A 121,896-nucleotide genomic window follows, 5' to 3' on the forward strand; every position below is an offset into this window, starting at 1 on the left:
GTTAGAATAGTTTGACTATTTTTGGTTTGTGATGGTCCTTACCATTCTAGACGTATGCCTGTACCCAGATTCCAAGGATTTTTATGGGTTAACTCTAAGCAGGACTCAGAATGTGATGAGACAGAGAAACAGCTCACCTTTTGGACCGCTCAGGGCACAGAGCAGTGGGAGCTATATTCCAGCAATTAGACAACATTCAGCAGATTGCAAACCATCCCAGCCCTGCTCTGAAGCTATTCCTGTATTCCCAGAATGGTTGCTTTAAGAGAGATGGCTCTCAACAGAGCGACTCTTCTCAGTATGATCGGATGCAAATCTTTATCATCGTCGGATTGCAAACATCCTCTTGGTGCAGCACACTATCGCAAGTGGACGGTCTCTACCCACCTGGAAGGGCGGCTGTAGTAGCAGTCCATTGTAAAATGGGGAATGACTTTTCCAAAGCTTAGAAATGTAACGTGCCAGCTTCAAGGTGATGATTCTAACATATAGAGCCCTAAATGGTTCGGAACCTCGTTACCTGGTTGCACCTTGACTCCAGAACAAGGTATCTCCAGATACCTAGCTGGGCCCTTCCCCTCGCTGGCAATGTTTAAAAAGCTTTTTAAAACCTAGCTGTTCAGAGAGGCATTTTATTCTCCTCCATCAACAGAATTCTGATGAAATGATCAGCCACCAGGACTATCATCCCACCACTTTAAATGCTGAATGTGTAAACGTTAAATTCTTGTGATAGTTTATTGGCTTTTATGATGTTGAATTTATTTTTATGTGTGTCGTGATGTTTTATGGTCTTTGTTATGTTCTAAACCACCCAGAGTGACCTTGGCTAGATGTGTGGTTTGTTTGCTTGTTTGTTTGTTTCTTTGTTAGTTTTTGGAAGGCAACTCCCCCAAATCCATAATTCTGAAGGTTGCCGTCCAAAAAAGCGTTATTTTCAAGATCCAGACTTACCCAACAGGACTTCCTTGTGGCCAAACTCCAAAAAGGCTCTGATGAAAATCTCTAGCCTAAGCAAATGATATCCACACTATCGTTTTTTTAAAAGACCTCACTTCTCGTTTATTTCTGACAATGCAATGCATCACAAAGCATAGAAGAGCGCCAGCCGCCCCCAAATGCAAGCTTTTCCACTGGTCTGTTCCCTGCCTCCGTCCTTCAAACATTTTCCTTTCTTGCAGCGGGTTCCATCAAGTGCTACACGTGCAACACACAGCTCGACAACGGCAACTGCAACAAACAGGTCGACTGCAACCAAGGTGCCAGAGCCTGCAAAACAGACGTGGTTGGTAAGACTGGTCAGCAGATACATCTCCCTCCCTTCTTCCTCCCCTTCATCTAGCAGAGTTTGCTGTAGCTCCGTGTACAAGATATTAAACTAAAATCACTTTTAAAGTGTTTTATGGTCCCTTCCCGCTTTTCTTTTCTGGATGATTTTATTTTCTTTGTTGCAAAAAATGGCAGGAAAGAACATCCTTTCCAGGTGCCTGTGTACGCGGGCATATGTCCCACTGTTTTTTCTACTCTGGGGACGGGCTGGTTCTCTCGTTTTGACAGAGACCGCATGATGTAAGTGACATGTGAACCAGCCCATCCTCAAAACCTTGCCACACTCACCTCTCTTTTCTAGGTGCTCTGTTTTGGTTCAGTTCTAGCAGGTGTAATCTCTCTGGAAACTAACCAAAGCGGCTGGCTGGGTGGCCGGCTGGCTCTCCCTTTTGAGAAGCCACTGAACAAACTTAACCATCTTGCTTCTTAACAATCTTGAAAAACAGAAAACTTCCACTCTCCTTTGGAGGGCAAGGGAATAGAGGTTTTGCATTTCTTTTTAATCGCTCCTGACCTATTAGCCATGCTTTGAAAGGATTTTTTAAAAGTCCTATCAAAGCATCACTGATGTACTCTATCAGTTAGCAAACCTTTAAAAAATTTTAAGTTCAAAAAAGGAACAGTTTTGTCATCCATCCGCTCTAAAGCTGAGCTGAGAAGGCATTTCTCATCTAGCCATGCCTTTAGTTTCATTCAATTTATTCCAATATTAGTAATTAAGGTTTCTGCGATTTTAAGAAGCACTGCCAAAGTACACATAAGCTGTCCTCAAGAAACAGCAAACCGAACGCGAGGTCTCTCGGTAACAGTGCTAATCAAGACATAAGCTGAACCAGAACCAAAAATGTAACACAAGTCCCAACATAAAAGCTACCCGGAATTTTCAGAATTTGCATGCATAATTACGAATATTGTTGAAATACTCAGATTGGCAGTGTATAATTTGATTTCAAGAGCTTCGTTGTGGAAACAGATGTCCTTTGGCCAATCCATTTAAGACAGTGAAATGAAGAAGTAATCTGCAGATTTTCGTCTTGGGTGTATTGTTTCTTTCGGAAATTCTGCATCCAGTTGGTGGCTACACTCCCATGGGGGCTTAAGGCAAAAGATAAAAGGGAGGGGGAAAGGCTGAGGAATATTATCTGGAACATAACTGGCTTCTGCATCCTATAGCAGGGAAAGAAGCCTCAAAAGGTGTGGCTACACTGGGATTTGTCCAGGTGTTGGGTCTACTCTGAGATAGCTTAGTTTGTATCTTTTTCCCAGCGAATACATTATGTAATCGCTGGAGCAAATCAGCCTGTCCCCAGAGCATCTCCACCCACACCTTTTTATCTCCCTGTCAGGATTAACTTTTTTTTTTTTAGATGCGGACAGAATGGCACCATTTGGTTCACTTCCATCAAATGCAATTGCTGGGATTGAACCAAAGTTGTTGATTTGCTCCTTTCAGTTTCCCAGTTTCACTAAGTGCCCCTTAAGCAGAATTAAAAATGTCCTTTGCTCCTCCATGGAGGGTTTGAGGGATAAAGCAAAGGTGTCTGGGATTTTTAAAAGCCTATTTAGGGCAGCACTGAAGCACCGTAGCTTTCAGAAAAAAATAAAATAATTTAAAAAAACTTCTTCCCAGGAGAAACAGAAGTGGGCGAGAAGAAGAATTTTGTTGTTGTATTCGAGAAAGCTTTCATGGCCGGGATCTAATGGTTGCTGTAGGTTTTTCAGGCTCTTTGGTCCTGTTCTGAAGGTTGTTCTTCCTAACGTTTTGATAGTCTCTGTGGCTGGCATCGTCAGAGGACTGGAGTAGGAACTCTGTCTATACTCTGCCAGTCACAGAGACTGGCAAAACGTTAGGAAGAACAACCTTCAGAACACGTCCAAAGAGCCCGAAAAACCCACAACCACCAATTTTGTTGTTCTTTCTTTTCTTTCATTTCTTCCCATTTAAAGGGAACCAAGCCAAATTTGGTCGCATGTGGTGTGGACGATGGGTAGATGCAAGGAAGCTTCAGCGGGTCTAGAACACAGTGACCTGCTTAGTTTGCGGGGCAGCTAAATTCAGCCATATTTCTCTAATCCTGGCTTTCCTGCCTTGGCCTTCTTATGGACTTCCTAGTCAAATTCAAGGTGTTGGTGTTGACCCATGAAGCCCTACATGGTTTGGGACCTTGATACCTGTCAGAGCCTCTCTGTCAATAAACTGCTACCCTTATCATCTGTTCTTCACAGGCCTTGTTGCTATGGACGTCTAAACTGAAGGAGACCAGGAAGGTCTTGACTAGGAACTGGGTCTTCTTGGTGGTGGCTCCATCTTTGTAGAAATCACTCCCCATCATAGGTTCGCCAGGGCCTCTCCTTCCAGGCCTTTTTCAAGCTATTTAAGGCAGAGCTCTTTAAAGAAGCCTTTAGTAATATTCTTCCCCATGATAATTTTTCTGTTGAACCTCCCTTGAATTTATCTCCTTCAGTTGTCACCACATGGCTTTATTGTCGCTGTCTTTTATTGTTTTGTTGCTATATCAAAGTCTAATTTTAGTGTTTGTTCGTTGGGAGGGTGGCTGGGTTTTTAACTTTGTTCACTGAATGAACAGGGAAAAAATGAGAAAACAAGACTGAAGGGAGATAGGATAGTCCTTTTCAAATACTTGAAAGGAAGACGTACAGAGGAGGGGCAAAATCGGTTCTCGATCATCCTAGAGTGGAGGACACGGAACAATGGGCTCATGTTACAGGAAGCCAGATTTCATTTGAATATCAGGAAAAACTTTTTACCTGTTAGAGCAGTACAGTGGTGCCTCGCTTAGCGATGTTAATCCGTGCAGCAAAAATCGCTGCTAAGCGATTTCATTGCTATGCGATATTTAAAAGGCCATAGAAACGCATTAAAACATGTTTAATGCGTTCCTATGGGCTTAAAAACTAACCTTATGCGAAAATCCTCCATCGCGGCGGCCATTTTCGGTGCCTCTAAAGCAAGGCAACACAGCGGGCAGCCATTTTGTTTACCCGGTGGCCATTTTGGAACCACCGATCAGCTGGCCAAAAATGGGGGCTTTGCGATGATCACTTCCCCGCGGTCATCACAAAGCCCCCGCCAATCAGCTGGCCAAAAATGGGGGCTTTGCGATGATCGCTTCCCCGCGATCATCGCAAAGCAAATTTTCCCCATAGGGAACATCACAAAGCAATTACTTTTGCGATCGCAAAAACAGCGTCGCAAAGCGATTTCTTCGTTAAACAGAGCGATCGCTATGCGAGGCACCACTGTACAACACATGGAACCCATGACCTCGGGAGGTGGTGAGTGCTCCAGCACTGGAGGCATTCAAGAGAAACCTGGACAACCCTCGGTCAGATCTGCCTTGATTTGGATTCCTGCCTTGAGCAGTTGGTTGGATTCAACAACCATATAGTCCCCTTCCAACTCAATGATTCTATCATTTGATTTTTTTTAATACACAGAGAGAGAGTATACTCACACACACACTATATCACAGCAAATGCCCTACTATGCCAGTATACGATTTTAAATGACCCTACCTATTTAAGTCCAGCCTGTTTAGCCATCCAGTCAAATGCTTCATGGATGGTGCCTACATCAGTGGGAACCACAGACACCCACCGACCCGCTCGATTTTTCCATCTTCCCTCCAGGTGTCGTCGGCCTTTTCAACGTCATCACCAAAGAGTGCGCTTCGGATTGCAACCCGTACTTCAAGGACTTCACGGTGGGCAAGAGGAACATCTCCTGCTGTTACACCGATCTTTGCAACGTCAGCGGGACCCACGCCTTCAGAATGAACGGCGTCTACGTGGCCTTGGCCGTCCTCGCCAGCTTTGCTTGTGTCTTTCTCGGAAACAGGTTGTGAGGCGCGGGACGAGCGGGATCCAGCCGAGCAGAAGAGGAATAAAAATCTAGATTCTTTCCAGTTAAAGCTACATTCAAAACCACATGTGGGATTTCCCTGTGTAGGTCTCTTGCAGAGCAGTGATGAGGGGTTACTGTGCTTGGAGAAAGGTGACAGATTTTTGTGAACTGCTTATTAGGTAGGAATGACTTCTGTGCCATTCACATATGTAAAGGACAGTGTCCCATTTTGTAGTACCACTTATAGTCTGTCATGGATTAGATTCTGCATTTTCTCTACAAATTTTCCTTTTAATCAAGTTGGGGCCAGTGAGGTATTGATTGACTATTTAGGGTAAAAGCCCGGGGGGCTCAATATCATCCAGGCAGGGCTACTTTCTGCAAAACCGTACCTTATCAAGCTTCAAATCCTCATGACTGTGGCCCTAATTTCTATCTAGGTCAAATCAAACACCATGCCTTATAGGTAGGAGCATTCGAAATGCTTTGCGTGGAACGAAATGACCCCAATCAAAAGTAATCAGAATGCCACATCACTGCCTTTCCGGTCTTAACATTGAGAAAGGCCGAGCAGATTAATCTCACTGGGGCCTCACCACGTGAACATGGGGTCCAGCGGGGATAATAGAGACACATTCTTTTCCAAAAAATTATAATTGTCTAGAAAGCCGTTTCCCCCTTTTAGATGCCATTTTTCATGCAGACTCTGAAAGGCCACGGTTTCAGTAGCCTTTGGTGAAGTTTCCTACTCAACATCTCCTCAAAACCAAGAAATGGATTCATAAATCCACGCACAGGCTGTCACAGCTGAGGATTCATGTGCTACAATGCTCCTTTGTGGAGCCAAAATTTTTTAATCCCTAATGCATTTAAGCACATGGGAAACTATGAAGGGAAGGTCTTGTTCATTTACAGCCATGGTTCCCAACCTTGGGTCACCAGATGTTCTTGGACTACAACTCCCAGAAATCCTGGCCAATACAACTAGTGAGTGAAGGCTTCTGGGAGTTTCTAGAGAAGGTATAGATGATTATAGAGCATTTGATTATTTGTTGAGGGACACTCTGCCAGCCCTCCCTCCATGGGAGACCACATGCATTGTGTTCAGGAGGTCGCAGATTCTATGTTCCGTAGGACCTCTAGTGAAAAGGACCTCCGACAGAAAGGAGAGATCCTTTCTGGACCCATGCTCCACTGAAAAAGAGGCTACAAAGGATCTGGTAGTATTGACACACTCTTCTGAAGTGACCCTAATTCTTGCAGAAGTGGTGGAAAACCCTGTTTGTTATAGCACATGATTTTCCTTATCTGCGTTCCTTGTATTTAGCGTGCTTTGTTTCATGAAGATTGGTGAAAATAAACATAGGTTTAATTTGCAAGGCTGTCTGCTGAGGAAATTCTGATGTAAGAGAGGAAACAGAATGATCGTAGCAAACAGATGCGCCCCGTTTAAAATCCACTCTGATCCTAAAATGGAAAGGATGACACAATGATGCATCTCAAATTTCTAGGGTTTTACCTTTTTTCAAGGCAGTAATGGAAAGGATAATAGGAGAAATAAACTGGAAGGTAAAAACTATGTTAAAATGTATTTGGGAGGACTGGTGAGTAACTGGCCATTTTAAGCAAATGCAGAAGAGTGTGGAAAAAGAAATCAACACGCTTCTTCTTACATGCCATCAGTTCACTTCCAACCCATATCAATTGTACGAAAGACCTAGAATGTACTGTCATGAACAGCCCTGATCAGATTGTGCAAACTCAAGCCTGTGGCTTCCTTTACGGAGTCAATCCATCTCCTGCTCAGTCTTCCTCTTTTCCTACTTCTTTTCACTTCTCCCGGCATTATTGCTTTATTGCAGATTCTCCCAAGACAAACAAGCCATGCAGGATAAATAAGAGGGTTATGCAGGTATCATACTAAGAGGTTTTTACATGCTGATCAGACTTAATGGTCGATCTTGTGTTCTCCTTTGATCATGCACTTTTATTCTTACTTGTAAGTCACGTTGGAACTACAGTCTATTGAAGGATGCCACAGAAATCCTAACAACAAACAAACAAAAAAGATTTTTAAGAACTCATGTGCGAAACGATAAAGCAACCATTCTTCTTTAGAACTGCTCAGCAATGACCATTGATTAGTGGCAAAGAAAAAAGACCAAAACCTAACAACAATGTCACATCGGAAATTCAACCAATAGCAGAACAAATTTGATCTATCATTATTCAGGAGAAATTAATGATTTTAAAACAACATCAGAGGATCAGGGGAAGTGAAATTATTGTTTTTGCCTGTCCTTGACCAGTGGTTCTCTAACTTGGGTACACAGATGTTTTTGGACTGCAATTCCCAGAAATCATGGCCAGGACAGCAAGTGGTGAAGGCTTCTGGGAACTGCAGTCCAAGAACATCTGGGGACCCCAGTTGGAGAACCATTGTGCTAGACTATCACTGATGCACTGAATCACTTAAATTTTAAAAATATATATTTTCTTTGCTTTGTGTGTAATGCTGATTGACAAACTGCCTGCATCAGTGATGTCAATAACAATTCACACAAAGGCAAAGATTTTGTTAAAAAAATTAATCTAAGTGATACAGCGCAAAAGTGATGATCTAGCAGAGACAATCACTTGTGCTGGAAACAAACTAAACCAGGTCACCCCTACTTGCAGCAAAGACATAGAAGCTCAAAAAGGTGCTCGCAGGCATGCTCTGGTGAGGAACTGGCTCAATCTAACAATCAGGTTTCTGATTGCCGGAAAAGAATAAACCAATCCAGCCCCGCAGTAGAACAAACAGCGGGACAAACGTCCGTCTGATTGAGTCCTAAGTCTTGCACAAGTGCTGAACTCTGCAGGCAGTTATGAGTCATGCAATGGAAAAAAAGAGGCAACGTTCAGCCTGCAAGTCTTAGAAAAATACAAACCCATCAGCAATGCCTTGCCCCGGAGGCCAATTACATACCCTCTGTTTTGTGACCTGAGCAAGCTAAGGAAGGTTCTATAGTTTCATTTAATTCTCCCTGCAGAAACCTAGGTTTCTTTTATGCCTTCCAGAGGAACAGGACATCCTTGCCTTCTTACAAAACCAAGGCTGTAATGCAATGCAAGCATCAACGCCTCCCCCCCAGGCACCATCCAGTAAAGTGCACTAAGCCTGCAGAATGGTATTGCAGAAATATTGTCATTCCTCTACTCCTCCTTCCCTCCCTCCCTCCCTCAATCCTCTGCCCCATTCAAAATTTCTGACACCTTGTGAAAACCCAAAGAGGAATATACTACTTTGCTCTTGAAGCTACTTCCTACTGAGACTAACTAGCATTTGTGCATCATCATCAATACAGTGGTGCCTCGCATAGCGATCGCTCCGTCTAATGAAGAAATATCTTTGTGACGATGTTTTTGTGATCGCAAAAGCAATTGCTTTGCGATGTTCCCTATGGGGAAAATTCGCTTTGCGATGATCGCAGGGAAGCGATCATCGCAAAGCCCCCATTTTCGGCCAGCTGATCGGCGGTTCCAAAATGGCCACCGGGTAAACAAAATGGCCGGCCGCTGTGTTGCCTCACTTTACAGGCACCGAAAATGGCCACCCCATGGAGGATTTTTGCTTAAAGTTAGTTTTTAAGCCCATAAGAACGCATTAATGGCGTTTTAATGCATTTCTACGGGCTTTTTAATATCGCTTAGCGATGAAATCGCTTAGCAGCGATTTTTGCTGCACGGATTAACATCGCTGAGCGAGGCACCACTCTCTATATATTCATCATAACAGTCTCAAGATTTCCAGATGAGGAGCATTTGATGTTCCCCTGAGGTTTCTGGTCTAAAATCCAAGATCAGGAGTGTGGGCCTTGTTGTGTCATGGGATGGGCCTTTGTGACATGCCAGATGTGAAGCACAGATCACAATATAGCTAATATAGTGTATTAAGAGACCTTTAAGGGATGCAACCGGGCAATGTTCCCTCTCATTTTCAGACCCACTGGGTACCCTCTGCACACTGGTTCTGTTGCAACCAGAACCAAAGGGGCTGAAAATGATTGCTATGTGTTCACAGGCAAGGAAAAACACTGTGTGGAGGGAGGGGGGGAGTCCTGGCCACACAAGCAGCCACAGACCTCAGAGGAAACCTAGCAACCAGGGATTCCCCTGCCAGAAGGTTCTTTATATTGCCTTATATAAGCCTTAGACGAGGCTTCTGGAGGACACGGCTGTCCATTTTCGTGATCAAAAATTGTTGGAGTTTTTACAACCTCGCATGTTGCCTGGAGAAAGTGTAGACGAGAGGGACCTTTCTGGGCTGGGGTAACTGTCATTCTATTCAGCACACTAACCAATCGTTCCTCCCCTGCCTCTGAAGTCAAAGAGAGCCGCCACACCTCTCTACTTCAGTGTCTTTTCCCCCTCTCTTTAGTCTGCTGAAGCTTCTTGTTGAAAGCAGTCACGTTTGACAGTTTGCTCTTTGATCTGTTCAATTGGAAGTAATGAGTAAGTTCCAGTTGAGAAGGAAAAGGGGTGGATTACTCTGGGGAATTTGGCTATGCGGATCCCTGCACTTCTGTTGCGCAGGTGGAGAAATGTATCCAAAATTTCAAAACTTTGCAATGAAAATTGGTCTTGCAAGTGAGAGGCAAGAATGGGAGGTTACAGCCATGCCCAATCCACACTGCCTGTTCCTGCTTTCAGCTAGTTCACCCACAAATCAAACTTTCTCCCCCATCATTGCTGTTCCATGAGTCATTAGGCAGGACCTGAGACCAGGTAAACATCTGTTATTCAAGCAGCCCATAATGCCAGCCATCTGAGTAGGCTTGGAGGGAAGCCCAAGGTTTACAAAAAACACAAAATCTTTAGAGAAAATTCCCTTGAGGAAACTCCCGTGGGACATGGTTAACAACTCAGAGGACAGTGGAATACAAATGACAGGGCTAGATAAATAAATCCACCCCACCTCGCCCCTTGGGATTTGAGCAGGCCCAGTGGAACTATGGGAACAGAAAATCTAGGGAGATCAGAAAGGATGGGACCCTGGGGAAGGCTTTTTCCACGCTGCAAACCTTTGTTGCAGGTCCTCCTTCTGTGTGCTCATAGCTGAAGCCTGGGGAAGCTACTGTTTCAACTACAACTTCCATGATTCGTCAGACAACTAGTAGTTGCTCCACTAGCGGGTGGATTATGGGAACTGTAATCTTAACAAGTCACTTTTTTCCACATTCCAGCCATCTCATTTTCCCTGAAGCAGGCCACAGAAACGAATGTATAGCGAAACAGACAAGAGACATCAATGAGGGAGACCTGAAGGTTTGCAGGAGCAAGAAAAAATATATATAACTTGGGGTGGGTGGGGGGAAGTCATCAACATCACCATCATCATCATTCCACAGCAACAACTTCCTGTGTAAGAATTAAGGGAAAGGAATGCCCCACCCATCATCTTTTTCCTTCCTTTCTCATTCCCTGGATGTGATTTTATCTCCACTCCTCCTAGAATCTGAGTTTAGCTAGGAGAATTCCTGAATCGTAGTCCGGGTTAAATATTCACGTCCCTTGAAGTCATTCTGGGTTCCTCACTTCTATTCAACCGACACAGCATTGTTCCTTTAATCATCATCCTCTTAGAACTGCAGAGCTGGTAGGGACCCTATGGATCATCAAGGAGGTCAAGGAGGCCCAGAGGAGAAATCGAACTCCCAACCTCTGGTTCCATAGCTGGAGACCAAAGCCAGTGAGCCGTTCACAGAGGCTACAGAAATGAGGTGGATCTCACCAAAAAGTAAAACGTACGCAGCAAAAGGGCCCATGTGTCGGTTCGGTCACAATGTTCAGCTAGAATTTGGGAGGCCTGGGTTCAGATTTTTCTGCCCACGAAGCTCCCTGGCTGATCTAGTCAGGCTGGTCCCAGTCTGTTCCACTGCCCAAGGGTGTCGTAAGGACGAAGTACGGGGAGGAGCGAAAGAGATCCACATACACTCTCTTGATGTGTCGGAGGAAAAACAGGACATGAACATTACAATTTTTTAAAAAAAGAAAAAGGCAAATTCAAGAACAGCATATGGTCCGCTGCCTGAGTGCAACCCGATTTTTTTAGTGCGGTCTTTGCCACCCACATACATGCAGTCAAGCCAAATTGCATTTGGCCACTCGGTCAGTCTATTCAAGGCCAGGTGTTAAGATCGTGCATAGTGCCTATCTGGACACAAGTCAAAGTGCTGGTTTTATGCTATGCATCTCTAAATGGCTATCTCAAGGACTGTGTCTCCCCTTGTGAGCTTGCCCAGAATACAGAACTGTTGTTGTTGTTTAATCATTCAGTCGTGTCCGACTCTTCGTGACCCCATATGGACCAGAGCACGCCAGGCCCTCCTGTCTTCCACTGCTTCCCGGAGTTGGGTCAGATTCATGTTGGTCGCTTTGGTGACCCTGTCCAGCCATCTTGTCCTCTGTCGTCCCCTTCTCCTCCTCTTGCCTTCACATTTTCACACTTCACACAGTACAGAACTGCAACAAGCTCAAAAAGCACCTGGGGAGAGGTTGAAACCTTTTCCTCTGGAAAAACACTTGTTTGACCGGTTCAACCCATGAACTTTAGCTGTTACTGAACTGGACTGAAACTCTTTCACAAGGTGAGCCCCAGGCTACCGCTGAGATAAAAATGGGAGTTTCAGCACCTTCAGCCTTTGGAAATGATAGCCCTCTGATACTACTAAAGGCGATCTTCCGAAGACGTGGTCTCCCCCACCAAATCTTTATACTACACTTTGGAAAGAGAAACCATCAAGGTCCTAAACCTGTCTTTGGCAGGAGAGCTACGAGCTTAGTGCTAAATCAGTGGTTCACAACCTTGTGTCCCCAGAGGTTCTTGGACTGAAATTCCCAGAAATCCTGACCAGCAATTCTGGGAATTGCAGTCCAAGAACCTTTGGGGACCCAAGGCTGGGAACCACTGCACGAAATGATCTGATGTGCAATGGAGGGATGATGACATCTGATAGCTATTGGAAACACAGAAGCCTACCGTATGTTCTTCTGAGTCAGAGCCTTCTTGTAGCCCTGACACTCCCCAGGGCTTCCCCTCCTACTCAGCATTTCCTGGTGGTCCTGCATGTAGACCCCAAACAGATCTGGGTTGGAAAGAAAGCCTGCCAGTTTCAATTTCCAGCTAGGGCTAAGAAATTGTTGTTTAGTCATTAAGTCAAGTCCGACTCTTAGTGAACCCCCATGGACCAGAGTTCACGGCCTCCCAGAGTTGGGTCAAGTTCATGCTGGTCGCTTCGGTGACCCTGTCCAACTATGTCGTCCTCTGTCGTCCCCTTCTCCTCTTGCCTTCACACGTTCCCAACATCAGGGTCCTTTCCAGGGAGTCTTTCTTCTCTTCTCATGAGATGGCCAAAGGATTGGAGCCTCCGCTTCAGGATCTGTCCTTCCAGTGAGCACTCAGGGTTGGTTTACTGAATTTGACTCAACTCCGGGAGGCAGTGGAAGACAGGAGAGCCTTTACAACTAAACAACAACTGAGATGTAACTAGGGCATGTGCCACCGTGGCCAGATCAGACCTCTCTAGAAACGGGTACAAGCTGGCACGCTAGTTTTAACTGTCCAAAGGCACTCCTGGCCACCGCTGAAAGCTGGCCATCCCGGCTCAGAGAGGAATCCAGGTGCACCCTTCGGACTGACCAGCAGCACCTCTTGTCTGGATCAAGTTTCCATTTATTTGCCCTCAATCAGATCTTTGCTGATATCAAGACACTGATCTAGAACTGAAATCAAAATGGACTCAAGAGGACTGCCACAAAACATACGCACGCCATCTCTCTGACCGAGCAGGTCCCAAGAAGGACCAGGCTGGGAAGGGAGGAGGAGGAGTGGCCTCAGACCCACAAGGAGGACCTTCCTCTTAACCGGTCAAGGAACCGGTTTTCTTCCTATCCGTCTGCCCCTAAGGTCCAGGTCGGAGTTGGGAAGGCGCACTACGAATCCAGGGCAGGAACGGCTCCCCAGGCAGTTGGGAGGGACCCCCTGAAAACAGACTCGGATCAAGACCAGTCTCCAGAGTTTAGTGGGCCGTGATGGAGTCACTCCTCGCTGCTTGGATTACTTTCCTGGCATCCTTAGAGCTCGGTAAGACAAACCAACTCCCCATGCACGTCTGTTTCTAAGCTTTCGACGATCGAGGATGACATTGGGAGCTGTGCTGGGTTAAAACGAGGGCCGGTTGTGCTCTCTCAAGGAGACAGACACACCGTCAGCCCTGAAACCTCAAGGAGAGACCCTTCCTTACAGTTACCTGATGGACCTGAGTCCCTAGTGGGTGGGTTGGGTTGGTTAGTTGGTTGGTTGGTTGGTTCAGTTTATATCCTGCTCCCGTTAGTGCCGAGGGACTACTCTGAGTATATTAGGATGCTAATAGATTGGACTTTCCTTCACGGTTGGAGCCAGAGAGCGGGTGATTTACGATTAGAGAGTTTGACTGGGACATGGGAGACCTGCAGTGTTGTCTCCAACAAGGCATGGCATTTATTGCATTTATTGCATTGGCTGCTACTTGCTCATCATCGTTCCATCCCTCTTGCTCGCTCGCTCGCTCTCCCTCTCCCTGTCCTTCTCTCTCTCAGCCTGACCAACCTCACAGGCTTGTTGTGATGATGAAGAGGAAAACAACAAATAAATGAATAAATAACATTTAGGCTGCTTATTGCTGTTGTTGTGTGCCATTACGTCACCCGCGACTTACAGCGACCCTAGGAATGAGCCATCTTCAAAATGCCTGGACCTTGACAGCTCTGCTCAGCTTTTGCAAACTCCAGCCTGTGGTTTCCATGAGGGAGTCCGTCCATCTTGTACTGGGTCTTCCTCTTCTCCTGCTGCCTTCCTCTTTTCCTAAAGCATTATTGTCCTTTCCTGAGAAAATTGTCTTCTCATAACGTGCCCAAAATAGGGCAGCTTCAGTTTTTTTAACATTTTCATCTCTAGAGATGGTCCAGGCTTGATTTGATCTAGGAACCCACTTGTTTTGTCTTGCTGGCAGTCCAGGGCGTCCCCAGAGCCGTCCTCCAGCACCGCATTTCAGGTGAATCCATTTGTTGGCAATGGATTCTGGATTTTTTTTTAAAAGGATATTATTGTTTTAGTTGTTATTGCTGTATCATTAATGTACACAACATTTCAATAAGTTTTGTTAACAAGGGGGGGTCTCAGCCTTTTAAATGAACTTCCTACCATAGGAATAACATCCTACATGCCTTCTTAGAGGGTTTTCCCCCATCCTCTATCTGCTACATTTGTTCACTTTACAATTCTTGTTTAAAAAAATGTTCAGGGTTTCTAACTAACAGTTTCCTTTAAAACCTAAGGGTGTTTAATTCAATCTTTCATCTCACAATGGGTCTGATTGCCATGATTACAGACCAAGCTGAAACTCAGATATCTTCAGGGGGCATTTGGCTTCTCGGGAAAGCAGTCAAGGGGGAACGGAGCAAAGCATAGGTGCAGGTATGGGAAACGACACGAAAGAAATGCAGAATGTAGGAGCCCTGCTTTTTTTAAAACCACCGTTCCAAAAACCTCACAGGCAACACGACCACGGGCTAGGGGAGTCTCGTAATTACAATTGAGGAACGTAATTATTGCTCTTGCAGTAGAACCGATGTTAACCAGCCCTGGAGGGGAACTGGTTAAGTCCACGCCAGCTGCAAAATGTGGATTTTCCTCCACACCACAGCAGGGAATGGAATGGTTATATTCTCTCTCCATGCCTCCTCTAGACCTATTAATTGTTGCAGAGTTTTGAATTTCTGGTAAAATTCCTTTTGCTATGTAGTAGAAATACGGAGGTCCGTGGAGAAGAACAGCCACAAGTTCCCCAGATAGTCCACCCCTTTCTCATTAACTGTCCCCAATAACTCACACCAAGACGTTTGTAGAAAAAGGAAAAATCGAGTTTCTGTATTAGGCTGCTTGAAATGACAGATTTGTGCATGCTGCTTTCGTTACTATACGGAAACTTAAGAACCAACTGAAAAGATCAACAGCAAACAAACAACGGACACCCACCCCATTCAGCTGAGAAAGGGGTCTCTGAAATCAAGGGCTGGAAGGAACAATTGGTTAGTGCTAGATAAACAGTCATCCCAGCTACCTACTAAACTTTAGAAAAAACTCCCACCTAGTTAGCCTTGCATTTACCTAGTTCCCTTTTATTCATATTCCACGCATGAATAGTTGGCCCACGAGCAGTTTTGAGTTGCACCCAACCCAAGCAAGACCCTAAAGTAACTTACAAGTTCTTAAAAGTATTTTTTAAAATAATTAAATTTAAAGAAAAAGGAATTTTAAAACTATAGCCAAAATCCAATGGACACAAACCCACAGCCATGCACAAAATAATAAAAACAAACCAGTGGCAACATTCTTTAGTGTCATTCTGAGTGACAGCTGTTAAAAGAAAAACAGGTTTTGACATGAGACCAAAAACATGTGTTGTGTGTGTTTCCTTTAGAAGTGTTTCTCCACCTTTAGCCATATGCTGGGCCCAAGGAACCCATCTAGCCCACAGTCCTCTTGTGAGGAACAAAGGAGGTACAATTCAGTTCCCTGAGCATTTGCCCTCTGTGAGCTATGTCCTCAGTTAATTCCCTGTTGCAGCATTTTGAATTTTTGATTAAATCCCTCTAGTTCAGGGGTTCACAGAGCAGAATTAGCTTCAAGTTCCACAAAGTAGTCCACCCCCTTTTTTCTCTCTGGAGAAAATTTGCTTCGGGATGATCGTGGGGAAGCGATCATCGCAAAACCCCCATTTTCGGCCAGCTGATTGGCGGGGGCTTTGTGATGACCACGGGGAACCACCGATCAGCTGGCCAAAAATGGGGGCTTTGCGATGATCACTTCCCTGTGGTCATCACAAAGCCCCCACCCCCTTTTTTCTCTCTCATCGACTGGTACTTACAGTCTCAATAACTCTCTCTTGAGACATCAGTAGGAGAAAGAATAAAAGGATTTGTTACTTACAGTCGAACAGATCCAACTGACAAACGCGACTGCTTTCACCAAAAGACTTCAACAGACCCAAGAGAAGGCGGAAATTGCTAAGCAAAGAGCTTGGACGTCTCTTGCCGGTACCAAAAGATAACGGCAGGCTGGGATGAGGAGAGCTGACCCCTCAAGGTATCCTAAAAACATCCTGCCCCCCCCCCATCTGATTTCAGCAACTGCGCAAGACGGGACAGGAAAAGTACTTAGGTCAACAGAAAACACCAAACATCTTAGGTAGGGTTAAGAAGGAATGTTAACAGAAACTCAGGACAGCTACTGCCATTAAGGCCAGGTGCAGCAAGCTAGACCAACCTATGATTTTCTCAGATGTAGGACATGATCCTTTTTTCCAGTGAGAGCTCCAAAACGTGGCCACCAGGCACGCTGGCTATGGATTCTGGAGCTGTAGATTTTAACTCAGTAGTTACTGGCTTCATATGAAGTTTATCCTACGTAGGAGTCTCATGGTGCAGTGGTTAAACTGCAGTACTGCAGTCAAGCCTCTGCTTGCAAGCCCAGTTCAATCTCAGGTAGTCGGCTCGAGGTTGGCTCCGCTTTCCAAGGTTGGTAAATGGAGTGCTCAGCTCACTGGTGTCGGGGGGGGGAATGTGCAGTCTGCATCATTGTAAAATGCTCAGAGAGAGCTTTAAGTGCTATGGGGTGGTATATAAGCAGCTCACTGTTTGTGCTGAATCTCTCTCCGCCTGGGATAAAAACGTACCAAGGACCTGGGAGCCATTCTGATGCTCTTCCTTCCTGTTACAGCTCTCTCTCTGCAGTGCTACACCTGCGACAAGCCCACGGCCCTCGTCAACTGCGTCTCCATCAAAAACTGCTCTGTGGAGACTACGGCGTGCAAGACAACGGTGATCTCCGTAGATTCAGGTAAGATTTTTAGTACCAATCGTGGATGATTCCTGCAGCTCTGCGTTCGGCGGCGGGGTCCTTTGCCACAAGATGTCGTGACGAAGGGTGCCCACTTGTATCTTTCCTATCCCAGGATGCAGGGCACATAATCATGGGCTCAAGCGAAGGGAAGCCAGATTTAGAGCGAATATCAGGAAAAACGTCCTAACTGTTAGAGCAGTACAACAAGGGAACCCATGAGCCCAGGAGGTGATGAGTGCTCCAACACTGGGGACACTCAAGAGAAGATTGGACCACCCTCTGTCAGATCTGCTCTGATTTGGATTCCTGCCTTCAGCAGAAGATTGGACTCAATGGCCTTACAGGCCCCTTCCAACTTGCTTATTTTATGATTCCACGATTCTACCTCATTTTTGCTCACTTAAGCTCCTAGATTAGCTCTATACTAGAATTCATTCCAAAACAGGGGTGGGTGGGGCGAAGACATGGCATAAGAGATTTGGAGTGAAGATCTTGGATTTCTCAAAGAGAAATCTGGGTACAAATACCAATAAACTCTGTGACTTTGGGGTAGGAAGTGATAGAAAGGGACAAAAGAACAAAATAATAACAGAATAATGGAATAATGGAATTGGAAGGATCCTATAAGGCCATGGAGTCGGACAGGTGGTGGTCCAGCTTTCTCTTGAATGCCTCCAGAGTTGGAGTGATCATCACCTCCCGAGGTCACTGGTTCTAGTGTCGTACCGCTATAACAGGAAGTTTTCCAGATATTCAGCTGGCTTCCTGTAGCTTGAGCACATTACTACATGGCCTGCACTCTGGGATGATCAAGAACAATGTAACTGGAATTGGCCTTTGAAAAGCAATGCCATCAATTCACAGAGGGCTATCCAGAGGATTGGAAAAGATCAGTCTACATCCCAATCCCCAAAAAGGGCAGTGCCAAAGAATGCTCCAACTACCGTACAATTGCACTCATTTCACACGCTAGCAAGGTTATGCTCAAAATCCTGCAAGGTAGGCTTCAGCAGTATGTGGACCGAGAACTCCCAGAAGTACAAGCTGGATTACGAAGAGGCACAGGAACTAGAGACCAAATTGCTAACATGTGCTGGATTATGGAGAAAGCCAGAGAGTTCCAGAAAAACATCTACTTCTGCTTCATTGACTATGCAAAAGCCTTTGATTGTGTGGACCACAGCAAACTATGGCAAGTTCTTAAAGAAATGGGAGTGCCTGACCACCTTATCTGTCTCCTGAGAAATCTATATGTGGGACAGGAAGCAACAGTTAGAACTGGTCATGGAACAACTGAGTGGTTCAAAATTGGGAAAGGAGTACAACAAGGCTGTATATTGTCCCCCAGCTTATTTAACTTATATGCAGAATACATCATGCGAAAGGCCGGACTGGAGGAATCCCAAGCCGGAATCAAGATTGCCAGAAGAAATATCAACAACCTCCGATATGCAGATGATACCACTCTGATGGCAGAAAGTGAGGAGGAATTAAAGAACCTTGTAATGAGAGTGAAAGGGGAGAGTGCAAAAAACGGTCTGAAACTCAACATAAAAAAAACTGAGATCATGGCCACTGGTCCCATCACCTCCTGACAAATAGAAGGGGAAGATATGGAGGCAGTGAGAGATTTTACTTTCTTGGGCTCCATGATCACTGCAGATGGAGACAGCAGCCACGAAATTAAAAGATGCCTGCTACCTTGCTAGCGTGTGAAATGAGTGCAATTGTGCGGTAGTTGGAGCATTCTTTGGCACTGCCTTTCTTTGGGATTGGGATGTAGACTGATAAAGAAGGCTGACTACCAAAGAATTGATGCTTTTGAATTGCGGTGCTGGAGGAGACTCCTGAGAGTCCCCTGGACTGCAATGAGAACAAACCTCTCCATTCTGAAGGAAATCAACCCTGAATGCTCATTGGAAGGACAGATCCTGAAGCTGAGGCTCCAATCCTTTGGCCATCTCATGAGAAGAGAAGACTCCCTGGAAAAGACCTTGATGTTGGGAAAGTGTGAAGGCAAGAGGAGAAGGAGACGACAGAGGACGAGATGGTTGGACAGTGTCATCGAAGCGACCAACATGACTTTGACCCAACTCCGGGAGGCAGGCGGAAGACAAGAGGGCCTGGCATGCTCCAGTCCATGGGGTCAAGAAGAGTCGGACACAACTTAACGACTAAACAACAACAAAGGGGCTATCCGGAGCTTTTAATCAAGATGGCCATATGCCGCCCCCTTTATCAGAGGCCTCCAGATATCAACTGCTAAAGGATGTGAGCCTCAGAAGATCCAGGTATACTCCCGTCCTGTTGGTAGGTTTCTGTGGCATTCGGTCATCCAGTGAGTCAACAGAATGCCAAACTGGATCAGAGCTTGGGAGGGTACCTTTGGGTAGAACAACTCCCAAAAATCCCCCAGCTTGGGAATTCTGGGAGTTGTAGTCCAGAACACCAGCCTCTCCGAACTCTGGGCTAGGCAGGTGAAGAATGTAATTCAACACGGCTCTTAGGTTAAGAACTGCGTCTTAGTATCCCTAATAAGAGGGTCAGCTTCATGAAACAGCATTATTGGAGGGGAAAACATCTCTTACGCTCTCTTCTAATAACAGGATACCCCTTTTTGGGAAACATCACCGTCCAAAAATCGTGCTCCAAAGAATGCATTCCCTCTGAGCTGGATACAGCCGGTGAGAATCCCCTGGATTACTGCTGTTTCGAAGACTTTTGCAACCTCAATGCAGGACAGCCGCCCACCTCCACTTTCTCTGCTGGGGCCTTTGCATCCACAATCCTGTTTGCTGTCTTTTGGAGCAGATTATAAGGTATAAGCAGATTGGTAGGAAGGAAAAGCAATTCGGTGGAGGGCTGGGGGGGGGGATACTGACCCAGATGATCCCAGGCCAAGAGTTCTGGAGATTTCTGGCAGGTGCTACCAAATATTTATGGATGCATTTACAGCAAGATGAGCACAGAAGTTGGACAATAACCGTGGCCCCAAAAAAGAAGAAACAATACAATTATATAAATCGTTTCTGGAACACTTTTTTGTCTGTGTTTCCTTGATTTTCAAAGAATGGCATCTGCACAGCACTTATTCGAAATTCACCCTTTGGCTTGTTGGGGGAATCTCAAGACACTCGGTTTTGGCCCTGGGATAAGGAGCTGTCCCTGGATCTGGTCCAGAACTGGAGCCTGGAATATGTTGCATACCGGAATTCAGCTTCCAAAACTCTCCTGCCCACCTGGCAGGAGACTTTTGGTGCTTGCAATTAAAGGGTGCTTGCAATTAAAACTCCAGTGCTTGGGTTTTGCAATCTAAAAAAACGAGCTCTCATAAGCTGTGCCACGAACCTGTGAAACGATAAGACTGCTGTGCAAGGCAAACGGGCACATCCATCCTCCAGAAATATAAAACGTGTTTCTCCTGGGCGAGGTGTGACAGGCAATAACCTCAAGATGGCTCCCTGGGATTGAACCTGGGTGGTGAGCAGAGTTTTGGCTGCAGTCCTGCAGTTTATCGACTGCACGTTGGGATGAATGACATCAGTTCCCGCACAGGAACTAAGGAAGGGCACACCAGATTTCACAGGAAGAAACGGCGCATGTTGTGCTGGCTAAGAAATCCTGGGAAAGAGAATGAAAAAAGGCAGAAAGCCCCATAGAAAGTCGTGGGGCCAAAACATCTAGGCCACAGATTCTCAACCTGGGGGTGGTGGTCACAATAGTTATGTTTAGTTGCAATTATTTTTATATTTATTATATTAAACATGGTATATAGATAACATTGTTTTATTTTAAGCCTCTTGGCCCACAGATAGATAAATTTAATCTGAATGAGAACTGCAGGAAACCCAGAATTCTTAATCATTTCTGGTACCCCTTTGGGCTGTGCTGACTTTTTCCCTCTTCTCCAATTTTATCTGATAGAGGCAGATGTGCCATCGGATTATCATCCAGCCCAACTGCTGCTCCCTGACCTCCTACGCCAGAAGTGGCTCTGAATGCCGATGTTGCTGATCAGGACAGAAAGACCCTCCTTGAATGAGTGAGAAGACGACCCTCCTAACAACAAACTGCATCCACCTATGGATATTTGGGGTTGCTCTGTCACCACCACATGCAAATGAAATTGATGGGGTGTGTCTATCTTGTTAATAACACCACCACCTCATTCTCCAGCAGGGATGAAAATGGGTAGTAAATTCTCGAAGACTCTTGGCAGGGCAGGAAGCCTATATTCACCACTGAGTGGCAATGAAGAACACTTTTTTTTAATATGCCCACCTAGATGGATAAGGCGGTTTCAGCAACACTGATGCGCCTCTCCGGGCAGTTCTTTTCTCACTGTCCAAAGGTTTTGCAGGCGATGGTTTTCCAGCCATTTATAAATCAACAGGCAGCTCGGCTTCGGAGAGGCAAGCTCCAGAGACCCCTTAAACTCAGCAAGCCCTTCTCTCTTCTCTCTCTTTGCTGCTCCTACAGATTTAAGAGTGAAACGGCTCGTGCCTTCTTTATAAAAATGTGAAGCGTCTCACCCTGGCATCCAAGCTCTGTCCCCGGGTGAGCGCAGGCGGGGGGCATGCTCGGCAGGACGCCCGCAGGGAAGCCCCGCTTTCGGAATGAACGGGATCAGCCGCAGGAGATCCCTCCTGAAGTTGCCTGAATTTGGCCAAAAGAAGGGGGGCACAATCAGCTGATGGCCGCCAGCCTCGACTGCCCCCACACTATTCACACCCAGCAGCCCCCAGCAGCCGGCTAATGATAGGGCAAGAATAATTATATTGCTGGAAAGAAACAGGGCAGGTATAAAATGTAAAGAAAAACAAATAAGTAAATTAGTCCCGAGGGTGGTGGGGAGCACAGTGCGGAATATGGACGACCTATGTTCCCTCTTAATATAAATGTGTCATTTTTTAAGAGTTGTTTCATGAATTGAATTTTTTATGTTGCCTTTTTAATTGCCATGTTCTTGTGTATTATCAATTGAAAGTTGTAAAATAAAATTTTTCCCCAAATTAGTAAAAAAAAAAACAAGTTTCTTCTTCTTTGCTATTGGAAGGAACTGGTGTCCGTGGGCCTTGGAGACAAGCGGAGCGGTGAAAGGATCGTGCCGGGCCATGGGAAGCACGCGACGGTGGCAACGCTCCCAAGCAGCCGAAACCAAGTTGCTGCCCCCTATTATTTTGCCCGCCACCCCACAAACTCCCCCTCCCAAACCCAGCCTTCCAGCTGCATCAGGCAGGAGGTGAAATGAGTCCTGTAGGTTTCCTTTATTCTCTCAACCATTAAAACACACGTGGGTATTTTGAAGGAGGTGCCCTGGTGCCAGGGGTGACTGTACCATGCAAAGGGTGAAATATATACTGTATATATATATTTGAGTAGAGGAGCCAAACTTTTAACTTGGAGCTATCCTGTTAGAACCCTGAAGCTTTTTAAAAAGTTTTTATTTATTTTATATTTTGCCTACAGTCATAATAGCAAGGCAGTCCTGACTGATCTTCTGATTTATTGGTGTCTGGGAAGGTGAGACCTGGTCCTTTTTCTTCTTCTTCTTTTTTCCCAAAATGCCCAAGAAGTGTACAGATGTCTGGCAAAGATGCTGTGTGCAGACCTCCAGGTGTGGCTATCCTTTCAGCTGCCACACCTTTAACCCGAGTCAGATAGAGGGATTCACTCTCCATGTTCAACTAGAAGGAATTTTGTATAGGAAAATATAGGAAAAATTACAGAATTCCTTCTAGGGTGAACATTGAGAGTCAACATATATAAAGCAGCTCCTGATTTCTTCTGAGATGGACAGAGTTTAGCGCTGCAACCCTTCCTATTGTGAAGTTAATTTCTGCAATCAGCCTGCTTTTCAAAAACATTCAATTAACTTTTAATTAGCACACAAACACTGCAATTGTGAGTAGAAAATTGCTGAGAGTTTGACTTCTTCACTAAAGGAAAAAGGGAGTAAAGGGCTATTGGTGCATAGCTTGTAAATTAATTTCCAGAAGCTGAGTGATGAGAATTTAACTCCTTCGCTAAGGAGTGTGTGTGTTATAATTAAATTCCTGAGTAACCTGGGCCGATAAGATATAGCTGACAGGGTAAAAACAAAGTGCAAACTCCGTAAAAGCGAGGCTGCGCAGTAGAAATAGAATGTTTTTGTAACTTAATGAAATTGTAGTAAGTTTGTGAGCCGTAACGGACCGCCCGGACGGACAGCCTATATAATGTGTACTCTTCTTTCGTTCCTCAGAGAAACCAACACCTTGCATGGCTTGGGTTGCTTTCTCTCCGCTTTCTGCAGCAGCGAATAATAAATAGCCTCCATTTTGTAGCCTTCGTGTCTCTGTCCATTTCTGTTGGGGGAATTCATAAGGGTCTTGAATTCCGATTAACAGATTGGTGTCAGAAGTGGGATAATAGAAGCCCCTTTTGGGGCCGGGCTCAAGTCCGTTGAGGCTGTGGAGAACGGCGGCAGCCTTGCGGAGAACCGGAGGGCCCCCGTCTTGTTTTCGACGGCCGTTTCCCGCCTGGCGTCCCGGCTACACAGTCTCAAGAACTCACAGTGAGACACGAACGTGAGGAGGACGGGTGAGACAGCGCCTGGGTAATCGTGGTGAGTATTGAAATATTGAACTGTGGTTATTGGGGCGGGCGTTGTCAGAGTGATTGTGAATGAGTGATTGAGCCTGCAGTTCTTCGTGGTGACCGTTGGAAGTTCCGGCGCCCGGAGTCAGGCTGCGTGTTTGAAGTCTGAAACCTTTCTTTGTGTCTGTGTTGAAAGGACCCCTTACCTTTCACACACCTCCCTGATCCCTTTGTGTTTTGTCTTCCCGCGGGATGGGCAATCAGACATCTAAGAAACGGTCCAGTGGGGGCCAAAAGGAAAAGGGGGATTCTGTTGGGGACGCCCAGACTTGTCGATGGAAAGATGAGTTAGGAATCCCGGGGAACAGTCCGTTGGCTAGACTGCTTCTCCATTGGGAACAGGCAAAAGTGCAGGATTTTCAAACCCCGGGTGAAATGGTAAGGATGTGCACCCAGGGCAGTGTGGGTTGAAGCCAGTGGGGCTATGGCTCACAATGGTAATTTTGGGCACAGCCAGTGGGGTTTGTGCACCGAAAGGGGAACTAGAGGAGTTTCCCTCTGCCCTGCCCGCCCAGAAGAGAAGGGGATGGGGATGATCAGGCAGCTGGAGGATGCGTGGATGGAAGGGAACGGCCACCCCCTTACAATCCACACAGGGAGGAAGATAAGGAAGAACAGGAAGAACAAACTAGGCGGTTGTTTAAGGAACTCAGAGGGTTGGAAATAGAACAGTTGGGGTGGGATACAACACCAGTAAGGAAAAGGCTGGGGTGCAAGAAAAATGGGCCAGTCGCCCCGAACAAGGACGAGGATGATACAGGATCAGGGGGATCCTTCCTCTATCCTTTGCAGCAGGTACCCTATGGGGAATAGTTTGGTGTGTGTGGCAGTGATCTTAGGATCATAAAGGGACAAATACACTCTTTAACAGAGGATCCCTTAGGGTTTGTGCAAGGGCTCAGGGATGCCCTTGGCCCATCCATCTATAGTCCCACAGAGTTCCTTTACATCTGCCGGCAACTGGCCGGAATAACTTACACCAACCAAGCTTTGACAAAGGCTAGTGAAAATTGGAGAAATGAAGCTCAAGGTAGAACAGAAGATCAGGCGAGAGAAATGTTCCCAGAAGTAACACCAGGAGACTGGGACTTTCAAACTGCATCAAGGCGTGAACACCGTGAGGTATATTGCAGATATATGTTACAGGCGTTCCAGCAAACTATACCCACCAACATTAGTATGACCAAAGCTTTTGGTCAACTGCAGGGAGTCCTGTGGAGTATTTGGAAAGGATTAAGAAGAGCATGAGGCAATATACAGGATTAGATCCTGAGACTCCTGCCAATCAGGCAATACTTAAACTTCACTTTGTGGCAGAGAGTTATCTAGATATCAGAAATAAGTTACAGAAATTTGATGGTTTGATGGTGAAACCAGTTGAAGAGTTGTTGAATGAAGCGCAGAAAGTAGCACTTAGAAGGGGATGAAGAAGGGGGGGGCAAGGGGCCCTGACTGTGTTCACTTTTAAGGTGGCTCAGGAAATACTTGGGTGAAGCTAGGCAAAGAGAGAGAGTAAGGAAAGGAGGGAGTAGAGGAGTAATTGGAAATATTGTAAAGAAGGCAAGGAAAGTTATTGCAGGAAGCAAAGGGGTGCAGACAAGGAAAAGTATGGCATAAGTGACAAAGGAAGTACAAAGATAGAGATGAGGTAGAGAAGAGCGAAGCAAAGAAAGATCAGGTAAGGAGTTTTGAGGGGAAATGGGAAAGGAAAGGCTAGAGAGAGAGGAGATTACATTTTTGATACACACTGGAGCAACCCACTCCACATTGTGCTGAAAAAAAAAAATCTAATTGGCAATGTACAAAGGGGAGTGTGAAAAGTTAAAATATTAGGAGCCACTGGACAAACCGAGGAGGTTCTGATTTTGCAACTCCTCGTGGTCAAAATGGAAAGAGAAAGGGGGGGGCTCAGGGACAATAGCTCCTCTGCTTGGGATGTTTGTGATGTATGTAAAAAGAAAAAGGGAGGTAAAAGACTGAATCGGGGTCATTACCTTCAAGCATGTCAGCTCGGACAGCAGAGCTGTTTGCTCTAAGCTGAGCGCTACAGTTAGCTGAAGGAAAAAGGATCAAAAGAGAAGGGGGGAAATGTAACTTTCTCAGTAGACACCGAGAATGTTGTCCAAAAGTGTACATGAAATGGAATCCTCAGGAGGAGTCCTAAGAGAAATGGGAATGAATGGAGTCTCTTTTGGGGGTTCCCATTTTGAAACCATTAAGCGTTAAGCAGGAGGGGAAGCTAGTAAGGAAAAAGTTCAATTGGCTTGTTAAACTTACTGGGATATAAAGGGTTAAGAGTAGGCACAAAGAAAAATCGCCTGGTGTTGAGGGAGGGAGATCCCGGCCAGCGTTAGGACACTCTGTATAGAACAGCCCCCATCCTATAATAAAACAGAGGGAAGGGAACTACAGGAGGCAAGGAAATTAAGAAACAAATTATGGTGGATTTTGAAAAATGCAGGGGAAAATATGGTACAATTTCATGGCAAAGATACAGAGTTTTTGATGCAAGCAGTGATAGACAAAGGACTGTCCTTTGAAAGAGGAAATAATAAGAGACAAGAAAAGAAGGAGGTTAAGCGAATGGACACTCAGAATCAGTACCAAAAATTGAAGGAGGAACTGGCTGATATGATCCTTCAGGAGAAAAAAAAAGAGAGAGAAGAAAAGAAAGAAATTAGAAAACAAAAATATGGGATCTATAATCTGGCAGCATAGGGGAAATTTAAGATCCCAGGGGATTATAGATTGTTTGTGACATGTTTAGATCTGATAGTTAAATCACTTCTGCATTCAGGGGCCACTACCAGTCTTAACACGGAAGGGGTTACCTGGGTCAAAAATAATAAAGAGTATACTTTTGGAAAGTGTATCAGGCCAATAATCTGCTGCTGGCTGTTGTGAACATATGTGGCATTTTCATTGAGAGTGAACTTGTATGGGATCCAGAAGCCACAGAGGATCTAATCATTGGCATGGATGCCTTGCAAACTATGGGCTATGGTTTGATCCCTATAGCAAACAACTACATCAAGCCCAAGCCCAGAAATCATTAGGAAAAAAAAAAAAAAATTCAGTTTTAAGGTGAAGGATGTGAGAACAAAGGAGGAATGGGAACAGATTGTTCCAGGAGTAAATGCAACATCTAAATATGATTGTGGGAAACACGCTGAAAGAGGGTAAGAAGTGCCTGGGAGAATAGAGAGTTAAAACACTGTTGGAAACCCCTAAGCCAAAAACAAAACTATAGCAGTCCAGCTGTCATGTAGGTCGAATAATGCAGACGTTTTAAGAGGCAATGCAGGTAAAGAAAAACAGCTCAGTGGACTCTTCTCTTCTCCAGAGTCTGCTGCAGTCTGCTAGCCCTTCCAGTGCCTCACTTTCAGTTCTCAAGCAATTAACTATGCTTGTTAACATACCATCTGTGAGGCGCATGCATGATAAAAGCTAGCATGTGTGTGTGTGTGTGTTACATAACTGTTAGTTTAGCAGCAAATATAGCAAACACACAAAACGGCAGTTGCAGGGATTTTTGGGTATGCATGGATCCCAGAGGCCCCTGCATTGGGCTTGCCAGACATCACATATTTGTGTGAAATCAAGGAATGGATGGGAGTGATGCAGCCGGTAGCCTATTTTGTCTAGAGCCATGGATCCAGTGGTGGAATCCTTGCCGACCTGTGTACAAGCCTGTGAAGCAGCGGCTACCATGGTCAAAGTGGCTCGGAAGCTATTCCCGTTGCATGCTTTGGTGGTGCACTCACAGGAGGGGATGAACCATGATTGCAGACAAATAGTGGACTTTCGAATGAAATGGAGAAGGAATTTGCGGGAGGAACCACTAGAGGGCCCGGCAGTGATTAAATGGTACATTGACGGATCCTCCAAAATGGTGGATGATGTGTGAAAAAGAGCGGGTATAGAATTGTATCAGGAAACAGAGAAGTTGTGGAACAGGGACAACTCCCACTCTCAACCTCAGCACAGACAGCGGAGGTGTGGGCATTGAAAAGAGCTTTGAAGTTGGGAAGAGGGCTGAATCTTATCATTATACAGATTTATGGTATGAGTGGGGAATTGCTCATGCTTTTGAAAAAAACAAACAAACACAAATTTGGAAGGAGTGAGGATTGTTAAATTTTATGGGAAAGACCATTGCACATGCATGGGTTATAGAGAGAGTGCCTTAAGCCCTGTCCGAGCTTCATGACGTAGCTATAGTATACATTCTAGTTCACCAAAAGGGATACACAAAGGAAGGAGTGGGGAATCGGGCTGCTGACAAAGCTGCCAAGGAAGAAACAGCTAACAGACTTTTGGTCAGAATGGTAGCAGCCCGTATCCCTCAAAATGGGACATGTCCCAAAGAACAGTGGGTATTCACTCAAAAGGAGCTGGAGTGAATGAGTGCAAATGGTGTCAAAAAAAAAAAACATAAATAAATCGTATTATGCAGATGTTACATGGAGGAGGACACCAGAGACACAAAAATAACAGAGGCGCTAGGAATAGAGTGGATTGGCTTGCCATGAGAATGTAACCTCGGGCGGCTATTGGATTGTTACCCTTTGAGATGTTGTATAGACATAATGTACTGGGAAAGGAGGGCATGATGCTTTGAAGGGATATGTTCTGGCCCTGTCTTCTGTTTTATTGTCTAATAGGATCCAGGGAATACAGCATCAGACTTTGCCGTTGAAAGCAGCAGTGCATCCCTTTATCCCCAACCCCAGGACAGTATATGTGTATGTGAAAAAGTGGAACACTAGTCCTCTGGAGGCCAAGTGGCAAGGACCCCACCTGGTACTGCTGACCACAGAGACCGCTGTGAGGACTAAAGAGACCGCTTGGACCCATCAACCCTGAGCCAAAAGAGCTGCTAACCCAGAGGATAGTTGGATTGCTCATCCTCAAGAAGGACTTACAACAGTGTTGAAATGTATTCCTAATGACTAGATGCTTTGTGTTGTCTGGTGATCTGTGTCCATTCTATCCATTCAAGGTGATGCGTAGTAGAGACGGGTCTACTAACGGGAGGATTTGGAATTGGGAGGTTTAGGTACAAGGGGAAACGTATTGGGAATTAAAGTTCAAAAGGGCAATCATACCACCGGACATTGGCATACACGAAGACCCAATCAGAGAGGGAGATTGTGATTAGTTGGGATAAGGGAGAGGACTAGCATAACCAATACTGTGATAGAACTAGATCATGCCTAAACAGTTGGTGTTTTGTGGATCTCCCTGTCCCTTCTATCATCTCAAGATTTATAGGAAGGAGTCTCCTTTCCTATATTATGCCGATGATCGAGATTGGGAAGTCCAATTACTGAAACCTAGCTCATCTACACCGTGGTGGATTACATATTTTAGGGGTTTCACTACTTTGGGGCTTTTAGTATTTGACAAAGTGGTGGGGGACATAGAATCAGGGCACACTCCGGCGCACAACGCAAACTCACCCGAGTTTTGGCACAGGCAATATTGTCGCAGGTGTCCCCTAGTCACCAAAATTGAAATTGACGGAGACTCCAGTGACGAAAGTGACACTGGGGAAGACGTACTGACTGAAAGTGAGGGGACCGACAGTGAATGAATTGGGAACCCCTCTCCAGCCTAGAAGTCAAGGAAAATCTTAGACCTTTTGACAGGAATAAACCCTTTCCAGCCCTACCAATACTTAACTTCAGAAGAGTGTCCCTACCAGTGGTGCGCCCGTATAACCAAATTTGATTGTCAAGGAAACAGGTGGTTGAGGTTTAAAGTTGGCTATTACCCTTCGAGGATATGGACGGAGGGGTTGTGGGCACAGCAGAGGAACGGGAAAACCAGATGGTGGAAACCGACTTCGGACATAGCCACTCCGGCGGAAGAGGTTCCAATGTAATGGCTACTAGAAGTAACAATTCTCCACGCCCAAACCTGCTGGAGGTGCCAGAAACAACACCCTTGCTGCCAGTTCAGAGAAGACTCAGACGAGGACGAATGGAAAGATCTATACGTCCACTGAGTCCACTGATGACCTCGCTGCCTCTTCCTCCTTTAATATCTTTTGCATTTATCCTATTCTTTTTGTTTGGGTGAGCCACTGGTAATGACAACACTTGCCCATGCACCACTGTCACTAGACAAGGAAGTCATGAGGTTCATACTTCAATATATTTAGGAAAAAAAAAGGTGTGTTGAGGTACGAGTCTTATGAATGCAATCCTGTTGGCTAAACAAAACGCCAAAATTAAGAATGCTATCTATCAGAATCAGCTGGTACTTGATTATGCCTAAAGCTGTGCCAATGATGGTGATTAGAGCCCCGGAAGTACAGTACAAGATACTCCCCATCCAGGAGGGAGAGTCAGGTGAATAAGTCAAAATTAGTAAGAAAAGAAAAAGGGGGAATTGTGAGTAGAAAATTGCTGAGAGTTTGACTTCTTCACTAAAGGAAAAAGGGAGTAAAGGGCTATTGGTGCATAGCTTGTAAATTAATTTCCAGAAGCTGAGTGATGAGAATTTAACTCCTTCGCTAAGGAGTGTGTGTGTTATAATTAAATTCCTGAGTAACCTGGGCCGATAAGATATAGCTGACAGGGTAAAAACAAAGTGCAAACTCCGTAAAAGCGAGGCTGCGCAGTAGAAATAGAATGTTTTTGTAACTTAATGAAATTGTAGTAAGTTTGTGAGCCGTAACGGACCGCCCGGACGGACAGCCTATATAATGTGTACTCTTCTTTCGTTCCTCAGAGAAACCAACACCTTGCATGGCTTGGGTTGCTTTCTCTCCGCTTTCTGCAGCAGCGAATAATAAATAGCCTCCATTTTGTAGCCTTCGTGTCTCTGTCCATTTCTGTTGGGGGAATTCATAAGGGTCTTGAATTCCGATTAACACAAGGGGGGGGGAGTAGGTTTCGGAAGAGAAGCTACAGCAGCCAAGTGGGTTTCTAACATATTTTCTGAGGGACTTCAAATCTCCTTCACGCCAATAAGGGCATTTTAGTTGCCTTGACTGCTTCTCCAAGAACTCAGAAACGATCGGCCAATTAGAAAAATATTTGGTTCTCCCTTTTTATTAGGGCAGGGCGGGAAGATGCCAGGGGAACAGCCCAGGCCGTTGTTCCCCTGGTGAGCCCAGCCTTCAGCCAGGCCAGGATTGTTGGGCGCCTCCAAGGGCGTTTGTGATACAAAGGATGATGGCAGCAGAGGTGCCCTAAAAACATCTGGCAGCCTGGAGGAAGGCATTCAGAGCAAGCGCGTTTGGTCGCCAGCACCAGTTGGTTCACCAAGATGCTGCTCGACCTTTTCCTGCATCCCTTCTAGCCAGCATGTCCTCAAAACAAAAGCAAAAAAAAATCCTCCGGGAGGACAACTGTGAGGAGTTGGATCTCTCCCGGAGGCATAGGCAGGGAAAAGAGAAGGAATCTCTACTAAGAAGAGAAGCTGTGTTTGTCCACGATGTGGGGAGGAATCCCTCCAACATGATTTGTATTTATTTTATTTTATTTTATTTTATTTTATTTATTTTATTTTATTTTATTTTATTTATTTATTTATTTATTTATTTATTTATTTATTTATTTATTTCCCCTTCTATAAGGACTTTCCCTCTGTGTTCCTGGAGAGATGCCTTAAGAAGTTGGGCGGGGGGGGGGGCGGCGAGAAACGTGAGCGGTGGCGATGGCGGCGGCGGCGGGGAAGGGATCAGTTTGGCTTCGCAAGAGGCCAAGGGCAGGAGGGCCCAGGGCTGCTACAGCCAGCCCCCCCTCTCTCTCTCCCTCCCTCCTTCCCTCCCAGCTTCCCACTGGCTGGACGAGCTGTCAATCTGTGTGGTTTGAGGCTGTGTAGCGAGGCAATTGGGTGGCTTTCCCACCCCCCACCCCCACGTCCAATTTTTGGTGGCGGTCCTTTTTCTCTCTCTCTCTCTCTCTCCCCCTCCCCTCCCGCCCTTCTGTTCCTCCCGCCCTTTTTTTTCCCCTCACGGAAAAGTCCGCGCCTTCCTCCCGCCTGCCCAAGCTTTTCTTTGGCGGCGGCGGCGGCGGCGGGCTCGCGTGAGGGGACGAGCCGCCTCCTGAGCCGGAGGGGGGGGGGAGGGACGGGATTCGGAGCCCAGCCAGGCGAGGGCGAAAGGGGCAAGGCAAGGCGCAGGGAAGCCAAGCCGGATGAGAGGAGAAGCGGGCGGGCGGGCGCAAGGAGGCGCGGAGGGGCGACCAACCCCACAGCCCCCTTTCCCCCTTTGCTCCCTCGAGGCAGCAAGAGGAAGAGAGCCAGGTGGCCATTTTGGAACCGCCAACCAGCTGTTTAAAACAGTTCCCTTTGACAGGATCCCTGATCCTCCCACAAGTCCATCAGTAAGCGATTTCATACCACTGTATCTATAAAAAAATATTCTTCATTATCCAATCATTCTTCCCATTCATATTACATGTAAACCTATTATTAATGACATTCCAGACATCTTTCAATCATTCATCATGCTTTATTTTCAGAGCAAGCGGGTTTGGTCGCTGGTCACCAATTTACCACCAAGATGCTGCTCGACCTTTTTATGGAACTTGACCCTCTGATCGCTTCTCCTTCTTTTGATTTTAGTGGAAAGAATTTTCGCTTGGGTCAGTATTGGTTGTAGGGGAGAATCTTGGGTTTATTTTCTTTATTATTTCCGTTTAATTGACTTTCCTTATGTCCTGTTTAGTTTATATTAGTTGTTGTATTATCCTGCTTCTATTCTATTTCTATTTTTGTTTTTGAAACACGTATTTTTATTTAAAATTTTATTTAAGTTCATTTAAATAGCTAGTTTGATCAACTGTTTAATTTAATAATTGGATTAATTTGGTAGTTGTTGTGGCTTTTTCGGGCTCTTTGGCCGTGTTCTGAAGGTTGTCCTTCCTGACGTTTCGCCAGTCTCTGTGGCCATGGGCACCTTCAGAGGATTGGAGTAGGAACTCTGTCCATGCTCTGTTGCTGTTTGTTGGATAGTTGAGTAGCTATAGCTGTGGGAACTGGGAGGAACTGGGCTCAATTTGAGATCATTTTCTCCCCTCTTGTTTCTCCTCTAGCTGAATCCTTGCCTTTTTGTCTCCATTTTTAACAGGCGAAGGCTTCCTTTCCTGGCCTTCAAAGAACAGGAGCTCCTCGATTTGCATGCCTACCATAAATACGTGGCCCCTTCGCTGGACCCTGACCTCAACCAGGGGAGGTTCTGGGACACCCGCGTCCCTTTTGCCAGCCACCGGGCCCTCCATTCCCAATCCTTGGCTGCAATACCGGGGCCTGTCATGAGTTCTGACAAAGAAGAAGATCTGGATATCTGAGGGATATCTAGACAGGAATTGTATGTAAACTCACTTCTGTTTTCATTATTTTTCTTTTTATAGCTTAAAAATAAAATATAAAAATGATTTTTAAAAAAGAGACCTGCTTTTTACAAGTATTATTATTTTTACATTCCAAAGTCCCGTAAAAAACGAATAGCCGGATCCTCCATTTCCCAACGGGTAAGCGGATTCCCTGCAACCGCTAGACAGGCAAAGACACCATTCTGAGGAGAGCAGAGGATTATGGGTAGATTGGCAAGAGGATGAGACGGGAGGGGATGGCGATAACAACCACCCTAGGAACAAAAAAAAAAGCAAGAGGAAACAAGAGTGAGTGAGCGCTAAAGAGGCAAAGCCACCATCTCAAATTGCAAGAGAATTAAATATGGTTAAACTCGAATCTGTTCTGGTAAACGGCCATTAAGCGCGTTGCCCGTTTACAGAAAACTTAAGAGATAAAATTCTTTTTTAAAGGATCGTTTCCATGGCAACGTTTCCCAGCGAGACGCATTTTATAGGGTACCGAGCAGGGCAAACATTGTCAAAGGCTGCAGCAGTGTCTACCCGTCGGACTTCATGGTGTGTTTGGTCTTTGTGTACACATATGTCCCTCTTCCCCCTCCAACAGCTGTCAACAGCCTTCCAAGCAGGAGTGTACGCATGTGTCAGCGATGTTATTGAACCCCACATGAAAATACAAGTTTAACAGGCAGGTGTGTTTTCTTATTAAGATGGAGAGTGCATCCCGGATTGACCCCTGGGGGGCTTCCTCCAGCCAGGCTCAGCTTTTTGGCGCTGGGCCACCTCGACTTGCGACCATTTTGAGTGCTGGCTGTACCAACTTTTTTCCTCTTCTCCAGAGCTGGACAGTGAACCAACCCTAGCAGAAATAAATGCGGCCTTGGATTCCCTCACCTCCGGCAAGGCACCTGGAAGGGACAACATCCCTGTTGAAGTGCTGAAGTGCGGTAAGGAGATCATCATCACCGAACTGTATGAAATCTTTTGTCTCTGCTGGAGGGAAGGTGGAGTACCACAGGACATGAAGGATGCAAATATTGTCACATTGTACAAGAACAAAGGTGACAGGGGTGACTGCAATAACTACCGTGGTATCTCTCTTCTTAGCGTTGTAGGGAAGCTGCTTGCCCGTGTTGTGCTAAAGAGGCTTCAGGTGCTTGCAGACAGAGTCTATCCGGAATCACAGTGTGGATTTCGAGCAAACAGATCCACCACTGACATGGTATTCTCCCTCAGACAGTTGCAGGAGAAATGCAGGGAACAACAACAGCCACTCTTAGTGGCCTTCATAGACCTTACAAAAGCATTTGACTTGGTTAGCAGGGATGGCCTTTTCAAAATACTTCCCAAGATTGGATGTCCACCTCGTCTCCTTAACATCATCAGGTCCTTCCACGATGGAATGAAAGGCACTGTAGTTTTTGACGGCTCAACATCAGATCCCTTTGACATCCGAAGCGGAGTGAAACAGGGCTGTGTCCTCGCACCAACACTTTTTGGGATCTTTTTTGCTGTCATGCTGAAGCATGCCTTTGGAACTGCAACAGAAGGTGTCTATCTCCAGACTAGATCAGATGGAAAGCTCTTTAATCTCTCTAGATTGAGAGCGAAGACCAAAGTCCAACTGAAATGCATGCGGGACTTCCTCTTTGCAGATGATGCAGCCATTGTTGCCCACTCTGCTGAAGACCTCCAACAACTCATGAATCGTTTCAGCAAGGCCTGCCAAGACTTTGGACTAACAATCAGCCTGAAGAAAACACAAGTCATGGGCCAGGGTGTGGACTCACCTCCCTCTATTACCATCTCCACACAAGAATTGGAGGTTGTTCATGACTTTGTGTACCTTGGCTCAACCATCTCTGACACCCTCTCTCTAGATGTCGAGCTGGATAAACGCATTGGGAAAGCAGCCACCATGTTCTCTAGACTCACAAAGAGAGTATGGCTCAATAAGAAGCTGACAACACATACCAAGATCCAGGTCTATAGAGCCTGTGTCCTGAGCAAACTCCTGTACTGCAGCGAGTCCTGGACCCTTTGTGCCCGGCAGGAGAGGAAGCTGAACACCTTCCATATGCGTTGCCTACGACGGATTTTTGGTATCACCTGGCAGGACAGAGTTCCAAATAGAGTAGTCCTAGAACGAGCTGGAATTTTCAGCATGCATACATTACTGAAACAGCGACGTCTACGCTGGCTTGGGCACGTTGTGAGAATGGCTGATGGTCGGATTCCAAAGGATCTCCTATATGGAGAATTAGTGCAGGGAAATCGCCCCAGAGGGAGACCACAGCTGCGATACAAGGATATCTGCAAGCGGGATCTGAAGGCCTTAGGAATAGACCTCAACAGATGGGAAACTCTGACATCTAATCGTTCAGCCTGGAGGCAGGCAGTACATCACGGCCTCTCCCAATTTGAAGAGACCCTTGTCCAGCAGGCTGAGGCAAAGAGGAAGTCACAAAGGAAGCAAAACCAGGGAGCTGGACAGGGGACAGATTGTATTTGTCTTCAGTGTGGAAGGGATTGTCACTCTCGAATTGGCCTCCTCAGCCACACTAGACGCTGTTCCAAGTCCTCCATACAGAGCACGCTACCATAGTCTTTCGAGACTGAAGGATGCCTACTACAAGGTGTCCCGGCATTTCCAAATACTGTAAAAATAAAGAGGAAACTTAGGAAAGGACTCCTTTTCTTTTGTAATGAAGACATCCATTCTTCGTCGGTCAGCCTTCTTTAAGGTCCAGCTCTCACTTCCATTCAATGCTACTGGAAAAAAAACATAGCTTTGGTGTGGTTTATTTATGAATTCATTTAAAAGTATTTTTACCCCGCTTTAAAATGCTCCAGTGCGGCTTACTTCCTTCAAGGACACTATTTAATACGTAAATATTTAAAAGCTAAACACAGCAATTATTTAGAAGCATCAACACACGCAACATGGTAAACAAAACCGACAACACCCAAAACAGATCCAAAGCACAATCCTCCGTGGCTAAAACGCACATTATCTTTGCCAGGGGCTGCTGTTGAAGTTCCATCTTTTATATTTTTTGCTGGGAGCCCATTTGGGTCCTCTTTTTCCCCCGTTTGCTTCCTCCTTTGCCCAGCTTCATGAAGATTTAACAGGTTTATTTTTAGCCCCGGCAGGGTGGACGGCGGCCCGCTTCTCCAGCTGGCACCTGAGCGGAACGGCACGCCAGCGCATCAACGCACCGCCAGGCTCCCCTTCGCAGGACCCCGGGAGAGGCGCCAGGGGGCGCTGCCGGCCGCGCGCATCTGGCCGCCCGGACTGCGCGGGGCGCTGCGCAAGGAAGCAAGCGAGCCGGCGATTCAAGGCGGGAGGGAGGGAAGGAAGGAAGGAAGGAAGGAAGGAAGGAAGGAAGGAAGGAGGCGGCGCGTCTTGTGCCCTTTGCTCCCCGGCGCTTTGCAAAGGGAAAGGAGCCGGTGGCATCGCGCGCAGGGCCGGCGCGTTTGCAGGCACGGGTGCTTGCAATTAAGAGGGGAAAAGGGGGGGAGGAAGAGAGAAAAGGGGGTGCTTGCAATTAAGAAAAGGGGGGAAGGGGGGTTCGTGCGCGCGCGCCTGCCTGGCTCCGCCGGACGGGGGGGGGGAGAGCGATGCTGGTGTGGGTGCTGGCCGGGGCGCTGGCCTTCTTCGCCCTGCTGGACGGCTGGTACCTCCTGCGGGTGCCGCTGGCCTTCTTGCGCGGGCGCTGGGGGGCCCGCCGCCAGGCATTCTCGGGGCCGGGCTCGGAGGGGCCGGATCCGGCCCTGGCCCTCCTGCTGGCCGAGCAGAGCTTCTCGAGCCGGGTGCTGCCCTCGGACCTGGACTTCCTGGGGCACATGAACAACGCGCGCTACCCGCGGGAGGCCGACCTGGCCCGGGTGGCGCACTTGGCCCGCTGCGGGCTGCTCGGGGCGGTGCGGGCGCTCGGGGCGCACACGGTGCTGGCCGCCTCCTGCTGCCGCTACCGCCGCCCGCTGCGCCCGGCCGAGCGCTTCGCCATCCGCACCCGCCTGCTGGGCTGGGACGCGCGCGCCTTTCTCCTGGAGCAGCGCTTCGTGCGCGCCCGCGACGGCTTCCTCTGCGCCCTCCTGCTGGCCCGGCTCCACGTGGTGGGCGCCCGCCCCGAGCAGGCCGTCCGGAGGCTCTGCGGGCGGAAGGTGAGCCACCCCCCGGACACAAGCCCTGGCACGGCATTTTTGGGGGGGACATGCATTGGACCCACCCCCTAGCATGGCATTTGGATGGAGAACCACATCTGGCCCAGCATGGCTTTGCAATTGGGTGGCAACATCTGGTCCGCTTCTGCTGTTTCATTGGGGGACACACCTGGCCCACCACTGGCATGGCATGGCATTTTGGGGACCATATCTGGCCCCATCCCAGGCACGGACTTTGGGGGGAACCTCATCTGGCCAAACCCCATGTGTCATTTCAATCGGGGGTGGCTACATCTGGCCCACGTCTGGTGTTTCATTGGGGGACACATCTGGACCACCACTGGCATGGCATTTTGGGGACCATATCTGGCCCCATGCCAGGCATGGACTTTGGGGGGAATCACATTTGACCAAACCCCAGCAGGGCAATGTGGGGGAGATGCATTCGACCCACCCCTGGCATGGCATTTGGGGCGGGGAACCACATCCGACCCACCCCAGCATGGCATTGTAATTGGGAGGTGGCTACATCTGGCCCACTTCTGGTATTTCATTGGGAGACACATCTGGCCCACCACTGACATAGCATTTTGGGGACCATATCTGGCCCCACACCTGGTATTGTGTTGCATTGCATGGGGGCATATCTGACCCCCCCTTGCATTGCATTGTATTGCATACTGCCAATTTGGGGGGGGGGGGGCTTGGCTGGTCATTCCTCTTCATATTTGACATTGATTCATTTCACACACACACCCATGGTCTTCATAGGGCGCCCGATGTGAAGCTCACACTACAGTGGTGCCTCACTTAACGACGATAATCCATTCCAGGAAAATTGCCGTTAAGCGAAAACATCATAAAGCAAAAATTTAAAAACCTATTGAAACCTGTTCAATGCGTTCCAGTGGGGTAAAAACTCACTGTCCAGCGAAGATCCTCCATACGGCAGCCATTTTTGCTGCCTGTATAGCGAGTAATCTGTCCCTAAACACAGCAGGGAGCCATTTTAATTACCCGGTGGCCATTTTGAAACTGCCAATCAGCTGTTGGAAAAATGCCGTTTTGTGAAGAATCGGTTCCTGAAGCAGGGAACCGATCATCGCAAAGCAAAATTCCCCCATTCAGACCATCGTTTTGCTATCGCAATTGCAATTGCAAAAAGATCATTGTTAAGCAGATTCATCGTAATTTGGGGCAATCGTAAAGCGAGGCACCACTGTATTAAATATGCTTCTGAGGAAGGGGGCTTAGATGCAGGGAAGCTGATCAGATCTTACAGGGTAGGCCTGATTGCAATCAGATTGATTTAAACCACAACTTAAAGGAATGGCCAGTATCTATTTTATTTTTAAAAGTCTGATTTATGTAATTTGGTTTATTTATTAATACTCATTTCATCATTACATATTTGCCCATTTAGTGCTATGCACTATTCTCTGGGCAGTTTACAACATTAAATAAAATGTATAGGACCTATAGGGATGAATTACAATAAAATTAACACATTTAACCGAATAATATAGATAGCACCCCAAGCCATTCTATATATAGACAGCAAAATTTACCAACCAAATTTACCAACCTCAGAAGGCTGAGTCCATCTTGAGCCAGCTACCTGGGATTGAACCCCAGGTCAGGGGCAGAGTTTTGGCTGCAGGACAGCAGCTTTAACCACTGCTCCATGAGGCTCTTCTGGGATCCGTGTGGGCTCCTGCAAGACTTGTCGCGCCCTTCCCAACCACCTGCTAGGTGGAGAGGGTGCTCCCAAGGTGTAGGCCGAATGTTTGCCTACCATGGGTTCCAGCCTCATGGACCACCAGCATGTGCCCCCGACAGATCACCCCACAAGGAGAGGGAAGACTTCGATCTTAAACTAAATTGTCCATCTCTTGTCAGCGCCAGCCTCCGGCAAGAGGGTATTCCAGAGGGTCAGTTGTTGTTTCATCGGCGGTCAGCTTTCTTTAGGGTCCAGCTCTCACTTCCATACATCACTGCTGGATGACCAGAGGGCCAGAGCCACCACCAAATAGACCATGCCTGAAGTCCCAGTAGATCCCAGCCTAATGATGGCAGAAGCCCAGGAACCTTTTATGTGTTTGAGGATCTTTTTTTGTAACAGAGCCTCAGAGTCTTTCGAGCAAGTTTCCCCTCAAAGACCCGTTTGGGTCACTTTGCAAATGCCCTCAATGGCTCTCTTCTGAAGCATGCAGTTTATCAGCTGCAGAGAGCAGCCTGGAGGGGATGTGACAAGGAGACCCACATCATGGTGGTACATGTTAAAAGCAGGAGCATGGATTTTTTTTTTTAAATGGACTGATTCTCTGTAATGATTGGGGGGCCCAGCAGATTCCAGATCTTGATTTTTTTTTTTTTTTTAGATTGTAAAATTACAGCAACCCCCCAACCCTATCCATGTGTTACGGATGATAGCAAAAATTGGAAAGATGATCCAAAACTGATTCCACACTCTTTGGGAACATAATTCTGAGCTACATAAATACTGTGGGGTCCACCAAGGGTCTTCTTACATTTATATAAAAGTAACTATTGAATCTTAAGCTTGAGATGCTGAAACTCCTGTGGTGGGCTTGTTGGCCATGGCTTCAGTCAGTTAAGCAGAAACTCTGTTGGAGCAAAGGGGATTAGAACACGGTTTAAAAAGAAAACCAAGTGGTTTGCTTACTGGGGAAGTAAACCACTTCTATATTCTGTGTGATCACACAGGGAAGTGGGTTGCAATTTGGATTGCTTGTGGAGTGGTCCAATGTGATCTAATCCCCGCTGATCACATAATGTGCAGGGAATTGAGCTCCTGTCTAACGCTGACCCTATGCCTAAGCTGAACCCTTTTTTAATAGTAGCTGTAGGGCTACGATTGTGAGGTGTGGGGGGGGGGGCTGGAGTGATTCCCCAGCAGATAGGAGAACTGCTTGAAGGGGGAAGCCTTGTTACCATCAAGGCTTTTTAGTGAATTAAGATGTGTGCCTTTCCCAACATCGGATTGCGCCCACAGGCTCTTCTGACTGATAAGATGCAAATTTTCCAAATTTTTCCCCTTGCTTCTCTCCGAATCTGCAGGTGGAGTCTCCAGAACTGCCTCCGGAGGTGCTACACTGGATGAAATACAACGAAGCCAGCAGCCAAAGTTTGAGGGCAGAAAATGATCTCCAAGAAAACAGCAAAGAGAGATAAGAGGCACGATTCCTCCAGCCCCATCGCCTCTTTCGCCCTGTTGTGTTTTTTTTGGACCAAACTTGAATGTCCGTAGAATTGCCGAGGAGAGAGGCGCTTCTCCTTCCTCCTTCCCGGTAGCTGAAATTTAGTCTGTACCGCAGTGGCGCCAAAGTCAAGGAAATTCACGGACAGTGTCAGCCCCCAAAGGATCCGGACTGCACTGGCCGAACAATTTCTGTTGTCCCATCTTGTTGACAGCCATCAAAGTCAACATAATGCTTCTACTGGGACAGTTGTTGTGATCCATTTTCTGTACAGGTGAATTTAGTGGCAACCTTGCTCTGCAGAGAGCATCAACTGAAGATAAGAATACAGTAGGACAGTGGTTCTCCAACTGGGGTCCTCTTAGATGTTCCAGGACTTCAAGTCCCAGAATCCTTCACCCCTTGCTGTGCTGGCTAGGATTCCTGGGAATTGCAGTCCAAGAACATCTGGGGACCCAAGATAGAGAACCACTGCAGTAGAAGACCTCAAAGTCTCACATCGCTTTCGGCAAAGTTGAGATAAGAGTCCTATAAACACAACGATGGCTGGTGATTCTGTATTCAAGATCTTATCTCAGACAACCTAAGGAGAGGTAGATTAAGATCTGTGAAGGAGAACCTCCCTTATCCTCTCGAGTTGGGACCTTTCTGGTCCTCTTCAGTCATCAGACCATGCAGAGTTGCCTTGATGGTAGATTCCCAACTGCCTGCCTTTAGCAAATCCAAGGTGTCAACTTCTTGATAGCTTGGGAAATAGATTCCCTTGTCTCCTGGCCATCAGCTGTGTTGGCTGGAGATGAAGGAAGGTGGCTAATCCGAATCCCCCAAAAGCCACCAAGGTGGGGAATGATGCTATGAATGACAAGGCCACCTGAGAGATGGGATAGGCACCTGTCCATCTGCTAAAATATCATGCTCACCTGCATCCTTCCTATGTAGAATTTAGGAAGATGAATTTTTTTTGTTCTACAACTCCCAGAGCTGACCAGCCTAGGCTTGCCTAGGATTTTTCTGGGAGTCGTAATCTGGAAAAACCCCAGCCCTTCTGATTCTGTGTCGAAGGGGACCTTCCAGCCTAAGGGCCTTCCACCTGCATGAGAAATTCAGTTAGCACATTCTCTTCTCATATGAGCAAGCCAAGACTTTGTTATCAGAACAAAGGAGGGCTTGGATGCTCACGCAACTGAACATACATAAAGTTGAGAAAATCTTGTTCATTCTTTACTCAATAACCCAAAGTTCATTGTTCGGTCATGTTCAGTGGCTCAAATCCAGTAGTAGGCCACAACTAGAGCAAGACCCATTGAATCAGTGGGGAATCTAGGGAGTCAGCCCCTATATCTGTTCCATTGCTTCCATGGGCTACTCTAGTTCCTACTGGATTTCAGCTGGTAAGTTTTTTAAAAGGTTAATGTGATGAAACAGAACTAGAGTCTATGCTGTTTTGTAAGCGAGCAGTAGTAGAACCAGAATCGGTGATGCACTTATTTATTTATTTATTAATTTATGTGGGCGTAATTAGGGGTAAGTTCTTGTTCTGTTTTTGTTTTTTACTGTGATGCAGCAGGAACAAACTGGAGTATGTGTCATTGTTTATTTATTGTCTCTGGGTGCGTGCCACATTCAAGGCGGTGTCCAGCGGAAATCACAGTTTACACTCCCAAAGATGTGAGACCAAGGAAGATTGTAGAAGAGAGAAATAAGCTGACTCATAGACTAATTGTTATTTATTGTTATACCACTGATCTCAGATGGGATGATCACGGGGCGGAGATTGATTGGCAAGGAGAGCAAACCAATGCTAGACCGGCTAAACCGGTGGTTTCAGACTCTACCCATCTTGTGCCTCTCGAACCAGTGTGCCCGGTTCACGAGGCACCACCAGCTACGTCATGCCCCTCCAAAAAGCCAATTCTCCCAAGCTCACCTCAGAGGAACTCAGAAATGGCCCACGATTCTCTGGAAACAAACACAGAGAAAGAGGCAAGCGTAGGCCATTTTCTAAGCCAATACAAATCTCCCTCTACCACCAAAGATATAAGGGTGGTCAACGGGTGGCCCTCCATGACTACTGAGACTACAACTCCCATGATCCCTCACAGTTCGCTGTGCCCACTAAGGATGGTGGGAAATGTAGTCCACCCCCCCGGAAGCCCAGAAGTCAACCCTCTCAGTAGTAGAGTAGGAAATAGGTGTATCAAGACAAACACGTCAGCATAAATGGTTTGAGTTGATGCGAACTCTATGAAATGTTTACTGCTTCTGCTGTTGGATTCTGTTTGCTCAATTTGTTTCTTGTTTCGGAGCAACCTTGCTCTCCGACCCCCGTTATTTATTCTCAGTCAAGGGTAGGCTTCCCAACATGGCCTTAGGTTGGACCAGATCCTACCAAAGACTTCCTGTGCTTAGGATCACATTATGGAAAAGGATCTGGAATAAAAATAAATGACGATGCTGGCTTTGAAAGTTCGTCTTGGCTATTCTTGATGGGAAGGCATAAGGAAGGAAGGTCTTTTTACCATTTTTTAACAAGGGGGGAGAGACATCCCTATAGAAGAGGGGTTCCCAGCCTTGGGTCACCTAGATGTTCTTGGACTGCAACTCCCAGAAATCCTGGCCAGCACAGCTTGAGGTGAAGGCTTCTGGGAGTTTTAGTTCCAAATTGAGAACCACTGCTATGGAGTAACAGCTCCATAGAACATCTGGGGAGCCCAGATTAGGAATCACTGTTTGAAGGTTTTTGGCCATTCTGGTTTCTGTGGGCTGGAGAAACAATCCCAGTGTTGTTTTAGAAGAGTGAGCCATGTTACGTCTTCCAGAGAAGTCTTGAGGATGTGGGCTTATCTCTGGAAGCTCACATTCAACGATAGCAGGTGGCCTTTAAGGTCCCAGTGTCGTACTTCCACTCTAATTATTAGGCCTTATTTGCATAGATTAGCCTAAATAATAATAGTCATGTACTGTCAAGACAATTGTGGTGCTGGAGGAGACTCTTGAGAGTCCCCTGGACTGCAAGGAGAACAAACCTATCCATTCTAAAGGAAACCAATCCTGAGTGCTCCCTGGAAGGACAGATCCTGAAGCTGAGGCTCCAATACCTTGGCCATCACATGAGATGAAAAGACTCCCTGGAAAAGACCCTGATGTTGGGAAAGGATGAAGGCAAGAGGAGAAGGGGGCAACGGAGGACGACATGGTTGGACAGGGTCATCGAAGCGACCAACAAGAATCTGACCCAACTCCGGGAGGCAGTGGAAGATGGGAGGGCCTGGCATGCTCTGGTCCATGGGGTCACGAAGAGCCGGACACAACAACTAAACAACTGTCAAGTCAATTCTGATTTTCAGTGACTCTTTCCAGGCTTTCCTAGGTAGGGAATTTACAGAAGTGGTCAACCCTTCCCTTCTTCTGGAGGGAACTCCCTGGGACTCCTGTGCTCAAGGCCCCCCAGGCTGGCTCTTCTCCCTGGAGGCACCACTGGGGAATCAACCTTCCGTTCTCTGGCTCTGCAGTGAGATTAACTCGCTGAGCTACCCAGCCAGCTATTATCTTAAATAGGCTTAGCAAGTTTAACTCAATCCGTTTGTCCTTCCCATGTCCTATTTGTGTGTGGGGGTGTGTGTGTGTGTGCAGATGAGAAATGTTCTTTTGAACCCTCCATGTCCACCTTCTGGGCGATGCACCAGCGATCATCCTGGTGTCAGTGAGACTACAAGAACAGGGACCATCACAAACATGCACCCCCTTCCCACCTTGCTCAACACATATTTTTCTCTTGAGTCACTGGGCAGGCGAAGGCTTAAGGAGGAAGCGTCTGCCCCTCAGCCTCATCATCTTAGCTTGCCGCTGAGAAACCGGTGGGAGGGTCTGTTTGCTCAAGGGAGCCCCGCCAACCACAGGTTCCCCTACGAAACAAAAGAAAAAGAGTTATGACCGCTTAAACGTTGACGCTTTAATCCACTTAGTCAGTTCACTCAAAGGCAGATGCTTTTTGGCCTTAAGACACCAAAGGAGGGTTCAACTCCTAAGAACCTGATTAGAAAAGACATGTTGGCAGGGAAACAATTGAAGTGAACCCAGGAAAAGGGCAGCAATAACATAACCACGGCAAATATTGACAAATCTGCAAAGAAAGGCGGCTGTCGCTGCACGCACTGAAAGGCAGTTCAAGAGAAGGCAATCTGACATAACATGAGAACCTAAGCAGAGCCCTGTGCTGGATCAGGCCAAGGGCCCATCTCGTCCAGCTTCCTGTCTCTCACCGTGGCCCCACCAGATGCCTCAGGGAGCCCACGAGTCCACAAGATACCTGTCTCCTGATACCCCTCCCCTGCATCTGGCATTTGGAGGTGCCTTCCTTTTAAAATCGTGACTTGTCGCATGCGATTGACTTTTATTTATTTATTTATTTATTTATTTATTTATTTATTTATTTATTTATTTATTTATTTATTTATTTATTTATTTATTTATTTATTGTAAGTATATACACAGTACTGTATACCCATACAATGAAATTCACAGACATCCAGAGACCAGACACATGCACACACATAAAATCCCCCAACACTCCCCACCCACTAAAAAAAAAAATCCCCCAACACTCCCCACCCACTAAAAGTCCCCCACTAAAAATACAAACATCTACACCGCAGGCCAAGTAACACAGTCCAACTAACTATTTTCCTCCAGGAATCTCTCGAATCCCCTTTTTAAAGGCATCTAGGCCAGATGCCATCTACCACATCCTGTGGCAAGGAGTTCCACAGACTACCCACACGCTGGGTCAAGGAATCTTTTCTTTGATCTGTTCTCACTCTCCCAACACTCCATTGGAGTGGATGTCCCCTGGTTCTGGTCTTGCGTGAGAGGGAAAAGAGCTTCCCTCTCTCCACTTTATATTCACCCCCTGCATCATTTGAGACGTCTCCATCATGACCCCCTCGGGTGCCTTTTCTGTAGACTCAGGAGCCCCGAACGCTGTAGCCTTTCCTCATCAGGGAGGGGCCCCAGCCCAGTCCTCATTTGAGTCTCCTGCACCTTTTCCAGTTCCACAATGTCTTTTTTAAGGTGCAGCGACCAGAACTGTATGCTCTGTACAGTAATATGTAATCTCTTAAATCCGCCTTTTCAACTATTCTTAGTTGTAAGTATTTGTGAATTACATTGCCCCATTTCTATCCCTCTTTTTCCCTCCAATGAGCTCAAGGTGATGAGGATGGCTCTCTTTCTCACTTTATGGTGGACGACACCCCCCCCCAGCAGATCTGCTTGGATTTGTATTTCTGCATCAAGCAGGGGGTTGGACTGGATGGCCTTAGAGCCCCCCTTTCCAACTTCATGATTCTCTGGTTCTTATCCTCACACCAACCCTGTGAGGTAGATCAGGCTGAGCACTCTGAGTGTCCCGGGGTCAAAAAAGGAAGTTTTATGCCTGATTTTGAACTCAGGTCCTTGGAATATTAGTCAAACATTCTAACTGCCACACCACACTGGCTGTTTGACCCCCACTTCACCATTCACTGAGGAGATGTGGAATCTCAGAGGGGTTCCTCAGGGGGGCTAAACCCTATTTAAACATCTGCAACTGGACCTAGATGCAGGTAAAGCGTGGGGCTTTCTCCCCTGTGAAAGAGTTTCCAAAATTAGAACATTGTCTCTCCCAACTGCACTTTCTCAGCTCAAGCAGTCCTGCCTTTAAAATGCCTTTAAAACGTGGATGGTGTTATTTCCGTGTCCTTCATTCTGATTCAGCTTGCTTGAGTGAAGGGTCATGTGGAACCCTGAAGACTGCTAGGTTGTATGAGAGCAAGAGCGAGAAATAATATAACCTATTTTTCCATGTATAAGATACCCCCAAATATAAGATGCCCCCCACCTTTCTAACCCAAAATTAAGAAATCTAAGTGGGGCTTAGCAAATGTAGGGGGAAAGGGATCAAAGCACTGCAGGATCGCTTTGATCCCTGCTTTCTCCCTTCATGCTAAGCCCTGCGGAACTTAGCAAAAGAGGGGGAGGGATCAAAGCAATCCCGCAACTGCATGATCGTTTTGATCCCTTTCCCCCTTATGCAGCTATGGGATTGCTTTGATCCTTTCCCCCTCCTTTTGCTAAGCCCCAAGGGACTTAGTAAGCAGAGGGGAAAGCAAGGATCAAAGCCATCCTGCAGCACTTTGATCCTTGCTTTCCTTTTGCTAAGGCTTAGCAAGTGGAGGGGAAAACAGGGATCAAAGCCCTGCAGGATCACTTTGATCCCTGCTTTCCCCTCCACTTGTTTTTTTCTCTCCTCAGCTTCTGTGTATAAGACGACCCTCAATTTTTAGTCTAAAGATTTTAGACAAAAGTATAGTCTTATACGTGGAAAAAAATGTTAATCCTAGAATTGCAGAGCTGGAAAGGACCCTCTGGATCACTGAGTCCAGCCCTAATCAAGGAGACCGAGTGGGGAATTGAACTGCCAACCTTCGGTTCTGCAACCAGGAACCTCAACCATGGAGATACCCTGCAGTTCTATAGGCTATACTAAGGCTCAAATGAGCTGAAGTCAAGCCCCTGCACAGCAATATAAGAAGCAGCATTAGCCATCTTTTCAAGTACTGTAGTTATTTTATTTTATTTTAACTTAACAGGAGTGACACATTCACACACTTCAGAGTTTCTTCTTTCCCCAAAAAGTGTAAAACGGGTTGCCTTGTGCATGGAATAAAATCGACACAGCTTTGCACAAGGTAGACCGGTCCTGTTACTGTTTTCCTCTCCACTGTCCTTGTATTTTAAAGACAGTCCCACTGAAAGTTTTGAGTAGAGATATATGGAAGGGTTGATTCAATGGGCCTACTCTAGTGCAATTTCCTATACTAAGCAACAGAATTTTAGCCGGATACATGTGACTTCAGATTTAAGAAGGTTGAAAAGGTTCAGACCCAGCCTTGGTTTCAATAAAAGTATGCAGGTGTGGTGCTCGTACCTAATATTCTCCTTGGAACAGATTCGGGAAGAAATTGAACACAGTTTCTCATCTATTGTTGTAACTGTGCGGCCAAAATACAGTGGACCCTCTACTTACGGAATTAATCCGTATTGGAATGGTGGCTGCAAGTCGAAAAGTCTGTAGGTCGAATCTCCATTGACCTACAATGCATTGAAAACCAATTAATCCCATAACTGGCAGTTTTTATTCTGTTTTTGTTCCATTTTGGGTTTTTTTCTGGTCTGTAAGTCGATTCTCCGGCTGCAAGTCGAATCTAAATTTTACGGCCAGAGAAGTCTGTAACTCGAAAAGTCTGTAAGTCGAGCCGTCTGTAAGTCGAGGGTCCACTGTATGGTATAACAATAGCCTGGAAGTCTGATTACAGGAACAGAAATAGTGGAGATGACAATATATAGTCATACAGAGGAGGGATGTGATCTGTTCTTGATCATCCCAGAGTGCAGGATACATAATAATAGGCTGAAGTTACAAGAAGCCAAATTTGGGCTATACATCAGGAAAAACTTCTCAACTGTTAGAGCAGTATGACCAATGGAACCCATGACCTTGGAGGTGGTGAGCTCTCCAACGCTAGAAACCTTCAAGAGAGATGTAGACAACCATACGTGGAGGTCTGTTTTTGAAGATGGAACACCTGAATGAAGTGTGCTCAGGAGAAACCACTTCTTCCCTGCATTTCCTGGAAGGATGAGGCTTTGCCTTTCGCCGAAATAGCCCAACAGATTGCGGTTGGGTAAAGCTGAGTTTTTCAGCATCTGAAGCCGTGACTTTCTGTCTCACAGCCGAAGCTTAAGGCATACAAAGAAGGTCACGAAGCAAGCTCCCACCGCGAGAGAACTAATGTGCAGGCTGGCGGCACCATCGGCGTTGCAGAGGTCGGTGTTGCAGCAGGTCACCGAGTGGGTCGTGCCAATCCCATCCACATCCGAGGGGACGCACTGGAGAGCACACGACCGTGTGACCGTTGAATCGCCCACAAAAGGATAGACTGTGAAAGAATCAGGAAAAATAAAAAAAAGATCAGCCTTCGTTTCACTCTGCTTGCCCTGAGTCTTCTCTCCCACCGCACAGGAAGTATTAGGGCGTAACTCGATAGCCAGTTTCCCCCAGTCTGGCTTGATCTAGATCGTGCTAAACAGGGTTGCTTTGATGCACGGTATGTCATGTGGGTTGATCTTTGCATTCACATGCAAAGATTAACATTCTGCTTGTCCCCTAAATATTCTGCCTGCAAAGATTGACCACACTACAGTGACCCCGTTTAGCACGATCAAGATCTTCTTTCCCTCTAATTGGAAAGATTTCTCAAGACTGTTAAGCAGTGGCCTGGCTGCTTAATCAACTTTAGAAATGGAAATCTTCCTTTCCGCTTGGTGTGGGAGGGGAAGGGAAAGGAAGTTTTCCATTTCTTTTTTTAGTTGTTGCTAACTGACTGCGTATCACTGATGCATTGGCAGGGCTTTTTTAAAGAAACTTGCAAAGCATTGCTGATGCCTTAGGCATGGATTTTGTTACTATGTAAACCCTCTCACTCCCTGAGCCTGGCTTAAAAGAGGCAGGGTGGGCCTTACAACTTTCCAAAATAGCCCCTCGGATCCCCAGAGGCCTTTTAAAGGAATATGCAGCATTGGGGGGGGGTGTCAGAACAGCGCTGGGCTAAAGCTGCTCTTTACCCATTTCTGAGCTAAGTCAATACCCCGGCACGCGTGGGCTACACGATTCTGACAGTTCATCTTAAAAGACCAAGAAACCAGCCCATCTCTGCCTGATGCCTGCATGAGTGAGATGAACAAACAGCTCACACTGGTAGAAGACCACTTTCCTTTTTTTGTTCCTCTGGCCCGAAACGACTCTTTTCAATCTATCCAACCATGGGGGAGCCTGCCCACAGATTCCACACATCATATTTAGTTTTGTTCTTTAAACAAACAAAGGAAAGAAAAGCCAAGAAGCAGAGTTTGTTGCAACTTTAGCGCAGAATGGCACCTTTCCTGCGCAGGATTTGGGGAGAGGGCTGCACACTACGCAGGACTGGTAATTTCCAAACAGTGTGCAACTCTTAAGGAATTGTTAGAATCCTGTGCAGTTTGGGTTTTAGCTCCCAGAATGCCAAAGCCAGGATGGCACACCAGCCATGATAGTTGCAAGATTCAGGAAGATGTGAGCTGAAAAACACACTATTCCAAGTTCTACACAAAAAGCAGATGCTGCAGAAATTAGCAGCAAACCCTCTGTCATTAGCCAGTTGTACATGCATGTGTCTGTGCATGCAATAGGGATATGGCTAGTATTTGAAAAAAAATCTAATTCATGATGGTTCTCTGAGTCCCTCCATGCCAACACTCCTCAATAAGACTTTTTTCTGGAACTGTCAGATTTCCCAGATTTCTGGTTGTTGTTATTTCCATTTTTCATGTCTTGCTCTGTGCCACAAATTACCAAATCCTGTACACCCTCACATCCCTCTCCCCTGAATCCTGTGCAGGAAAGATGTCATTCTGCGCAGGAGTTATAACAATCCTGCACAGCTTTGTATTTTTTTTTCCTTGCACATTTCTTGGTGCATCATGCATAGGAAAGATAATATTGTCCTAAGGAATTGCAATAACCCTGTGCACTTTGGCATTCAAGAGAAACACACAGACACATACACATAACATATCAATTTTTTATAATGGCAGAGGTTTGATCCTGAATAGGAAACTGCACACACACTAAATTCCACTTCGAGCAAGCACATAACAATTATCCTTGAAACCAAATCTCTTACCATCTTCACGGGAGTACAATGTCGTCTTGCACATGGTTTCATTCTGTGTGCAGTTGGTCACCCTCAAGCAGTTAGAAGCCGTTGTGGGATCATGACAAGAGTAACACCGCAATGCTTGAGCTGCCAGGAGGGGTAGGGAGTGAGAGAAGGAGTTCATTAACGCAGGTGTTCTTCATGCCTTCACTGGACTTCACGACACATTAAATCTCAACCTTTGGGACTCGATCTCAAATTATAAGTTTCTGACTTGTAAGGGTGAAACATTCATTACATATAGGCCACTAATTAGAAGAGCGATGTATTAACTGCAGAGAGGGTATGATTGTGACAGATCCCCTGTATCTTTTAGATTCATCAAATCATAGAATAGTGAAGTTGGAAGGGGGCTACAAGGCCATCAAGTCCAACCTCCTTCTCAAGGCAGGAACACAAATCAAAGGGGGTTGTCTAAATTTTTCCTGAGTACCTCCAGTGTTGGAGCACTTACCACCTCTCGAGGTAACTGGGTTCCACTGTCGGACTGCTCTAACAGTTAGGAGGTTTTTCCTGATATTCAGCTGAAATCTGGCTTCCTTTAACTTGAGCCCATTGTTGCATCTCCTGCACTCTGGGATGATCAAGAACAGATCTTGCCCCTCCTCTGTAGGACAGCCTTTCAAGTATTCAAAAAGTGCTCTCCTATCTCCCTTCAGTCTTCTTTTCTCAAGGCTAAACATGCCCAGTTCTTTCAGCCTTTCCTCCTAAGGCTTGGTTTCCAGCCCTCTGATCATCCTTGTCTCCCTCCTCTGAGCTTGTTCCAATTTGTCAGCATCCTTCTTGAAGTGTGGTGTCCAGAAATGGACACAGGACTCAAGGTGAGGCCTAACCAGTGCCGAATAGAGTGGGACTAGCACTAGCCAGATTAGCTGGCTCTCATATGTAATTCATGTAGGGCAGTGGTTCCTAAACTTGGGTCCCCAGATGTTCTTGGACTACAACTCCCAGAAATCCTGGCCAGCACAGCTAGCAGTGAAGGCTTCTGGGAGTTTTAGCTCAAAAACATCTGAGGACTCAAGTTTGGAAACCACTGGCCTAAGGCAGCTCAGCACAGCTGTGTCCACCCATCTGCAGAACCAGGCAATATAGACAGACCACGGTTATTGCTGAAAGCACTTAAATGTTGGAAATAGGTGATTGAGGTAGCCTTTCATATTTGAGAAGCTAAACTTTGAAGGAATCCCATGATGAAGCCCTGAAGGTCAAACAAAACATGCTGATTTTCAAATTGTGTGAGGGGGCAAAAGTTCTTGTTTTGCACTCAATCGCTTCCAGAGATTAAGGAATTATCTTTCTCAATGAGGGATGATCTCTAATGTTTTTATTCTGCCCTTAAGACACACACAAAAATCTGCCTGAATCACATTTTTGGAATCTTAATGCACTTGTGAGCACCAGGGTGGATTATCTTTAACATATAGTTTTACCTTGAAAAGCTAAGAGAGTTTCTGGCAGGATTGTTAAACCAGTTTTCCCCCCTCTACACCTGATCCTTCTTGGCACAGAAGCATAAGTAAAGCCATACTTTTTGTCATGCAAATACGTCCCCCTGAGAAAGGTACATTTTACATTTGCTTTATAGGTCACTTTCAGCAAACTTCCTGGGGGAATGCCTTCAACAACCCAGACCCTGCCTAGCAAGATGTGAACCACGCCAGCTGGTCAGAGAAAGACCGGCTAGTTATTCCTTTTATGTCTGGTTATTCTAGAAGGCTAGATAGCATCTTAAAAGGTAGAGACATCACCTTGCTGACAAAAGTCCGCATAGCCAAAGCTATGGTTTTTCCACTCTCAATGTATGGAAGTGAGAGCTGGACCATAAAGAAGGCTGACCGCCGAAGAATTGATGCTTCTGAGTTGTGGTGTTGGAGGAGGCTCTTGAGAGTCCCCTGGACTGCAAAGAGAACAAACTTATCCGTTCTGAAGGAAATCAACCCTGAGTGCTCACTGGAAGAACAGATCCTGAAGCTGAGGCTCCAATCCTTTGGCCATCTCATGAGAAGAGAAGACTCCCTGGAAAAGACCTTAATGTTGGGAAAGTGTGAAGGCAAGAGGAAAAGGGGACAGCAGAGGACGAGATGGATGGACAGTGTCATTGAAGCGACCAACATGACTTTGACCCAACTCCAGGAGGCAGTGGAAGACAGGAGGGCCTGGCATGCTCTGGTCCGTGGGGTCACGAAGAGTCAGACATGACTTAACAACTAAACAACAATTCTAGAAGGAGCACTTGATAAAAATGAAGATACGGCCAACTCATTTCCAAGTGGCGATGTTCACTCAACCCCTCGAAGATTGATCGAGATAAAGGGGTTTTAAGTTGAAGATGCATGAGAGAGATACTTTATACTGTATTTGATTTACCTTTGTTTGCATTACATTTTAAAGCTGTCTCAGGAAGGCTCTTTTATTATAAACTAACGTTGCATAACGCAAAGAAATGCAGCTAGCTTAGTGGTGAGCAAAATCCCTAAGATAAACAACATTGTTCTCCTTTGTCTTCTTGACACTTCTCTCTGTTCCCCCTGCTTCTAATCACCATTTTTAAATGCTAGATTTAACACAAAGAATTCATGGGTGTTCCACTGAGCCCTAGGCGTCTGGGCTGTTTGCTCTGCCTTGAGGGTCTGCCAAAAACATACAAATATTCCAAATTCAACTCAAGAACGGCGTGTCTCCCTTTAAGAGCTTGCTTAGATGTTCAGAACATCAGGGCAGGCCTTTCTCTGGGCCTTCTCTGTGGCTGCTCCCAGAGACTCTGGAACTCCCTGCCACTGGAAAACCAGGCTAGCCCCATCTTGGCTGTCCTTCTGCAAGCAGGCCAAGACCTTTCTCTTCAGCCAAGACTACCCTCAGTGACTGGCTGCTTGGGAGGGCTGTTTTTTTTTTTGTTTAAATTATTATTATTTTAATGGATTGTTATCTTAATGCTTTGAACATGTTTTATGTTTTTATTGTGGCATTTGTTTGATCCTTTTTAGTATTTGCATACTCGAGGTTGTTAGCTTTAAATGCTGTCTTTGAATGAAGTAAGCTGCCTTGAGCCATTTTTAAGGAGAGAGGCAGGATAAAAATATTTCAAATAAATAAAATAAATCAGTAATATTTGCATTATTATCCAAAGCCCATTCCCAGCTGGTGCCTGTCTATGGCAACATGAAACAATACAATTTAAACACAAAACCAGAGTAAAATTGCATCAATTAATAATAATAATAACAACAACAGTCCCCAGTTAATTAAGTCCTCTTTCACAACTGCCCAATTAAAATTCAGACTCCAGAATTGAGCAATATAAACCCTCCTCTCCTTCATCTTCCTTGGATGACTTAACCATTAATGGGGAGGACCATGTCCAGATTTTGCAATCTGTTTAGCTTGTTAATTGTTGTGCCTTTTTATTCATTGTTCTTGTGTGATTTTTAGATCTTGTGCATTGCTGCTTTGACTGGACTGTTTAGCAAGACTTGTGAAATTTTCTAAATTTTTGTATACTTAATGACCTTTGCCTTAATCTCACCTGTTAATTGATGTAAGATGCCGCCTTACTCATCGTTCGTAGTTTTAAATACCGTCTTTTAATGAAGTTATGCACCGTTATAGACTCCTTGCTTTCAACTTTAAATACCGACTTTCCTTGTTTGTAAGCCACCTTAGGCACATTTCAAGGAAAAAAAGCCGGGAGGGGAGGAATATTTTAAATAAATGAATGAATAATTTTTGGAGACCAGTTAGAATGCCTCCTGATTTGGTTGGAAGCCTTGCAGAGAAAGCAAGTCCTGTATCAAAGACCTATCCTTCCTAATTACTTTTTCTGGACTACACGTCTGCCGATCCCTCCACCAGTGTGGCCAGGGGGGATTCTGGGAGTTGTAGTCCAAAACATAGCCTGAGGTGGACAACATAGTCCTGATAAAAGGCAGCTTCCCACGTCAAGTGTGTGTAAGTGGTTGATGGTACCTGCCCTTTGCAGGTATCCATGGTTCTTTCTGAGGAATCTGTGCCCCGCCTGCTCTGGAGGGCATTCTTCGGCATTCAAGAGGGTTGAACGCCCTGCCTTGCGTAATAATTGTGTCCATTTTTAGAACAGGATACTGGGATTGCTCAACTTAACTCGACTGACTATGGCTTGAAAGTCTCTTTCTTTGCTAGCTGAAGAAACATGGTGGTGGAGACCTCCTTCGGGTCTCTAAAGCCAGCTTTCCGGCCAAAAGGTCCCTGGAGCACAGCCGAACAGCCAGGAGCAAGATTGCACAGTCTCTCTGGCGTGGAAGAGTTGGTTTCCAGTAAGGTTTATCTCTATCCCGTCACTTGGCAAAGGACCTCAAAATATTTTTATGCCACCTTTTTTTTCTTAAAAAGCCCCCAAAGGAGTCTTACATCATCAGAGACCCAATATTTAAAGTGAAAAACTGTGCCTACTTCGAATATTAAAGAAGAATGAATAACACTCTCTTTTTTAAAAAAAAACAGATTTAGAAGCTACTGTACCAAATACAAACCAGCCTGTTTATTGTCTCCAAGACAGTTTTGGGGGTTGCAGTCCAAAATGACTTTTGGGAAAAGATGTGCCAACGGGTAGCATGGTCTCAAACCACGAAGGTCCCAAACCGCGCACCATGATAGGCGCTGGGGCTTTGCTGCAGCTCCAGGTGTCACACCGAAATGCCCAGATTGACTGGTGGAACCATCAACCCATCTTCCTCCAACCCAACGGCCAAGCCCAAGTCAAATTGGGGAGGTGAGCACAGAGATGTGAAGAACACCTTGCCACACACCGCCATGGCCCCTCAGCCAAGATGTCCTGGATGTCTCCTTAACCCTAACCCTTTCCTTGCCCACTTTTAAGGCTCATTGGGCAGACATGAAAACTAGGGACTGGCGCCTTAGAAGACTGCAAAAGCAGAGGCTCTCAAGCTGACGAATGTCTTGGCCATTGCCATCAACAGCCTCGCAGTCCCGTCTTCAGCACCTTGCATCCTTCAGAGTGCAATAATATTTAAAACGCAAACTGCTAGAAATTGGAAGAGCCTTACCGCGTTCAGCATACAAAAGGGCGGTGAGCAACACTGCGGTGAGCATCCGGCCTCTTGCAAAACCTTCCACCATCTTCCAGTTTTGCTTCTTAGCCCACTTCTTCAAAGCGGAGTCTGCCTCTTCTGCCTTTTCTCTCGCCAGAGAGAGCAACTGTGTTAACTACCCACCCGCCCCTTCTCTGGAAAAAAAATAATAATACAGAAAAAACAGGTTTGCTTTTAACCTTCCGGGGGTTAGATTAAAGCAGAGAGGCACGCCTCTTCGGGTTTTTTTATTATCCGTCATCATCTTGGCTTTCACTGCTTGCTCACAAAAGGAAAATCAATCCGCTTTCTGCACCTTTGTTAAAAAAAATAACTGGACAATATCAGTGCTCATTTTACCTTACACAGTTTAGCTTGTCTCCTGTACGGCAGGGAAAATGTTATCCAGACCCCAAATTCTGCACTCCTGCCTTAGTTGCCACTTAAAAGAATTAATAAAAGAATTTTTAAAAAACACTACAAGTGAGACTAGGAAGAAAAATAGCTGAGATGAGGTATATATACAGATGCTAGAATAATCATCATCATGTGTGGTCAAGTCAGTTCTGATTTATGGCAATTCTTTTCAAGGTTTTCGAGACAGAGAGTACTCAGAAGTGGTTCTCTATTCTCTTCTTCTGGAGGGAAATCTCCGGGATTGTGCAGCTGGCCCCCAAGGCCACCCAGGCTGGCTCTTCTCCCGGGAGGCACCGCTGGGGTATCGAACTCCCAACTTCCGGCTCAGTCTGATCCTCTTAAAAAGACTGAATATCAAGTGAAGAGTTCATAGGTCATTAGCAAGCATGGACTCCTACATTGATCCACCACCGTTTGCCACATGTGTCAACTATGGTAGACTTGTAGTCAAGCCTTGTAGAGCGATAACTGACATTATTCACAGTCTGAGAGCCTATTCCTTTACTAATGACCACTGTCACTTTGTCCAAGACCTGTACCCCTACTTGGTCGTGGAGTTTAAGTACCAGCAGTCACACAATCTTACTCATAATGTCTGAAGACATGGCCTTGATCCACGGAAACTCACATTAAAATATGACAGTCTTTAAGGTGCCACAATGTTTTAGTCTGTTCCTTTTTTACTCTGTTCTATTTTGTTTTGGTCTCATAAAATTAAGAATTCATTTTCATAGCCTATATTTGTCATAAGGCTTGTTCCCGTCATAGCAAATCATGAATCGAGCCTTCGAGGGGGGGCAGAATATGGCTTTCAAAGCCCTGTGTTCTGTACAAAGGAAGGAAGGAAGGAGGGAAGGAAGGAAGGAAGGAAGGAAGGAAGGAAGGAAGGAAGGAAGGAAGGAAGGAAGGAAGGAAGGAAGGAAGGAAGGAAGGAAGGAAGGAAGGAAGGAAGGAAGGAAGGAGGGAGGGAGGGAGGGAAGGAGGGAAGGAAACGAAAGAGAGGTGGGTAACGTCCACAAAATTGTGAGTTTCTAGCTCTCAGTGGCCAGAATCCTGTTGCATTTCTGCACTGTCATCTGAAACTGGTGTGCATGATCATCCAAGGGGGTGGTCATGTGCTCCTGCACACCTGGTTCTGAACGGACATACCTGGGTTCGATAGCCTTGTCATATCAAATCAGATGGAACCATATGATAACAGTACAAGGGCGGTTTTGTGCATTTTACCTGAAACTGGTTGAACAGCAGATACTTTTTTTTTGGTGTGTGCCCTTGAACTTCAGTATTTTACCGAAACCGCCTGCATTTTCTGCTTTGATTAGCCAGGGAGTTACTATTTTCTTGTCCTGAACACTAACAATCAAGGAGGCATGACCTGGGCAGAAACGGGAGCACCTAAATTGCACCTCCCGGTATTCATAAATATTTTTCTTTCGTGTGTGAGAGATATGAGGAGGTAGACGGCCCATCAGCTGCACGTTGAGTCATCTTCGCCTCAGGACGGGTCTTTCATGTACAGAGAAACTGCTAGGAATACTGTGTTTTCTACCTTTAAAAGTATTATAAAGAATCATAAATGTTTGATTCATAAATAAAGACTAATGAAGAGTTCTGGAGGACCCAGAAGCTTGTGATCTTTGTGACTTTCTAGTGATCCAGTAAAGGTAGAGCTGAACCCAGGCTTGGGTTTTACAAACCAAGCACATGGGGTCTTGGATCTAATTTATTTTTTCTGGTTCTGAAGTATGAGCCAGCTAGAATTAAACCAAAAATTCCCAGGTCTAAAACAGGACAGAACTGGGTGTGGAGGGTTTCACAAACATTTTAATGAGTTTTTTTCCCCTTTCAATACAGTCGTGACCCACTTAATGATTACCCCGTATAACAACAAATTCGCTTCACGACAATGTTTTTTGCGATTGCAACTGCGACCGCAAAATGATGTTTTAAATGGTTTTTTTTTTTTTTTTCACTTTGCGAAGATCAGTTCCCTGCTTTGGGAACCGATTCTTCGCATTACAACGATCAAAACATCTGATTGTCGGGGTTTCAAAATGGCCACTGGGTGCTCAAAACGGTACCCCACTGTGTTTTTGGACAGATTCCTTGCTCTATAGGCACCGAAAATGGACCCCCCTATGGAGGATCCTCATTGGACGGTGAGTTTTTCAGCCCACTGGAATGCATTGAACGGTTTTCAATGCATTTCAATGGGCTTTTTTATTTTGCTTTACGACATTTTCACTCTCCAGCGATTTCGCTGGAACGAATTAATGTCGTTAAGCGAGGCACCACTATATAAAGGTGATCTCAGTTACTTCAGCTCATCATCTTAGAATGGCAGAGCCGGATGGGACCCTTTGGCATCATCCAGTCCAACCCTCTTGTCAAGGAAGGCACCACTGGGGAATCGAACTCCCAACCTTCGGCTCCACAGCCAGAGGCCTTAAACCCCTGAGCTATCCAGAAGGTCATTCTCTGTTTTATATGATCCTTGACCGACTAGGGGCATTGATTGGGGCTGGATGCTGATGGTGTCACGGCAAGCAAATGAAACCAGGAGCTTTGCCTTCAGAGTCTCATTTCCCTGCAGTGACATTGTCATTTTTATTTATTTATTTTATTAGATTTATACCCCACCCATCTAGACCAAAGGTCTACTCTGGGCGGCATGCAGGTCAATGGGATGGGCTGATCCTAATGAATTGGGGGGGGGGGGAAAGGCTGCGTGGTCCTTAAAATTACACAAATCCAAGAGAAGGGGAATACCTAGATTAGACCATGAACAAAAAAATCAAACAAAGCGAGCTTTTATGGGTCAAACCCACTTTTTCAGGTTATGCACCAATACTTTGTGGAATATGCAGAAAAATTACATAGCAGGACCCCCATATCCACTGGGGATTGGTCCAAGCACTCCATTGGATATTGAAAACCATGGATAATAGCAAACACTATATATATTGCATGTTAAAATGGGGGGGGGAGAGAAAAAAACCATTTTCACATGCATGACCAGGCCACTAGAGGGCACCAGAGTCCATCCTATGTATTCTTCATTCACAAGTATTCATAACAATGTCTCTGGTTCCCTCTAATGGCCCATTCTAGCAATACATGTGAAAATAGCTTTTTCTTGACTTTTAAAAAATTATTTTTCATATTTTTAGACCATGGATGAGTGAAACCGCAGATACTGATCCCGCAGATACAGGGCTGGTTCTGAGAGGTGAGTTCAAACACTGGCTGCGAACAGCCTTGGGCGGTTTCAAGCTTCACTTCCTGGTAGCATTGGGCTGGAATTTTCTACCCAGCTCTTCAAGCAAAGGACTCCCAAATAATTGGCGTATTGGCAAGGTTCCCGTTTGGCTGGGCAACTGGGGAAGAGGGCCAGGCCGAAACAGCAGATTCTACCAGAAAGTAGGCAGCCAGACAGCATGTGAACTCATTTCTGAGAAGCAAAGGATGAGCTTGGTTCACATGACGATGGTTTATACTTCATCCTGGTATTTTTTAAAAAGGGATGTTTATGTGCCATAAAGTTGCCTCCAATGTCTTGCAACCCAATGATTTTGTGACCTCCATAATGTCCTATTGCAAACAGCCCTGCTCAGCTTTTGCAAAACAGAAGACTGTGGCTTCCTATATGGAGTCAACATTGAAATAACATTAACTGTGGGTCTTAATGATGGCAATTTTAATTGTATTTTTTAATTGTATTTTAATTGTATTTTAACTGTATTTTAATCATTTTATTTTACTGCATTGAATTTTAATTGTTGTAAGCCGCCCAGAGACCTTTGGGTAGAGTGGGCGGCATATAAATTAAATAAATAAATAAATAAATAAATAAATAAACACATCTCACATTCAGTGGTCCTCTTTTCCTACTGCCCCTCCCTTTTCCACGCACTCTTCCAGCATGACGTAAAGCCTTGACAAGAGGGCAGCCCGGCCTCTTGGACCGACCGTCCATCTGCACGTGTGGCTAGAATCACAATTTCTCCAGCTTTTTCTTACAGCCAGATGTCATTTCTTCACCATGGGGCAACCGGCACAGTGTCAAGACAAGGGAACAGGCAGGTCTCAAGCAGATCACCCCCTTCCCTGCCTCAAAACCAAGCCGTGTAGTGATAAAATGTTGCATGCCTGTCTCCAGAGCTGTGCCCCAGGGAAGTCTGAAAAATGCAGGCGGCTGGGTTGCTCCACATCAAAAAGAAAAGAAAAAAAAAGGGGGGGGGGAGGAAGAGCCAACTAGTTCCAGAAATTTCCACTTGTGCTTGGAAAGTTCCTGTTCGAGGAGACAGCTCTTTGAATTCCGCAGGCACCCTCCTGGCTGGGCTCCTGAAAAAAAAGCAGTCTTTTTTCAAAGGTTATGTTTCAAAGCTCTGTTTTTGATCTCCGCCCGGAAGTAGGTCTTTTGTAAAGCTAACGGCTTTCGATGGCCCATTCGAGACCTAACCATCCCAGTAGACTTCCAATTGCAACAGCTCACAGCAAGGCTCAGGAGATGGTGTTGGACTTCTGGAGAAACAGAGGCAGGGACCAGCCCCACTCTATATCAAGGCAATATGTTCCAGGCAGTCCGGAAGGGCCAACAGAGACTCCATTTCGTAAGAGTCTTACGGAAAAACCTGGCGGCACATGATATTTTTCTCCTGGTCAACCACGGAAAGCATTCACACATATTGTGTTACGGTATGATACGCCGGCTTAACAACCGCAGACAAGGAGGCACTGCAGAGGGTGATGAGCACAGCACAAATGACCATGGGTTGCCCCATAACCCCTACTGGAGGAAATCGCCAAGTCCCAGTGCCTCAACAGGGTGAGTAAAATCCTTAGGGAGGATTCTCACCCGGGACAGCCCTTCTTCATACTTCTGCCATCGGACAAGTGAAAGAGAAGCATAGCCAGCTGGACAAACAGGCTGAAAAACAGCTTCTATCCATGGGCTGTCAGGCTTCTAAATGCCACATAACAATTAATAAAACAGACTCACGCTGCCAGTGCAACATGCAATATGTGGATACCGGTGGAAAGGTGTGCCTCGCCCTGGAATTCCTGGGGTTGTGGATTTGCTTATAAGGCTGGAGATGTATTCTGTGTCTGTATTTTGTGTTTCTTGTGCTTTGTGTGGTCGTACCAATGGAGGCTCATTCAATTTCACTGCACACATGTTGTGCATTGGCAATAAAGGCATTATTATTATTATTATTATTATTATTATTATTATTATTATTATTATTATTATTATTATTATTATTATTATTATTATTATTATTATTATTATTATTATTATACTATGAGCCTCATGGCGCAGTAGTTAAACTGCTGTACTGCACCCAAAACTGTGCTCACGACCTGGGGTTCAAATCCCAGGTAGCTGGCTCAAGGCTTATTCAGTTTTATCCTTCCGAGGTCAGTAAAATGAGTACCCAGCTCGCGGGGGGGGGCAATGTGTAGCCTGCATAATTAATTTATAAACCGCCCAGAGAGTGCTTGAAGCGCTATGGGGCAGTAAATAAGCAGCATGCTTTGCTTTATTACTATTGCTATTATTATTTATTGGTGCAAAGGTTTTGAAATCCCCTTAAGCACCCAGTGATTAAGATCTTTCGTCCAGCGTCTCTCGCCCTAAGGTTTTTCTCCTCCCCTCTCACAAAGAGAAGAATCAGGATTCCCTGAAATGTCCAACGAGACTATATTCGGCTGACCATTTAGACTTACGTCTTAATCAATGTCCCCCCCCAAAAAAAGGGACCTAAAACAGCCCAAAAAGTATCAACCATGGTTAACTCATCAGTTTCCTTAGTCTACTTACTACAATACTAGACATCGTTCTATTAAGGACACAGTTGTTTTTATTACGGTTGCTGTTATTCATTACTCATATCGTTCATATATATAATAGGCAAGAGATCTATTCTGCTTTCTTCTTTATAATCTCATACAAAAAAATCAGTCTGTTTCTTCACCCACTCTTAGTTCTTCCCACGGCATTTCGTTCATGAAAAGAGTTCCACTGAAATTCTAGGTTGAACTCACCCTTCCTTAAGCCAGCTTGTCTGCCTCAGTAGATTGACATTTTTTTCTCCCTTGGCGGTGGAGAAAATACTGGATGCTGTTCTCCTCCCATCTTTTTCTGGCACTACCACACGTGTTGATCTACAGAAGGAGACATGGGTCAAGCCAAAAGATTTATGCTATGGAGAAAGACGTACATCTGGCCATTGTCTTCCCATCCGCCTTGGACCATTAGGTCTCAGCTGTATATTTGGTATCCTCTTGAGCCGACCTTGAGGTCGTTAGGCAGACGGTGATCAGGTTTCTTCGCCGTTGGGTCGCCTGATTCTACCAAAGCCTCCGAGACTCTCCTGTTGCAAAGCAGTCTGCATACACCACTCCCTGGTGGACGTCCATTCCTACCGCGTTCCGTCTACGGAGGAAACATTCGGAAGGCGTCCCAGAAACGGAAAACGAGAGTCTTTTTGTTGGCAAGAGTCAGGATTCTCTCAGCCACAGTGGTGAGAAGTTGGCGAAATGGAAACCCCATGCCTTCCTGGCTCGGCAGAGACTGTTCTTTCTTGCCACTGGAACACAGTTCTAGGAGAGAGCTCTCAGGATGGTGATCATGACTAGTGCAGAATTGTATCTTCCAATGCCCGCTACTCCGTTGCACCTACTCTCCTGGCAGCAGGTAAAAGTGTATAGCTTCGGCCAAGCACCTCTGACAATGGGGCAACGCTCCGCGCAGCCTTGCTGGAGCACAAAGCCAGATGTGGTAGTAGCTAAAAACACATGGCCATAGGGGAAGGGGTAGAAGGAAAAGATACAGTTCAAACACTAGCATTGTCTTAGCCTGCCTTCATCCAATCTCAGGTTGACCTCAGTGGGGTTTTTTTTCAACCTTATTGAATGACATAAGAATGGAACCCATGACCTTGGGAGGTGCTGAGCACCCCCAATGCCAGAAGCATTCAAGATAAAATTGAACCACCCTCTGTCCGATCTGCTTTTAATGGGATTCCTGCCTTGAGCCGGAGATTGGACTCCCTGGCCTTAGAGGCCCTCTTCCAACTCCATTCACTCTAGGATTCTGGGACTCAACGAACGTCTCCTGGACAGAAGATGAAACTGTCTAAGATGCCAAGTGGACTTCTCAACTCAATGGGTAGCACCGGATGCTCGCTCGAACATGGTGTCAAAGGTGCCTGCATGGGTGCACCTGGGCGAGAGGGGGTCAAACGGGGTTGTTTTGTTGCAAAGAGAGAGAGAATGTATCCCACATTCAGTCTTGAAATGGTTCGCTTATATTTGGGCATGAATGTCTGTGCTATTCGTTAAACAGTAAGAGAGGAGGTAAAGGTAAAGGTTCCCCTTGACCATTTTTGCCCAGTCGTGTTCGACTCTAGGGGGCGGTGCTCATCCCTGTTTCCAAGCCGTAGAGCCAGCGTTTATCCGAAGACAATCTTCCGTGGTCACATGGCCAGTGCGACTTAGACACGGAACGCTGTTACCTTCCCACCGCGGTGGTCGCTATTAATCTACTCACATTTGCATGCTTTCGAACCGCTAGGTTGGCGGGAGCTGGGACAAGCGACGGGAACTCACTCCATCACGTGGATTCGATCTTACAACTGCTTGGTCTTCTGACCCTGAAGCACAGGCTTCTGCGGTTTAGCCCGCAGTGCCACCACGTCCCTTTAGTAAGAGAGGAACTCCACCCCAATCCATACCTCCTCTCTCTTTCTACATGTCTAAGGCCGGTCAGCTCACCTTGTACTAGGTATGCGAATGTCCCAGGCTCCCACCAGAGCTGTAACTAGGGTGAGACAACTGGTGATTTGCTTTATTTAGAGGGTACACCTATTCTCAGCAACCAGTGGTGAAAGGATTCCCCATGAAGATTTCCATAATAGGGCTGGTGGCCTGGACAGAGGAAAGAGCTCGTGGGCTGTGCCTCTACGCACAGACCTGGAAGCCAACTGAGGAGAAGGCGAGGAACCATACTCTGCCCCCCAAGCCTTGCTGAGGAAGCAGAGGGTGGGTCTACCTGGGGTTCTGGACCAGGCCTTCATCCCCAGAGGTCAAAGTCTACCAAAGGATTGATCGACCAGGCCTCTGAATCAGACATGGAGGAACAGGGAGCATCTCTGTCATCCACTCGGATTGTGGGTCGGCATGGGATGGAGAGAGCAGCAACGTCCATCTGGTCTACCCAGACTGGCAAACTTTAGAAAACTTGCCTTTTTGGACTGCAACATCCGGAGCCCACCAGCCACCAAGCCCACATGTTCATTGGGAACCAACACTGGCCAAGGGATTAGATGAGCCGTCGGCTTTAAAAAGTAACTTGCCTAAGCTCTAACTTTTGGTTAGCTCTAGGCAGGGGATTTTCTCACGGAGAGAGCTGGAGGCCAGCCCTTGGTTCAAAGAGACGGGGAACGTTTGCGGGAAAGCCTTCTAAGAACTCCTCTCTCGGTCGGTCGGTCGGTCGGTCTTTCTTTATAGGCTGCCTTTCTCCCAATAAAGGGGACTCAAGGCGACTCACAGTATTAAACAAACAGAATTAAAAACACAGCGAGATAAATACTACAAAACGACTCCTGTATAAAACAGATTAAAATAAATTGAATAATTTAAACAGGTAAATATGCCAGAAGAAGCAAAGTGCTTTTTCAAATGGCAGAAAGGCCCTTTTCCAGAAGGAAAATTACACAGCACAGAAATGTAAGCATTATCTATCTATCTATCTATCTATCTATCTATCTATCTATCTATCTATCTATCTATCTATCTATCTATCTATCTATCTATCTATCTATCTATCTATCTATCTATCTATCTATCAGCTCCTTCCTTATCTTTCTTTCTTTCTTTCTTTCTTTCTTTCTTTCTTTCTTTCTTTCTTTCTTTCTTTCTTTCTTTCTTTCTTTCTTTCTTTCTTTCTTTCTTTCTGTCTGTCTGTCTGTCTCTCTCTCTCTCTCTCTCTCTCTCTCTATCTATCTATCTATCTATCTTATCTAATCTAATCTAATCTAATCTAATCTAATCTAATCTAATCTAATCTAATCTAATCTAATCTAATCTAATCTAAAGTTGGGAGTGTAGATGGTTCATGAGCTGCTACAGGAGGGCAGCTCAGCCGTGAGATTTGGGGTGCCCTCCCAGGTGGCAGCATTGCAAAATATACAGACAGGAAGGAAGGAAGCCGACTTGTAACCAATTCAGGATAACACAGAAATGTAAATAGCAGTGATGGGGGCCCTGTGATCCATTTTAAAAAAATAAATGGGCACTTCCGGAGGCTTCCACAGCCTGCCGTTCAGCTTTTTTCACTAGAAAATTAAGGAAGGAGAGGGTCCTTCAGGGACCTATGGCCTCCCCAGGGTTTCAGTCTGCGCTGCCCTGTCTTATTAAAAAAACCAGGCGCTACCCCACATGAGATAAGACGTGCTTACAGGTGTATCTTGTACAGAACTTCTGTGTTTCAGAGCAGGTTACGACGTAGGTGCACCCACTGTACGTCGTGACATTGCACCTGTAACAGTCCAGGGAATGAACTGCAGAGCAGGGGAAAAGAAAAGAGAAAAAGAAAAACACACTTGTCCTTTTTTAAACAAAACAAAACAAAGGAGTAAGCACTCGTGACAGCAGAGAAGTCGAAACAAATATTCCCAGAATCACCCGGCCAGTCCAAAACAATTCGTTTGTCTAAACCCCACTGCCTAGTGCACTTACATAGTTACATCAGCTTTATTTCCAATACTACTGCTACTACTGTTGATGATGATGATGATGATGTCCAAAGATGGCACAATCAGATTACAAAATTAGGCATGACAGAGCAGCAAAATGAGCTCATGATGCAAAAAAATAAAACTTGCCAGCCTCCAAAAACCTGTGGGAAGATCAGGTAGAAAAGGAGTCAGAAAATGAGGAAGACAAGATCTTGTGGGATTTCTGGATCCAGACAGATAAGACACCTTGAACATCACACACCAGACATAGGAGCAACAGAACGAAGAAATGTCTGGATCATTGACATTGCAATTCCTGCTGAAAATAAAGAATTGGAAAAACTAACAAAAGTACAAAGTCCTGGCTGTTGAAACATCTGGCCTCTGGAAGAAACACACCTCAGTGGTCCCCGTCGTCATTGGGGCTTTGGGAACAAGGAGAGGCCAGCTATTAAAAAGAGCGCTGCTCATCAAGGAACTGACTCCATGGAGAGATTCAATAAGGGGGACCACAACGGATCACTCGTAACAGCCACAGACCTTGGAAAAGCTTCTTGCTTGGACTACAACTCCCAAAATTCCCCAGTCAGCATGCTGGCGGGGGGATTGTGGGAGTTGCAGTCCGAGCAAGCTTTTCCAAGGTCTGAGGCTGTTACGAGTGCTTCTGGGAGTTGTAGTCCAACACATATGCTGGCAGGGGGATTGTGGGAGTTGTAGTCCAAGCAAAAAGTTTTTCCAAGGTCTGGGAGTCGTATTCTGAGCATCTCCAATCTCTGGGTTGGCTGTCCCTGCTTGCCCACAAATTCTGGCCATATATGACACTCTCTAAAAGAAGGGACGACTCTAGCTGCAAATGGCTACCCTGTCAAAGACTCACCATTCTTCAAACCCAGGGCCATGGTCAGCAAAAGGAGCAGAAGCGCCATCATTTTCTTAAGTTGGTCTCGGTCCAGGATCAAGCGGCCCGTCTTGACGAAGAGCCTCCGCTTCCCCTTGTTGAACAAAACCGTTACATTAATAATCAAGCCAAGGAACGTATGCCTCTACCTAGGGTCCAACAACCACTCCATATGTTTCATTTGTTCTGACAGAAATGTTCCAGACACGGTGGAAAAAAATATATGCTTGTCATAGAAGTTATTTTCTTCGCTTGCGTATCTTGCATTTAGTGTGCTTTGCTTCCTGGTTGGTTATTGGAACACAAGCATGGGCTTAATCAGCCAGTCTGATTGCTGGGGCATGTATCAATACGGAATCCCCTTTCTGGTAGTGGAAATGGGTTAACTAGGGGACATACCCTTTCCCCTTAACATCCCCCGACCCACATTTTCTTGAGATCTATGTATTGTCCAAGGAGAAAGTCAGAATAGAATTGGGAGGAAACGCAATTAAATTTGATGTGGTAAATGGGGAGAACCTCGTTCCATTTTTGCAGAAGCATTCCAGACTTTTGTGTCTGGGAAAGGTTTGATCTGTTTTATTCCTGGGAGCTCAACTTGAAAACATTTTAGAGGGCTTGATAAGCAAGCTAAGATGTCTACTGCTGAAAATAAAGAAGGAAAGGTTCATGTCACGGGAGCACAAGGGCAACAGAATCAAGAGTAACCAGAATGGCTGGCCAGCTCAATGTTTAGGTCTTTGGCCGCAGAACCAGAGGTTGGGAATTCAATTCCCTGGTGACAGAGGGGCTAGACTGGATGACCCCTGGGGGTCCCCTTGCAGCTCTAAGATATGGGCTGGTGAATGGGCTTTTTTATCCTCTCTTCTCTGAAATGTGTGCAGTCCATTATGCCACGGAAGAACTCCCCACTCCAGCACACACATACAATTCCGTGAGACGTTTCAATTCAAAGGAGCATGCCATTTTGAGAAATCTGCTTTTCTTGCAGCCTGGGCCCTTGGCTAAATCTGGTATTTTTAGAGAAATTGTACAAACCAGAAAGGACTTCCGTGTGATGGAATATCGCACGTTGATCAGGAAGTGCCTTCTCTAATCAGTTTAGCTCGTGGAGGCAGGAAGCAAGATCAGTGGCTCCTGAGGACTGAATTGTAGTGGAGGGCATTGGGAAGCAAGAAACAGGAGCGGCGAGACCATGAGGGACACCGGGTTGGGTTGGGTTTTTCATTTTTATTTTTCAACTTGCTTTTGAATTATTGCTTCTCTCACCCTAAGATGACAAGCCATGTGCAAGCTCCGATTTTTGTGTATCAGCATGTGCTTCTATCCCTGGTTTCAGTCCCACATTTCTTTCAGTCCAGAAATGGGAAACCAAGCCCCTATGATGACCAACTGGAGTTAAAGTGTGCTGAATCCCAAGCAATCCAGCTTCCTGATTTTGGGTGTGTATGTGTGTGAATAATTTCCGTTATAAGAAAAAAGACAGCAGCCCCATCTAGTGTTCACTTCCAGTCCTTTATGTCCTTCGTCGCTCGCCTCTCTGCTTCTAGATGCATAAGGCAGAAAGCGAAATCACAGCTTCACAATTAAAAGCAGAGCTGCCTTCAAGTAAAAAAAAAAAGTATGTTTCATTATCCTCCAGCATGTCTTCACAATGCTGGAAGTTAAGCAGTCCATTGGATCATCTGGGGGTTAAACAATAGGTGTTAGTTGCATATTGATTGTGCAAAGGTGGGAGTTTCTGGGGAGACCATGTTTTATCCCCTAACCACAAAGCAGCCAACTCGTCAGTTTCTGACCCCAAACCATCCTTTTGAGAGGGAGCCTGTCGCGCCAAGCATGTGCTTCTATCCCTGAGCAGTTCAACAAAAAGGGGGTGATTCCCAGCCTCCCTCCAGTCCTCGCCCATCACCAGCGCACTTACCGGCTTTCGGCCACCTTCGTGTCCCGGACCCACCCCGCCGTTCTCTGCAGGCACCCTCGGAAAGAGACCGTTTCCAGCAGGTAAGGAGGCTGTCAACTGTCATGGAACAGAACCCTGTAACTAGGGTTCTGCCGGAATCAGCATCCGTAGCTTGTTCCGAATGTCAAAAAGCCCAGGAAAAGGGGGAAACGGGGAGAACCTTCGCACCGTCCAGGGTCTAAGCCCCTGCTCTAGGGACTTAGCAATGGTACTGTAAAATAGCATGGTGATTAAATAGTAAACCCACAACACTCTAGTTAGGTAGACTTTTATTATTTTATTGGGGAACTGCTTTCCGAAGCTCATCTAATCCTAGAGGCTTGGCCTTTTAACAGTATAATTCCTAACTCTTTTGAATATCTTACATTTTAATATTTTCTTAAAATAAACCTTATTTTATATTTTACCCAAGTGTGATCCTCAAGGGGAACAAGGGTTTGAGAAAAGAAAATGCGCCTTAGCCACAATATGTTGGCTATTTTCATTCTTTGGGTGTCCTACCCGGTCAGGCTGGTGTGCAAAGCTTAAAGTACACAGCCAGGAGTGTTTTATCTCAAAATACGGGAGGAACTGGAGATCTAGACTTAGACGCTTGCCCATAGTTGCCCGTTCATGCGCCTTCTAGGTTTCGCCCAGCCTTGAGAACAAAATCTGGCTCCTTCCCCTAGTGGAATAGCACTCTTGAAATTCCCAACATGCACTAAGCTGTTAATCCAGAGGAAACGAGTACTTCTGCTACCGGTAAAAAGAGTACAAAGAAACTGGGTAAGAATAAAGATGTATTTATTCAAATTCAGGAAGCAACAAGGAACCAAAGGCTGGGTAACAGTCTGCACTCCTACGACTCACACAGCTCTTTAGGAAGAAGGTAACAAGCCAAAAAATTGGTTCGCAGTCACAGCTGATCAAAAAAACAAAATAAAAAAGGAGTGACGTGACGCCCGGTGTTGATCTGTCTTGTCTTGCATTTTCCTTCCTTGCCTCGAGCAAAATATCATTAAGGCCTCTTAAGTAGTATATCAAGCCCTCCACAAGGAAATCAAGATTTTTTTTTTTGTTAGGAGCGTGGTTTGACTTAATTTGGCACTGGACCCGTTTCCACAACCTGCACGTCGTCTCATCGAGGTGTGCATAGAAATCTCTATGCCCCCCCCATTTTCCCGTAACAATCCCCCCCTCTTCCCACCCACCTCTCCAAAAGGTGTATCTAAACTCTGTACAAACAATTCTGTGGTTAAAAGTGACAACAAAGTGAAACGCTCTTACAGGTATACAATTTTTCTCGGTAACATTTCTGGCTTCTCGGTGGACGTCTCGGCGGAACTCAGGACGCTCCAGATCACAGCCTGGGGCCAAAGAGGAAGAAGGAGAAACTGGCCAGGATCCCCAGGGCGAAAACCCAGTGGTTCATCTTGACGCTGCTGGCGGCGCTGATGTTGCACAGGGAGGAGGAGCAGCATTTCACGGAAACGGCCGCCAGGCCAACGTTGATCCCCGCCTGCGGGCAAATGGGGACACAGCCTTTGCTGATGGACTGGGAAGAATATCCACCTGTTAGGAAGAACCAAAGGGAGGAAAAGATCGATCAACCGTGGGGTTCCAGAACGCGGCAGACAGAACATGCGGGGGGTTCTCTTATAGAACCGAGGCGGGGAATCTCAGGACCTCGGGCCGTACAAGCAATTACAGGTAAAAACAAAATGAAAATTTTAAAAAATCTTCATGGCACCTTAAAAGTGTAGGTGATTGATTTTTTTTCAAATTTTATTTTTTTTTTAACATGAGGGATGACAAAGGAAAAAGGGAATTGGAATTTATAAGGGAGAGGGGAGACAATGACATACTGATATCCAATCTATACCTACTGCCATATCAAGATTTTGAGTTATTCTATTTACTCTTTTCTGCCTTGTAAATAAAGTTCTCATTTCAATATATATTGTTCAGCTGCTGTCTGTTGATTGAGTCCATTTGTTAAGTAGGTCCCATCTTTCTGTTGCCTTTTGCAGGGGTTGATCTTTCATGACTTCTGATAAGATATCCATTTCGGCTATTTCCCGTATCTTTTCAATAAGATCTTCTTGTTCTGGTACCGTCGGACTTTTCCAATTTCTAGCATACATAATTCTGGCTGCCATAATAATATATATAACTATGTGTTCCTTTGACTTATCTATATTATCGGGCATCATACTTAGTAAAAACAATTCTGGGATTAGTGGCACCTTACAGAGCAAAATTTGTTGTAACATAGCATGCACTCTTTTCCAGTATTTTTTCGCTACTCCACATGACCACCACATGTGATAAAAAGTTTAGGTGATTGATTTTAATGGGAGCTTTCCTGGACAAGCCCACTTCCTCAGACAGAATAAGAGAGCAGTTGGGTCATTCCAGATGTATTTCCACTGAAGCTTAGAAAGAAAGAAAGAAAGAAAGAAAGAAAGAAAGAAAGAAAGAAAGAAAGAAAGAAAGAAAGAAAGAAAGAATCTAAGAAACTCTATTGCCAATAACAATGGTAGAAATCACAGGAATGTTAATTATCCTGAGGAGACTGGCCTTTTACAGTTGCTAATACAGTGGTGCCTTGCTTAGCGAGTGCACTGTATAGCGATGTTTCCGTATAGCGATCCCTTTTTCGGGATCGCTATACGGAAACATACCCAATCTTCGCAATGGGGAAAACCCGCATTGCGAAGATCGGGTATTGCAGCGGCCATTTTGGAGCCGCCGAATAGCTGTTCAACGGCTCCAAAATGGCCACCGGCAGCCCGGAAATGGCTGCCGGCAGCCGTTTTCACGCCCTGCCCTCACTTAGCGAGGGCGCGAAAATGGCTGCCGGCAAGGGGAATCCTCGCTGAACGGGTAAGTAAGCAAGGTATTGGAACGCATTAAACTAAGTTTAATGCGTTTCAATACCTTTTCCCTACCCGTTTAGCGACGATTCCGCATAGCGAGGGTTAATCCGGAACGGATTAACCTCGCTATGCGGGGCACCACTGTAACCTTTTCTTTATAGTGGAAGTTGGGGTAATTCCCGCATCACAATGACCGATGAACTACCCCAGGCAATGGATGGGGCCCAATCCTGCAACACAGCAAAAACTCAACTGCTCTCTGGTTAAATTTGTAGTTTTTTAGGTAGATCTGTTCAGAAGGAAAATATATAAGGGAGACGCGGGACAATCCAATTATTGTAGCGTTAATATTTTTTTAGTGCCCCAAAAGTACTGTTGGAACTTATTGCCTGAACAGAATGTCTCCTCTTCTGACAGGTGGAATCCCTCCCTTAAGGCTTCGTGACTGGCAGCTAAGAAGTTTAGATAAAATACAATTACAGGTTTGATCCAAAGTGTAAAATAAACTTAGAACTGCAGGGCTGGAAGGAGACCTTGTGGATTTCGGCGGTGCAGCCCCGGTCAAGGAGGCCCAGAGGGGGAATCGAACTCCCCAGCCAGAGACCTCAACCATTTAAGCGATCCAATCAGAACAGTAAATGAGTCATCAAGCCCACCTTCTGTCCAAGCAAGAAATCTAGATGGTTGTTGTGGGTTTTTCGGGCTCTTTGGCTGTGTTCTGAAGGTTGTTCTTCCTAACGTTTCGATAGTCTCTGTGGCCATGGGCACCTTCAGAGGACTGGCGTAGGAACTCTGTCCATGCTCTGTTCCTACGCCAGTCCTCTGAAGATGTCAATGGCCACAGAGACTGGCAAAACGTTAGGAAGAACAACCTTCACAACACGTCCAAAGAGCCCGGAAAACCCACAACAACCATCAGATCCCGGCCGTGAAAGCCTTCAAGAATACAAGAAATCTAGAATTGAAGCATAACAGACTTAAGGCTGTCCACCCTCTCTTTAAAAACTTTTTTCCAGCAAAAGGGGGTCTACCCCTTCAGGAGAGAGATCACTGTGCCAAAACGTTTTTACAGACAAGGTATCCCGAATATTTAGTCAGAATCTCCTTTGTTATCATTTAAACCCCCTGGTATTACCCTTCCCCTCTGGAGCCACAGGAAAAAGTGGGCTGCCCCCCTATTTCGTACCCCCATCAACAGGCTGACTCCCTCAACCATTCCTGGCAAAGCTCGATGTCCAGATCCTCCGATCTCTCAGTCAACCTTTCTCGGGCTGTTGATTGTTGTTTAGTCTTACTCTTCGTGACCCCATGGACCAGAGCACGCCAGGCCCTCCTGTCTTCCACTGCTTCCCGGAGTTGGGTCAAATTCATGTTGGTGGCTTCGATGACACTGTCCAACCATCTCGTCCTCTGTCGTCCCCTTCTCCTCTTGCCTTCACACGTTCCCAACATCAGGGGCTTTTCCAAGAAGTCTTCTCTTCTCATGAGATGGCCAAAGTACTGGAGCCTCAGCTTCAGGATCTGTCCTTCCAGTGAGCACTCAGGCTTGATTTCCTTCAGAATGGATAGGTTTGTTCTCCTTGCAGTCCAGGGGACTCTCAAGGGTCTCCTCCAGCACCACAATTTAAAGGCATCAATTCACCCTTCCTCGGGCTTGTTGATACCCTTCTCAAGTGATGCCCGAAGTGGTCATTTAACTGCAACTCCCAACAGTGCTAGCCAGTCATGAGGAACGCTTTGCTGACTGACAAAATCCGGGGGGGGGGGGGGGTCACAAACAGATCTGGCCCGTCTCAAGACAGATTTTGGGCTTTGTCCAATAAAGCAAAAATCTTAAGAGAAAGATCATCAAATACGCCTACCGATTCCTGCTCCGACATAGGTGGTTGCGCAGTAATTGTCCGAGTTTGAACAGAACTGCCATCTCCAGCATCCCCAGTTGTCGTCCACATTATCACAATACCAGCAGACGAGGGAGAAAGCTGCAAAAGAGTCAAAATAGAGTTCGGGTGAGAAACACAGGCAGTAGAACAACCTTTTGGGTTCAAGCCCAGGAACCGCCATCAAGGCCCAGCCGGCTTTGTTTCACCAGCTTTCAGGACAGCTTCCAAGGGAGGGGGGATGTACCACGGTGACGCCTCCAAACAGGTTCAGCCCTTGGAGAAGGCAGCTAAAGTGCAAACAAAAAGCCGCAGTGGATTCACGGCAACATCCCGAAGCTGGAATCCCCGCCAGCTGAGTCCAAAAGAGCTGCAATGCCATCTACAAAGGGACTTTGTTTCTAAAAATGAACAGTTGCGGCTGCTCCGTTTTCTTCTTTTTCTTAAATGCATGCTTCTTTTAATTGTTCTTTGTGCCAACCAGAAGGGTTCAACCAAAAACCAACCCAGCGAAAATGGTCTTATAGTTCCTTTAGGAGCCTTGCGGCACAGGGGTTGAACTGCAGTCAAAACTCTCCTCATTGCCTGAGTTCAATCCCAACGGGCTCAGGCAGCCAGTTCAAGGGTGACTCAGTTTCCATCTTTCCAAGGTCAGTAAACTGCATACCCAAATCACGGGGGGGAGAGGGGGATGTGTTACCTTCGTAATTACCTTGCAAACTGCCCAGAAAGTGCTATGGAGTACAATATACAGTGGTACCTCGCAAGACGATTACCCCACAAAACAGTTTTTTTGCTAGACGTTGACTTTTTGCGATCGCTATAGCAATTCGCAAAATGCTTTTTCCTATGGGGGATTTCGCTGAACGATGATTTGGTCCCTGCTTCGCAAGACCATTTTTTTCGCAAGACGACGATTTTTACAGCTGATTGGCGGCTTTGCAAAATGGCTTCCCTTATGGGTGATCTTTGCAAAACGGGTGTTTTCGGGACTACATTCTTATATTTCCAAGCCATTTGAAGAGGGACTGAAGACAGCAGGGTGGGCTGGCCCCACCCCCCAAGTCTCTTCCCCCCCCCCCGGTCTCCCTTCTCCTGCTGCACCTTTCCCCGTTCTCACCAGTTCCCATGTCTCCATCTCTTAAGAGGTGCTGCTGGTGTTGGTGGCCATTCTCCCCAAGATACTCTTCCAGCACCAGGTTCGATTGAATTCAAATCAAATTGATTTAAATCACAATTTCAGTTTTTAAAAATCGTCTTTTAAACATTTTTAAAAATCTGATTATTTTTTTTAAATAGGAATCCATTTGCTAGAATATTATCCTGGGGAGAACGGCAGCTGCTCTGAGATTAAGGCACAGGAACAGCAGATGGGGGAGGGGGCATTCAATTTTTAGAAATCTTTAGCAAAAGATGATGGCCCACCAATCGGAGAAGTTGGGTTCCCTGCCCTCTTGCTCACAAGAATAGTTTTAAAAGTTTTAGAAAAAGGGCAAGCACACATGAATGCGCCAGTTTCCCAAGTTTAAAAAATGAAGCAGAACAAGTAAGTTATTTATGTCAAATGTGTACGTCCATATGTGTGTATAGATTAAAAAATCGGATTTTATGCACACACAAACACACACAGAGACTTCATGACCAAAGCAGCTTCCCTGCCCCACCAAAAATCCCCCGCTTAGTCCATGAGACACTCCTACAATTCATATCCAGCCTGCCGCCACCACCCTGATGATCCATGACACTGCGCACGGCTCTCCAATGCCACACTAGACAACATAAGGACCCTGCGAGGTAGGTGAGACCAACGTCAGCTCTGAAACCCTTCATACCAGAGTGGGAACTTGAACACAAAATATTCTAAGCCACCGTCTGTGGGATTAAGGCTAGGGCTGCCTTCTCCCATCCAGGCAACCTGGTGGGGGCAACCAGGATGACACAGAGCAGCCACGGCGAACCTATGGCACGCGTGCCACAGCTGGCACGCAGAGCCCTCTCTGCAGGCACGCGAGCCGTAAGTCGCCGGATGGCTAAAGTTTGGCCACTACTGGCATAGAGCCATGGTTTCCAGGCTTCCAAGTCCCCGTTGCTCATGGACTACAAGAACAGTCCAGTCAGAGCTTATGGGAGATGTAGTCCAAGACACCCAGAAGCCCAATTTTTCACATCAGGGAGTTAAGAGTCAGATTAAGACCAGGGCGGGTTCGAGCAAAAAAACCCCAACTCTGCCCTAACGTTCTCTGGAAAAATCGTACACTGAAAAGCAAATTTCTCAGAGATAAAGAAAGATTTAAAATGGGTTATTTCTGAAATGGGTGTTTTATTGACTCCACGAGTGAGGAGTCCCTAGGATATAGCAGGGTTAAGAGTGCTGAGCTAGGGACTTGAGAGACCCAGGTTCAAATCTCCACTCAGCCACGAAACTCACAGGGAGACCTTCCGCCAGTCATCCTCTCCCCAGCATGAGCTACCTCACAGGACTGTTGTTCTGATGAAGTGGGGGATATAAAGAAATCCATGTACGCCAACTCAAGTTCTTTGGGGGGGGGGGAAGTGGGATATAAATGTAAAAGAGAGTAAGTATAGATGAAACATAGGTCGTTAAATTGATAATTTTGCCTTCATTGGTGGTCCCTTCAAGACAAACTTCTTTAGACACTGACCAGTAAATAATCCAGCTTTCTTGCTTCTCTGATCTCTGAATTCTGGGTCCTTCAAGATTCTACTTTATTCTGATTTTTACTGGGAAGAGTGTGTCTCTGGACTACAAAGCCTAGAATCCCCCCAGCCATTCAAAGTGACGTTTCCTGTTCTGTAGGCACCGGCTGTCCCTCCTTGCTCAGTCAAGATGGGCAACCGTGAACTTGTTAAGTTTCTTTTCCTCTCACACAGCTGGATGCTCCTCCTGAGCCTACTTTTTAAGTTTCCGTTTCCTGAAATAAATGACTTTGCGGATTCTCTGGCAAACGGCCTCTTGGGTCAGGAGCAATAGTTTATAACGAACACAAACAGCAGAAGGGAGCCGTTTGCTTTTCCCACACCTGGGCTAGGCTGAGGCCAAGTCTTCCAGACCGCATCCGGAGGGTGCTGAATACCCAAATTCAAACAAACCGGGTGTATTTCTCATCCTGTTGTTATATATGCCACCTCCAAAATCCCCTGTCTGTGCTCAGCAATTGTAAATTCAAGACAGTGGTTTCCTTGAGGGGGTCCGTCCACCTCGTATTAGGTCTTCCCTCTTTTCCTGCTGCCTCCCAACTTTCCCAGCATTTTTGTCTTTTCCAGAGAATCCTGCCTTCTCACGAGGTGCCTGAAGTCGAGCAGCCTCCGTTTCAACATTTTTTGTGCTTTAACGTTGGCTACCTCTAAATGGTTAAAATTCATACCCTGAGTTGTGTTTATATACTGCATAGTGATTTATGTTTGCAAGCTTGCACTTAGGTATATGCAAACTAACCTTCAAAAGAGAAGTCTTACAATATCCCTTTTATCAAAATTTTATCCACCCAGTGGGTGGGAACATATTAACCCCGATGTGAGGTTAGAGAGCACAGGACACATCCTTTGATGGAGGCAAAGGGAACTGAAGACATCTGCATCTGGCTAAGTGGCTAACTCTCCTTCTGTAGTGATCAGCAATCATCATATCATTTGCAGCCGTTACTAACCCGGCTTGGAAATACCTAAAAGGGAGAGGATATTTTCTCTCTCTCTCTCTGAAACCCAGCTTACTAAGATGCCGCGCAGTGATGCAGGACTTTGGCTGACGGTCTGGAGTGTTTTAATTTGTGCATCTCCGGATGCTCAACCCACATGTTTGTAAACAAGTAGCAATATTACAGGACACTGCTAATCCTCTGGTGACCTCTTTCCAAGGGGAATTAAACCCGGGTAAGCATTGTGACTCCGGGATGCGTTGCCACTTGGAGAAAGAGAAGATGCCAAGCACTCTGTCATGATTTTGTGCATCTGAGGTTTGCGCTCTGCCCGAAGAGGACAGACGGAGAACAGATGTGGAGAGCCCCCTCCAAACGTTTACTTGGAGAAGCTTTTCTCAAGAGAGCCCCTCCTCCGAACTGGGTTGCATGCCTGGGAAAGACGGGAGAGGTAGTCAAAGCAACAGTTCAGGACACGGCACTGCAAGAAGGATGCTGACAAATTGGAACAAGTTCAGGGGAGGGCAATAAGGATGATCAGGGGGCTGGAAACCAAGCCCTGTGAGGAAAGACTGAAAGAAATTGGCATGCTGAGCTTGGAGAAAAACTGAGGGGAGATAGGCCAGCACTTTTCAAATACTTGAAAGATAATCAAACAGGATCTGTTCTTGATCATCCCAGAGTGCTCAAGCTACTGAAAGTTAGATTTTGACTGAATTATCGGGGGGGGGGAATCTTAGCTGTTAGAGCAGTACAACAGTGGAACCAGTGACCTCGGGAGGTGAGGAGTGCTCCAGTGCTGGAGGCGTTCAAGAGGAAATTGGACCAGCATCTGTCAGGGGGGTTGGGCTAGATGGCCTTACAGACCCCTTTCCCCTCCATTATTCTATGGACCTCTCTGGAAAGTGCCTGGAAAGGAAAGGCTGGATTACAGGCAAAACCCAACATAAAAGACAAACTACATGTCGAGATGCATGCAAGGGGGAGGGAGTTTCTTTGAAAAGCCTGGCACATTGCTAGTGCTTCATTATTTTAGAGCTTTCTTCAGGGGCACTAAATTAACCGTATTTGCAGAGATCTCTCATAACAAATTCCCCAGCATTCGCCAAATGACAATGGGTGACATACCAGAAGGAAAGAGACAGGTTTGCTTCAAACATACATTCTTCGTAATACTTGGCCCTACTAAATATGCACTAACTGAACGATAACGTGATTTCCTCACGGCATTTTCTGTGCTGGCAACCACCTTCTCCACCATCATGCTAGCCCTTTTTCATAGGCAGTGAGATTTTCAAGCCCTGGCACAGTCCCACCCCTTTGTTCCCAAAAAAGCCCATTTTCAAGAGAAAAAGGCCACAAACACTTTTGGGTAATTTCCCATTTTCTACTGGAAAGTTGCTAATCTTTAAAAAAAAAAACAAAAAAAAACCTAACACTTCACAACCACATTTCCACCGTGCTCCGTCATGCGCATCTCAAGTCATGGAAAAGACATTTATTTTAAGGTAAACTTATTTATATATCATCTCTTTTTAACCTAGGGCCGAATTCACAAGCTGGCTTCCAGGAAACGCAAGCACTGTCATCATCCACCCGACCTCCAAAGTAAGAAAACGGAACACCATTGAAAAGGAAGGTAAGATTTGAAAACAGAACCGTCGTCGTTACACTGAAGTGCAGGTTAGCCCTGGAGATGCGCAGAAACCACCGGTTGGGCTAACAGGCGCACAGCTGTACTGTCGTTCGTTCGGCACCCCGCTCCCTCAGGCGGGCATCCATTCAGAGGTAGGGCCTGGAGATGGGGCAGAAAGCTGGGGTGCCGAACGACAGAACAGCTGTGCGAACCACCAAACTAGCAGTTCACGCCCATCTCTAGAATTTGCACCCAAAACTAAGGAGATCCGGCACAAGCGATCATTTCGGGGGAGGGGAGCGTTCCTCAAAATAAAGCAAAATTGCACCCTTGACCCGACACCCCCCCAGAGGGGAGAAAGGGAATTTCTCAAGCATTTTTAAAATGGGCTGCATTGAATCTCCGGCTCACCCCCATTCCCCACCTCTGACGCAGAAGCCCTTAAAGCTTTTAAAAATCCACTGCAACAAGGCCAAGCTGGCAATCCTGGAATAGATCTGACTCAAATCGTTTCGTTTCCTTCTGTTTCATTAACCCTGCCATCAGGGAGGAATTAGGGGAGTTTGCGCCCCCTCCCGGGGAGGGGGATTTTATTTAAACCAAATTGATTCAAATCATGATTTTTTAAAAAAAAAATAAATCAGAATTTTTGACAATTTAAAGAAAATTGAATTCCTCCCCTCCCCCCGTTTAAACTGTGAAACTTATTGATTTTTATCCACCCAGTTTAGCCTGGCACATCTGGAGTCCACCAGCCGGCCCACCTCTCACGACCACTCTATGGAGGGCCCAACTCTCAAAACGGCTGGCCCTCCCAAGGATTGTAAACACAACCCAATTTGATTCCTACAGGATGTCTCTGCAATGAAGGGGTGCCGGCCAGGCTTAAAACCCTAAACGCCGGCAGCATAGCTTTACGTCCAAAGCGTACGGCGTGCCAACATAAAAACCAGCCCTTGGTAACTGCGCCGGACCGGCAACGCTCCTGTCTTGTTTTTTTCCTTATACTCTGCAGGCAAACCTTCAAACCTCACTGGAATGAGAACCAAGGAACTAGCCCGGGGTGAGCCGAGGCAGGGAGGGAATGGCCGACTCCAAAACTGATCAAGAGGTGCTCTGGCCTTCTAAAAACCAGCAACAAGGAACTAGACTGACCGGCACGTTGCATTATGGTGGAATGGGAGGGGAGATGTCAAGATATCTCCAAATTATCCCGATTTTTGTTAGTCATACTGTAGTTTCTATGGACGGAAAAGAGCAGATACGGATTAAATGGTTTTCAATGGATTCCTATGGGAAATGCAGATTCAACGTAAGAACTTTTCAACTTGAGAACCACCTTCCAATACGGATTAAGTTCTTAAGTAGAGACCCCACTGTAATTGTACAGTATGCCATGAAGCCAATGCTGACTTATTCAGGGTTTTCCAGACAGAGAGTACTCGGAGGTGGTTCCCCCATCCCTTCTTCTGGAGGGAAATCCCTGGGATTGTGCAGCTGGCCCCCAAGGCTGGCTTTTCTCCCAGGAGGCACCACTGGGGAATCAAACTCTCAACCTCCAGATCCGTAGCCAAATGCCTAACAGACTGAGCTATCCGGCCAGCTCCTTCTTCTCTTAGGGCGATTCAAAACTGCCTCGTTCATCAGGGCTCCCAGTCCTTGTCTCACTGTAAACAGGGAAGAATTTTTAAAAGATCTGCAACGGAACAACTAACAACGCAAGATGCCTCTTTCTTTCGTTCACATTGTTCTTCTGCGAAAACGGAAATGGGCGAAGGGAAGCCGGCCGCCAAGAAGAGAATGTGTGGTATAACAATTAAGACAGCGTTGAACAAAGGCACTCTTCCTGCCAGGTTTTCAGAGAGGAAGCATCTTCTACACAGAGAGGTTCTGAAAACCATGATTTGAGGACTCTTGGGAGAAAGCCCCCCCCTCAACCAGGATACTCCCTGGGTGACCGCAGCCCAGTCACTGTTCTACTCTGCAGGGCTGTTAGGTGGATTAAAGGGGGAGGGACGCAGAGACAGGCCCATAAGCCACCTTGAGCTCATTGGAAGAGAAAGATGTGAATTGTGAGCTCTCCTCTGATAGACCTAGACTACGATAGATTGTGCCTTCTCGGGGGAAACAAAAGATCCAGGGAGATCCTGAGGAAACCAGGAGGCAGGAGGGGTGACATAGAATAGTAGAAAGAGGAAGGAAAACTGTAGGAAAATCAGGAACTGGGAAAAGTCCAGGAAGGTGAGAGGAGATGGCCCTGGGGAGCTGGTAGGTACTAAAGATGGCTTGGAGGCAGCAACAGGAGAACAGAGGGAGGATGCAGGAGATGAGGTAGATGGACCAGTCCCCAGATGTTCTTGGACTCCAACTCCCAAAAATCCTGGGCCACACAGCTGGCGGTGAAGGGCTTCTGGGAGTCCTAGTTCCAGAACATCTGGGGAACCCTCGGTTCAGACTGCCACCTGGGTAAGGGATGAAGACAGGGAAGAGGAAGAAAGTTTGGGATGGCGCCATAGGATGTCGCAAGACGGAACCCGATCAGCTGGACATCGAGAAGAACCAGAAGAATTTCCTGGAACTGGGAGTCTGTCTATAAAGAAGAACCATGGACTGGGAGGGGGGGGTTGTTTCCATCCAGCTGAGGGTTTCCCAGGAAGCGGCGGAGAGGCGCCTTAATCCGCACCCACCCCGCAAGCCCTCTTCCTGGGGAGAGAAAGGGGAGGAAAGACATCACTGAGCCCTGGAGGGATCTCCCGGGGAATTGGGATGGGTCTTTTCTCTCCAGGCCAACGTTCCCTGGGTGAGCGGTTGCCACCGTGGGGGCTCTTTAAGTGGGAGAACGATGCCTCCCTGCTCCGAATGTGCTTTTGGTGTTGCTTTCGCTTACCGTTTCTTAAAGTATTACTTGCCCGATCCTTTTTAGGGCTTGCATCATTTCAAACGTTGTCTCGAAGCCATGCAAACCTCCTCGGGTCCTTTTTAAGATGAAAGGTGGGGTGAAAATATTTAAAATAATCCATGATTATTTTAACTCTGCCGGAAGCCAAAACTAAGGAGACCGTATTTCTCAACCCAGTACAATTACGGGAGGATCAGAAACCTGGGTGTGCTTTCAATGTAGGGTCACACAAGCCATGCCCGCTACGCCGCCACCCCCCCACACCTCCATGTACCAACCCAGAGAGACAAACCCCTTAGCAACCCCTCCTTGGCCGTGGTAACTGTGTGTGTGTGGGGGGGGAACTGAAAGGAGGAAATGAAACCAGACTTTGTACCTAAGGCATGAGAAGAACTAGCTCAAATTCCTTGGAGGTTAATGTTACACAATTGTCTCCCAAGTTCTGGAAACTCTGTTGTGTTGGCAGGGTTTTTTGGCCTTTTTCATGGATCTTTATAATGGGGGACGGGGACCGCACTGATCCGCAAGGGGTCCGTCATTTATTTATCTTATTTATTAAATTTATACCCCACCCATCTAGACACACTGGGCGGCTGACAATAAAAAATGGAATAAAAACAGGATGATAAAACAGAAAGCAACAATAGTAGTATGGTTCGTAAGGTATGCAACAGGATAATTGTGCCCACTCTCCGCGTCAACCTCACAAACATGACGTAGACGAGGAGACAACTCTGAAGTCAACCAGGCATCTCCAGGGCTGAACAGGGGACGCGAACCTAATTCTCCTCCTTGTTTGACACACTGCAATAAAAACACCACACCCAGGTAAAAAAAGAGGCTGGTGCCTTCTTTTTCAACAAGCGGCATAAATCTTCCCCCACGCCACAGCGAGTGTTACGCCCTAAGAATTTTTTTTCAGAAGCACGCCATCGTTTAGAGATGTTCTTTAAAAATGCTTCTTTTCCTGCCTGTTGCAAGACAGGTCTTGAAAACCAGGAGAAAGTGTGGTCATAAGAAGAACAGTTGGCATTCATTCGTCTCATTGATGAGCCAACTTTCTCCCGATAAGGGTACACAAGGTGGCCCTCAATGTTTAAAAAAATAATAATAAATACAATAAATTATGTATTAAACTTGGAATAGAACTCCCAGAGGCATCGTGATAACTATTCTGGCTTAGAGAATTCTGGAAAAGGTACAATCAAGAATACCAAAATTTCCATCTCTAGAACATGGCAATATTGGAGGGGGGAAGAAATGCTGGTGGGCCCTCCAAATTATTCTCGGATTACAATTTCCATCATCCATCAGCACCTGGCTATATTAACCAGGACTGATGGGAACTATGGCCCATTAACACCGAGAGGCAGTGGGATGAAAGCTGAAGATAAGGATCCGTTTCCCTACCATTTTTCAAATGATTCTGCCCTTTCTTCGAAGATAAAATTTAGATTTCTGTGGTTCCAGGAAGGGAGTCATCTCCCAGGTAGCTTATTAGGAAAATGGTAGAGTTTGACTAATAACAGCAGCTTAAGGACTGCAATTCATTACAATAGGACCCTCATAGCCACAGGATCAGCATTCACAGTTTCAAAAATAAAAAATTAAATAGATCCAGAAATGTCTGTTTCCACAATACAATTACCACAACTGGCCACCAGAGGGAATGAGAGACCATGCTGTACACAAGGTTCCCTATTATCTGCGGGTTCAGCATCTGCGTGGATAACATGGTTCTGCCCTAAGTATTAAAATGCGCACGTTCCGGTGAAGATTAGAGGAGTGTATATTTGGGCTTTTATCTGTTTTTAGCTGCTTTTAGCGGCCACACTGCGGGATTATTCCAGGGGTTGGGATTCAATAACACCAAACGGCACATCTCTAAACAGACGACTGTTTGGGGGAGAACAAGGAACCATGACGACGGAGAAGAATTTCAAAGGCCACGTGGTTTTTAATCACCATAATCCACAGGGTCCCTCCTTTCAGTTCTGCAGTTCTAAGATAAAGATTATTTGGGTGTTTTTCCTCCCCAAAACCCTCTTGGCCTGGAGTTTGAGAAAGTTACTACTTTTATGGGCACACAAAATTCCCAGGAAACTGGCATGGTCAGTGTGATTGTGGAAGCCGGCTCGCATCCCAAGCGCTGACTCGCCTGGAGGTCAGACCCGCCGCTAGACTTGAGGGCCAAAAAAACATAAAGGCACCTTTTCCAAGCCTCCCAGAAGGCAAAAGCGGAACAGCGAAAGCTCTCAAGGGTGTCCCTTAAACCGCACCCACTCGCCCGAAGAATCCCCAACAATGCACCCCCGGGAGGCAGAAAAGTCGAGAAAGAAGCCCGAACATAAGCCAGAACATCTCCCGCTAGCCCTTGTTCCCCCGAAAGGGACTCATCCTTTGGATGACAAATCCCATCCGCCTCAAACCATGTGGCCAACCCCTCGGGGGAACGAACGCCTTTAGGGTTTTTGCTGGGGCAGAGGGGGAAGGGGGGCTTCGGGATGGCTGGAGCCACACACCACCGTCCACACCCAACGGGTGGCCTTTGGGACCATTTTGGTAGCCCCATCGAAAGAACCAGTCCCCCCCCATCTCCTTGCTGGACCAGTGCTCCTGACCAGTCTCTTCCAGGCCCTCCTCTCCCCTCCCCTCTTTCATGCCACCATCCAGGCACAGGGAGGGGGCCATGAATCAAGCCAGGTGTTCCAAGCCCCCCCACCGTCCTCAGCCCTCATTTCCAGTAGGGGAAGGAGCCTGGGCAGACCTGGGGGAGGCCCAAAGACCTGGATTGCAAGCTCAAGGAGGCCAGGCAACTATCCTCACCCCCCCCATCTGCCCTGATCTCGGCTTGCCATCCTTCCTTCCTTCCTTCCTTCCTTCCTGGCACCTTCCCTGGGGGAGGACTCCAAGCCATGCATGGCGCCCCACCCGACCCCGATGAGATGCCAAGGGGGGGGACTCTCTTCCAGTCCGTCGCCCTGCATTCTCCACCCCTGGAGGCGGGCGATTCTCCCCCAGAGGCGCCCAGGGGCCACACAACCCACAACGTGAGCCGCGGGGGGGGGGCTTCAGCTGCGCAGCCTTGGCCAGGTGTTTCCAGATGTTCCAACGCTCTGTTTTGTGCCCCTGCGCCCTCGTAGGGCCACCCCGCCTCGAGACCCCCCCACATGGGGGGAGGGGTCTAATGCACACTCTCTTCTAGCAGCCTCGCCCCTAGACATCCCAAGCCACTCGTTGCGAGGGCACCTCTGAACGTGTGCAGAGTGCCTTCCTGCCTTCTGCTATATTCAACGGCAGGGCTTCCAGCTGGCCCTTCGGAGAAACCGCCCGCCTGACCTGTTGAGATGGGAGGGAGAAGCCATGCCTGAAGCTCAAAGAGCGCCCCACATCCCCCCCCAACGGCCCCCACCCCACCCCCTTTTGCCCCAAAAGCCAACCCCCAACACACACACACACACACACACAACTCACACCTCCCTGGATGAAGCAGCCAAGGGAGAGACAAGCATGAAGAAGAAGAAGAAATGGACACGGAAGGAAGGGATGCCTAGAAAGAGGAAGGAAGGAAGGCAGGATTAAAGATAAGAGAAAAACAAGGAAAGAAGGAAGGAAGGACCACCTGAAAACTGAGATAAAATTTAAGGGGGGGGGGAGAGAGAGAGAGTTGAGGAACGCCTTCTTCACTCCTTGATCTCCTCCACTCTTTGCACCCCGCCTTTCTCCCGCAAGGGGCCCCGAGGCGGCTTCCATCCTGGGAAAGGCATCCTTCCAAAAAAAAGGTCAGGGGACACACACACACACACACACACACACACACACACACACACACACACACACACACACACACACACACACACACACACACATCGGATCCCGGGCGGGTCTTTAAGCAGGAGAGGAAAGGGGGGGTGGGGGAAACCGGGGGGGGTGTGGAGAGGAAGAGGTGGGGGGGCCGATCAGGAGCTGAGCCAAGGTTTGGGGACATTCCCCCCTCCCCTTCTTTTTTATTATTAATTCTGGGGGAGCCCCGAGGAGGAGAGGTTTTTTTTGGGGGGGAGGGGGCAGCTCACCTTTTTCCACGGAGAGGCAGGCGGCCAGCAGGAGGGCGAAGGAGGCCTTCATGGTGGGTGGGGGTCGTGGGGGGGTCCAGAGGGGGGATATGGGGGGGCTCAGCCAGCGGCGGTGGGGGCGCGCAAAAAAGCGGGGCGCTGGCTTCTTCTTTACGCACGCGGCAAGCCCCTGAGACGCTTCTGCAGCCTCTATGGAGGGAGGGGGGAGTGGGTGGGATGATGATGGAGGATGGGGGGGGGGAGAGAGAGAAAGCCCAGCCCACGTGCCGCTCTCCTCAAATCCACGCTCGCCGCCCCTCCCCATCCTTCCCCCCCCACCCCTCCCTTCCCCTCCCTCTTGGGGAGATGCACGATTTCTGTTTCGTTTCTCTGCCTCCGACTCTCCTGTTGTTTTTTTCCCCTCCCCAAACTCAGCAGCGTCTGGCGGGGGGGGGGGGAATGAGAGATTGGGCTGAGCTCTAGCCCTGGCCTGGGCGCGCCTCCCCCCCCCCGCGCGCTCCCGGAGCAGCAGCAGCAGCAGCTGGCGCGCGCCCCCGGGGCCAGATGTTCGCCGCCCCGGCCAGCCTCTCGCACAGGGGTGGGTTGATTAAGGGGGAGCAAAAGGGCCCCCCACCCCTCTATGCAAAAAATACAACCATTCGCTCTTTCTTTCTTTCTTTCGAATACCCTAACCCCCACCATAACGTTGGAGAATGGCCATGGAAAGTTGGCGGGCACCCTAAAAAAAGAGTCTGCATTTTAAACCCTGACACGGAGACCTATGGAAAAGGAGCAAACAAAATGCCCCTCTTGGAGATGGGAAACACGAGCCAAGGCTCGAGGCACAGTCAAAAGCTGTGCCTCCTAACCGGTCCACCTAGAACCACAGAGGTGTGAAGTTGGAAGGGCCCCTCTAAGGCCATCCAGTCCACCCCCCCTCTGCTCAAGGCAGGAATCCAGATCAAAGCACATCTGCCAGGTGATTATCCGAGTTTTTCTAGAATGCCTCCAGTGTTGGAGCGCTCACCACCTCCCGAGGTCACTTGTTCCCTTGTGGTGCTGCTCTAACAGTTGAGACGTTTTTACTGAGATTCAGTAGAAATCTGGATTCCTGTTCCTTGAGCCCATGGTTGCGTGTCCTGCACTCTGGGATGATCCAGGACAGATCCTGCCCTTCCTCTGTATGACTACCTTTCAGGTATCTGAAAGGCACAGTCCTGTCTCCCCTCGTTCTTCTTTTCTCAAGGCTAAACCTGAGGAGTCTTTCCTCCTACGGCTTGGTTTCCAGCCCCCTGATCATCCTTGTCGCCCTCCACTGATCCATTTGTGGTAAACTTATTACACTGTAGTTTATATTGGGAAACAATACTTTGACTGCCATCATCTGCACACTGGGCCTGGGTGTGTAAATCGAGTGATTTGCTGTGGGTTTTAATTCCTGCCTATGTAGGGCCTGCCGAACCTGAACGGCCTACGGGGGCGGGCAAGGTCTACATCCAGCCCTGGCCATAAAGATCAGTGTTCTCTCCCTCTCCCCCCGTTTTGAAGAACATTACGTACCATCAAGAAGATAGGAGATGATGGCAACTCTTCCCAAGAATTTCCAGGTGTGTTGAGAAATTCAAGGAATGGCTTGTCCTTCCGTGGCTGAGCATGGATTTGAATCCTGAGTCATATTCAAACCCTACCCACTACACCACACTGCCTTTCAAACTGTAACTTTAAGATTAGCAAGATCTAACACAGCCCTGTACAGTGGTGCCTCGCATAGATTAACCTTCGCTATGCTGAAGCATCGTTGAACGGGGCAGGGAATTCCATTGGAACGCATTAAACATGGTTTAATGCGTTCCAAATGGGCGGAATACTCACCGTTCAGCGATGCTTCTTAATGGCCGGCAGCCATTTTTGCGCCCTCCCCTCGCTTAACGAGGGCGCGAAAACGCTGCATGGGGCCACTTTGGGCCTTTTCCAGGCTTCCGGGGGCCATTTTGGCCGCCGAACAGCTGATCGTCGGGCTTCGTTTTGCGAAAATCGGTAAACGAAACGCTTACCGGGCTTCGCAAAGCGAATTTTGCCCTATTAAAAAAATGTTGAGCGATCGCATTAGCGATCCGAAAAAACGGATCGCTATGCGATTTCGTCGTTATACGGTGCGCTCGTTAAGCGAGGCACCACTGTATATGTGTGTCTCATTACTCGATTTTCTTTGCAAGCAAAAATGAGGAGATGAAAGCTATCATATTTTGGGGGACATGAGAAGACAAGACTCCCAGAGAAGATGATCATGCTGGGGAAAGTCAAAGGCAGTAGGGAAGGAGGAAGGCCGAACATGTTATGAGTGTCAGAGTGTGACAGTGTGTGGTTCCAGAAAGACCAGGACCCAGAAGAAGATGGAGAAATCGCAAGGGAAGATGGGATGGTGTGCCTAATACAGATCTTCAAAAGAAGATGCAAGTGGCAGACAGAGACAGTTTCATTATTAACAAGAGACCGCTGTGTGGGCAAAGGTTTGGATTTTTTGCAGTTGTTGTGCCCAGGCAAGAGGGAAGTGAACTGGAGCAAGAAGTCCAAATATAACTAAAACTGGAGGAAGCAAGCTTAAGAAAGTGGAAGCAGGCTAGCTGATGGCAGAGGGAACAAACTACTACACGTGAAAAGGAAGCGTTCCTGCATGGCAACAGATGGTCTCTGCCCAGGAAGCCAGGGTCTCCCCACCCCCTTCTGCCAGCCCAGGTTTAGCCCATTAACCCAGCCCACAAGGAAAAGACCTATAAGAAGGATGACCCAGGAGGAGACAGGTGGGCTTCAGAACAGCGTTGGAACGACCCCCATCACCCTTTCTGAGGATTGAGGAGGGTGTTCTGGATGAGTGAGTATTTTGTGTGAATGGGAAGGATGAAAGAGAGGCCTCTTGGTACCTTTTGTCTTATATCCTACATCTTGTGTCTCATCAATAAACGTTACATGAATAGTGCTTAACCCAAAATTGTTGGTGTGTGGTCTTCTCTAGACGGTGGTCTGGCTGGGCTCTCTCTCTCTCCTCTCCTGGTCCCTCTCCCCAGGATATAAAGAGCAAGAACCCATTTGGGGTAGCAAACATGAACGGGCTTGGCCCAATAAAGGGAACCATGACCTTTGAGTTTACAAGACCTGAGTGGGGCTATTAATGTTGTTGTTGTTGTTGTTGTTGTTGTTGTTGTTGTTGTTGTCGTGAAGTCGTGTCTGACTCTTCGTGACCCCATGGACCAGAACACGCCAGGCCCTCCTATCTTCCACCGCCTCCCGGAGTTGTGTCAAATTCACGTTGGTCGCTTTGATGACCCTGTCCATCCATCTCGTCCTCTGTCGTCCCCTTCTCCTCTTGCCCTCACTCTTTCCCATTATCAGCGTCTTTTCCAGGGACTGTTAATGTTTCGTTTCGTTTCGTTTAGTCGTTTAGTCGTGTCCGACTCTTCGTGACCCCATGGACCAGAGCATGCCAGGCCCTCCTGTCTTCCACTGCCTCCCAGAGTTGGGTCACATTCACGTTGGTCGCTTTGATGACCCTGTCCATCCATCTCGTCCTCTGTCGTCCCCTTCTCCTCTTGCCCTCACTCTTTCCCAATATCAGCGTCTTTTCCAGGGACTGTTAATGTTAGGACCTTTAAAAGTCATTCTCATTTATTGGATCACCATACCTTGGAAGGCATTCACCATATCTGAACTGCTCCTGATGTCAATCCATGAGAGTCGGGCCAATGGTCAAATCCTCTTCTTTGTCTCATCTAGTGTGGACTCAGTTTAGCAAAAGAACTGCCTGATTGCTGATTCCTGACACAGGATTCCTAAGAGAGGACAGCTGGATGAAGCTGAGAAGGACCCAGGTTGCTCGTGACCAGAGCGCGTGAACCGGGAGAGACAGGAAGGAAAGGTCTACTGGAGGAAAGGACAAAAGAAAGGGGTAGAAGACCAAGAAGACAAAGGCAGAAAGTTATACATTCGTGGACTTCCCCAGTTTTGGTCAAGGTAACATAATTAAGGGAAGGGCATTAGTAGACACGCAAATTCAAGCCAAAAGCTAACAGGGATTATGGACGGAAAAATCACTTCTGTTTTGGTGGCCTGCAAAGTTTGTGCAATGTTTGCCTTTGTGCCCGAGTGTAACATGATGTACACACGTAGCAAGTGCAAACGGATGGCAAAGCGAGAGAACCAGAGCAGCGAGTAGCCACATTTAAGGCTATTAGGGAAGATGACGTAGACCAGTGGTGTCCAACCTTGGCCCTCCAGATGTTCTTGGACCTCAACTCCCAGAAATCCTGGCCAGCAGAGGTGGTGGTGAAGGCTTCTGGGAGTTGTAGTCCAAGAACATCTGAAGGCCCAAGGTTGGACACCACTGACGTAGACATTGACAGAACGTCTTGAGCAGCAGCGGCTGCTGTCCAGGCAGGCCCTGCAAGTGGAAAAACAACAAGGGGAGGCAGAGGAGGAGAATGTCAAGGAGAGAGCCAAGACCATCAAGGAAACACCAGGGGGGAAAAGAGTCCCAGTTAGCCGCAAAAGAAGGAGAAGGCTATCTTCACCGGTGGACCTATGAAACCGCTTTCAGGTTCTTGATGAGGACTCTGCCAGACCAAGTCAGGAGTACGTGAGGCCAGTGTCCTGGAACCGAATCAAGCATGGCCTTGGGCAATCACGATGCTTCTGCTGGAGGTCTTCAGAAGCAGCATGGCAAGTAGAAGCCATGAAAGGAAACCAGGTTTCAGAAAATCTGGCCCGAGCCTCCTTTTGATTTCACGCTCCATGCCACATTCAGACAGGCTTTCCCTTACAGATTAGCTGTCCGAAAGGTTTTTTTAAAATTATTGAATGTTGTGCCTTGTTGCCTTGAATGAGTTTCTGGCGTTGGCCATGTTTTCCTCAAAGAGCCGCGGTCCACCCTGGCTAGCCAAACAAGAACTTCCAGTCCTCCCAAGTACTTCCTGCAGGATACATGTTGAGACAAGTGGCAGAGACACATGGTTCAGGATACTCCCAGCCATCCCACCTCTGGTCTGCTTCCTTCCATCCTGTGAATGCCTGCCGCGTGTATGTGGAAGATGTTCCTTCTGCTTGCAGGCCGCTGCCCTGCCAACTCATTCGGGGATCTGCCTGCAAAGCAGTCTTCCAGTGGAACTACTTTACTGGAAGAAGGGAGGGGAAAAGGGGATGTAGAAAAGGGACTGGGTGAAGAAGGGGCTGATTCACACCAGTTTCCATCCCATGAATGCAGCTGTCATGTTGTCACCAAGCTGGGCCATGGAAAATAGCCCCTAAGTAACTCCAAACATCTCTAGGCTGGGAGAGGTTGCAGTTCATCACCGCTTCTATTGTCTCAGCTGATTGCTGGCCATTTAGGATTACACTGTTCTGCCTCAGTTCAAGAATCCTTCCGTTTTAAGACCACAACAAGACACCTGGAACCTTAGAGGTTTAAAAGTTCTTTCGGTATAAACCTCAGTATAGCATTTTTGGGCTTCAATCCCCGGTTTTGAAGCTTCGGTCCAACTTTTCCTGTCCTCTTGTTTGTTCTTTTACTTAACATCCAAGCTGAAGAGAAATTGCATTGGACTTACTCATTTTCAGTGGACCAGTTTTTATCTAGTGAGTTGAATCACTCTTTCTCTGATACGGGAATTGCTGTGTTTCTGTGTGCTTCTAGCCAAAACACAATCAATCAATCAATAAGGGGAAATTCGCCTCTGTGTCCACAAACCCTTGTGGCATTTTGAGGGGGTGGGGTAGTAGTGGGAGCTGAATTAGCAAAGAGCCTTGTTTTGCCTTAAAGACTGAGATAAATCAATAGTCAAGGGATACCTTATTGCTTTGAACAAGTTCAGATCTCCAGGGTCAGATGAACTGCATCCAAGAGCATTGAAGCAACTGGCTAAAGAATGCTCAGTGCCACGGTCTGTTATTTTCTTGAAATTATGGAGGATAGATGAGGTGCCAGATGATTGGAGGAGGACTAATATTGTCGCTTATCTTCAAAAGGGGGGAAAGGAGGAAACCGGGAACTACAGTCCGGTCAACCAGACATCAATCCCAGGGAAAATTCTGGAGCAGATTATAAAATAATCACTCTGTCGACACACTGAAAACGAGGCAGTAAGAACTAGAAGCCAACATAGATTTCTCGAGAACAAATCCTGCCAGACTAACCCGATCTCATTATTTGATCAGGGAAACTCCCTGGCAAGATGGGTGGGAATGCTGTAGACGTAGTTAGAGATGGGCATGAACTTCTGGTTTGGTGGTTCAACACAGTTCACTTCCAGGCTAAATGCCCTCCAGCAGGTGGCTGCTCAGCAGCAGGGCCTCATCCTGCTGGCTCCGGGCACTACTTCTAAGTGGGTGCCCACCAGAGGGGATGGGGTGCCAAACAGAATATCAGCCATTCGGCTGGGAAACAAGTTGTGCCGAACTGCCAAACTGAGCGTCTTTCTCTGCCAAGAGCCAAGAAATTCACAACGTCATTTCAGGAAATGGAAACTTAAAGAAGATGCTCAGGAGAAAACATCTAACTGGATGAGAGGAACAGAAACTTTGCAAATTTACCGCGACTGACCAAACTGAAAGAAAAGAAGGAGGACAGAAGCTCTTTTTGCAGGCCCCGAGAAAGGACAGGATGATTGAGTAACTGGTGACGGTAAATCATCAGTATATACTCTTTGTTAATTATTTAGCCGACATAAGGAATTTAAGGACCTATTGAGAAACTAACAGAGGAGGTACAAAGAAGGGAGTGCAAACTCTATTGTACTGACAAGAAGATTGAGTGATTAAGCCTAGGTAATAAGGAGGAAACCATATGGGTCAGTAAGGATGACTGTAAGAAGGTTAAGGAAAGGGGAACTTGTACCAAATAAGGAGAAAAATAAATAGGGGTCTGGGGTCTAGCTAATAAGGGGAATGGGAGATACAAACAGGGGTGGGACTTCATATGACCAGTTTCAGTGCACTGGATAGGCTGTACACCTTGGAGTACCTGACCAAGAGGGAAACAAGGGAGGGACCCTGAGGGCGGGAATAGGGAATAAATATCGAGCTATGTACTGTCTATGTATTGAAGGGGACTTGGTGATGCTGCGGGTTAAACCACAGAAGCCTCTGTGCTGCAAGTTCGGAAGACCAGCCATCTTATTCTAAACTTATTCTAAGTTTATTCCCTTTACTCTTTGCCGAGAAATTAAAATTCATACCACTTCACTGGCTTGCTGCTCAAGTGACATAGCGCTGAACTGTTGGAGGGGCGGGAGAAACTCTATCCCTGCTTCTTTGGTACAGTACAGGTGATCACACATGCAGACCACCTAACAAAGACGGAGTAATTGTACACATGGGGACATTCCCAGCTGGTAGCAAAGCGCGCTGGCTCAGGATCCACCTGCATCAAGACGGCAAGGGAAAGGGACAGGACTGGGTGAAAGCCGGTGGATGCTTGCATCTGAGCCTGTTGTGCCCTTAGGAGCAAGGCAGAAAGTGGAGCCCCAGTATCACCACTTCCGAGCCTTGTTGTAGCACAAGCTTTTGGGAGCATTGGTGCAAAGTCTGGGAAGACAAGATGGAAACTCCCATCTTGTCTTTTCTAGCGCTGCATGGAGACTGGTACTCTCAGGCCTCCTTCCTCCTCTCTCTCTCTCTCCCCGCTCTCTGACATTGTTTCCTGCTTCTTCGTGCTCCTCTGTTTTAGCTCCAGTAATGGATCCCACGATCAGACTTGCGTTCAGAAAACCAATTGGATAGATAAACATTTCCTCTTGAAACATCCAAAAAATTGGATTTCATAGACAATAAACAATGCATTTGTTCTCCCCTCCACACCCTTTATAATTTTTTTTGCCTTGTTACTATTCTCCTGAATTGTTATTTCTGTTCAGTAGTCACAAGGTAAGCCCTAGGCTGCTTCCAAAGACTCACCCAGGTTAGGTGTTCTACTCCATATAGAGTGTCACGATCGGGGGATAAGCATCCTGGTGGATTTTAAAAGCCAGAGGGACTCCTCATTGAACCAGAGCCATCAATGGCTGAGGTGTTTTGCTTGCAGGCCAACCGATGGCAGCCCGTGGCCAGCGTGGCTGGTGGGACGGAAGGTACAGTAGCCAATATGGGGTGGAGCTGGGGGCACAGGCAAAGACGGGGCAGAAGTGGGGGCACAGATGTGTACAAGAAGGCAAACGCAGGGCAAGGCAGACAGGCAAACCTTCACACACACATCTGTGGAGGCAGGCGGCCACCCACCCCCTTCCAACCACCAGACAACTCAGAAGAGGAGTAGGGGTAAATATACCTTACCCCCCACACACAAATATACGCCATTAGAAATGATCCACCCGTTGCTGTTTCCCCCCCTGCCTCAGTAGACCTGATGAAATATGGGTTCTGCCTAATGGGGGCGGGACTAAGAAAGAGCAGGGCTGTGAGTAAAGAAATGTGAATCGGAAAGAGCAGGAGATCTGAAGAGGCCAGAGCTGCTCTTGCTAGTTGGATTACTAAAGCTCTTGCCAACTTGGTTTAGATATAATTCCTAGACGTTTGTGTTGGAGGAATAAATCCACCTAGTGAATTCATGAATTGCCTACAATTGTATCAATCTTTTATTTTAGGGTTTTGAAGATTCTCCTGTGTTAAGGATATTGGACCCCGTTGAGGAAGAGATTTTGAATTTTTTATCTGACGCTGAAATCAAAGGGACACAAACTTGGCCAATTCTACTGTATCCATGCCGTTGCTGACGTCTTGGGTGCACAGATCCTGTTGTTTTTACAATTGCTCATGTTGTCTGTTATATAAATCCAAACAAGAAAAGATTTATTTTGTGAAATGGTGTTTGCAAGGTCCGTCAGTCACATAACACAAAACCCACAAAGGGATCCCCTGTTCCTGTACTGTATTTGCACCGAACCCTGTGTGTGTGAGAGAGAATTTGTGTGTGAGTCAAACAATGGCCTCTAGGGGGCAGGCTTCCCTCATTTTTGATCAAATGGTTGCTTAGCCCTAGACAGTGGCTCAGTTTTAGGATCCAAAACCAGATGTCTGCATGGCTGTGTTTTTGGACTACAGCTCCCAGAATTCCCAAGACAGGAGAGTCACGGGTTGTAGTCCAAAAGCACAATTATGCACATTGCTACTCAAAACTATAAGGGGAAGAAATCTGATGTGTTTATGTCCGGCAGCAGCAAGTGGTTACCTCTGTTTTGCTGTCACCCGGTAGCTCTGCATGTTTCCTTCTGTGTAATGGCCTCCTTACACAGGCTTCTGGCCCCATCATCCTCCATGCACAACCTCCCTTTGTTTTTCCACCACTGCCTATTCTATGGCCCCAAAGAAAAGGCCCCAGCATGACCCACGAAGTCAAAATCAGTTCTGCCAAGGAGGGTTCAAGAAAGGTCTTCCCGCAAACACTTTGCTTTTATCAGCTGGAGAGGGACTCAAAGAGGGTCGTCCGGGTTTCAGAGCACTGACTAAAAGCCCCCCCTCCCCAGTGGCTTGGCTCCTCCAGTTCTCCAGGCTGTGTGACCGCCTCAGATAGAGGGGAGAAGAACCTTATAATGTGATTGTGTGGTGGCTTGAACACCTCCCCATGCACCTCCTCCTCACAGCCCGCCAAGCGATGCGGCAGCTCACGGTGTCATACTGAAGCATGTGAATCTCACACCACATTTATTTGGCATGTAAAGCAGGACATCCAAATGGTCTCACTCCTATTCACGCACACATAGACACGCACACACTTTTAAAAATCGTTACGCATGGGCCCACTGTTGTGGTTCAAGACTGCATGGAATTTTGTTTCCCCAGTGGAAACTTGGAAGGCAGTAGAAAAACACGGAGTAAATTATTTCGGCTAGCAAAGAGAAACTGGTCCACTCCTTCAGAAAGGATCCAGAAAGCACACCTCGTAGTTCGTCAGTCAACCTTTATACCTTTTCTAAAACAACAACATTACTATACGCTATGTCAATAAACAGAGACAGGGACTCACTATCAGGTAAGACTTAAGTCTCAACAGCGACTCGACTCAGAATTGCCCCAGTTTTATTTTTAGTTTTTCTGTTTTTTTAATGATTTGGACTCAGCATGCAACCCACTCTTCCCTTTTTGCTGGGAGGGAAAAAACTTGTTTTTAATAGGGACTCGGACTTGGGATTTGGGATTCAGACCCAAAGACATGCCAACGTCCCTTCCAATCCATAAGCAATATTCTTTTTTAAATCTTTTTTTAAAAAATTGTATTATTATATAAGTTACAATCCTCTGATGACATAACAAAAAAGAAAAAAGTAGTAATTACCTATAAATAGAGTTACACTTCCAATAATTTTCTTATTTATCGTATACTAATAATATTTAAAAATTTGTATATGTTTTACTTCTAACTCTACAGCGATTCAAACTAACTAGCATTTCAACCCATTTTCCATTTGAGAAGCAGTATTCTAACCAGGAAACTTGTAAGGATAAAAAAAAACAACCCTATACATAAGCTATAGGAACAAGTATCTAAGTGTAGCTTGTTTTATGATCTTTAGACACATCAACAGGAAGTCATTTGATCTTTCAAACTAGATTAAGAAATGAAACAAATATGTGGGAGGGTGTGTTTTCACTGCAGAATGTATCTGTTTCTTACCAAGGTGTAAACCAACCTTTCCATTAGCGATGTATGGAAGTGAGAGCTGGACCATAAAGAAGGCTGACCGCCCAAAAATTGATGCCTTTGAATTGTGGTGCTGGAAGAGCCTCTTGAGAGTCCCCTGGACTGCAAGGAGAAAAAACATGTCCATTCTAAAGGAAATCAACCCTGAGTGCTCCCTGGAAGGACAGATCCTGAAGCTGAGGCTCCAATACTTTGGCCATCTCATGAGAAGAGAAGAGTCCCTGGAAAAGACCCTGATGTTGGGAAAGTGTGACGGCAAGAGGAGAAGGGGACGACAGAGGATGAGATGGCTGGATGGTGTCAACGAAGCTACCGACATGACTTAATGACTAAACAACAACAAACCAACCTTTGAAGTGAAGGGGTCCGGTTAACTCATTATATATATATATACATATATATACACACACACATATACATACACACATACACACACACACATATATACACATACACACATACATACACACATATATACACATATACACATATACACATATACATACATACACACACATATATACACATACACACACACACACACACACACACACACACACACACACACACACACATACATACATACATACATACATACATACATACATACATACATACATACATACATACATACATATACACACAGGTAGAGAGAGAGAGAGAGAGCGTGAGTGTGTGTTAGCCTAACAGTAGCCATCTTGCTTTGCTGCATGATTAAGTTTTTGCTTATTAAAGAAGAATAGATAGAGGAGGGAGGGGCCGCCTGCATTATTCCGTTGCTTGTATGTAACTGGTCTAATGAAGAGTTTGTCCTTGAACTGATAAAGAGATTTTGGTGTCTGACACAAAACCCAGGAAGGATGAATTATGGCCCGTTGCCTCGGCACTTTTAGACTTCCTTTTCCCCTCCTTCTCCACACCCCTTCGCCTCCCTCTTTTCAGGCTGAACTTATAAAAATGTGTACTCTGTAATAAGGAGGCGCGCGTCTTCTCTGCATGTTCTCCGCGTGTGACGTTTGCGCCTATTTTGCTTGCTTTCAGCTGAAAATAAACAAATATCTCTTGGATTTCTCTCTGTCTCTGGCTGATTAATTCATGTGTTAGAGACAGGCCATAATCCGGGAATTAGTCCTGGACCCTGAAGCACAACCCACAGAAATCCGCAGACCCACATCCTCTTGAAAGGAACACCTTTCCATGGAGGGCATCTTGAACCAAGTGAACAAAAAACAGAGACGTAGGCAAGTGTTTGTATCAGAGTCCCAAGTAAGAGTTGGCGTCTTTCGTAATAAGCCCCCCCCCCCCACAGTCCCTATTCAAAACAAGCTTTCCCCCTACCTCCCAAAAAAGGGAGGGTGGGTTCCGAGTCATGAGTTGATTCTGCGTCATCGGGGGGGGGACCCAAGTTGATTCTGCGTCAAGTCACTGATGCAACTTAAGTCTAACTTGGCAGCTTGAGTTCCCCATCCCTGAGAAAAACAGGGTAAAAATGTTTAGCTGTCTGTATTCAGTCATTCAAGGACTCCTCCATTTGCCAGTTGCCCTAACACTCACTTCCTATGGAATCCCAAGGGTCTTCCCGCTGGACTTCTGAAACAGGAATAGGTAGCCATCCTATTACGGAGACCCCCCACAAATACATCCGCGCTACAGAGGTGCAACAGTTGAATACCACTTTGATGCTCCTGAACTACAGCAGAGAATTCTAGGCCTTTCAGAAATCCTATGATTCTTTATCCTTGGCACCATGACAGTTTAGAGTGGTGTCATTAAAAATGGAGGCTTACAGAATGATGTTGAAATGGTACCACATTCAATGAATGCTGCTTGATTAACTACCGTACTTCTTTGCAATGGAAAATTCTTAATCCTCCTTTAATTGAATGGGCTGGGACAATCAAATCATACCTTAGAGATAAAGGTTCCCCTTGACATTGGGTCCAGTCGTGTCCAACTCTAGGGCACGGTGCTCATCCTCGTTTCCAAGCCGTAGAGCCAGCGTTTGTCCGACGACCGTTTCTGTGGTCACATGGTCAGTGCGACTAGACACGGAACGCCGTGACCTTCCCACCGAGGTGGTCCCTATTTATCTACTCGCGTTTTTACATGCTTTCGAACTGCTAGGTTGGCAGGAGCCGGGACAAGCGATGGGAGTTCACTCCCCTGCGTGGGTTCGATCTTATGACGTCTGGTCTTCCGACCTTGCAGCCCAGAGGCTTCTGCAGTTTAACCTGCAGTGCCACCATGTCACTCTACCTTATAGATAGCATGCCATTAAAAGAAGGAATTTCTTGAGTGCTGATAGAGTTTGCAAATTAGCTTTCCTTCTGTTGCGATTGGTCTTCAAGAGAGAAACATGGGCCTGTTGGCAGACACAATGGCTCAGGCATGGAGTTCTGCCAGAATTACATCTTTAGAACATTACAGTTTCAGCTTCTAAGGACATGCTGTCTGTAATGCACAATTTGACTCGGAATTTGGGACATGTTTTATATGCTCAAGAGAACCAACAGCATTAAAGCATGAGAAAGTAGACAGTGGGACAGCTTTTTTAATTTGAAGACGAAATTTATTTAATATATTTTGGAAAACCAAGTACAGTACATTATATAGCACATCCATATGCTTTATTAGAAATATTATAAAACATTAAGTGTTAAACCCCATTTTATTGTCATATATTCATGCCTTTCCCTCCTTTTTGTTGTGTATGCATTTATATATTATTTATCAATAACTGAAATTACAAAGAAGACAAAGTAAAACTGCATGGCACCATGGTAGGCACAAGAATAAATGAGATTATTTGCTCCAGAAATTATATCCTAGAATCGCCCTGCATAATTGTTGCATAGTCTTTGATACTGGCTAAACGGGAAACTTTCCGGAGTATAATAAGCAGTTATCAGATCCCAGGGTATAAGGAGCTAATTTGTCCCTACATTAAACCTGAAAAACAAGTTTTATTTCATTCATTTCACATGCACCAGCTGCTCCTTCGGCATCTTTCCCATTATTGTTCCTGCAAATTGCTCTCATACCTCCTGACAATCTTCCTGCCCTTTTTGAATTCATGGAGGAGCAAAGCGGGTATCTCAGGGTGAACGTGACAGTCTTAGACTCTTAGGAGGGAGCAATTTCAGTAGACCCATGGGCAAAAAGGGGTGGCTGAGACCCTTAATTTGCATATTTAATTTTTCATCCTTTTAAGAGGTTTTTTTGAGTGCATTTGGTAAAAATCTGATGCAATGTGTCTTTGTTAACTAAAAAAAGATTTCGAGTTTTCGTCTAAAAACTGATTTTTAAAAAAAACAGAGAAAGACTCCTTGCACTCTCTGTGGGCAACATTTAAAAATAAGAATAAGAGAATAATGAAGTTGGAAGGGGTCTATACAGTCGTCAAGTCGAATCCCTTGCTCAAGGCAGGAATCTGAATCCAAGCAGATCTGACAGAGGGTGGCCCAATTTTTTCTTGAATGCCTCCAGCATTGGAGTGGTCTCCATCTCTCAAGGTCCAGGGTTCCGATCTCATACCGCTCTAGCAGTTAAGAAGTTTTTCCTGATCTTCAAAAATGGGGCATATGGGGGACTCAAGGGTGCCAGGGGACCCTCAAACCATAGCACATGGTTCCCCAGATTCAATGGAGGGTACAAGGGGATTTTGGAGCAATATTATTATTATTTTTAAGTGGGGTTGGGTAGAAAGCCAAGAACTGGGACTTATGCAGGGTTTGGTAGACATGACAGTCCGTTCCAGTGAGTTGTTTGAATAACGAGATTCATGTCATGCTTTCTCTTCCCATCGTTTGGGTATGGGTTCGTTCAGCTTAAAGGTGTCTCTTAAGACCACCTTAAGACACTCACCTTGGGATAAACTCTGCAGTGAAAGCACCGGGACTGTCTTCAGAGTCAATGTGCTCAAGATGGCTCCGTAAAAGACCCTGAAAGTGGACCATAATGGAGAGTACAACCACCACGGGAGGGGGGATTTGGGGGGGGGGAAGAATCCTGAAGCTGTTGCAGAACGTTTTGGTTCTTTCCAGGCAGGATGGTCTGTTTTTATTCGCTCTTAAAAGAAATAAGGAAGGAAGGAAGGAAGGAAGGAAGGAAGGAAGGAAGGAAGGAAGGAAGGAAGGAAGGAAGGAAGGAAGGAAGGAAGGAAGGAAGGAAGGAAGGAAGGAAGGAAGGAAGGAAGGAAGGAAGGAAGGAAGGAAGGAAGGAAGGAAGGAAGGAAGAAAGAAAGAAAGAAAGAAAGAAAGAAAGAAAGAAAGAAAAAGAAAGAAGAGTCGATAACTTTCTATCTAGCTGTCAGTGTTAAGTTTATAGGAGTCAACTGTACGCTTCCTTCCAGGAGTCTGAATCCGGGTCAGCCAATTCTCCTTAGATATCTTCCAACGGAGGGCAAACGACTGTGAATATCCCAGCCCTGGAGCAGAATGGAAAATTTCCATTCCAGCTTTTTGGAAGTAAATCCTTTGCTTGTGAAGCCTCCCCAGCGGACGGCCCGTGACTTCAATTTCTCTGCCACACCGAGTCTTCTTTGGATTTCTTCCGACATTTACAGGAGCTTGCCTCGGTGGCTGAGCCCCACTGCCAGCGAGGTTCAGCATCTTAGACAACAGCTTTTAAAGTCTGGACGAAAACCAAATCCTGCACCGTCAGAGTCCCTCTAGCTTCCTAGGTGGTGCTCCTAGACAGGAATCAGGAAGGAAATGGACAGGATCTCCTTGGGAGCGCCTGGCCGGTACAATAATGGGAGACCTCCCGTTGCATCATGAGGCTTGCTCTTACACAAGGGGTGCTTGTGCAAAGAAGTGTCCTTGCACAAGCACCAAAATGACTCACCTTACATCCATAGAATAACCAGATTGATTCGGATAGGATCCTGACCCATAATCCCAGCAAGCTTTTGAAGGTTTCAGTCTGAGGGCTAGGAGGGGCTCAGATTTGAGGGGGGGAGAGCCCTCTAGCTCTTAGTTTATGGGTTACTATGGAGTTTATATGTAAGCTAGTTCTCGGAAAGTGTGAGTAGATTCGCTGGCATGAAAACAAGCCAGGGGGACGTACCCACAAGTTGCTTTACTCACAAGGAAGCAAAGGCCCCCCCAACTGCACACTGCTCTTATTGAGAGGCTGGGCTGCTTTCTCACCAGAGGTTCTGTTTATGGAGACAAGAGGATCCGGTTCGTCTCCATCCATCAAAGAGCCGGCTGTCGCTCTCTTTTGGCGTTTGGGAAGGCAAAAATGGCTGACTTTACTCGTGAGCAATCCCTGTGCGGCTCTTTTAAAGCACAGGTGATAAAACGTGCAAGCCCATGAGAAGGTTCCGGGAAAGAACAAGGAGTTTGACCCAGAATCAGAAAGTGCTACAGGACGGGGTGGAGAAAGCTGAGGCATGCCAAGAGGTAAAAAGGAATATAGGTATTTATTAGTGGACACGGTTGCACAGACAAGGCCGAGGAAGCATGCAGGGAACTCCCTCTGAAGGGACGGACACCTTGGCATGGAAACAGGTTGACCTCCTCTGGGAACTTCCGTCCGTGGGTGAGGAAGCCCCCCCCTTCACAGCTTGGCCCCCAGGATGTAGAACAAGCTGGCCAGGGCGCCCACGGCCAGAAGGAGGGAACTGCTCTTCACGCTGATGGCCCCGCTCGTGTTGCACAAGCTGGTCTCGCAGCATTTCACGGAGAACGCCATCACGCCAAGGTCGAGGCCTCCTTGCGGGCAGACGGGAGAGCACCCTTTGCTGATGGACTGCTTGTGGTTTTCACCTGGAAGGAAGGAAATGGAAATGGAAATGGAAATGGAAATAAATGGAAATGGAGGAAGGAAGGAGATGGAAATGGAAGGAAGGAAGGAAGGAAGGAAGGAAGGAAGGAAGGAAGGAAGGAAGGAAGGAAGGAAGGAAGGAAGGAAAAGAGAGAGGCGGAAGGAAGGAAGGAAGGAAGGAAGGAAGGAAGGAAGGAAGGAAGGAAGGAAGGAAGGAAGGAAGGAAGGAAGGAAGGAAGGAAGGAAGGAAGGAAGGAGATGGAGATGGAAATGGAAATGGAAATGGAAATGGAAGAAGGAAGGAAGGAGATGGAAAATGGAAGAAGGAAGGAAGGAAGGAGTTGGGAAATGGAAGATGGAAGGAAGGAAAGAAGGGAGGGAGGGAGGACAGTCTTGTTACCTTTGTCTGTTTCACAGCATTAGAGTATGTAGTATGGTTAAACAATCTTTTGGGAAATGTATCTTTTGGACTACAACTGGTAGAATTCTCCAATGGCCAGACTGAATGCAGTTGCAAGAAAGGAAACCCATTCAAACTCTTCCATAGGTCCCACTGCTCAGATCTATCTATCTATCCATCTATCCATCTGTCTGCCTCTCTGTCCCACCCAACCAGCTCAATAGGAACAACAAAACCAATAATAACGTTTACTGGAAATAAAATAGCTAACAGCAAGAAAGAATAACTATCAAAGTTGTTAAAGATTTGCCAGTTGTTCTGGAAAACAGCCAGCCTGGCTTTCTTTTGTGATTTTAGCAACCACGTGAAGTGCAGAAATCAGCACGTAAAACTGTCCCACCTTGGGAATAAATATTTCTCCCTTGCCGAACGGCTACACCATGATTTGTTATGGATGTTGCTATCATGCCTTGTAAGAAACGGCTGGCTGTCCTTCTGTTCCTCAGCTCTCAGGAACCTTTCCAACTGAAGGTCCACCTCGTAGGTGATATATTTATGTTGTTTCCTATAGGCATGTTTCTCTAGTGGTGAAATATAGCATGCATTTTCCACATCTTCGTATCTCGCATGTAACGTGTTGTTTGCTTCACCCTTTGATTTCACTGGTCAGCCAAAGGTAACCTTGGGGCTTAGTTGGTGATTCCCATTACGAAGTCATGTATTGTTGGGAAAATAGCAATGTTGTGTGCTCTAACACCATGTCTCTTGGAGATGGTGGTGTTCAAAGCCTCCAGTGATCACTTGCCTCTCACACTTGGCCACCCTGTTCTTCATATAGAATCCTAAAATAATTGAGTCGGAAAGGTCCTACAAGGCCATCCAGTCCAACCCCCTTCTGAAGGCACAAATCCAAATAAAATCCTCTTTAGTTTGCTTCTCCGGTCGTGTAGATTGTCTTCTCTTCTTCCTCTGAACATCCTCTGAAAAGCAAGCATGGGAGCCCGTGCTATGTCTAGAGACTCCATTTCTACCCTTTCACCTCTTCTGACTGCAACTACAGATGAAATTGTAAGTAAAGATACCCTTTTCTACTTTAAAATATTTCTAAAGTGAATAGAAAGAGCTACATAAATCTATTTGTAGTTAAGGGAGGGGTGATGAAACTGGACAGATCTCTCCACATTTCTGTCTAATACTCTGCTGAGGAAAGGAACAACCACATCCCCAGGAAACTTTTGACCCAAAGCCCCAACACTTACCTCTGAGGAAACCCCACTTGGAGAAAGAAAGCTGGTCAACCAGAGGGACTACCGGCATCTATTTACTACCATCTTTGGCTCTCATAAAAGAACACCACTAATGGTTGACTTGGCTTCTTTTCCAGCTGTGGCATTTATCCTGATGTTTCTTCAACTCACTCCAAGCTGAAGCACACGGCCATCACCGTGTGAACATTTGAGAAGTGAGACGCTGACTAGGTCCCACAGCATGGAAAGGCAAAAAGGAGGAAGCCAAGCTACGTGCATCCTGAAAATCATTTCCCTTCAGCTCTCTTAATCCTATCAGGGAATACATCCCATTAAGATCTCAGCGATGGGGCAGAAAAACAGCGGAGAAGAAGCCATTTTAGACAGGAAGGCAGAGGTGGTTGGGCTTCTGCACTGCACAGTTTACTGACGTTTTATTTACAACCTCGCAGGCTTCGTTTGAGTGACTAGGAGGCAATTTTCCAGGCTGGGGTGATTGTCTAGCTAGCATTAGCCAATAATTCCTTTCAATTTTTGAAATGCAAAGAGAGTGTCACCTCCCTACTGTGTGTTCTATCCCTCCCTTTCCTTAGCTGGTGGCAGTTGTTTGTTGCTGTTGATCTGTTTAGTCAGTTGCTAGTAGGCGTAGAGTCAAGAAAGCAGTATACACAAGTCTGTAATGTCAATCAACTGGAAGAAATGTTTTTATTCCTTCTCCTACAAATGTTTCAGAGTGAGTTACTGAGACTTGAAGTGGTAGTTCATGAGAAAAGGGTGGACTCTGGGAGAACTTATAGCTATTCTCCATTGTGGCGCCCTGTATTTCTACTGTGTCGCAAAAAGAGAATTCTACCAGAAATTAAAAATTCTGCAGCACCGTTATCTGCCATGACTCCATTCTGGGCGCTCCTGGGAATGCTAGTTTCGTGAGGGACCTGAGCTTCCTTGAAAGACAGCATTTATAAAAACCCTCTGGATTACAGCGTGCATGTGTACAAACATCATCAAATTGCAAATTCGGAATAACGGCGTGCATGTCTACAAGCTTCATCAAACTGCAAATTCGGGGGGGGGGGATCCATAGAATGGAGTCAGGACAGATAAAGCGTTATCAAAGGTTCTGGGGAAATTTCGGAGGAAGGAGATAAAAGGGATGATTCCAACAAGTCAAAACTTACCGAGGCCACCACCAAAATATTTCGTGATGCAGTACTTGTCGTTTTCACTGCAGACTTTCGAACTGAGACAGCCCCAGTTGGATTCCGCGTTGTCACAATAGAAGCATGCTAGCGAAGACACTGTAAATGTGGACAGAAACACACACATAAGTATACACTCATGAAGAGGACATTGTGCAACACACACCTGCAACAGAGGCATAGAAAAAAATCTAAGGGAATTAGACGGTCTCAAAGGAAGAGCTGTTTGAATGCTGAGTTTCAACGTTCATGTTAAAGAAACCCGTTTTTCTTTCTGATTTCGAAGGGCTGGGCGCCACAGCAATGGACGAACACAACAGAGGCAAAAGTTAACAAACTGAAAGGATTCAGAGCTGCTAAGGGTAGACATAAGTCGTTCACGCCAATGGTTATCACAAGACCTGGTTTAGCCCCATTAGCTCAGCAAGGGTAGGTGGTCGTAACAACTGGATTTATCCATGCGTACTGCTTAAAATATCACATACATATACAGTATACCGTACATATGTAGAACAATAGTGTATAGGGATAAATACATTGGTCCGTCTTTTACAGCATCGTTGTATGGAATGCTGGGGAACTACCCGCCACAGTAAAATTCATTTGGCTTCCTCTTCTTCCCCATTTTTTTTTTTTTAAATTGAGTTTAAAGGTATATTGATTTTGTTATTTTAATTTCATTTACCCCGCCTTTCTCCTTAAAAGGACCCAGGGAGGCTTACGTCATTATAAAAGACCATATTTAAAGCTAAAAACGGTAACTATATTAATATTTTTAAACAATAAACAATATTATATTAAAAACAGTAAGTAAAATCAAGGTATATATTTTAAAAAATAGAGCACGGCCATTCATTTAAAAGCGAGAAAGGTTGGCAAAGATCCATAGAAACAGAAAGGTTGCAAATTCCTGGGAACTTTCACAATAACTACAGTCTTAGATGTTTTCCTTCTGGCATAATCTCTTTGACCTTTGTTTTCCCTTCCAGTTTCACTTCCTGCCTCCAGGTAGGCAGTGGGATAGTATCCTCATAAAAAGGGTGAAAATCAACACATTCATTTAAACATGTGCCACCTCTCAAACGGTGCCAGTTATGGTATCACTTACAGCCCTGGCTGCATAATATTTCTTCTGCAAAGATATCTGTAAATAGCTTCTGCCGAGAAGCATTACATTTGTGCAAACACAAAGTGAAATAAAAGTTATCTTTATGCGTCCAACTCTCAGAAGGCTCTTTCACAAACTCAAGCTGTGAATATGGCTACGATCAAGTACAGTAATAAGTACATCTCTTTTGGTCCTTTTGCACAAAATACTGTACACAGAGATGGTAAACTGGTCACTTTGTTGGAACAATCCTGAGTTCACAAAGTAGCATGTAAGCTTTTGAGCGTCACAGAATTCTTTCTCAGAGGTAATGCTTAAACGCGTTTGAAGAGGACGATAGGCCCAGAGGTGGGATTCAGCAGGTTCGCACCTATTCTATAGAACCGGTTCCTAAATGTACTATTGGTTCGTAGAACCGTTTGCTGGCCTGAGATGAATGAAGGAGGAGGGACCAGGTGACCAGCGATGAGCGGGGGGAGGGGGCACAATTAGCTGCCTCCCTTCCTGTACCACACTGAGCCATCTGAGGTGGGGTGTGGATGAGAGAGATAAAGCCCTGGAAAGAGCAGAGGCATCACTGGGGGAAAGGGGGGGAGGATGAGTCCTTGACGTCACTGGAAGAAAGCCTATGGCCTTGAGGCGGGGGGGGGGGGTGATTGACAAGGCATGAGGGCAGGATACAGAGGGAAAAAGTTTTGGGGTGAGACCACTTCAGTCAAACACCAAACCGTCCTTGTTTTACTATGATTTTTTTTCAAGTTAAAGGTACCACATAAGACTGTTGCTCTGCCTAGAAACCACATTAGGTGTGCAAAGGCGGCCTCCAGGTAACAACAAGCAGGGCTATCAGTTATTTCAGGAGCAGGAAAGGGGAGGGAAGCAATTTTTGCTGGTGAGCTATAGGGTGAAATAGGAGGTAAAGTGAAGGAGAGATGTGTCAGTTTTCTGTCAAACTTGGTCATAAGCACCCACTGTGAGGTGTGTGTTTGTTTGTGTGTGTGTGTGTTTGGCACGTGCCCACGGTGAGGGTAACAGCAGCGGTATGCCCAAACAGATACACTTATCCAGATGTCTTAATCATGTGAGAAGTAGTTGTGATGATAGGCAGTAGGGAGACCACTGTGGAAGAAACCCTCATCGGATCCCACTGTCCTGGGCATTTATTTATTTATTTATTTATTTATTTATTTATTTATTTATTTATTTATTTATTTATTTATTTATTTATTTATTTATTTATTTATTTATCCGTCATTAGGACATAGAACCTGTTGTTAATTTATTTGAATCCCACCACTGGATAGGCCCAAGTTCCCAGCCCTCCTGTTAAGGACAACATTCTGTCTGTGAAGACTGAACACCGTACCGTCTAATAAGAAAAAGAAATCTCCTAAAAACAAAACTGTGCATCCTGAAGTAGAATTTTGTGTAAATCAAAAGTTTGCAAACCAAAGAGTGGTCTTAATTAGTTTCTCATTTCCAAGCTGTAGAGCCAGTGTTTGTCCGCAGACCGTTTCCATGGTCACGTGGCCAGCACAACAAGACACGGAACGCCGTGACCTTCCCACCGAGGTGGTACCTATTTATCTACTCGCATTTTACATGCTTTCGAATGGGTAGTTTGGCAGGAGCTGGGACAAGCAACGGGAGTTCACTCCCCCGCATGGATTTGAACTACTGATCTTTCGACCTTGCAGCCCAGAGGCCTCTGCGGTTTAACCCACAGTGCCACCACGTCCCTTACGCAATGTATAGCATTTGACATATTCACATTTTCTGCCATCCATGAAGGGGGCTTGAAACCAATTCCCTGTACAGTGGTGCCTCGCTTAATGGCGATAATCCGTTCCAGGAAAATCGCCGTTAAGCGAAAACATTGTAAAGCAAAAAAAAAAAAAAACCCTTCAATGCTTTCCAATGGGGTCAAAACTCACCGTCCAGTGAAGATCCTCCATAGGGCAGCCGTTTTCGCTGCCTGTCTTGCGAGAAATCTGTCCCAGAAAACAGCGGGGAGCCATTTTGTTTACCCAGCGGCCATTTTGAAACCGCCGATCAGCTGTTTTAAAATTGTCATTTTGCAAAGAATCGGTTCCCGAAGCAGGGAACCGATCATTGTAAAGCCAAAAAAAACCCCATTTAGACCATCGTTTTGCGATTGCAAAAAGATCATCGTAATGCGGTTTCGTAGTAATGCGGGGCAATCGTAAAGCAAGGCACCGCTGTAGATACCATGGTGCTACTGTAATTTTTTTGAAGGCTTCAGACATAGCACTGCTGTTCTGTTAGCCTTTAGCAAAAGCCTCTCTCTCTTCAACATGACTGTCTCCTGTTGCATCGCTCCCACCCTCCCGCCCCTATGTTTGGCCTTGTGCCTAATAAGAGGTGTGTTGGATCAAAATGAGGCAATTCTTTCCAGCTTGACTTCCTACGCAAATGCCCCACTCCGAGTTTCGTTTCTTAGGCTGAGTTTTTCAGCCAACAGAGAAACAAAAGGAGGGGGAAACCGTATGATCCTATTGAAGAGTGCCATTTCAGCCCTGTTCTATCACCTGACGTTGATGAGTTTCTGATCACAATCAAGGCGTTGGACGCTATTGTATAAACCAAACAAGCAGGATTTATAAACACCGGTTCCAGCCATGAATAAGAAAATTCCAGTTTCCCTGAAGATGGAGAGGCCTTCGGTCAATCAATCCAACCCCTTTCAAAGATCCAGTTTTATCCTTAACGGTTCGGTCCCCATCGTTTTCCTTTTCTGGTGGATCGTGCCCATCTCTAGTGGGAACCAAAACACAGGGTCCTATTCTTTAGCTCCGAGGTTCCCAACCTTTTTTCAAGCCATGGGCCCCTTTTTATAATAGCCAAGTAACCTGCGACTCTCACACCACATTTGCATAAAAAGGCCTTTTTTAAATGGGGGTCAAGTTGTCCCTTCTCAGAAAGGCTTCTTTCTCCCCCGAAGGGCCTGTCTCTCAGACCTACAGACACACGCTAACTATCATATCCCACCCCGAAAGGTCAGGGAAGAAATTACGGTAACAAGAACGGCAACACCTATAAGGCAACCCGTGACATGCTCAAACCCCAAAAACATTTGAGAGCTCCCCAGTCATGACCCCCCCAGGCTGGGAAATACTGCTTTAGCTGGTAGTACATGTGCAACAGTCAAATGTTTTATTATAATAATAACTTTTGAACTGCAGAACTGGAAGGGACCCCCTCGATCATGGAGTCGAGACCCTCTCAAGGAAGCACTGTGGGGGAACCGAACTCCCAACTTCTGGCTCCAGAGCCATAGACCTAAGCCCCCGAGCTATCCAGAAGCAAATTTTGGTTTTCTCGTGCTGCTGATCCTTTCTATCCTAGCCTTCCTCCAGGGAGTTTGAGGCAGCCTGGATGGTTCCTCTTCTCCGCCCTGTGTCCTCAGAACAACCCCTATGAGGTAGGCCAGGCTCAGAGTGTGTGTGATTGATCCAGTGCCAGCCAATGAGCTTTGCGGCCATGCCAGGATTAGAACCCGTATCTCTGGAGTCTGGCGCTTTAACCGCCACACCACGATGGCCCATGATTTGAAACTACTCACAAAGCCCACGGTGAGCAGATTCAACTGGGAAGGTGGACTCAATTGGGCTGGAAAAGCGAAGGCTGTAAATTTGAAGCGTCATCCTTTTGTGGCAAGAAGTGGCCCCATGGCCTGCGAGACCCACCCGCCGACCCAGAAAACCCCCCAATCTATCATGGCCGGCCCCTGAAGCTGTCCCCTAAGCTCGGTAGCAAGAACAGCAAAAGGTTTTTGAGCATTTTAAAAGCTTAGCCAGTTTTTATTGGGCCTAAGCTTCCAGGTTTTACAAGTCTCCTCATCGCATGCCTCTGAGCATCTCCCATTTTTAAGAAAAGGTTTCTGTCTGCTTCTTCTATTTTCTTCAGTCACCGGTTTTATGGGCTTATTATCGTTTCCTGGAAGCCAACTGGACGCTTATCCCAAATTAAACATGTCCCTCTGGAAGATGGACAACACTCTTGGTTGAGTTAGCAACAAGAAAGGAGAGGATTAGTCATGAGGTTAGGTATCCGGTATGGTCTAATGGCGAGAGTGATGCGCCAGGACTCTGGAGAACAGGGTTCAAATCCCCACTCAGCCATGGAAGCTCACGGGAAGTGTAGAACTGGTAAAACCACTCTTTGAATGTCTCACTCACCTTGAAGGCCCTAATGAGGGTTGCCGCAAGTCAATTCCCACTTGGCAAAACATCACTAACTCACTAGTCATCAGGTGATGGAAACTCCGTAGGCTGAGATTTGCAAAACACCGTGCCTCAAACGGAGAGCGCTTGCAAAGTCCATGACAGTCTCTATGCAGAAGGCAGTGTGAGACAAACCGCCGGCTTGTTTACCAATCAAGCAGGTGTCTGGAGATTCTCAGCCCTGCCCTCTCCGGCTGGCACCCACACAGAGGGCAGGGCAAAGAAGCTGGGGGGCTGGAGGACGTGGGGCCGGGACGTGGCAAACATTTGTTTAGCTAGTAAACAAACTGGCACGAACCACGGAACTGGCCATTCATGCCCATCCCCAGTGGGACCCAAAAGCACAAGCAAAGTGTACTGCTTATAGACCGCCCCATAGTGCTTAAAGCAGTCTATGAGTGGTTTACTATTCAATCATAGAGCCTGTGTCTTAAGCACACTCCTGTACTGCAGTGAGTCCTAGACCCTTTGTGCACGGCAGGAGAGGAAGCTGAACACCTTCCATATGCGTTGCCTCCGATGGAGTTTTGGTATCACCTGGCAGGACAAAGTCCCAAACAGAGTAGTCCTAGAACGAGCTGGAATTTTCAGCATGAATACACTACTGAAACAGCGACGTCTACGTTGGCTTGGGCACGTCGTGAGAATGGCTGATGGTCGGATTCCAAAGGATCTCCTGTATGGAGAATTAGTGCAGGGAAAGCGCCCCAGAGGGAGACCACAGCTGCGATACAAGGATATCTGCAAGCAAGATCTGAAGGCCTTAGGAATAGACCTCAACAGATGGGAAACCCTGACATCTGAGCGTTCAGCCTGGAGGCAGGCACTGCATCACGGCCTCTCCCAATTTGAAGAGACCCTTGTCCTTCAGGCTGAGGCAAAGAGGAAGTCTCAAAAGCAGCAAAACCAGGGAGCTGGACAGGGGACAGATTGGATTTGTCTTCAGTGTGGAAGGGATTGTCACTCTCGAATTGGCCTCCTCAGCCACACTAGACGCTGTTCCAAGCCCTCCATACAGAGCACGTTACCATAGTCTTTCGAGACTGAAGGATGCGCGCGCACACACGCACGCACGCACGGACGCACACACACACACACACACACACATACACACACAAACACACAAACACACACACACACACGTGCTGGGTACTCAATTGACCAACCTTGGAAGGATGGAAGGCTGAGCCAACCCTGAGCCAGCTACCTGGGATTGAACCTGGATTGTGAGCAGAGTCTTGCCCGCAGTACTGCAGTTGAACCCCTGCACCACAAGGCTCCAAGAGAAATAAAAGAAACTGCTTGACTATTAGAACTTGCCCAAGTTATTTTCTTGGGCCCAGAATCCTCTCAACAGGAAGTTTCCATAGGGGATAGCTGTGTTTGAGCAATGCATCGAAAACCAAAAAGAGTACAGTAGTGTACTCTGGTGCCTTAAAATTTGCCCGTTTTCATGGAGTGTAACCTTTTGCAGCCCGGATGCATCTGAAGGTGTGGGCTGACCATTCCCCGAAGCTTGTGCAGTACAAAACCTGTCTGTCTTTTAAAGGTAGCCAAAGGTTTCTTGGTCCCTCTGGGCCACCGGATAGGTTCTCAATTTAAAAAAAAAATAATTGCAAAACTTTTTCCAAAATTTTCATTTAAAAAGTTCAGGGTTGTCTGGGTTTTGTTTGCATGTGTGTGTTTTTTGTTTGTTTGTTTGTTTTTTGGTGGTGGTTTTGTGGGTGGTTTTTGCTTCTGTTTTGCTCGAGAATGCTTTCCCATTTGGAGGGGGGCGGATTCCGGGCGCTGTCGCCCAAATCATGCAGTTTCTTGCTCCCGTGAAGATGCAGCCCACGCCAGGTCATGCAGAAGGAGGGCGTGCGTGATCTGAAATGAGAACAGAAAACCATCATGCCATGCTTTTGCTTTCACAGGGACGGCTTTTGTTTCGGGTTTCCTCCCTGGCCTGGGGGTCCGTGCCTAGGGCAGGATCGGGCCCCCCGTTGGCCTGCCTCAGGCCCATTCGTGACAAGTTCTGGAAATAATGTGTCCCAGGAAATGGAGAGCATCCGTCCTGTCACCCACAGGACTGTCTGGGAGCCCTGAGAAACCTGGATTGAATGGAATTCCACCGTGCCAACAAGCTGTTTTCCTGGTCTCCAAGCATCTGGTTTCTCTCCCTCCTTCTTCTGCACAATGAAAAGCAGCCCTTCTGATCGGGAGAGAGGTGGAGGAGGGAGAAAGGGCTGCTTTTTACCCTCTTTCTGCTTCTTCCCCCTGATGTTTTCCACCAGATATCTATTAATCTATTATCCGTTTGCAGGGGAACACCCATTTTTCTCTCTCTCCTGTGGAATGAAAAGCAACTGGAAGAAAGAGAATTATAGGTTGATGCATCGGGAACAAAGGACAGTTCACACAAACTAGGCAACACCCGGCTGGAGGAGTTGAATTCCTTTATTATTCCTTCAGTCATTTCTCTTGCTGGGTGTATTCTTTTACTTAACGAAAGTCCAGCTTTTGGGAAACGTTTCGGTCTGCTGGGCTTGCTGCTTCTCTTAAGTCATTGGTTTTATGGCCTTATTATGGCTTCGCCAGAAAAAACATTATGCATGCATCCGGCATGTCTAGTGTTTTCGCCTCCTCAAATAAATAAAGCGGTCACGTTCCTTGCCCCTTCCAGGCAGCCTGCTTGCACCAGATGCTTTTCATTTGCAAAAAACATTGGCAACACTTGCTGGGTCGGCTGTTCCAACCCTTGGTGGGTCTGGAGTCGTGGAGAAGTGACTTTTTCGAGCCCGTCGAGCCCGTGATTGTAAAGGAGCCGTCAAACGGCTTCCAACATATGGTGGTGAGGGGACGCCGTGAATTAACAACGTGCAAAGGGTTCTGTTGTTAACAGCTCTGCTTAGTTCTTCTCCACAGTCAATCCCTCTCAAGTTTGACTTTCCTCACCTCTTCCTGGCATTCTTGTGTTTTCCGGAGAATCTTGTCTTTTTGTACTTGCTCCAACAACGACAGCTTCAGTTTTATCATTTTTGCATCTAGAGAGAATGTCTAGATTGTTGAGATCTAGAACCCGTTTATTTGTCCTGCAGATGAATCAGTTTTCCCCCCTGTCAGCTTCTGGAGAGTAATCAGGAAGACAAGCGTATATATGATCTTAGTCTTGGTTTCCGGGGGACACATCCTCCTGACTCCATCTTTTCTAGTTCCTTCATGGCTGCCCTCCTGTGTCTCACACCTTCTTCTGATTTCTTGGCTACTGGCTTCCTTGGCGCTGATGATTTCTTCATTATCAACATGAACGTTCCGCGGTTCTTCTGCAGTGATGACAATTGTTTTCTTAATATTCAACTGTAGTCCCTCTTTGTCACTTTCTTCTTTAACCTTCCTCAGGACCTGTTTAAGTCCGTTTCTGAAATCCACCATGCCATGGATGACGCTCAGCACGAATGCAACCATGCCTTCCCACTCATTGTTATACAGAAGTCTTGTGTGGTTGATATTGGAGAGACCACATCGAGACCAAGACTGGAAACTACTGATAGCCTGCATCCTCCATGAAACATAACCCTAATATAATATAAGGACAACACTTCCAAAGAATACTCCCAAAACACCTTGGCCTCCTGTGGCTATGCTAGCTGGTAAATTCTGGAATTTGTAGGTGAAAAGCAATAGAAAACTTTTTCAGCATTCTGCTGCCTTGTGTGTGGTGGTTTTTGTTTGTTCGTTTTTTTCATAAAGATACAGAACTGCGTAGTGGAGCTCTGTCCTTCTCCACAGATAAAAGCTGTAAATCTAGATCGAGCCCTATCATAGAATGCTGAAGTTGGAAGGGGTCTATAAGGCCATCAAGTCCAGCCCCGGCTCAAGGCAGGAAACCAAATCCAAGCAGAGCTGACAGAGGGTTGTCTAAATTTCCTCTTGAAGGCCTCCAATGTTGGCTCTCTCACCGCCTCCCGAGGTCATGGGAGGTGGTGAGAGCTCCCATGACTGTCACACTGCTCTAACAGTTGAGAAGTTTCTCCTGAGATTCAGCCTAAATCTGGCTTCCTGTCACTTGAGCCCATGGTTGGGTGTCCTGCACTCTGGGATGATCAAGAACAGATCCTGCCCCTCCTCTGGAGGACAGCCTTTCAAGTCTTTGAAAAATGCTCTCCTCTCTCCCCTCTGTCTTCTTTCCTGGAGGCTAAACCTGGCCAGTTCTTTCAATCTTTCCTCCTAGGGATTGTTCCAATTGGTCAGCACCCTTCTTGAAGTGCGGTGTCCAGAGAAATACAGATGAAGAGTGTCTCCCAATCCTCTCTCTAGGGTCAGAGGGTCAGGCTTGTCAATTTGCTCAGCGAACATTCTGCCAGAAAAGCCTTTGGAGAAAACAATGTCTTGCTTCCAAATTCTCTCCACCACCATCCCTCTCTCTCTCTCTCTCTCTCTCTCTCTCTCTGTTGACCTAATTCTCTCTTACAATGATGTTTTTCAGATACAAAAGAGCCTTAGAATGAGTTAAGACTGTGGAATGTGTGCATTGGGCACCTCTGTGCCTAAGCAGAGGGCACGGCCCCCTTCATCCCTTACACGGCCAGCACTCAAGTCATGACAGGGTTCCCAGGAAAGAGGGCCCAGATCTGGTGCAAGCGTCTACCTATCTCCCTCCCCTGCTCCGCATGGATGGTTTAGCCAGGGTTGCCAACTGAGCGGGGAGCGAGAAAAGGCTCCTAGGTCTTTCACGGCAGGGTGATCTTCAGGAATGAACAAGTGAAGATTTTGACAGCAGGATGGGGAAAAGACACCCCGTACTTTGCCAAACTCTGGGAAAACTGCCAAACCGGGTTGAGCGCAGGGCGAATGGAAAAACTGAGCCACCATTCCCATTCCTAGGAAGCTGTGAATCTTCCAGATCTCCCCCCTCCTCCCCACTTGGAAAGACAGTGTGTGGGGCTGGGGAGAGGCGCTTGAATGGATGTGGGGAAGCCCATCCTCACCCATCACGGGTAGTAGCTTTGCTTGGCATCAACACATCTGTTGGCCATGAAAGGGGTCCCCATCCTTCCCTTTCACCCTTCCCTGGGCCTGCTCCTTTGTTCTGTGGCACGCAAGCTAACGGTCCCGCCGCCAACGCCACCCCTTTCTTGGCGTTCTCTCTTGCTCAGCAAATATTGGGTGAGACAACGGAAGAGCGAAAATATGCCACAGCACCAGCGGAGTACACATTAGCAGCCAACGGTGATGTATTATGAATTGTTCCTGCCAAATGGAGCAGAGCTGGCACTGGGGCCATTCGATAATCCTGCAGACAGAACAATTCATTTCGTTTAACATATTTTAAACCCACCTTCCTCCTTAAAAAAAAGAAGAAGAAGACCCAGTTATGGCTGAGAGTTTAAAAGAAGATTCTTCCTCTTTTAAAGCCAAGGAAGAGGAGGAAAGGTTGAAAAGGAGTTTGGAGTCAGAGAAAGTCAACCATGGATGACTTTCCAATTCATGGCAATGTTTTTTTTACCATTCTTTTACCCACTCCATTTGCAGGTATATTTTTAATGTATTGTATCACTTTCTCAGTTAATAGCTTTCATTTTCTATTATTTGCAAATAAAAAGAACTAAAATGGAGAGAACATGCCTATTTGAAAATCTGTGCAGTAGCTTTCTCTGAATACCGCCTCTTCTGAAACAGCAGTCTAGGTATCCACAGGGGCTTGGTTCTGAGCCCCTTCTTCAGTGGATGCTAAAAAACACAGATAATAGCAAACGCTATTATAATAGCAAATGCTATGCATCGTGTGATCTCTGGCTCCCTCTAGTGGCCAGTTCTGGAAACCTCATTATTACAAATATATATTGGGGGAGTGTCTTTTAATATTTTCAGACTGTGGATAAGTGAATCTGCAGATATCGATCCCGCGGATAAGGGGGTCCTAGTGCAGTTACCTACAGTGGAGACAGGGAGAAGATTTTTTCCCATTTCTGTGCAAATGTCAGTCAGGCAACTGACAAACCTCTGTCCAGATGTGGACTCGAGGCATGGCACTCAACACCAAAAAAGGACTCCGCCCCCCCGCCTCTACTTCCAGGTGCTTCTCTAATAGTCCAGCCCAGAAACCCTGAGCCTTGTTTCATGGGGAGCAAAGACTTTATGGGATGTTGCATAAGTCAAAAGTGGGGAGAGGGAGCTGTGCCCACCTTCACCCTCACACAACTGTGGGTGCCATAAAGATGCAGCCTCCCCCCCCCCCCCGTATTGACATCCCTGAGCCAGAGCCAGGGATAAACCTGCTTTCAGAAAGAGGAGAGACACCCCCGTCTCGTTTAAGTCTCTAGATGTGGGAGTCCTCCAACCTTCCCAGTAAATTCCAGCATGTTCCGGAACCTATACTGGTGGATCAACCGTGACACCTCTTCTTCTACTACTGTTCTTATTCCCCATACCTATTCAGCTTTTTTGGGGTGGGTGGGAAGAGGAGCGGGAAGGAGGGAAGGGTGGGGAAACTGCAAATCTTCCTCCCTTTGCCTTGGTTTGGCAACCTCTGAATCCTTGAGGATCAAGTTAAACAAAGGACAAATAATGGAAACGTTCAGGCCGGCTGCCAGCTTCCACCACACCCATCTTGGAGCCAAAATGACAGAGACCAGGACAATTTCCCGCAGCTGGAGGCAGGGTGGCCTTTGCATAAGTGGGACACACACTGGTGTCATCCTGTTTTGTCGGGTCATTCTTTTTTAACTAAGGGCAACCCTATTGATGGATGATCTCCGAAAGGTCTTCTCATAACAGACCTGGTCAGGTCTTGCAATCTCGTTCCTTCGGTCAATCCATCCCACATCTTGGTTTGCATTAACACAGACAGCCCAAATACAGGAAGCAGAAGTGGCAAACCACATACATTCATACAGGTCTCCGAGAAAACATCAGGCGCCTCCCTGGATCACCCCAGTGCTCCATCTACTTAATCAACTAGAAGCCGAATAGACTCTAAGCGAGCCAAATAGCCTCCTCTAAGAAGCCAAATAGCATCCTCTAAGAACCCTGCAAGCAGTTTTTCTCCTCCCCAGTATGAGTCTTGAAGAACATGGGTAGGCTTGTTTTTTAAGACTACAACTCCCAGAATCCACCAAGCCGCTTGCCATGGAATTCTGGAGGTGGTCGTCCAAAACACAAGTTTTCCAGGTTCCCCGTTTCACCATCTGAAGCCAGGCAGTGCCTCTGGTGAGTTGCGCAAGTTGATTCAAAAAACCCAGATGGAAAAGAAGATGAACCAGAAAAAGGCTCATAAAAAGCAGGCTTTTTAAAAGAGAGAGAGGGAGAGAGAAGTTGACCAAGCAAGTCTCCAGAATCATTGTCAGCCCCTCTGTACTCCACATTTCCCCTTCAACGGTCAACGACGGTCCCCAGCGTACCGTGCCACACCCCTCTGTTTGTCATCTACAATCTTGTGACAAAGACAGAAAAAACGACACACACAGAGACCATCTGACATCCGCTGGCTTTCTGATTCTCCAGGGAATCTCCTGTTTGGTGACATTTTTATTTCTTCTTTTGACCTCTACTGCAAACATCTGGCCAGATAGGAAGGAAGGGAGCAGAAACGCCCGACTCCGTGGCTGAACATAAGCAGAAGTTCTTCGGAGGTGTGGTGGAGACCACATCGTGGCTTCAAGGGGGCTGCCTTGGCGTTCCCACGCCCACACGACCGTCGGCTTCACCTTGATCCCTGGGCCCCAGACACAGCTGCCCAGGAGTTCCACATTGCCCAACATCCGCTCTTGACTGGGAGCGCAGTGTTGTGGGGAGGGAGTTTGGAATCGGGGACCTTTCCCCCAACCCAAGAAAAGCCGTTGGCACTCTTGTCTGAAGCAAGCCGAGGACCTCAACAGCCCATCCTGGGCGGCGTTAAGGTTTGCCGGATTGCAGCACAACCCTGCTGCCTTTCAGAAGTAAAAAAGGAGTGTCACAGCAAGAGAAACAGGGAGCTAAGCAGATTACGGTTGTTTTTGCTCCTTATTACTTCTGCGGAATCTTAAGAGACAGTCCCACTGGTGCTGTGATTTATTTATTCATTTTTTCCATCTCAGCTGCTCAGAAAGCAGCTATCCACAGCCTCCCTGCGCCCAACCTTCTTTCCTCCTCGGAAAAAAACCTTGTAAATGGTTGACTCGAAGGTGAGTTGAGTCCAGGTTACCTGGGAAACTACATCGCTATTTTCAACCCCCACCACCCCTTCCTTTTACCATAATATGCCGTTGTCAGGCTTGTCCTCCTGCGTCCTGCTTCCCCCTGAATCACAAGGCTTACCTCTCTCCACGCACAGCAGAACGGCCAGGAGAGCCGCAAGAGACGCCTTCATCCTGAGGAGAGGTTTTGCAATCCAGGCAGGCAGGCAGGGCCAGGGAAACAGAGAGGAGCTGCTCAGAAAAGATGTTCTTCCTGGGGATGGAGCATAAAAAGTAATGTGGCAAGGGAGGAGCTTGGGTTGGGTGGGGTGGAGACAGAGAGGGGTGGCGATGTGCTGGATTCTGCCCTGGGCTGCAGAGACTCCAGACAGGCGGGCAGGATGCTTCCCAAAGGGAGTGGGTTGTGTGTGTGTTTCTTTTTCTTTCTTTCTTTCTTTTTTTTTTGCAAATTCCTCCTTTGCTCCAGTTTGCTGTTCCCAGCAATGGAAGCACTGCAGATTGGAGAGCTTGCTTGCAGCCGAAAACAGCAGCACATTCTTCTCCAGGTGCAATGAACAAAGAGGCCGGCTGTCCCACCCTGCTTTCTCTGTGCAGGGTGGATGGAGATGTCGGGGAGACCCGGAGGCAGCCCCGAATGCCCGATCCAGAAGGCATCGAGGGGGCTGCTCGTAAAGCTGGCAAACCACTACTGGTCCTGCCTAGAACACACCTAATTCAGAGCCAGCCCACAGAAAGACTCCTAGAATCATGGAGTTGGAAGGGGCCTTTAAGGCCATCAAGTCCAACCCCCTGCTCAATACAGGAATTCAGAGGATCTCTCTCTTTCTTTGGGGTACCGCTTCCAGAATATCCAGCAGAGCTGAAGTGCCCTTAGAAAGGGAAGGTTCCAGTTTCTGACCCCTGAGATCTCTGGGGTTAAGGAAAGCTACCTTCCACCATTGGGAGGACCACCAGCAGCTGGACCCACTAGCAGATTTCTGAACCAGATGTGCTCCTGGTTCATTAAACTACAGGTCTTGTCATTCCCAGCCAACCTTGCCAGGGGAAGAAGGGGGACGGTCTTCCTAGCAAGGTGGAATTGGGGTGCAAGTGTGTGCATTAGAGGATGATGGCAAAAGTACTCTGGCCTCTGATATTTCAGGTTTTCAAGAGCAAAGCCAGCAGCCGGAGGCGGCTCCAGTAGCCAAGTGTACTTGGGAAGCTACTGGAATAATGTGGTCTTGTCTCTTGACCTGAGACAATGAAAGATGAAATCCTAGAACAGTCCAGAAATTAACAAGTTTAAGGCAAACTTCAGACAGGAATAATAATAATAACTTTTGAACTGCAGGCTCCAGGGACACTCTGGATCATGGAGTCCAGACCATCTGAAGGAGGCACCTCTGGGGAACCAGACTCCCACCGCCTGGCTCCACAGCCAGAAGGCTAAACCATGGAACTAAAATAACTGACAGGTGGGGGGAAGCAATACTGGATCGGTCAGATGCCAGCTGGAAAGCAAAATAACAAAGGGAGGAATGGCTTTGAAAATCTTATGAAAACATTGTGCGTGTAAGTGAGGATTCTTTACTTCTTCGAGGACGGGTGTGCCAAATTTAAGGCGGAGGGACGGTTACAACGATCTTATTGAAACTCACAATCTTCTGGATTATGAAACAGATTTGATCCACCTCCATTTATCCCCAATTTGGCATGCAAGTTTTAAATTTGTTTTAAACCAGATTGATTGAATCAAAGCACCAGAGACAATCCGCTACTTGATCAGAGCTATGAATGCACACCGAAGGAGCCCGGAGAATGTTTTTTCAGTGTCTACAGGCAGGGCGTGGGCTGACGCCAGCCTTCGCTCTTGCTGTAAAACTCACGAAAGGCCGTCTGCCCCAGCCTTCTTTGCAAGAAATCCAGGGACTGGCAGCTGTGCTGCCAGCTGGCCCGCAGGCATGGCCCTGCCATTGGGCTGAGTGGGGAAGGAAGTGGCAATCATAGCCCTCTGGGCATTTCCGTCTGGTGCAAATTCCCCCCAAACGGCCGACCACCTGCAGATGTTTGGAAGCAGAGCCTAGAAGCGTGATCTTTCAGAACAAAAGCACCAGAATCCCCACCCCGTGTGTATCTGTCTGGCTGCAGGGTTCGGAGAACTGCACTACAAAAAAAAAAGTTGTATGCCCAAACCCCGGGAGGTTGAGAGGGTGCTACTCTGGTGCCCATATTTGGCCAACAGAGTAGTCCCCATCTCGAGATAGAATGGAAAAGGTGGTTGTTATTTGGCTCAGGCAGCAGAATCGCTTGGGTGGGGCCATCTAGGGCCAGGGATCCAGAGGAATTTTCTCAAAGAATCCAAGAGGCAAATAGTCACCTAGAGTGGTCGCAAGACCAGATAGGCGAGAGATAGATAGATAGATAGATAGATAGATAGATAGATAGATAGATAGATAGATAGATAGATAGATAGATAGATAGATAGACAGACAGACAGACAGACAGACAGACAGGCAGGCAGGCAGGCAGGCAGGCAGGCAGGCAGGCAGGCAGGCAGGCAGGCAGGCAGGCAGGCAGGTTGATAAGTAGGTAGGTAGGTAGGCAGGCAGGCAGGCAGGCAGGCAGGCAGGCAGATAGATAGATAGATAGATAGATAGATAGATAGATAGATAGATAGATAGATAGATAGATAGATAGATAGATAGACAGACAGACAGGCAGGCAGGCAGGCAGGCAGGCAGGCAGGCAGGCAGGCAGGCAGGCAGGCAGGCAGGCAGGCAGGCAGGTTGATAAGTAGGTAGGCAGGCAGGCAGGCAGGCAGGCAGGCAGGCAGGCAGGCAGGCAGGCAGGCAGGCAGGCAGGCAGGCAGGCAGGCAGGCAGGCAGGCAGATAGATAGATAGATAGATAGATAGATAGATAGATAGATAGATAGATAGATAGATAGATAGATAGATAGATAGATAGATAGATAGATAGATAGATAGATAGATAGATAGATAGATAGATAGATAGATAGATAGATAGATAGATAGATAGATAGATAGATAGACAGACAGACAGGCAGGCAGGCAGGCAGGCAGGCAGGCAGGCAGGCAGGCAGGCAGGCAGGCAGGTTGATAAGCAGGCAGGCAGGCAGGCAGGCAGGCAGGCAGGCAGGCAGGCAGGCAGGCAGGCAGGCAGGCAGGCAGGCAGGCAGATAGATAGATAGATAGATAGATAGATAGATAGATAGATAGATAGATAGATAGATAGATAGATAGATAGATAGATAGATAGATAGATAGATAGATAGATAGATAGATAGATAGATAGATAGATAGATAGATAGATAGATAGATAGATAGATAGATAGATAGATAGATAGATAGATAGATAGTCCTGTTTGACAGTCCCACGGGCAACATTTAGGACATGAAAGAGGGAGACAGATCTGAGACCTGGAGCGCTACCCAATGGCTGCCATTCCCTTCTGTGAGACACAGCGCAGCACAAGCTGGAACAAGAGATGTTTCGGTGGTGTTGTGTTGTTCCTCCGTAAACATCAGGGAGACCCTTTGGATTCTCTCCCCCTGGCACGGACACCTCTTGCTTCCTCCTTGAGTTCAGAAACTCTTTGCCAGCACAGGGTTAACGGGAGCGAAGTCCAGGGTGCTCTTCTGCTTTCAGGACCAGCTTTTTCTACAAGAAGGAATCTTATAAACAAAGCCATTTCCCTGGAAACATCTCAGAGGGGGTAAAAACAGAAAATTGAGCACAATATCCCAATTAAAATAACGG

The 121,896-nt window shown here is 46.5% G+C and overlaps 5 protein-coding genes and 2 long non-coding RNA genes across 9 annotated transcripts in view; 3 read left to right on the forward strand and 4 right to left on the reverse strand.

Moving 5' to 3' along the window:
* Positions 1-6,573, forward strand: part of PSCA (prostate stem cell antigen) — a 7,569-nt gene extending 996 nt beyond the window's left edge. Inside the window, exons 2-3 of the mRNA XM_020811839.3 lie at positions 1,182-1,289; positions 4,981-6,573. Coding sequence (XP_020667498.3) covers positions 1,182-1,289; positions 4,981-5,195 — 323 coding nt within the window. The 3' untranslated portion in view covers positions 5,196-6,573. The remainder of the gene's footprint in view (positions 1-1,181; positions 1,290-4,980) is intronic.
* Positions 1-17,075, reverse strand: part of LOC144588721 (uncharacterized) — a 17,807-nt gene extending 732 nt beyond the window's left edge. The window contains exons 1-2 of one of the 2 annotated variants that reach the window (XR_013544400.1): positions 16,954-17,075; positions 1-1,269 (exon numbers count right to left, since the gene is read on the reverse strand). The exon at positions 1-1,269 is cut by the window's left edge and continues 732 nt beyond it. This is a non-coding gene — a long non-coding RNA (uncharacterized LOC144588721). Of the gene's footprint in view, positions 1,270-7,191; positions 7,362-16,953 lie in introns of those variants that run through there. The other variant, XR_013544399.1, reaches the window with a different exon arrangement.
* Positions 17,076-35,989: 18,914 nt separating this feature from the next.
* THEM6 (thioesterase superfamily member 6) lies at positions 35,990-42,942 on the forward strand. The gene is made up of 2 exons (XM_072999419.2): positions 35,990-37,255; positions 40,337-42,942. The coding sequence occupies exons 1-2, from the start codon at positions 36,710-36,712 to the stop codon at positions 40,448-40,450; spliced, it is 660 nt and encodes a 219-aa protein (XP_072855520.2). The 5' UTR covers positions 35,990-36,709; the 3' UTR covers positions 40,451-42,942.
* Positions 42,943-48,074: 5,132 nt separating this feature from the next.
* Positions 48,075-68,923, reverse strand: LOC110089052 (ly6/PLAUR domain-containing protein 2). 2 transcript variants are annotated; one of them, XM_078392032.1, is made up of 5 exons: positions 67,430-68,923; positions 66,371-66,485; positions 65,215-65,316; positions 50,238-50,357; positions 48,075-48,455 (listed from the first exon to the last, which is right to left on the reverse strand). In XM_078392032.1, the coding sequence occupies exons 2-5, from the start codon at positions 66,420-66,422 to the stop codon at positions 48,244-48,246; spliced, it is 486 nt and encodes a 161-aa protein (XP_078248158.1). In that variant the 5' UTR covers positions 66,423-66,485; positions 67,430-68,923; the 3' UTR covers positions 48,075-48,243. The 2 variants fall into 2 exon arrangements, with proteins under 2 accessions (XP_078248158.1, XP_020667481.3); XM_020811822.3 differs by lacking the exons at positions 65,215-65,316; positions 66,371-66,485; positions 67,430-68,923 and adding an exon at positions 55,310-59,402.
* A 197-nt stretch (positions 68,924-69,120) lies between these two features.
* LOC110089056 (lymphocyte antigen 6E) lies at positions 69,121-85,514 on the reverse strand. The gene is made up of 3 exons (XM_072999420.2): positions 85,357-85,514; positions 73,075-73,194; positions 69,121-69,905 (listed from the first exon to the last, which is right to left on the reverse strand). Exons 1-3 carry the CDS (start codon positions 85,406-85,408, stop codon positions 69,694-69,696), a joined length of 384 nt encoding a protein of 127 aa, XP_072855521.1. The 5' UTR covers positions 85,409-85,514; the 3' UTR covers positions 69,121-69,693.
* A 3,472-nt stretch (positions 85,515-88,986) lies between these two features.
* On the forward strand, positions 88,987-99,030 carry LOC140707015 (uncharacterized). The gene is made up of 2 exons (XR_013544401.1): positions 88,987-92,005; positions 93,963-99,030. It is a non-coding gene; the product is annotated as an uncharacterized LOC140707015 (long non-coding RNA).
* A 2,392-nt stretch (positions 99,031-101,422) lies between these two features.
* Positions 101,423-119,665, reverse strand: LOC110089061 (lymphocyte antigen 6E). The gene is made up of 3 exons (XM_020811836.3): positions 118,261-119,665; positions 104,611-104,730; positions 101,423-101,787 (listed from the first exon to the last, which is right to left on the reverse strand). The coding sequence occupies exons 1-3, from the start codon at positions 118,310-118,312 to the stop codon at positions 101,579-101,581; spliced, it is 381 nt and encodes a 126-aa protein (XP_020667495.2). The 5' UTR covers positions 118,313-119,665; the 3' UTR covers positions 101,423-101,578.
* Positions 119,666-121,896: the final 2,231 nt, after the last annotated feature.

Source organism: Pogona vitticeps, chromosome 4 (assembly GCF_051106095.1).
Source record: "Pogona vitticeps strain Pit_001003342236 chromosome 4, PviZW2.1, whole genome shotgun sequence".
NCBI lineage: Eukaryota > Metazoa > Chordata > Lepidosauria > Squamata > Agamidae > Pogona > Pogona vitticeps.

What these genes read in the sequence shown, in the direction of transcription:
- LOC110089061 (XM_020811836.3), bottom strand. Translation starts at nt 118,312, where the DNA reads ATGAAGGCGTCTCTTGCGGCTCTCCTGGCCGTTCTGCTGTGCGTGGAG. An exon ending in TCTGCTGTGCGTGGAGAGAG is followed by an intron (nt 104,731 to 118,260) that starts GTAAGCCTTGTG and finishes CCACATTTACAG; the next exon opens with TGTCTTCGCTAGCATGCTTC. An exon ending in ATATTTTGGTGGTGGCCTCG is followed by an intron (nt 101,788 to 104,610) that starts GTAAGTTTTGAC and finishes CCTTCCTTCCAG; the next exon opens with GTGAAAACCACAAGCAGTCC.
- LOC110089056 (XM_072999420.2), bottom strand. Translation starts at nt 85,408, where the DNA reads ATGAAGGCCTCCTTCGCCCTCCTGCTGGCCGCCTGCCTCTCCGTGGAA. An exon ending in CTGCCTCTCCGTGGAAAAAG is followed by an intron (nt 73,195 to 85,356) that starts GTGAGCTGCCCC and finishes ACTCTTTTGCAG; the next exon opens with CTTTCTCCCTCGTCTGCTGG. An exon ending in CTATGTCGGAGCAGGAATCG is followed by an intron (nt 69,906 to 73,074) that starts GTAGGCGTATTT and finishes TCTTCCTAACAG; the next exon opens with GTGGATATTCTTCCCAGTCC.
- LOC110089052 (XM_078392032.1), bottom strand. Translation starts at nt 66,422, where the DNA reads ATGATGGCGCTTCTGCTCCTTTTGCTGACCATGGCCCTGGGTTTGAAG. An exon ending in GGCCCTGGGTTTGAAGAATG is followed by an intron (nt 65,317 to 66,370) that starts GTGAGTCTTTGA and finishes CCTGCTCTGCAG; the next exon opens with TTCATTCCCTGGACTGTTAC. An exon ending in ATTGTACTCCCGTGAAGATG is followed by an intron (nt 48,456 to 50,237) that starts GTAAGAGATTTG and finishes ATTCTTTCACAG; the next exon opens with TCTATCCTTTTGTGGGCGAT.
- THEM6 (XM_072999419.2), top strand. Translation starts at nt 36,710, where the DNA reads ATGCTGGTGTGGGTGCTGGCCGGGGCGCTGGCCTTCTTCGCCCTGCTG. An exon ending in GGAGGCTCTGCGGGCGGAAG is followed by an intron (nt 37,256 to 40,336) that starts GTGAGCCACCCC and finishes CCGAATCTGCAG; the next exon opens with GTGGAGTCTCCAGAACTGCC.